Genomic DNA, 143328 nt, shown 5'->3' with positions numbered 1-143328 from the left:
AGGTTTAGGGACACTACATTAATTTCGTGGATGATAATGACATCTTCAAACTGTAAGAAACGCAAGTATGAAGAAGAAAACTGAGTTTTCAGCCAGAATGGGAGGAAGATTTTGCATTCACTAGTAAAGGTGGCAAACCCCTGTGCCTAATCTGCAATGCATCACTCTCTCACGACAAAGCGAGCAACTTGAAATGTCACTACGAAACAACTCACAATAACTTTTCGTCTAAGTACCGTCCTGGATCAGAATTAAGGAAAAATAAGCTAACCACATTAAAATATGCCTCAACAATCAACAGACACTACTTTCTGCATTCAGTAAGGAAGCTGACACAATGACTGAAGCTAGTTTTGTTATGGCACTGAATATCATTCGTGCTAAATGTCCATATTGTGATGGAGAATTTGTTAAGAAGAATATTGCAGAAGTGGTTGCAATTTTAGATCCAAGTTACACAAAACTTCAACTAATATGGCAAATTCCAATTTCGTGTCACATTACAAAGAGGCGGATCTCCCAGATTAGTAGTGGTGTTGCAAGGAACATGCAAAACGATCTAAAGAATTCTCTAGCATTCAGCCTAGCTGTTGATGAATCCACAGATATTCAAGATAAACCACAACCAGTGACATTTGTTCACTATGTTTCCACAGATGTAATTATGAAAGAAGAAATGTTGGACTTAGTGGTGCTAAAAGAAACAACTTGTGATGTTGAATAAAGAATGCACTTGGCAAAACATTGACAAATGCTCATGTACCACTGGATAAACTTGTCAGTGTTGCAACAGATGGAGCACCTGCAGTGGTGGGGGAAAAAAGTAGGCCTTATCAGACTCTTGAAAAGCGATCCCAAATTTCTGGAATTTCTCTGGTCATTGCATCACCCATTATGAACATCTCACAGGCAGATACTTCAAGTATGAAAATAGTCCTAGAAATTTCATCCACTCGAATGGGAAGAATCATTGACAGTTCAAAAGTTTTATTTAAGAGTTGGATCTTGAAGACAAACCTAATGACCTCTCTTTGTATTGTATTTTGAGGTGGTTATTAACCAGCAATATCTTAAATAGGTTTGTGGAATTGTTGGAGCATATAGGTGCTTTCCTTGAAGAAAATGAAAAAATCCGATCCACAACTAAAAGATGAGCAATGGATGCAGGATCTGATATTTTTCACTGATATTATGCAGCATCTGCAAACTCTCAATTTGGAATTCCAAGGGAAGGATAAGATTATTTCTGACCTTACTCAGACAGTCTTCAGCTTTCAGAACAAGTTAAAGCTTCTGCAAGGAGATATAGCATCAAGAGACTGCAACCACTTTCCCCATCTCAAGAGTAGGGTAAACACATTCCCTGAAATCAAAGTAGAAGATCACAAACTTGAGGAATACAGAGCTAAAGTACAAGGACTGCTTGATGACTTTCAGGCCAGGTTTGAAGACTTGTAGAAGCTGAGATCCTGCTTCGCCTTTTCTTGCAAACTCATTCATGGTTGATGTGATCAATGATGGCTGTCCAATTCCCAAAACCATGGTTACAGAACCATCTACTGTAGAAATGGAACTATTGAAACTCCAGGAAGACCAGGCTTTAAAGATGATGCATACTCAGTCTACAATTGAGTCCTGGAAGCAAGTGCCAGGAACGAAGTATTCTCAAATCAAGAAGACTAGTGTGTGACTCATTTCCATTTGACACAACATACTGCTGTGTATTGGTGCACTCTGTGACGAAGTTAGTAAAATTGAAACATCGTGCAGTCCTTACAAATCAACATCTGACTGAGCCTTGATACTGTATCAACCAGATTTCCAAAGACTTATGATCAGGATGGAGACTCTCAAGGCTTCTAGCTCTAGCAATAATTAGCTGTGATGCAGTAAGTAGGATGTTCATTTTAAATGTAAAGGTTGTGCATGTCTTGCAGCTCTCGAACTTCTGAAGATTATCTTATGCGGCTCAGAGGGTCAGTAAGTTTGGCCATGGTGGTATAGTGGGTCCACTGCCAGTTGGCAGTGAGGGGCTCTTAGTGTCACCCCTTACTTCTCTTGTCACCTGTTCCCAGCACCCCTGCTGCCCTATGATGCTCCTTCTCAAAACAGTGTCAGCCCCATACTTTTAGTTCCTTTCCCCTCAGCTGGGTTACTCCTGACTCTTAGCCAGGTTCCCAGACCACCTCCACTATTCCCACAGCCCCTACCCCAAGTTCATCTTCTTTGGGCTCTCTGCTCACACCTCTCTCAATCCCTATTCTCAACCCCTCATGCCCCTTCTACAACCTCTCCTACTATCTCCCAAACTCAGGCTTCCACTTCTGCCTTTTTTGAGCCCCCTCTTTCTTTCCTGACCTTCACAAACTCATACTTCCAACTTGTCCACAGCCTCTGACAACTATTAGTTGTGCTGATGGTCTCTTATGTCCCCTAAACTTTGGAAGGGAGAGTGTTATGGTAGATAGCTTCCCCATATGGTGCTCTGTGGTATAACAGAGCTTATGCATAAGTATGCTTATGTATAGGGCAACCTCTAGAAATTTAGAGAACACCACATGCAGGAAATGCTTGATGAGAGAGGCCAGTATATGTGAAAGAATGGGAAAAGCCTGAATGCTGGACTGCATTGGCTCTCTTTATACTTGAACACCAAACATGGTGTGAGAAGTGAGTTGGCTCCTGCAGGTATGTGAAATCAAAAACTAAGAATATTGCAAAAAACAAAATCAGAGAAAACAATATTCATGGCAGCATACTAGATTCTTGTCGCTGAACAGATGGATGTGAAAGCAGATTTGCTTAGCAACTAACATTATTTAGATAATAGGAAAACCACAACATTGTGATGGGGCTACATAAAAGGGAAAAACAAAAGAACAACCGTTTTACTGGAAGTAATGGCCAACAGTTACCATGTGGTCCAACAGCATGTGGATATGGCAACAGCAGCAGACTGAGAGGACCCATGTAAAATCCTAGAATGCAAAAGCATTTTCAACCCACAAAAAATATCATATTCAAGCTCTGTGTGGCTCAAAAACTTGTATCTCTCACCAACAGAAATTGGTCCAATAAAAGCTATTACCTCACCCACCTTGTCTCCCTAATATATGAAAGGTGTTTTTACAACAAGTGGAATCAGTAATCTGGAGAAATAACAGATCAGTAAACTGCAAAACTGCACAAAATGGATGACTCACAAGGTTATCGAATCTTAAAAGATCAACTAATTCATTCTAGATTAGCAATAGGCACAAAAGATGCAAGAACTTGAAGCAGAATGCTTCGACTAACCACATGAGCTCTGCCAAGAGCTATAGACACATGCAAAGCTGGTGAACAAGCTCACATCCAAATGCACAGAATAAGTAGCGCAGACGCAGAGATAATTCACTGAGTGGCAAAGGACAACCATGAAATTAAAAAAGAATACATCTAAATTTATGCAAAGATAACTGCATAAATACAAAGCACAGGAAATAAACAAAATGGAAAAAAAGACTGGTGAATATTTTGGAGAAAAATATCATATTGGAAAATGCCCTGAATATGGGGGTCACATGCAGTAGCTGTGGCAAGATAAATCAATAAGCCCAAGCTTACAGACAAGAAATGCACAATATCAAGGAAGCAAGCAATGATGCTGAGGATGGGATTTTGCATATATGACATTAATGAAGTGCAAAACAGAAAACTCAAGATTTGTAAAGCTCAGACTAACACCAGATGCAACTACAAGGCACCAGCACACAAACGAACAGGACGTCGACAGGAAAGTCATATTAAAATTATCTGATGGCATGATGTAGCCAGACAGCCAGCCGCCCCCCACCCTCAGACCAGCATTGCTGGAAACACAGGAGGAAGCAGGAACAGGGCACTTAACATATATTCAAGCACAGCCTTTGAAGCTGTGAAAGCACAGGTGTGCTGCTACAATGTGCTTCTGGGAACAGATACGACGATTAAGCTCACAGCAGGCAGAGGCCCTGTGACAGACATGGCTCTTAGCCCCAACTAAATAGTGTGATGCACACACACCAACATCCTAGGTGGGAAAATATTTACCCTGATAAAAGAAATGTCCAGTAGTCGAAACTTATTGTTTCTCTCCTTTGCAAGTGTAAACTACTCTTGCGAAAGCTGGCGTCACCCCGACAGACCAGCCTCAATTTGGCATAAGAAAGGAGAAAGAGAATAAAGGAGTACAGAGGTATAAGTAGGGGACCTACAGCACCATGATTTTTGAGTGCTTTTCACTATCTATCTGCTGGTCAGATAAGTGACAGCCTCCCAAGGCTTCTGCAGCTAAGAGGGTCCCTACGCCTTGTCCCTTATTCGTCTTTCCGCGGAATTGAGTGACCGATCCTGGCTTGGCACCGCTGGAATCGAGAGATGCAAGGAGGGTAAGAAGCACCCACACCTGATCTCCTATCTTTAGTGTACACATATTTTGACATAGAGCTCTATACTTTGTTTTTCTTTTCTTTGGGATTGTGGCTTCAGTTTTGTAACTTGTTTGTGTGTATAACATCTCTACATTTAAATAAGTAGGCACTAGCAATTTTGTAACCACATGATTAGAATCTAGCTTAATAAATTTTGGTAACCATTTATGCATAAGCCTGACTTGTTTTCTCTGGTTTACTGTAAAGCAGCCAACACAATTAAAGAACCTCAGCCGTTTTGGCTCTAAAGCCTGGCCATTAGGTGAGAGTACTAAGAGCCTAGCGTTGAGTTGTGCCGCCTCCACGGGGCAAACTCTTGGGGCACCTGTCAGTCAATCCTGGCTGCCCGCTGCGAAGGAGCTCTGAGCTCTAGCAGTTAAAGTCACGGGTGTGGAGAGGCTCTTAGTGCTGCCATTGGGGCACCTGTCAGTCAGTATTGACTGCCCGCTGCGAAGGAGCTCTGAGCTCTAGCAGTTAAAGTCACGGGTGGTTAGGACCTTGGGGCATCCGTCAGCCTAGCCCGGGCTGCCCGCCGCGAAGGGACAGTGCGTCCTAGCGGTTAAAGTCACGGATGGTATAAACGGGCATAGCTGGCACCTCACCAAACATCCTTGGCCGTCGGCTAACACATGATCATAACACCACTAGGACAAAGAAAATTACTGTTCCTTGGTATTCTGCTTGTACAGGATGAAATTTCTCGTAGTACAAACAACACAGCTCTCAGCTAAAACATGTGAATGCTTGAACCCTGTGACACTAAACCTGAGACAAACAATTAATATAATAGACACACAAGCAAAATAAAAAAATACCCCATATCTGGCAGACAATGCACTGTGGCATCAGCAAAGCTACTGAAAGATTACCAAAATAATTTGAAGGACTGGGATGTCCTCCAGGCATGTAACACCTGGAAACCGATCAAATGATTCAACCAGAACAGCGCCTACCTTGCAGAGTACACGTTGTAATCTAAGAAAAACATAAGAAGACCAATAAAGCAAATGGAAGAAGAAGGCATCATTGCTGGTGTCAGGGCCCACAAGTTGGATAAGCAGCATGGTAGCAATGAAGCCAGGCACAGGAGTGGCAGAAGCTCCCTAAAAGTAGGAGGGCCACTGGCACCTGAACCATGGCCCCTTCCCCCCGCACCGCCCCTTCTCCCTGAGTCCCCAGTCTTATGCCATCCATTCCCCTGAGGCCCTGTTCTCATGCCACCCCATCTTCCTGAGGTCCCACCCTTGCACTTCCCTTTCCCCTGAGGTCCTGCTCCCGTAACGCCTCTTCCCCCAAGACCAGCCTTCCACTCATTCCTCTACACCCCTTCCCCTTTGTCCTTGCCCTTAGGGCCAGTAAAATATGAGAGGGTACAGCCTTTCCACTTTTAAAATGGTGGGGCCCTGCCCCCCGCCCCCCCGTTCCGGTGCCCCGGCCAGGCAAGCTGTACATTTACACAAACCTGAGCAATTTAAACATACTAGCAAATGTTTACTATTGAAGAAATATCTGACTTGGCAAAAACAAAAATATTCTCAGTATAGTACTTGATGCTAGACATTGGAAAGTGCTACTGGATAAGGTAAGCAGCTAACTCACCACATTTTGGATACCAATAGGTAGATACAGATTGAGAGTGATGTTTGGAATGAAACCTGAAATGGAAGAATATCAGTACCCCCAGCAAGACATACTAAGAGGGCTCACAAGGATCAGCATCATGGCTGATGACATTCTGGTGTCTGGATGTGGAGATAGTGTGGTGGAAGCTGTGGCAGATCTTGGCCGCAACCTTATCTGCTTGCTAGAAAGAGAACCAAAGTGAAACAACATGAAATTGATTGCAGTAGCATACATTAGACACTCACTGACTACCCATGGGCTACAACTTAACCCCCAAAAGATAAATGTAGTAAAACAGATGCCCACACCTAAGAATATCAAATCAGCTCAGAGACTATTAGGATTTGTAAACTAGCTGACAAAGTTTCATCAAGTCTTTCAGATGTGTGTGAACCCCTGAGGTATGATTCAGTGTGGACATGGTTACCTCAACATGATGCAGTCCTCTCACGTATCAAGGAGCTGGTGACCAAATACCCCATCCTGAAATACTATTATGTGAATGAAGAGGCAACCAGGGCTTGGGACATTACTCCCACAAAAGGGAAAGATGGTAGCGTTTGTATCAAGGTCACTATCACTAAGGTATCAGCCAATTTATGTGCCATTTTCAAGGCTGAAAAGAATCAATGAACAAACTATATAAGACAGTGATTTACTAGTGTTTATGTCAGTCATTCTGTCAGGCTGGCCAGACACCAAAGGGGAAACCTTGTCACCTGCCTTTCAAGAATACTGGAGCTGTCAAGATGAGCTGAATATATAGTATAGCATCCTATATAAAGGCAGACAAATCATAATATCCAGACCACTGAGAACAGAAATTCTCTCCAGAATACATCTGAACCATTCCGGAATAGCAGCCTGTATCTGGAAAGCTAGGGATGCCATATACTGGGCAAACATGACTAAAGATGAGAAGATGTGATACATGTGGGAAACGCAGGCCAAGCAGCAAAACAAAACAAAAATGTGTGTGTGTGTGTGGAAAAAATATGAAGCATCCCCTGCAGACTTGGAGCAAAGTAGGAATGGACCTTTTCACCAACACCGCACAAACTATTTCATTATTGTAGATTACTATTCAGACTTCTGGGACAAAGTAGACAAACTGTCAAACACTACCACAGCAACTGTCATAGACAAAGCAATGAAACATTTCAGCAGAGATGGTGTGAAGGAGTGTACCAGCCTTTTAAGGAACAGGCTGGAGCCTACAACCAGAACAACTTAGATGTAATCAAGGAGGCCCCCTGTTCTGCCCTGGGGCTGCTGTGACCCTAAGAACCCCATGATGCCAACTGGCAAAGGGTTCACTGTTCTGTAACAGCAACTCCTATCAGGCTTGACAAACTCACTGCATCTAACACTTTGCTGTAATAGTATTTATTTATAAAGTCGTGTGTGTGTGTGAAGTTATTGACATGAACTGTAAATGTATAGATAATTGTTTCAACCACTGTTATATATTTGCAGCAAATATTGTACAAAGGTTGTCGTGTGAGGTGTCTATGAAAAGGTTATGATTTGCTGGTTATAATTATGCTGGCTTTACATGTGTATCATTTTTGTATTTGAAGTTATGAATATGGGCTATGTACTTGTATCTCAAATGTATTTGATTCCAAGTAGCCTCAATGAAGCATTTGGTCATCTTCTTGAGAGAGGATTATTCTCAGTAAGTGCCCAATCAAGAAACAGTTAACTGACAATGAACTTTGGGAGACACCAATCCACATCTGAGATTTCCTGGGAACGCTCAAACTAACATGTAAACAAGGGCATTGGCCTATAAAGAACTGAGTCCTGCATGGACATATGACTTGCCCATGTGACTCCAAACTCCATCTTGCTGTGATTTTTTTTTCCATAGTCAGAACAAAGGAGTGTCCTTCCACGGGCAAAGAGTATAAAAGGCCATGAAAACCCCTCCATCTTATCTTCAATCCTGCTTCTTACTTCTGAAGGAACCTTGCTGAAAACTATCAGGGGGTAGCCGTGTTAGTCTGTATCCACAAACAACAAGGAGTCTGGTGGCACCTTAAAGACTAACAGATTTATTTGAGCATAAGCTTTCGTGGGTAAAAACCTCACTGCATCTGAAGCAGTGAGGTTTTTACCCACAAAAGCTTATGCTCAAATAAATCTTAGTCTTTAAGGTGCCACCAGACTCCTTGTTGTTTTTGCTGAAAACTAAAGCTCTGAACAAAGGACTGGATGACCCATCCCAGCTGTGGATGTACTCCAGAGACTTGATTTGAACTTGCAGTTTATTCCATCATCGCTACAAGCCTGAACCAAGAACTTTGCCATTACTGTATATAATTGATTCCATTTAACCAAATCTAACTCTTATCTATATCTTCTTCCTTTTATGAATAAGATATATTCTAAAGGATTGGCAACAGTGTGATTGTAGGTAAGATCTACTTCGTATATTGACCTGGGTCTGGGGCTTGGCCCTTTGGGATCAGGAGAACCTTTTTTCTTTTCCTGGGGCATTGGTTTTCATACTCATTCGTCCTCATAATGAGTGGCACTGGTGGTGATACTAGGAAACTGGAGTGTTTAAGGGATTGCTTGTGTGACTTATGGTTAGCCAGCGGGGTAAAACCAAAGTCCTCTCTGGCTGGCTGGTTTGGTGTGCTTTAGAAGTGGAGAAACTCCAGCCTTGGCCTGTAACTGCCCTGCCTCTAAGCAATTTGTCCTGAACTGATACTCTCAGAAGTATCCCACCAAAGGCAGCATCATTACAGAGTGATCTTAATTGAAAGCTAGGATCACGCTGGTCATTAATATCATTGTGAAATGTATATACTGATTATATTGAAGTTATGCAGACACACTGCAAATATATAGTTGACAAATGCTTTTTCTGCCAGACAAAGCATGTCTATCTCTGATGTAAATTGGCATTGTAAAGCCAATATAATGGAAGTCCCATTTACATGTGAAAGTCAACAGGAAAAACAGGTCTACCGGGAGATGTGAAAAAACAGGGCTATGGAAAGACATCTTGAAGCCAGCACCCCTAGAAGGAAACAAAAGGCATCAGCCTGTCTTTGGGGGAAAAACAATGAATTTTAAGAAATATAAGGTGAAGGAAAAACACTTTATCATCCTTCACTCAGGAAGCAAAAAGGCAAAAAATGCTTTCGGCATTTATGAAAGTCGGATCTTGGCCAGGGCGCTGGGAGGTGTTAGGTGAGAAATTGCTTTCAACAAGGATTTTAGCGTGTTAAAAATTAAGTTTAGACTTGAAGCATGTTACACCTTTTTGTTTTACATGTAACCTGTTCTTCTCGCTCGCGATCTCTTAAATCTTAATCTCTGTTGTTAAACTTACATTTGTTTTCACTGTAATTAGTTTACAGAGTTGTGCTATTGTGAAGGACCTGATCCTGATTTGTACTAATCAAGCTGTATATACACTGTCTCTTTGGGGACAGCTTACCTGGTAATCACTGTTAGTGTCCAGTGACAGGGGCTGGATACTGCAGGGAGTGCTCTGGTGCTCATGTGTACTTACAGAGAGGGTGAGGAAGTGAGTAGTTGTGGCACCAAAGATTGTTAGTTTCAGGGAGCTAAACCACAGTAGGCACAGACAGTATTGTTTCACACTAAAGACAGGTAATGGTCAGGTACTTCATAACTCTGAGTTCCCTTTTGAAGCATCACAGTTATTTAAACAAGAAAGGGAATCTGGGCAAGAGAGAGGTGACTAGAAGCTTTGCAGGTCATGGTCTTAAGTTCCAGGGGACTCATCTGACTGGGCCCTGGGGGCTTTGTTTGATGACTCTAAAGTTGGGAGCTGTGAACCAGAGTCTTGAGGGAAGGACCTTATGAACTTTAAGACTGTTCCTTCCCTGAGATCTTCTTAAAGGAAACACATTTGTTTTGAGCTTCCCCTTGCTTGAATTATAACACTTGGCATCCTAAACTATGTTTGTGCAGTTTACCCAGAATGGAAATTTGTTCATATCACACCATCACCATAATACAGCCTGTAAAGTGGCAAAGCTGAATTGGCAGTTAAAATTACTAAGACTCTACTAAAGAAAGCTGAAAAAAGCAAAGAAATGTTATGGCAGCCCATTCTTGAATGCAGTAACATGCCCACAGAAGGATTTAATAACAATCTGGTACACAGCTTGATTTCAAGCCGCATGTGTATCCTGGTTCCTATAATCTTTCCATTACTACAACCGGTAGTGGTGGAAGGAGCAACAGACAAAAAGGAAGAGAGACATGCAAAGGCCAAAGCCTACAAAGCTAAGACAAGACCTCCCAGAATTACAGCTGGGAGACCTTCTTAGGATCATGTTATTGGTCAGAACAAATCATGCCCTTTGGAAGCAAGCTATGCTTGTTGAACAGATAAATCCCATTCATATAACGTAGCTATGCATTGGCATGTATTGCACTGAAGTCACAAACTAATACGTTTACCCACTATAAACACAAGACAAAAACATGTCCTTGGAGGATGGTGAAATATGCACTCTACTGACGCTTGATCAGCAGGACACGGAAGGAATACAGGCTAACAAGAGACTGACAGACTCTCAAAACACCACACCACCCAAAGAACCAACTGCAAGGCAATCTCTTGTCATCACAAGAAAGACTCACACTGTTTCTAATATTCAACCACCTGTAAGATGTAGACAAGACCTTGTACAATTCTAAGGTGTGAAAGAACAAACCTCCCAAACCCTCCACTAATGTTAAATTGTGGAAAATCTCTTCGTTGCCAAGCAAGTTAAGAGTTAATCAAAAGAAACCACCACCCCCCACTAACGTTAAATTGTATGTTGAGATAGTTTGTTGCTTTCCCTTAAAATCTAACTATTTAAACAGATTATGGTATTTGTTTAATTTTGCTATCTTAGATATGGTAAAGGGGATGTTACAATAGATAGTACCCCTTATTGAGAAGCTGTAGGCTCTAGTATGCTTATGTGTAGGAACCTAGAGAACACTACTTTGAAGAAGTGCTTGACGAGAAAGGACTGTTGATGTGGAGGAAGGAATAAAGCCTGAAAGTTGCATTGTCTTGGCTCTCTCTCTTCTAATGCTTGAACACTGAACAGAGGGGGCTTTGCCTTCTTCCTTTAGCAAGTTTGAAGAACTTGAGCCCAGGAAATGCAGCTCTCCCTCCAGATCCTCTTCTTAGCTTCCTAAGTCCAAAGCCAAGCTACTCTGCAGTGTTAGATGTGGCCATTCAGGAAAAAGGAAAGGAGGGAGTGTCTCTTTTGCCAGATGGTGGTTAAGGCTGAGAAGCAGTATTAGCTGCAGTTCTGCTCCCTAGTAGTTTCTGCAGGATGTCCTCTCTCTGGTTCCCAGGTCCCTAAGTACCACAGGGATGGTTGTTACATTCCTTATCCTCCCCTTATTGCTATAGGGCCTGATTCTGCTTCCATTTACAAATCCTGCATCATCCTGTTGCCGTTGTTCCATGGGGGTGAGGGGGTAGAGAGAGAGAGAATGAACACTCTCAAGGATACCTGCCCCAGGACTGAGAGTATGGGCTCAAGGGGAGAGGGATGCACCACATGTCTCTAAAGCCTTCACCAAATATGGAATCTTGTGGTCTGCTTTTTAATTTCTGGATGAATCCATATGCAGGTGGAAATACTTGGAGTGAAGGGGTTATCACAGTGTATGGTGTGGCTCACAACTGAGAGTGCCTACCTCAAGGCAGACTGTCAGAAAACTAGGCAGACACCCTAAACTGGTGGTGTGTTGTATAATTAGATTTCCCAAGCCACTAACAAATGTGAACTCTTGGATCACTATACCAGTCTTACCACTGAGTCACAGATGGTCCTCTTAGACACCACCCAGACAAACTGGCCTTTGTGATAAAAGGTCACTTATACCAAAAATCATATCCCATCAGGTTGCTCCCAGTTCCAGGAGGTCAGTCATTTACCTCAAATCAATTGGTACTCTGGATCTTACAACAAAGACAATGCTGATAGCTAATTCTATAGTGAACTAACTGAACGTTTATTAGCTAAGAAAATAAAGTAAAAGTTACTGAGGTTAAAGCAGGTAAAATATATGCACAGGTGACTCACAATCTATAATTTCCAATGGTTGCAGAGATGTAGTAATCTGCCAGTTTTCCAAAAGTATCTCAGGGCCACCCAGAATAACTCCAGAGATCTCAGTTTTCTCGTTCATTTGTTCTGCCTTGTTAGAATCCAAACAGTCCAGAGATGCAGGATCTTTCCTTGAATCCATACTTATAGCTTCTTCTCACAGAAACCAGCTGTTTCACTACCGCCGTGGGCTTTTCCTTTGATGATGGACTGTGAGGAATGCATTTTGAGTCTTTGGCCTCTGTTCATCACACACGATGACCACTTGTGTTGAAATTAGCACTTTTCTGTTACAGTTCTTCAGCTGCATTTCACAAGGCTTCTTTCTCAGTTGATGGGTTATTTAGTTAAAGGGGTATTCACAATGTAAATGTTACTACATTATAACAGCATAAAGATAAGTGAAAACAATGCTAGCAACTTCGCATTAGTTTTCATGAAGTTTCAACACAAATACACTCTTATGCATTTAACAATTACTTTGATCTATACTAATGCACAAGTGAATTAACCTGGGGCTTTGGCCTGAGCTGGCAACTAATCTGCCAGCGTAACAGGGGTAATTATAGTACGGTAGTGCCTGGGGTAATTGGAGTAGGGGTAACTTGTGGTTCAAACAGCAGGGGCATTAGGATAATTGAGATATAATTGAAGATGGGATAGCTGGTGCTTGAATAACAGAAAATTGGGAAAATCACAGTTGGGATAATTCAGGCTGCACTGTAGTTATGGTCAAGAGAGTTATTACTTCCTTACTGCAATACATATTTTGTGCTATGCATTCAGAAGAGGAGGTAGGAGAGCTGGGCAATTCTGTTTCTTCACTTCCGCAGGTGGGTACAGCAGGATTGTCTGGCTATGTAGACTCTCTCCTCAGGCCCTACGCTACCAGTGCTCCCAGCTACCTTCGAGACACCACTGACTTCCTGAGGAAACTACAATCCATCGGTGATCTTTCTGATAACACCATCCTGGCCACTATGGATGTAGAAGCCCTCTACACCAACATTCCACACAAAGATGGACTACAAGCCATCAAGAACACTATCCCCGATAATGTCACGGCTAACCTGGTGGCTGAACTTTGTGACTTTGTCCTTACCCGTAACTATTTTACATTTGGGGACAATGTATACCTTCAGATCAGCGGCACTGCTATGGGTACCCGCATGGCCCCACAGTATGCCAACATTTTTATGGCTGATTTAGAACAATGCTTCCTCAGCTCTCGTCCCCTAAAGCCCCTACTCTACTTGCGCTATATTGATGACATCTTCATCATCTGGACCCATGGAAAAGAAGCCCTTGAGGAATTCCACCATGATTTCAACTATTTCCATCCCACCATCAACCTCAGCCTGGTCCAGTCCACACAAGAGATCCACTTCCTGGACACTACAGTGCTAAAACAATGGTCACATAAACACCACCCTATACCGGAAACTTACTGACCGCTATTCCTACCTACATGCCTCCAGCTTTCACCCTGACCACACCACACGATCCATCGTCTACAGCCAAGCGCTGCGATGCAACCGCACTTGCTCCAACCCCTCAGACAGAGACAAACACCTACAAGATCTCTATCAAGCATTCTTACAACTACAATACCCACCTGCAGAAGTGAAGAAACAGATTGACAGAGCCAGAAGAGTTCCCTGAAGTCACCTACTACAGGACAGGCCTAACAAAGAAAATAACAGAACGCCACTAGCCGTCACCTTCAGCCCCCAACTAAAACCCCTCTAACGCATTATTAAGGATCTACAACCTATCCTGAAGGATGACCCAACACTCTCACAAATCTTGGGAGACAGGCCAGTCCTTGCCTACAGACAGCCCCCCAGCCTGAAGCAAATACTCACCAGCAACCACATACCACACAACAGAACCACTAACCCAGGAACCTATCCTTGCAACAAAGCCCATTGCCAACTGTGCCCACATATCTATTCAGGGGACACCATCAGAGGGCCTAATAACATCAGCCACACTATCAGAGGCTCGTTCACCTGCACATCCACCAATGTGATATATGCCATCATGTGCCAGCAATGCCCCTCTGCCATGTACATTGGTCAAACTGGACAGTCTCTACGTAAAAGAATAAATGGACACAAATCAGATGTCAAGAATTATAACATTCATAAACCAGTCGGAGAACACTTCAATCTCTCTGGTCACGCAATTACAGACATGAAGGTCGCTATCTTACAACAAAAAAACTTCAAATCCAGACTCCAGCGAGAAACTGCTGAATTGAAATTCATTTGCAAATTGGATACTATTAATTTAGGCTTAAATAGAGACTGGGAGTGGCTAAGTCATTATGCATGGTAGCCTATTTCCCCTTGTTTTTTCCTACCCCCCCCCCCAGACGTTCTGGTTAAACTTGGATTTGTGCTGGAAATGGCCCACCTTGATTTTCATACACATTGTAAGGAGAGTGGTTACTTTAGATAAGCTATTACCAGCAGGAGAGTGGGGTGGGAGGAGGTATTGTTTCATGGTCTCTGTGTATATAACGTCTTCTGCAGTTTCCACAGTATGCATCCGATGAAGTGAGCTGTAGCTCACAAAAGCTTATGCTCAAATAAATTGGTTAGTCTCTAAGGTGCCACAAGTACTCCTTTTCTTTTTAATTAAAATGGAGTTAACAGGGTTGGAATTATAGATCTGTATTTTAGATAAAATATATTACTAGGATTATTCCTAAATATTATGAACTCAAGAAAATCAGAGTTGAGATTAAATTTAAAACTAATCAAAATCCATTCAGGTATGGAAATGTGCAATTAGGGCACCTCGACAAAATTAACTTTATGACATAATAACATCATCCACTATTTTAAGGCATTATAGTGTCTGTATTCCCACATAAATTTAAATGTATATTTAAGGACACACTAGATCTTATTTCCCTTCATGTGTCATTAGAAGGCACAGTTAAGGTTGTCTGGGGGTCCTAACTATGCATTTCTACTTCTTAGCATGTTTTCAAAAAGGCAGCTTAAGGGACAGTTGCCTGTGTCCACAGTTCCATTGAGATCAATAGGAGACCATAGTCATTTTGAAAGATGGTATTTCTTCATGGACTCCTCTGAAGTAGATCCTTCAGCAGAAGCTGCACTACAATGATCAACTTTGTTACAAAACATAATAACCATAATGACCATTAATCCTTAAATATTTATTCAAATAGAGCCTATGTACAAGATTTCAATGAGTTTTAACAATAGGGCAGACTTGAAGAGTTTTTATTATTCCATTATTAACCATAATTTGGGGGGAAAGTCTGATCCAGGGTGCTATATTTCTCAAAGGCCACATTTTAAAATTAAACTAACTAATTAATGAATTTGTAAATTCTCAGAAAATTCACTGTGTGCTCAGAGTAAGTCCTGTAAGTCTGGGGATGACAAACTGAAAGAGATGGCATTCCTGCTTTTAATGCCAAACTCCTTAACTATCGAGCTATGAGTAGCACCTCCGTAATAATCTGCCTCCTTTCTTAGATGCTTTAATCAGCAATTAAATAGTTAACATTGACCTTTATTAATGGGCTTCTGATGCAACCCATGGCAGTAGAGGTAGTGAATATCCTCAGTCTGGGGCAGATGTAGGTTGTGTGTGATTAAAGCCTTGACTCTGCAGCACATCCTGCCAGCCCCTACACACCACGTCCCAGCTTGCTGAGCTGCTCCAAGCTACCCTTCCTGCTCAACGCCCTATGTTGTTAATGTTTGGGGATAATGACAATAAGTCTATACTGCATTAGTCTGATCCCTACTCTCAGTTTAGGCAGGGTCTACCCAGGCTGCTGGTATCACCTGGGTTGGGTTGGGGGCTACACTGTGATAAACAGTTATTAATTGATAACAACTCTCTGAGGTGCCCATTGTACGTCTAGCCTCTGGCTTGGCGTGTGCACACGTTGCCCAGCTGGGATGGAGCCACTGGCTCCTATCAGCCAGCGGGCTGCCCTGTCTTCTCGACGCGTCTGTGGCTACCTGGGGCCTGACCACTGTAGAGGTCAGCTTCCTGGTCACGTGATCTTTACTGTTTCAGAGCAGCAGCCATGTTAGTCTGTATCCGCAAAAAGAACAGGCGTACTTGTGGCACCTTAGAGACTTAGCCCTGGTCTACACTAGGAGTTTAGGTCGAATTTAGCAGCGTTAAATCGATGTAAACCTGCACCCGTCCACACGATGAAGCCCTTTTTTTCGACTTAAAGGGCTCTTAAAATCGATTTCCTTAATCCACCTCTGACAAGTGGATTAGCGCTTAAATCGGCCTTGCTGGGTCGAATTTGGGGTACTGTGGATGCAATTAGACGGTATTGGCCTCCGGGAGCTATCCCAGAGTGCTCTATTGTGACCACTCTGGACAGCACTCTCAACTCAGATGCACTGGCCAGGTAGACAGGAAAAGGCCCGCGAACTTTTGAATGTCAATTTCCTGTTTGCATGGTCACCTGCAGCTTGCTACACTGGCCAGAGCTCATTAGCAGAGGTGACCATGATGGAGTCCCAGAATCGCAAAAGAGCTCCAGCATGGACCGAATGGAGGTAAGGGATCTGATCGCTGTATAGGGAGAGGAATCCGTGCTATCAGAACTATGTTCCAGTTTTCGAAATGCCAAAACATTTGTCAAAATCTCCCAGGGCATGAAGGACAGAGGCCATAACAGGGACCTGAAGCAATGCCGCGTGAAACTTAAGGAGCTGAGGCAAGCCTACCAGAAAACCAGACAGGCGAACGGCCGCTCCGGGTCAGAGCCCCAAACATGCCGCTTCTATGATGAGCTGCATGTCATTTTAGGGGGTTCAGCCACCACTACCCCAGCCGTGTTGTTTGACTCCTTCAATGGAGATGGAGGCAACACAGAAGCAGGTTTTGGGGATGAGGAAGATAGCTCACAGCAAGCAAGCGGAGAAACCAGTTTTTCCGACAGCCAGGAACTGTTTCTCACCCTGGACCTGGAGGCAGTCCCCCCCAAACCCACCCAAGGCTGCCTCCCGGACCCGCCAGGCAGAGAAGGGACCACTGGTGAGTGTACCTTTTAAATTACTAAAACATGCTTGCTTTTAAATCATGTAAATGATTAATTTGCCCTGGCATTTGCGGCTCTCCTGAATGTACTCCCAAAGCCTTTGCAAAAGGTTTCTGGGGAGGGCAGCCTTATTCCACCCACCATGGTAGGACACTTTACCACACCAGGCCAGTAGCACGTACTTGGGAATCATTGTAGAACAAAGCATTGCAGTGTATGTTTGCTGGCATTCAAACAACATCCATTCTTTATCTCTCTGTGTTATCCTCAGGAGAGTGAGATATAATTCATGGTCACCTGGTTGAAATAGGGTGCTTTTCTTCAGGGGACATTCAGAGGTGCCCATTCCTGCTGGGCTGTTTGCCTGTGGCTGAACAGAAATGTTCCCCACTGTTAGTCATGGGGCGGGGGATGAGGGACTAGCCACATGGTGGGGGGAGGCAAAATGCGACCTTGGAACGAAAGCACATGTGCTGTGTATGTAATGTTAACAGCAAGGTTTACCGTGAAAGAGTGTAGCCATTGTTCTAGAAAATGTGTCTTTTTAAATACCACTGCCTCTCTCTTTTTTTTTTTCTCCACCAGCTGCATGTGTTTCAATGATCACAGGATCTTTTCCTTCCCAGAGGCTAGTGAAGATTAGAAGGCGAAAAAAACGCATTCGTGATGAAATGTTCTCTGAGCTCATGCTGTCCTCCCACACTGACATAGCACAGATGAATGCGTGGAGGCAATGTCAGAGTACAGGAAAACACAATATGACCAGGAGGAGAGGTGGCGGGCTGAAGAGAGGGCTGAAGCTGAAAGGTGGCAGCAGTGTGATGAGAGGAGGCAGGATTCAATGCTGAGGCTGCTGGAGGATCAAACCAATATGCTCCAGCGTATGGTTGAGCTGCAGGAAAGGCAGCAGGAGCACAGACCACTGCTACAGCTCCTGTGTAACCAGTCACCCTCCTCCCCAAGTTCCATAGCCTCCTCACCCAGAGGCCCAAGAACGCGGTGGAGGGCTTTCGGCCACTCCACCCCAGAGGATTGCTCAAGCAACAGAAGGCTGGCATTCAATAAGTTTTAAAGCTTTAAACTTTTAAAGTGCTGTGTGGCCTTGTCCTTCCCTCCTCCACCACCCCTCCTGGGCTACCTTGGTAGTTATCCCCCAATTGTGTGATGAATGAATAAAGAATGCATGAATGTGAAGCAACAATGACTTTATTGCCTCTGCAAGCGGTGAGGAGGGGAGGGTGGTTAGCTTACAGGGAAGTAGAGTGAACCAAGGGGCGGGGGTTTTCATCACGGAGAAACAAACAGAACTTTCACACCGTAGCCTGTCCAGTCAGGAAACTGGTTTTCAAAGCTTCTCTGATGCGCACCGCGCCCTCCTGTGCTCTTCTAACCGCCCTGGTGTCCGGCTGTGTGAAACCAGCAGCCAGGCGATTTGCCTCAACCTCCCACCCCGCCACAAATGTCTCCCCCTTACTCTCACAGATATTGTGGAGCGCACAGCAAGCAGTAATAACAGTGGGAATATTGGTTTCGCTGAGGTCTAACCAAGTTAGTAAACTGCGCCAGCATGCTTTTAAACATCCAAATGCACATTCTACCATCATTCTGCACTTCCTCAGCCTGTAGTTGAACAGCTCCTGACTACTGTCCAGGCTGCTTGTGTATGGCTGCATGAGCCATGGCATTAAGGGGTAGGCTGGGTCCCCAAGGATAACTATAGACATTTCAACATCCCCAACAGTTATTTTCTGGTCTGGGAATAAAGTCCATTCTTGCAGCTTTTGAAACAGACCAGAGTTCCTGAAGATGCGAGCGTCATGTAATCCTCCCGGCCATCCCACGTTGATGTTGGTGAAATGTCCCTTGTGATCCACCAGTGCTTGCAGCACTATTGAAAAGTATCCCTTGCGGTTTATGTACTTGCCGGCTTGGTGCTCCGGTGCCAAGATAGGGATATGGGTTCCGTCTATGGCCCCACTACAGTTAGGGAATCCCATTGCAGCAAAGCCATCCACTATGACCTGCACATTTCCCAGGGTCACTACCCTTGATATCAGCAGATCATTGATTGCATTGGCTACTTGCATCACAGCAGCCCCCACAGTAGATTTGCCCACTCCAAATTGATTCCCAACTGACCGGTAGCTGTCTGGCGTTGCAAGCTTCCACAGGGCTATTGCCACTCGCTTCTCAACTGTGAGGGCTGCTCTCATCTTGGTATTCTTGCGCCTCAGGAGTTCCATGAAAGTGCCCTTACGCATGCAAAAGTTTCGCAACCACTAGGAATCGTCCGAGACCTGCAACACTATGCAGTCCCACCAGTCTGTGCTTGTTTCCCGAGCCCAGAATCGGCGTTCCACAGCATGAACCTGCCCCATTAGCACCATGATGCATGCATTGGCAGGGCCCATGCTTTCAGAGAAATCTGTGTCCATGTCCTGATCACTCACGTGACCGCGCTGACGTCGCCTCCTCGCCCGGTATCGCTTTGCCAGGTTCTGGTGCTGCATATACTGCTGGATAATGCGTGTGGTGTTTAATGTGCTCCTAATTGTCAAAGTGATCTGAGCGGGCTCCATGCTTGCCGTGGTATGGCACCTGCACAGAAAAAAGGTCTGCTGTTGCCCTGACGGAGGGAGGGGCGACTGACAACATGGCTTACAGGGTTAGCTTACAGGGTATCATAGAATATCAGGGTTGGAAGGGACCTCAGGAGGTCATCTAGTCCAACCCCCTGCTCAAAGCAGGACCAATCCCCAATTTTTGCCCCAGTTCCCTAAATGGCCCCCTCAAGGATTGAACTCACAACCCTGGGTTTAGCAGGCCAATGCTCAAACCACTGAGCTATCCCTCCCCCCAAATTAAAGTCAACAAAGGGGGTGGCTTTGCGAGAAACTGAATGGCCCCCTCAAGGATAGAACTCAAAACCTCAAGGATAGAACTCAAAACTGGGTTTAGCAGGCCGTTGATTTCACAGAGGGAAGGAGGAGAAAATGAATACAAAACAAATCTGGTCTATTTCTTGTTTTGAGCCACTTCATCTATCTTTATACATCTTGCTGGCAGCAGACTGTGCAGTACAACCGCTAGCCATCATCATCTCCTGGGTGCTCGGCAGAAGACGGTGTTAGGGGGCTTATTCCTTCACCCACTTACTTCCCTGGTCCTTCTCATATGAACAGAGAGCAACAATACCCGAAGTCCAAAGGTGCAAACAATTCGATGTTTATTGGGGTGAACTTCCAGCAAGCATGATTCGAGTTTCTTTCCTTAGTATCCTCCTTCCCAGCTCTGACACCACAGAGCCTTACACCTGTGTCCCTGTTCCCATTCCTACCCTTAGCCAAACATGATTCCAATTTTCTTACCCCCCTTCCCTGTTCCCATCTCCCTCCCCCACCCACACCCACTCACTTCCTCATTGACTACAGATTATATAGTAAAACTTGAGTTCTGCTTAGCTATACCTTAACGAATCATTTTCCTGCAATTTAACTAACCAATCCTAACATATTGTAACATGATTATGTAACCAATTATATCCCACCACCTTAATTAGTTTACACCCAGCAAAATTAATTATACAGCAGACAGGAACAATCACAGAACCAGACAGAGATTATACAGACAAACAATAGCAAAGTGGGAACTATAATGACAAGACAATACAGAAGTGAGTATTTCACATCCCAGCTATTGATAAGTGAGTTCTTGCCAGACAGGATGCTATCAAACTAAGTTTCCTTTTACATTTTCTAGGCACTTCCCTTTCTCTGGAGGTGATAGGAACTATCAGGACAGGATTGTATTCCTAACAGCCGAATAGCACCTTATTTCAGTGTGACTAGTTTGGAATGTGAGGATGTGACTGTTCGCTTCCTAGCTTATGGCTGCCTCTGTTGCTTAGCCAAAGGCCTTAGCCTAAGAATAGGGCCTCAGACTGTCACAGTAAGAGAAGGCCCTTACACAAGCAGACAGTGATTTTGATTCTTTCTTTTGTACCTCTATCACTAGCCAAGTGATAAGAATACACCTACATTCTTAGAGTATAGGCCTTTACAGACAGGCCTGAATATCTATATCCTAACAGACGGTGCAGTATGATGACTAGCCATCACCTTCTGCTGGCTGGAGGTTAAAAGACAACGCACTGCCGGTCGGACTAATAGCCACGAGACAGAACAAGGGAAATGACTTGGCTGAGTCACTCCCATGTTTGCCCAGGCGCCCGATTAAAAGAGCACCCAGGACTACATCGATGACGGCTACCAGTCATACTGCACTGTCTGCTGCCAAAAGGCAATTTGCTGCTGTGTAGCAATGCAGTACCACGTCTGCCAGCACCCAGGATATATACGGTGACGGTTAGCTGAGTGGGCTCCATGCTTACCATGGTATGGCATCTGCACAGGTAACTCAAGAAAAAACGCACAAAACGATCGTCTGCCCTTGCTTTCACGGAGGGAGGCAGGGAACGGGGGCCTGACTATATGTACCCAGAACCACCCGTGACAATGTTTTAGCCCCATCAGGCACTGGGATTTCTACCCAGAATTCAAATGGGTGGCGGAGACTGCGGGAACTGTGGGCTAGCCACCCACAGTGCAACACTCCGGAAGTCGTTTGCCTCGGTACTGTGCACACACTCTGCCGACTACATACACTTAGAGCACTTGTGTGGGGACACACACAATCAACTTTACAAACCGCTTTCTACAAAACCGAGTTCTATAAATTTGACCTAATTTCGTAGTATAGACATACCCTAACAAATGTATTACATCATAAGCTTTTGTGGGCTACAGCCCTCTTTATTGGTTGCATAGAATTGAACATATAAGAAGATATATGTATATATATACATACATAGAGACAAGGTGGAAGTTGCCATACAAACTGTGAGAGGCTAATTAATTAAGATGAGCTATTATTAGCAGGAGAAAAAAAAATTTTGTAGTGATAATCAAGACCAGGGATTTAGACACTTGACAAGAAGGTGTGAGGATACTTCACATGGGGAAATAGATTCAATATGTGTAATGACCCAGCCACTCCCAGTCTCCATTCAAACCCAAGTTAATGGTATCTAGTTTGCATATTAATTCAAGCTCAGCAGTTTCTCATTGGAGTCTGTTTTTGAAGCTTTTCTGTTGCAAAATTGCCCCCCTTAAATCTGTTACTGAGCGGCCAGGCAGGTTGAAGTGCTCTCCCACCGCTTTTTGAAAGGCCTGATTCCTGATGCCAGGTTCCTGCCCAGTGACCTATGCTGGGCGGCCCTCGGCCCGCCCCGCCCAAGGGCCCATGGCCTTTGCTCCGCCCCCGGGCTGCCCGCAAACTACGCTCTGCGCAGCCCCCCCCTCTTCTCTATGGTGCAGGCGGCGCTTCCGCTGGGAGCCGGATGTTGGCGGGTTTCTCCTGCGAGCGGGTTCTTGGTGCTGCTTAGTGCAGAGACGCTTCGGACCAGCTGTCGCCTGTTTCTGCGTGTCCCGTCCCCCCTCCGCGCTAGGCCCCGGCCCCGCCCGCTTGTCCCGGGTCCTCCGCGGCGCTCACTTGGGACTCGGCCCTGGCCGTTGGTGACAGGTGAGTGCCGGGGCCTCGTCTCCCGGCCCGGTCCCAGACCCTCCGCCATTTTCGCGCCCGAGGAGGCTGCCCCCGGAGTCGGGACGGGCGAGGCGGCCGGTGGGGGAGGATCTTAGAGCAGTTCCTCCCTTCCCCTCCCCGCCGGGCCGGCTTCCTTTCCCCGGGACACCGTTCCTTCTCTCCCGGTGGGGTGGGGCCCTCGCCATTCCTCTGCGGCGATGGAGGGGGGGGGCTGCTTCCTTTCCCCCCCTCGGGGGTCGGGGTGACGGTGGGGAGGGGTCTGAGCGGGCCCCGGCTGTGGGTGAGGGGCGGCGCGAGAGCGCGCCGTAGCCGGGGGGGGGACGTTGTTGGGGGGCACAGCTAGGGCGGCACAGGTGCTCTGAGCCGCGGGTGAGGGACGTTGCCAGGGTCCCCAAATGCTGCGACGAGAGGGGTTTCCCGCGTGCTGCCGATGGACCCTGGCCGTGCCCTGTCAGCTCCTCACTGTCCGCGACTATTTGATTTTACAATTGTTGCCCTGAGCCGCGGCAGAAATAGCCTCCCCCTTTCCCCTTGCTCAGGGCTGAGCGCTGGTCACACGCCCAGTCCGCGAGGGGCGAGTTGCGTTGAAGAAGTTCCGTTATTATATTTTCCTCTGTGAGTTAAATGACCGTTAACAGACTCCACATGCACAGATCGTGTCAAGTGCTGCCCCTGCTCAGTTAGCATACAGTACAGCAGTGGCATGAGGAGAAACTTTATGGACCCAGGCAAATCATTGCTCTTCCACAAGTGACAAAGATCTTTTAACTGTGTTTATAAATTGAGCTTTGAAAGCTTCACAATGAATTTCCAGGAGTTATCAGCACGTTTACACTCTTCAGTGAAAGGAAAGGTGGGGTTTCATTTCCTTCCTAAAATTAGGAGATAGAAAGTCTTTATATAAAGACTAGAGTAAGTGTTGTATCTCAGGAATTAATGCAGTTATTGTATCCCTAATGTTGTGTTTGGAGCAAAAACTTTTACCTCTCTTCGCTTTGATAAATTGGAAATGCTAGGAAATTCGAAAGTTGACACTTAATTGTAGTCATCATTTTAATACGTTCTTGTCAGTAACCCTGTTTCATGGAAGGTTTAGCTAATGAACTGGCATAGCTCCTTTGAATTTATTTCAACTCCACTGAGTAAACCTTTCAGGGAAACATAAATGTGTGGTGTTAAAAATATTCCTTCATCGCAGCAAAATCTCACTTCATTTATATATATCAAGTGGGTTTAGAAAAAATTAGTACCTTTTATGATGTTTGCATGATAGAAACTTGGTTTCATCAGTAACATACTTAGTTTTAGGCAGCTTCCAAACTGCACTCACTCTTCTGTTGTTTTGTGTGCTTTTCTACAGCTTGTTTAGGTAAATGCATCACATTAGGAACTCTTTTAATGAGAGGCTTGTGTACAAACTAGAACCAAATTAAATCACTTTTAATTCACAAATTTAAAGTTTTTTCAGTAAAAGTCTGTGTGAAGTCTTATTTCAAATAATGTCCTATTCCGATCTAATTTAAATTTTTTTTAACCAATTTAAATTAAACTGAAATAGGAAACTCTTAATCTGAAATAATTATCCATATGTAGATTTGCACTAAAACTGTGAGTTAAAACTGATTAAGTTACTCTGGTTCCAGTTTGAGTATAGACCAGCCCTTTGTGTCTTAAACATTAAATGTAACTTTGTCCTTTATGTGGACGAGGACAGTTGTTTAAAAACATGTTAGCTGGTTGTAGTTAACCCTAGAGATTAGTGTTAAGCATGCCAGCTAATATGTTCTTAAAGATCACTTGTCCATGTCTATACGAGTTACAGGGGGAAAGTAAAATGCAGCTCTTACCGGTATGGGGTTGTGCTGCCCTCTCCCCCCGGAAGGGGCGAGGGTGGGGGGGTGGTCAGCATTCCCCAGCCAGTCCATCTGTGCTCACTGGCCCACAGGAGCCCCAGGTCCTTTTAAATCACAGCCCTGGGGCAGCTACTTCTTCCCCCACTCCCACACTGTCGGCAGCAGGGGGGCAAAAGGGGCAGTGCTTTAACTTCGCTGCCCCTTTTGCGCCTCCCGATTGGCAGCCCTTCTGGTAGGGATCTGGCAGGGCAGCCAGTGGCGGGGAGGGGGGGCGCAAAAAGGGCAGCTATGTTAAAGTGCTGCTGCGGCAGCGTTTTAAGCAGAGTTCTTAAAGAGCTGCTGTGGCAGCGCTTTAAAGTCAGAGATACGGGTGGTACTGGCGGCTACCTTTTACCCGTACGCCATACCGGCCTGTACCCCTTTACTTTCTCCCCGACTAGTTACTAAATTATTTATCATGTTAAGTAAAACATATTAGTGCTGTCTACTATAATATACTTTCCCAGTGGAGAAGTGGCCTACTGCACTTCATTTTAAAACTTAGTTTGCTTAAATAGATTGTGTATACTGAAACTGTTTTCTTGAACATGAGATGAAGTGGTTGGTTTGGAACAGAATACTTTATTCACATGAAAAACAAGGAGTACTTGTGGCACCTTAGAGACTAACATTTATTTGGGCATAAGCTTTTGTGGGCTAAAACCCACTTCATCGGATGCATGCAGTGAAAAATACAGTAGGAAGATTATATATCTCACTCTCACACACACACACAGAACATGAAAAAATGGGTGTTGCTATACCAACTGCAACGAGACTAATCAATTAAGGTAGGCTATTATCAGCAGGAGGAAAAAAAGTTTGTAGTGATAATCAGGATGGGCCTTTTCAAACAGTTGACAAGAAGGTGTGAGTAACAGTAGTAACCTATCCTGAAGGATGATCCCTCACTCTCTCAGAGCTTGAGAGACAGGCCAGTCCTTGCTTACAGACAGCCCCCCAACCTGAAGCAAATACTCACCAGCAACCACCCAACAAAAACGCTAACCCAGGAACCTATCCTTGCAACAAAGCCCGTTGCCAACTCTGTCCACATATCTATTCAAGGGACACCATCATAGGACCTCATCACATCAGCCACACCATAAGAGGCTCGTTCACCTGCACATCTACCAATGTGATATGCCATCATGTTCTAGCAATGCCCCTCTGCCATGTACATTGGCCAAACCAGACAATCTCTACGCGAAAGAATAAATGGACACAAACCAGATGTCAAGAATTATAACATTCAAAAACCGGTCGGAGAACACTTCAACCTCCCCAGTCGCTCAATTACAGACCTAAAAGTGGTAGTTCTTCAACAAAAAAAACTTCGAGAACAGACTCCAACGAGAAACTGCAGAACTGGAATTAATTTGCAAACTGGACACCATTAAATTAGTCTCGAATAAAGACTGGGAGTGGATGGGTCATTACAAAAAGTAAAAACTACTTCCCTGTATTAATTTTCCCCCTCCTGTTACTCACACCTTCTCGTCAACTGTTTTAAATGGGCCATCCTGATTATTGCTACAAACGTTTTTTTCCTCCTGCTGATAATAGCCTACCTTAATTGATTAGTCTCGTTGCAGTTGGTATGTTTTCATGTTCTGTGTGTGTATGTGTATATATAATATATATATATATCTTCCTACTGTATTTTCCACTGCATGCATCCTATAAAGTAGGTTTTAGCCCGTGAAAGCTTATGCCCAAATAAATGTTAGTCTCTAGTGTGCCACAAGTACTCCTTGTTTTTTTTGCTGATGCAGACTAAGACGGCTACCACTCTAAAACCTTTATTCACATGGTAATACTTGCATAGCTTGCCAAAGTGTAAAAATGACAGAATCCTTGGATCATTGTAATAATACAGAAATAGTCTTTTCATCCTTTGTAAAGGAGGTAAGTGTCAGATGGGAAAACTGAGGCACAGAGAGGTATATTGACTTGTCCAAGGTCTCCCAGCAAGTCAATGGCAGAGCTGGGAGTAGAACCCTGGTGTTCTAAGTCCCACTCTAGTGCTCTATCCACTAGGCCACCTTATCAAGCATTTGTCAGGAGAGACTCACAGTATGCTAGGGGTTTTTCCAGTAACCACTGGTCATTGTTGTCTATTCCTGATTCATTGACAGATGCTACATAATGTGGTGTTGAGTCGACAATCTTTTTGTAATTTAAAGAGCAGTGCTCAGTTTGGATGTTCTCTGGGTTATGTTTGACCAGTTTTAGAGTTTCACTTAATGTTTGAAGTTGGGAGGATTGGACATTGCAGTGTTTGTGTGTGCCATTTGAATAGCGTTTGAGTTTTTGTTGTGTATAGTGGATAAGTTAGTGCACTTACAAATGCTTTGAGACAAGGTGTTGTACAAATGTTGGATTATTCTTGCTAGTACTTGAGTGATCTTACTGAGAAGTATTACCCTTAGAGAGTCCTTGTTATGTGTTTTTTGTTAACTGTTTTTTTATTGGTTAAACAGTTATCCAATAGCTAAGTAAGGTACACACAAGAGGTTTATTGCTGTTAGGGATTAGTCTATTTTTAAAAATTAAATTTTAAGAGCATAATAGAAATTTAGCTACTGAGTGTTTTCAACACCCAGATACTGTTTATCCAGTACCTAACTGTAGTGGGGCGATGACTCCCCGGTGCGGCGCCTCCTCCTGGCCAGTGTCTCACCTGCCACTGGACCCTGGTGCCCTTTTCCTCAGGGTTCTGCCCCAGCAGTATCCCCACACTCTGGGTCTCCCCTCCCAGGGGATCTCCCAACCCTCTCAACCCACCTTGTCTCAGTGGCTACTGCCAGTCATCACCTAACCCCTGCTCACTGTGGCAGACTGCAGTGTAATGGCTACTCATGGTTGGCAAGGGGTTAGGACCAGCTGCCTCTGCCTATTCCCAGGCTCCCCCTCTGCAGCCCCAGTACCTTTCTGGGCCTTTACCAAGGCCTGCAGGTTTACCAGGCTGGAGCTCCCCAGCTCCCTTTGCCCTTCCCCAGCAGTGCTCTGGCTTTAGGTACCTTGTTCCCAGGCAGCTAGCCCTTTCCACTACAGGGCTAGGGTGAGACTCTTTACAGTTCCCGGACCTCAGCCCTCTTATAGGGCCAGCTGTGGCCTGATAGGGGTGTGGCCCCAGCTATGGCTACTTCCCCCAATCAGCCTAGCTGTTCCCAGCCACAGCCCTCTCCAGGGCTGCTTTAACCCCTTCAGGGCCGGAGAGGGGTGACCACCCCGCTACACTAACACAGTGAGGTCCTGGCCCATGAATGAGATGCCTAAGTTCTACCCGATAAGAATAATAGTTCCTCAAATACTCATAGTCTTTGTGTTCACCTGGGTTCCTCATTGCTTCTTGATGATCAGATAGCTGTAGCCATAAAAAAAAAAAAGCCCTTTTCCATTTGATTTACAAGAAGACTGTACCCTACTGTTAGATTTGCATTGTGATGCATGAATTTGAGACATCCAGAATTGTTTGGAGGGAGGTAGTTTGTATCTTTCTAAGGAATTAAAATCTGTTGAAATAACATGGAGGCCACTTACATACCTTACTGTAATATCAGGCAGCGATTCACTGAAGAAAAGTTGTTCCTTCAAAAGTCTTGCATAAAGTTATCAGGTCACTGTGAAAATATCATTAATATGAACTAGTGTGCTGTTGGATAGCCAGTGTTGTACCTAGAGAGGTGAGCTTTATTTCTGTGTGTTAAATTGAAGCAATAAAGATGTGCTATGAATTTGTCTACTGGGTAGATTTAGAGACTTGTCCACCTTCAATATATCAAAATTTTACATTTTCTAGGTCTAGCTGTTGTCAGAGGCTAGACACTGCACTGTGAGACCATATTTTTTAAAAAAGTCTTCAACACTTCCGTATTACTATTCCAGGTGAAAAATAATCCCTTGAGAGAGAATAAATTCATACATTTAAAAGGATGGTGTCACTTTGCTTTACAGTGGGAGGCACTGAGTCGATATCATGTGAGGTAGAGCATTAGATGGAGTCTCAAGAGACCTGCTTTCAGTTCCTAGCGCAGTCATAGACTTGCTGTGTGTGACCTTGGGCAAATAATTTCATCTACCATTTGTGTCAGTTCTCCATCTGTGAAATAGAGATAATAATTCCCTACCTTCCATATAATTATCTAGCACTTGGATACTATGAAGATGGGATCCACATAATTGTTGTTGGATAACAGATTTCAGATAGGCTAATGAAAGATGGAGCCCTGAGATGGATCTGGGGCAGTATTTACTGCCTCTTCAGAACATGGGAATGAGGGCTGGGCTTTTCACCAGTACATTGCTCTTGAACTTCACTAGTGGGTTCTCTTACTGTCTTTCACATTGGCCCTTGTCTAGTTGGCTGAGTCCTCTGGCTAGTAGCTGCCTAGTTAACTTTTCCAGCCATGGCATTTAACAGAGTAATGTGTCAGCTGGCCAAATGGGAAGTTCAGTTACCATCCCTGGAGAGGTTCCTTTCTCCTTTCTGACCCTTCTAAAAGTAACAGAATACTGAAAAAACGTAGTAGTTTGATATAGCAAGTAAATATGTTGTCACAATAGCTACTGAGGGCTTACACTTTCACTGTCTGGTTTTTAAAGAAAACTGCAATGTTAGTTATGCCATAATTAAATGAATGTATTGTGTATGTAATGTTGAAATTGATAGTGCCTGTGTTGCAGTCTATAATTTTGTTTTCTAAATGATAATATGCTACAATGTATGTTGAAACTAAATTAGCCTTGTAATAAGTGTCAGATTAAATATTTGATCATCCTTACAATGATTATCCTTCACTTTAGCATTGCTACTATATCTAATATGGTATAATGTTTAAATGTGTATTGATTTAGAAGAAACAACTATTCTTTTATCTTAAAAAGCCAGTTGGCCTGACTTTCAAATCTGCTGAACGCTTGGAACTCCCACTGAATTCATGAGGGAGTTGCGAGTTGTCAATGTACCCGAAAATAAAGTGTTCACAGAGTACCTCAAAATGGAACCGTTGTGTTCCTACTAATTTCTGGAGCTATATGGACACTGAGAACATAACTGCATAAGCTAGGAATTCAATTAAAAATTTTTGTTAATTTCAAAATCAGTCACATACAATGAAAGGCTTGCCAAAAAATAATTAATCACTCTTATTTTCAAACATGACCTGTGGGAAAACAATGACTTAAAAGTGTTTGAAATCAACCTGTTTAATCGGACTTCATTTTCGCGATTATCCTCCTGTTCAACAATAAGAAACTTTCAGATCTACTTCATTATGTACTGCACACTAAAATAGGTAGTTGTTATTCTGAAACTTAATGTTTGATAGGGAGATATTCAAAAGTACGTAAGGGATTTAGGAGCAAAAGGTAATGGGACAACTACATTCCTTATTTGCTTTTGAAAATCTCCCTCTAAAGTATTCAATATCAATATAGATAGAATTTAACAAAATTGAGCAGGGAATGAGGAAAATGAACTTCGTTCTGAGGTAAGAGATCTTGCTGCAAACTCTTCATTCTCCCTGAGCACCTCCATGTTTTTTCCCAACTCTTTTTTGTTTTTTTGAAAGAACAAAAAAGGAGCTGCAGTGATTTAGTCATTCCATCGGCACTCTGACACTGCCTAAAACGGATTTCCTCTCTGGCTTGCAGCAACAAGCTTGCCCCTTGCATTCTTTCCTTGCATTACACAACTTGTTCAACTCCTGAACAGCGAACAACAGGGAAGAAACATGCAAGCAGAGTAGGTTGATTGTTGCAGTAAGTGCCTTTCTGAAAAGAATGGAAGTCTAATACTAGTTTGCACCTTAATTTGAATTAGTGACTGCTGCTTCATCATCATAGTCCAATAAAGCACAACAATAATATGTTACACAAATCTATTCCAACTCTAACAAAATACTATAATTGAGTCAATATATGGTAACTTTTATCACAGAACGGTAGGTGATAGGGCTTTACTTTCTCACATTTTAAAATGTTTATTAGTTGTATCAAAAAAGGATAATTGAAATATATGAATAATATGGCATTGTAAGAATAGGTGATTATTCACAACTAGGCTATTCTCCAGAGTACATCGTTTGTCCCTGCTTGTGCTGATTGGTAGCAAATGAGTTGGACACACATCTTTATTAAGTCAAGGCTTTGAGAAATCACTGTGGGAGAAAATACTATCCAGGCATTTATTGTAACACTTGAGCTGTCTGAAGCTTCTTGGCAGAATGAGTATAGATATTCATTGTGCTGATTCTATAGTACATCTGTATCAGCATTCTAAAATGCAGCTAGAATGCTGTTTAACAATATTGCAGTATTAGATCCTGCTGCTGTACAGATTGTTTGTTTATTCCTGATCAGCTGTCCCCCTTTTACACTAAGAATTAGCTTTGAGAAGTTCCGTTTGGTTTGGAACCAGGGTTCAGGAGGCAAGTGGATCATTGACCCATGCTGGCTCTTCAGCCAGGTAGCTCTGTCAGCAGAGGAGAGATGGGTATGGCTCTTTACAGAAACCATTGATACCACTTCCTGAATCAGCAGGAAGAAAAGCCAATATACTTGACTAATCAGACTAACTATATAACATGACAATTTTAAGTCTTTCTCCATGTTTGGGTCAAATATGGTGCTTAGTATTGACGTGCGGTTATTTTTTTAAGTCTGGCATGTTTTAGTTGCTAAAGATGTGAAAGACTTCCGTTTATGTGCTGTTTACTAATCAATATTTAATATGGTTTTCATAGGATATGTAACATGACACTGATACTCTGGACAGGTAACTTTAACTGTTTGAAAGCATTATCTAATAAGGGGCATCCAGGTAACTGCCAGTAATGAGCACCTTTATTGTTTTATGCTGTAGGATCATATTGCCAAAGACATTTTTTGTAAAGCCTACATCATAGAAAATGTAGCTTATATTGTGATCACATGTTTACCTTTTTGACTAAAAAATCATTTTTACAATTTTGAAAATGTTTTCATATGGATATTTAAAGGGATATTGTCAACTTGACAGTTTGAATTAGCTAATTGTTTAAACAAATCTAAAACCAACATATACTATTTAAATTTAAAAAATAATCTTTAATTATCGGGGTTTTTGTTTTTTTTTTGCTCCTTTACTAAAGGTTTTTATGGTGGGCACAAGAGCAACAACTCTGAATGTACTTAAGCTGGTCCCTTCTATTTCCCCTCCCTCCTTCCCTCCCTCTCTATGCACATGCTTGCCTGCTGCCTATTCAATGTCAGCTTTGCTGCTGCTGTACTAGTAAACACTTCCATGCAAGTGCTGGGGAAGAGTGTGCATGTGAACTGTCTCCAGAGTAGTGCATGAGTCTTGTGGTTGTGCTGATGCATGAGAAAGAGAGTGTGCAACTGATCATCAGTGAAAGTGTTAGAATGCTATCATGTGGACAAAATAAGCTGAAATAATAGAGAAATGATGTTTTCCTCTAATCTTTCAGTTATTGTAATATTAGGTGTAACAGTAGGTATACATTTTTCAGAGAGAAATAATTTTTTTCTCCCAGTTGACTGTATCAAGTTATTAGTCTGTTTTTTTTCCAATGTAAAATGTATGGGTATGCAGTTGCCAGAACTAGTGGGGGAAAGAAGTCTAGAAAGGACTGTTGTAAAGTCTGTAAAGACCTACCAAAATGAAATACCTTTAATAAGCCAAGGCAGTGCACATTGAAGGGAGTAGTGTAACCTCAATGCAACTATCTAGACATCCTTGTTGATCAAGGACAATGACTCGAAGTGAAACATTTCAAACTGATGAAAATAAATTGTTGGGTCTATCTTAGAGTTGTTTGCTATATCAATCCTATTTTTATAAGTAACTAAGTTTTCTTTTATGTGATAAATAAAAAAACTTTGGGTGAAATGAGAAACATCCTACACAAAAGTACAGTTCTCTCCCTCGTCCTTGCATCCCAATGATTTTGTGAACCTGGTTGTGACTAGTTCCTTCTAATAAACCACAGATAAAAGAGAGTAAGGGGGCAATGCGAAGTACCCAGTGAGACTTAGTGGAAGCATTTTAGTGAAGCCAAGATACTGTTGTAGCCTGGGTTTTATTTTAGATTCATTGTGGGTTTGGTACTGGAAGTTTAGTGGGACTCCTAGAACAGATGATACATCAAGGGGCCCAAAACCTTTAAAAATAATCTTTGTATTTTAAGTAAAGAGAGAGAGAGAGAGAGAGAGAATGTGTGTGTGAGAGAGAGAGCGAGAGCAAGCATTCAAGCCTTAACTAACGGTTGGAGTCCATCAGATTTTTTTTAACTGCAGACTCTTTTTTTTTACACTGATTTTTATATATATAAATATAAATAAAAATCAAAGCAATTTGAAGGACATTGTCTTCTTAGTCCATAATACTTTTCAGTAAGTTACTTTTGTCATTGGCTGAATATTTGATAATGCAGGATTTAAAAATGCTGAAAACCAAATGAGTTAACATGTAATCTTGTAAAGAGTGTGATGGTGCTCATTCCTAGCTTGCTCAAGCTTCAGTATTTTGGCAGATCTTAAACTGGAGATGGCCATGGATCTGATGTAATTTTTCTTCTGATTAACTTCTTTAGGAAACTTAATTAATAACTCAACCTTAATAGCTGTGCCAACTCTGCTCTCCTTTTGCTCTGCAGACTACTGCAGCTATTCTTTGGGTTGTGATTACTTTTTCAGAAATCATTAAGGCTGGAGAATGAATATTTTTTCCCGTTATCTCAATGTTACATTATCAACAAAGTTTTAAATCAGTGAGAACTTAAGTTATTTGAATTGCTTTATAGTAAAACTGAGATTGTCAAAAATTTAGTTTAATTTTGAAAAAAATCCAGGAATTATAACAGTTGTTTTAAAACTGGTTTCAGTATCAGTTTCAAAACATTTAATTTTGAGCAAAGTATATATTCCAATAGTTTATGCAATAAATAATTTGATTTTCTTAAATTGAGAAACACAGTGGGTCATGCATAGTAAATTTAGTTGAAGAGATACTGTCAGGTATATAACTTGGCTTTTGTTTAAACAGCCTTATGAAACTTAATATTTATAGAAATGTTTTGACTAATTAAAAATTAAATGAAATTGACTATAAACAAACGTGAAACTGACAAGGCTAGTCTCTCTCTACAAGCTGAGTGAATGTTGAAAAACTAGATTTTCAAATTTTTCAACCTTACTTTAAATTACTATCATTAGAGGTAAAAAGCAAGCACACTTATGGAATTGTGTAGACGAACAAATGTGGTTTTATATATTTTGCAACCTGACAGTGTCCCTCAATTATCAAGTCCCTGTACTTCCATTTTCCAGCTGGGTTTTAACTTTGCATGTGTTTCAGTGAAATACAATATGAATATTGGTTGTTTCCTGGAAGCATTTTGGAGCTATCTCTAGATTTTAATTTGGAAAGTGGTTAGTTATCACAAGATAGTGAAATTATTTTTTTCATTTTGTTGAGGGTTAGTAACCAATGAAAAAGTGCAGTGTAATGTGATTCCATTCTCTACTTCTGATTATTCAGATGCATATATTTAAACTCTTAAAAATTAGTTACTTAAATTACAGCTGTAATTTTAATAGAAATCAGTCCCTCCTGGAAGGGCTTAATGAAATCTAAAACAAAACTAGAATTCAATAGACCTAAATGTTTCCATTCCAAGAAATACTTCTTACCGTGGCCTGTTACTTAGAGCAAATTGTAATGCTTATACTTGTCCTTAGTTTATCATAGGCGCCTCAGTGAAGTTATTTCCTTGAAGTAATGCCCACAGAAAGTGGAAGTTGTGCAACTGCTCGGCAAGCAAAGCAGAAGCGCAAATCGCACAGTCTTTCTATACGAAGAACCAACAGTTCTGAGCAAGAAAGGACGGGATTGCAAAGAGAGATGTTGGAAGGGCAGGTAAACGAACAGATTGATATTCAAGAACTAATTTCTTAAAACTCTTTACAAATAAATAATGGAACTGTCTTATTTCTTTGTGTACAGAAAAATAAATACAGACTTAAGTCATGAAGAATATCTAGTTAAACTGGAACTTTAAGTGGACAAATGTTAATGGGAAAACTTTACAAATTATGCTGTAATACCCTTCCATAAAATAAATGCCCCTAAGAACATAGCCTAGCCACATATAGTGGGTAGCTGGTTTTAACAATCAAGCCGTGTTAAAAACAGTCTGTACAAATCAGCTCAAGTATAAATGAGATCATTGTGCACGTCCTTTAGGGCAGAGAAAGACAAATCCAAGAATCTTGTGTAACTTTCGTTTACCTGCCCAGAGCTCTGGTAACAGATACAAACTTGACTCCATTTTAACCTGAAGTGATTTTGAATGCTTTAGTAACTCTTCCAATACAAATGTAGAATTTGTAAGGAAATGGGGTGGGAAGAACATAATGCAATTAAGTTCCAAACAGCCATTAACTTCATATACTGGGCAATATGGACTTGGCAAAGAATATCAGATTTCTAACTGGATTGTCCAGGAGAGATGACTTTGAAGTATTAAGAACAAAATATCAGAAAAAGAAGTCATGAACTTCTTTGTAGTCACAAATCTTCAAAGGAAAAATAGGTCTAACTGTGCAAGGCTCTCTGAAAAGTTACCCTTTCTGTGGAGACAAAGGTATATTGCTTCATTTTGCTAGACAGAAGCAAAAATCCTTGTAATCAATCCCTTAATGTTACTCATTTAGAGTTGGTAACTAGCTTTTTCTAAGTTTTGGATTAGTTGGTAACTTACTTCTAAAGAAACCTTCACTGTGTTTAAAGTTAAACCTTACAGTTAGTCTGTATTTTTTCAGCTCATTATATAAAACATCCATTTTTGTCTCATATTTTCAGAAGTACTGAGTAGGTAATGTCCTTTCTGAGACTATCTTCTTACCTTCCTTCCTGACTTAAACAAGCAGTGGTAAGGGACAGCTGAGATACTGGCCGAGCAGAAAGGTTATTTTGGATTACTACAGACATTGGTCTAAAAGCAACCAGGACAACAAGGGCAAAGCTTGAGAGGTTAAGAGCTGCTGACATTTTGTATTTTTATATGGTAAATATTAAATTAAAGATGGGAAGTTTTGTTTAATATCAAAGAATACAGTTAGCAGGCTGTTAAGCTAAGGGTATACCTGCCCAACAATGTAAGCCTAGGGTTAGTGGGACTTGAGTTAGCTGACCTGTGTCAGGGAACCCTGGGCTTGAGCGTCTACATTACATTTTAACCCTAGGTTAAGTACCTTGACTAGGGCTCTTTCTTTAGTTGTAGGCTCCTGGTAAATTTGCTAAATTCTGCTGACAAGCACATTTGTATGACACTGTCTAATGGCTGGTCTACATACAAACTTTTAATTAAATCTGTTTTATAAAACAGATTATTTCAGATCAAGTCTGTGTGTGGACACTTTTATTTCACAGTAAAAGTGATTCAAGTTATTTTTAGCTAACTTGCACTAAAGGTAACTAAATTGATTTAAATTCACATCTTTTGTTTCAGTATAAGTTTGTTTGTAGATCACACTTGATTAATTTGTCTCCCTTCTTTAACAGTTGTTCTTGTCCATCCGCAGTCCTGTCTTGTCATGGACTGTGCTGGGACATTAAATTCTGACGTTTTTTGTTTGTACAAAAAACGAAGTAGTTTTTGAGACTAGAGGTTGATTAAAGTTGGCATGTATATTGAGTCATCAAGTCAATCCCCTTGGTATCCCGATTAGATGAAATTTTATTATTTTATGAAAATATATGGTAATTTGTTCCATTGCTGAAATTTAGTCATCATCCCCCGTCTACCCCCAGCCCCAAAAAGGTTTTTTTTTTTTTCCCCCCCCCAACCTAGATTTTTCCGTTCTATAGTGATTTCTCCAGTATTACTTGCTCTGTCCTCAGTGACTGCTGACTCTAGGTACTTCACTTCCTGGTTGCGTACACTTCCCCACCAAGTGAAGTAAGCTGTTGTTGCCTCTTGGGGAGCCTTTTATCCTCAGCCTTTCATCTGAGTGCTTAGGCTTTCTCCGAAACAGCCTTTGAAGCAGCTGACAGTGCAGCCTGTTGGTAGTTCCCTTTTCCCTGCTAGTAGGTAGCATTATTTTATTGTCATCTTCACACAGAAGCTGGGACTACACCTACTTGCTTTTGTTGCCTGGCTCTGTTTTCCTTTTACCTGATACAGTCTGCACAATCAAAAACAACGAGGAGTCCTTGTGGCACCTTAGAGGCTAACAAATTTATTTGGGCAAAAGTTTTCATGGGCTAAAACCCACTTCATCAGATGCATGGAGTGAAAATACAGTAGGCAAGTATAAATACGCAGCATGTGAAAAGATGGGAGTTGCCTTACTAACTGGTGGGGAGGGGTCTTTTCATGTGCTGTGTGTTTATACCTGTCTACTGTATTTTGCACTCCATGCATCTGATGAACTGGGTTTTAGCTCACGAAAGCTTATGCTCAAATAATTTTGTTAGTCTCTAAGGTGCCACAAGGACACCTCATTGTTTTTGCTGATACAGAGTAACATGGCTACCACTTTGAAACCAGACTGCACAGTGTGCTCTTTGTAGCTTCTTAAAATAGGAAATAGGGGCAGAGGTTTGAAATTTAAATGATTACAAATTTGGATTTTGCCTCTTCGCTTTTCTTTTTATAATGTTTTGTGATGAATCCCGTTCTGAGGTTTGCAAATTGAAGCATGAGTCTGGAAGTTAGTTAATGTTTTCAATGTAATTGTGGCTACATTGCATGTATTGCATACTTTAACCTAAACTTATTCAGGTGTGCACAGGATAACTCCTGTAGGTGAAAAGGAGTACTTGTGGCACCTTAGAGACTAACCAATTTATTAGAGCATAAGCTTTCGTGAGCTAACACGGCTGTTACTCTGAATCCTGTAGGTGAGTTCATGTTAGATTATTTTCAGTTTTCAGCCTTAATATTGCATTAACATAGGTTTATGTGGATTTAAGAGATGCTGTCACTTGGTGGTCTTTATCCTATTTATAACATGTCTTGCTAGTTCCCATTTTCCAGAGACATCACCATTTGGAGTGTCTGATAAATGTATCTTTGGAGAAACTTAAGTTTACTTACCTTTTACTGGCTATTGGAACACCTGGTCAGGCAGATGATTGTGGTTTAAGGGCTCAGAGTTTTGAGCTATGGAAATTATTTCTCATATGCTTAAAGCACTCAGAAGTATTACTAAATTTGCTGCTTTATATCTTGAGTGTAATAATTCTCACTTTAGTGAAAACTACTCTAAAATAAAACCTACAACTGGCAAACTGAAAATATAACACACACAATTAATAGCTCACCTTCAGTTATTGTGTAATATCAACAACAGAAGAAAGGAAAGAGAAATGTCTCATCCGTAGTGCAAGGATATTTTAACAGAGACATAAATACACAATTTTGCCCCAAATAGGCAATTCATTGAGTCTAGGTAACTCATAGTGATTTGCATAATCACTGTGTATAGCTGTTTTTCACTCTGTTCTGGCTATTTATAATCCTCCTTCTCTAGTACACTTTTGTATTTAGCAATTCTAAGTAGTTTGTCTTCAACAGACAGTTGTTTCAGCTTCAGTCTATCTAAAGAGATTCCAGCATGTATGAGAGAATGTCCTGTAAAGCTGATGAAACAAAAAATGTCCTGTAAAACTGATGAAAGTGAAATGATATCTTTTAAAGAAGCTAAATCGTTTTGATTCATTACCTACTTTCTTCTGGTTTACTCACCTTCTTTCAGCAAAGCAGCTAAAGGCCTTGGTAGCAGAACTATTTGTATTATGAACAGCACAGAGAAATCCCACTGCTCAGAGTGTGAGAAAATTGCTTGTCCCAAAGACATCACTATCTAAATACATAAGACATAGAGTGGGAGAAAAGTACTAGATATCCCCATATTGCAAATGGGCCGATGAAACAACAAGAGATTTGTCTAAGGTCAATACAGGAGTTCTGTGGCAGAGCTTAGAATTGAACCTAGATCATTTAAGTCCTTGTCCAGTGCTTTTACCACAAGAACACCCTTCCTCTCTTGAATAACTGTCACATTTGTGTATACAGAGAAGTATCCCAGCTCATCTGTTTGAATTCAGTTCTGAATACTGCGTAAAGAAATGTGTTGCATTTACTATGGAGAGAAGAGTCTTGATGAGGAGGGAGGAAAGGAGATGTATTAGAAATAATGAGATGAAAGGAGAGAGGAGATGGATGATGGGTGGCCAGGATAGCTAACTGTTCAAAGTGAATGTTTTTTGAAGTTTGGCAACCCGTTTTGTTTTGTATGTATATAATTTGATACTTTGTTTATTACAATTGGAGAGTGCTTCCTGTTTTAGGTAATAACCACATCTCAAGCAAATAAACTCTTCAACTTTTTTTATTCATTTTTTGTACTTCCAAGGCATGACTGCTTCATAAACTGGAAACACCTTAAGCTATAACATAATACACACACTTTTAATTTATAAAACCATTTACATAGGAAAAAACAAGCAGCATCTTGGTATAAATTGCTCTCTAGCAGAAAATAAGAAATTCATTTAACCCAGCAGGTTTGATATTTCTCCTTTACAGGGAAAACAGTGTGAAAATGAAGCCTTTATTATGTGTAAAATACAGCCCAAGAGTTTTCTTGCTTGTGTTTCACATTACAAATACCAGTTTTCCTCTGTACTGGAGAATGGGAGAACTGTTGAGATTGAGTTAAGAGATTGAAATTGGTGCTATAGTTTCCCTTTTACAAGGGGAGGTTTAGTCAAATTGTTTATACCTTTGAGTTGTTTGTTGAAACCTGTTTAACTGAAGATGCCAGATTACTAGGTGAAAAAACTCTTTCTGAAAGAGTAAACATCTCCTCTCCTTTAAGTTAGGTCTGGGAAGCTACACTTAGGTTTCAGTGCCACTCACACTTGTGTTTTTTGCTGAAAGTTGGGAGAATAATTTTCTTATGGTGGTTAACCTGGGTAGGTTTTGGGGAAAGTTGGTGAGTTTTTCCCCTTTTTTAAAATAGGTATTTGAATGAAGAGAATTTAGACGGCATTAAGGTAGCATAAGATACAAAAGGAACAGTGGGACAGGAGACTTGAACAGAGTGAAGGTAATGCGGAGGAGTAGGAAGAAATGAACAGAGAGGTAGGCAGTGGATAGCTGTGCAAAATCTTGAAGCTGAGAATGAGGAAATTTTGATGTAGACACTGAAAGAAGACCAGTGAAAGACTTGAGAGGGAGTGGTGTTAGTTGTGGAAAAGAAGATTTTAGCTATGGCATTTTTCATGAACTTGAGCAGAGCAAGAAGGGGCTGTACTGGTCAGTAGGAAGCAAGAATTTTAGCCATGGAGGTGTGAATGACTGAGATTTTGAGATGTCAGGAAATCAGATGTGACTTGCTTACAGCCTATATATATAGGGAGAGACCGGAATAGAATCACAAGTTGAAAACTTGGGTAATTAGGAGGATGGTGATATCAAAGGCTATAGATGAGAGGAAAATGGAGTCTGGTTTTCAGCTACACTATATTTGGGCTGGTGCAGAAACATTACATGCAGGGACGTTGGCTCCACTTCTGTTCGTTCTTTCAGTTCAACTTGAAAGTTTATCTTGGACAAAGAAAATAAACTCCTTTCTCTTCAATTTAATTTCCAGTTATCATAATGTTGCATTATTTGGAGTGCCAACACTGCTGGAGAATGTTTTGTTAAAAGCAAACTTTCCTTTGGAATTTAAATAAAAAAAAAAATCTCATGCAGCCGGGAGGGTGTGAGTTGACAGCAGTTGAACTTGTGATTCCAAGAAGTCTTGGGGTTTCAGGCTTTTAATTATTACAGCTAAAATTACTTGAAGAATTAATGTTTTTACTTTTGCCCATGTATCTGCTGACTTGCTCTATTAAAAATGTAATAAGAAATTAAAATGTATGATGTTGTTTTATAACTTGCTAGGTATTGAATAGCTTTATTTAAACAAAATACCAGTTAAAAAATTCAGGTCACCACAGTAAAGTACCATATTTTGTCTTGCTCTTCAGCATCAGACTAAGTGAAAATATAAGCATGCTACAGTAGAAAAATAATTTAAATGCTCTGCTAACTAACTAATGTTCAGAAATGATTTTTTTATTAAAACAAATGTCTTTGGTGCTCAGCACCCCAACATTCATATTATATCATAACTGCAATATTTACAGAATTAACTGCCGATAGTTTAAGAAGTAAACTTAAAACTTGGTATCAGTGTTAACATTTTTTCCCCTCTAGGATACTAAACTTCCTTCATCTGTTCGGAATACACTTCTGGAGCTTTTTGGGCAAATAGAGCGAGAGTTTGAAAACCTTTATATTGAAAATTTGGAATGTGAGTATGGTTTTCTTATAATTTGAAAACAACTATAAGGAATTAGATTATAGTAGAATTCATTGTGGTCATAAAATACTCTGTATGCTAGATTATAGTAGGATTCATTGTGGTCATAAAATACTCTGTATGCTAGAAAGTAATGTACCCTTATTTAGGACTTTTCATTGTGAAGGATTTACAAACCGCCTAAAATCATATCCCTAAATTGGAGTCTGCCCCTTTTCTGAAAAAGTGCCTTGGGATCTTTTCCACAAGGAATTAGGACTCCTGTGGTGTCTTACCTGAAAGATAAAACTCTGACAGCATTGTGCTCCTAAGCACCATACTGGGGAATTGTTTCAGTATTGACTCAAAGGGAAGCCTTCTGTCTCCCATTATCAGCGCTACAGCTTCCTGCATGACACAGGTGTTCTTAGAGGTCTCCAATCAGGGTATTAATTGGATGTAACCCTGATTAGGTTGTGAGATCAGATGGGATTATAGTTCTAGTATGTCTACAGACCATTATTTTTTGTTAGTGTGGGCTACTTTAGTAAAGAGGATTCACAATACATATATTAGCATTATTCAATACCTGGGGTTTTCTGATTAGTTAGTATATATTAGTATATATTATACACACACAAAAATTAAAAGACCATTGTTGCAAAGTCAAGCACTCAAAAGTTGGGAAATGCCTAGGGTCTGGTTGAAAAAAAGTATGTGATCATGTAATTTAAGACTGTATCATAATGCATATACACAAGGGCTCAAATTAAGCTTGGACAGCAAACCTTAATTCTGATATTTCCTAACTTTTGAGTGTTCAACTCTGCAGCCTTAAAGTTCTTTGAACACTGTGTGTGTAATTTCTTGGTATTTTTAAAAAGCAAACAGGAAAAAAAAATCTGACATCTAGTAGACACCCACATCATTCATCAGCAGTGTTGGAACCTTCAGAGCCACCACACACACCTTTGTAATTAGGAGTAACTGATAGCAATAGTAGATTGCCATCCTCTGTGCGAATTAGCACTAGAGGGGAATATGGGACATTTTGCCAGTGGATTTTGCAGGTATTTGCTGACGACAGGGGAATGATGGGACCAGGCTGTCTTGGGTTCCATTCCAGTCTCTGGAGGGGACTGTGCTCTTCCATCTTTTCCCCCACAGTATGACCCTATCTGTCCCTGTTCCAGTTCTTTCTTTCCCACCCTGGCTCTGTGTCTCAGTTCCATTCTACTCATCTAGCTAGTCCCACTCTCCACTCAGGCTTCTAATCCCAGTCCGTCTCTTTGCCCAGTCATTCCCAGCTCTTTGTCTCCAGCCCCAGTGCCCAGCCAGTCGCGGTTTCCCCTCCCAGCTCTTCATCTGATCTCTGTCCCCGCCCTGGCCTACCATTACGTCCCATGCATGTTCCCCATCCCCTCTGGCTTCCCATGCCAAAGCTCCGTGTCTAATTTCAGTGTCCATCCCGCCCCCTCCACATACACATGCTCCTGCACCCATTGTCACGGTCTCCTTGCCCAGGCTCTCTCCCCAGTTACTCATTTGATTTGTCTCCTCTTCCACCTACTGGCTCCCAGTCCTCCTCTCCTTGTCCAGCTAGTCCCTCCTCCCTTTCCCCTTGGGCTCCTTGTGCCAGTTCTACTAAACCAACAGGTCTGCTTTGTCTCCCTCTACATTCAAATCAACCAGCTTCCTCCTCCATGCTGCCTGAGCCCAGCAGAGTGGTCATTGAGAGCACAGGGGAGAGAGTGTCCCTGATCTCAATTTAGGTGCGCAGACCTGGCACAGCCTCCAGCAACCCAGAGCTGTGGTTTCAGGGAAAGTCCTGCTCAGTTCTTGGCTGGAGACTGCCCATTGTGGATGGAATCTTCAGGGAATTTAGCTGCTCAAATCTAGGTTTCTATTGAGTATGTGCAAACTTGCTATTTTTTTTCAAATGCCTGTAATTTGGCCAGATGTTGATGGATTTTCACAGAAACAGCAAACTGTACATCCCTGGCACAAAGGCCACTCTGCCAAATTTCAAGTCTCTGCTCTAAAATACAGGGCTAAGAGCTTTTAGAAGAAAAAGTTCTCATAATTGAACTTGTGCAAAACATATTTTTCCCTGGCCTTGTTCTCTGAAGTGGCTGAACCATTTTGGCTGAAATTTTCTAATAAACTTTAGCCTGAGGCAGACACCAGGCATGGAAAACTTCAGCCAAGCAATTAAGTTTGGCAAAGGTATAAAACATTGAAAACTGTGTGTTTTATCATAGGAAGTATTGGGTAACCTTAGTTAGTGGTGCTATCAGCCCTGCTTATAAAAAATTGTATAGTACAAATGGTTAGTATGGGTGGTTTAGAGAAGTAATGGTAAAAGTAAATTGTGCAATACTGTATGTACACAGTATCGGAGGTGCTGTTGAGATTCTCATTCATGTTGTGAACATAGTTTTTTATGCTTACATGCAAAAACTACTTCTGTATTACAGTAAATGTTTATGGAACACTTGAATGAAACACATTAAATGTATAGTACAAACATTGAATTCTTCTTTTAAAAATAAGTTAATCTTAAGATACTTCTAGGAATAAAATGAGTTACTCCTGGGAGAACTCGGTGCCAAAAAATTAAAAATTCTGTGCACAATATTTTAAAATTCTGCATATTTTATTTGTCAAAATAACACAATACAATCACACCAGTTTCAATTATTTTTGGTCATTTATTTCAAAATACCTGTCAGCGAGTATGTCTGTAACTAAAGAGCCAACAAAGGGTCAGGGAATGTTTTTTGACAAATAGATTCCTTACTAGGCATATTAACACAGAACTCTTGAGTAATAATTCATTTTAAACTGTTATACAGAACAGTTTTTCCTGCACTCCACAGAAACAGAGCAAAGGCTGGGGGGAGTCGGGTAACAGAAGTGCTGAGGGAGAGAGAAGTAAATTGCTGGGAAGGAGCCTGGGTGTGAACTTGGAGTGTTTGGTATGTGTGGGAAAAGTATGGAACAGGTTTTTTGTGGGGGCTGGGAGGGATTGTTAGGGAGCTTCTGGCTGACTCCAGACTCTCCCATGTGTCCTTGCACCCCCTGTCCACATGTCTCTCCACCCACAGTCAGACACCCCATCTCCATGTGGCTCTGTGCCCCCACCCAGGCACTCCCCCGTCCCTATGTATCCCTGAACCACCTCCCCCGTCCCTATGTGGACCTGCACCTGCACTCCCATTCAGCCCCTGCCCCAGTCTGTCATCCCGCACTAGCCCTTATGAGCCTCTCTCTGACCCCCCCCCCCCCCCACCAGCACCCCCACGCTGTCTGTCTCTCCGTAGCCCCTGTCTCCTGACCTGTGAAGAAGTCTGTGCAGGCTCTTTCTCTTTCTTGGCAGGCTGGGAGCTGCTGTGTTCTAGTTCCACAGCGCCCTATGGTGGGCAAAAGGTGGAACTGCAGTAACTTTTTGGCAGAAGCTTTTTTTTGCGCAAAAAATTAAAAATATGCGTGGCTCATTAATTATGCGAATGCACAGTAGCGCATAGTTCCCCCAGGAGTAATGAGTGTTCTTGTTTAATCTTATTAGCTTCAATATGCTGTTGTCCTACAGTATCTTTTTGATTTTCAGCAATGCACTAGCTTCCAATCAATAGCATACAGAAGGAAAAACTCTGCTTTATAACTTAATAGAACCTGGAAATGACTTGCTAATTGTGGATGAAATAACTGCTATGAGGCTACAGACTTACGTTCACTTCCCAAATTTCCATTTTTTGAGTGGAGTTTTTGATGCATGAGTTCTACACACATTACAGGTATTGTCCTGTTAATGTTCGGTCACATCAGCTAGCAAACTGTAGTGAGAAGTGATAAGACTATTTGGCAAAGTTTCCTTGGAACCTGGGTCAAGGTTTATCTTTGGTTGGGAAATTCAGCATGACATTTTTTCTTTGTTTAGAACATGCAGACTGCTTTTATAAGAATATAATAAACTATTCTTGTGACTCATAACATAAAATAGGTGACTTAATACCACGAAATTCCTTAGAGTACAGTATTTTAATGATGTGCTTTTAATTGCTTATTTATATTCACTTTTTTTGCTACTGTTAGTACGTCGAGAGATCGATACACTTAATGAGCGCTTAGCAGTTGAAGGACAGACAATTGACGGAGCTGAACTGAGCAAAGGACAACTGAAAACAAAAGGTAAGATAAATATTAACAAATATTAGGTTTTCTGTAGCTTGCTTTTCCTACTTAGCTTAACAAAATTTACAATTTAGTTAAAGGGAATTGATACCATTGCACAAATAAGTTAACAAACTTACTACCCGAAATATTTTCCTTTGAACTTATTTGTCTCAACAGCCAGTCATAGTACCAGTCAGCTTTCACAGAAATTGAAGACCACTTACAAGGCATCTACCAGCAAGGTATGAGACAAACTAAACCTCTCCTTAACGTTCATGAGACTAACGTGGCTGTTTCTACGTGATAATGTATTGTATGTTAAGTGGTATAATTTCATTTGTAAATAAACATGCCTAGTAAATAGTATCTATCTTGGATTCAGCAATTATCCCTCACTTCAGAAGTGATATACTAAGCTTCTGGAAAATATGATTAAGAAAGCTAATAGAAATTGGAGTATGGGATTTTATGGTAGTGTAAACTACAAAAGAGTTATTTTCATGTTGAAAATACAAAATTAACTGTTAAGTTTTGACTAAGGACTTCTTTGAGAATGACCTCTAAAACTATCCTTAGAAGGCCTTGCAGCTGAATTGATTTAAACTGGTTGATTGTCTATGTAGTGTGGTTTTGAGCTTTGTCCTATCACAGGTTGTCTATTCTTGATCTTCAAGTTCCTAACCTCTCTATCATGCTCCTTTCCAATAGGCAGATAGGCACCCCTTCTTGCACTGTGTCTCTTCACAGTTGCCACAGTCTTACCGTTTATGTCCCCACGTTGACATTTCTCTCCATTTTTGGTCTTATTTTTCTGTATTCCTGTACTTTTTTTTATCTACCCATCTTTTTCTCCCTCCCATTCCCAAACCACTAGATGTCTACACACTGCTCTTTTTTGCTTGGCGTGACGGTCATTCATTGGTCGCTTCATGGGAAAGGGCAGTAGAGGTGTTTGCAATGAAAAATGGTGCCCGACCTTGTAGATTAAATACTTGAACTGTTCCCATGGTTAGCTCCATTATGTGCTGCTGTGGGAGTATAGAGGCATTGTGGGAGATTTTTACAGGAGCCATTTACTGCTCTACTTGGAAGTGTGGGAACATGGATACAGTATGGTGAAGCAGACCTAACCTTATGCACCTTTTTCGGGCCCCACTCTCTTCTCTGATCCCTTTTACGCCTTAGAATTAGTCTGACAATCTCAAAGGCCTGCCAACAAGCTGGGAAAACATTAGTATAAGAAAGTAAATGCTAAAAATTCATAGAATCATAGAATATCAGGGTTGGAAGGGACCCCAGAAGGTCATCTAGTCCAACCCCCTGCTCGAAGCAGGACCGATTCCCAGTTAAATCATCCCAGCCAGGGCTTTGTCAAGCCTGACCTTAAAAACCTCTAAGGAAGGAGATTCAACCACCTCCCTAGGTAACGCATTCCAGTGTTTCACCACCCTCTTAGTGAAAAAGTTTTTCCTAATATCCAATCTAAACCTCCCCCACTGCAACTTGAGACCATTACTCCTCGTTCTGTCATCTGCTACCATTGAGAACAGTCTAGAGCCATCCTCTTTGGAACCCCCTTTCAGGTAGTTGAAAGCAGCTATCAAATCCCCCCTCATTCTTCTCTTCTGCAGGCTAAACAATCCCAGCTCCCTCAGCCTCTCCTCATAACTCATGTGTTCCAGTCCCCTAATCATTTTTGTTGCCCTTCGCTGGACTCTCTCCAATTTATCCACATCCTTCTTGTAGTGTGGGGCCCAAAACTGGACACAGTACTCCAGATGAGGCCTCACCAATGTCGAATAGAGGGGAACGATCACGTCCCTCGATCTGCTCGCTATGCCCCTACTTATACATCCCAAAATGCCATTGGCCTTCTTGGCAACAAGGGCACACTCTTGACTCATATCCAGCTTCTCGTCCACTGTCACCCCTAGGTCCTTTTCCGCAGAACTGCTGCCTAGCCATTCGGTCCCTAGTCTGTAGCTGTGCATTGGGTTCTTCCGTCCTAAGTGCAGGACCCTGCACTTATCCTTATTGAACCTCATCAGATTTCTTTTGGCCCAATCCTCCAATTTGTCTAGGTCCTTCTGTATCCTATCCCTCCCCTCCAGCGTATCTACCACTCCTCCCAGTTTAGTATCATCCGCAAATTTGCTGAGAGTGCAATCCACACCATCCTCCAGATCATTTATGAAGATATTGAACAAAACCGGCCCCAGGACTGACCCTTGGGGCACTCCACTTGATACCGGCTGCCAACTAGACATGGAGCCATTGATCACTACCCGTTGAGCCCGACAATCTAGCCAGCTTTCTACCCACCTTATAGTGCATTCATCCAGCCCCTACTTCCTTAACTTGCTGACAAGAATACTGTGGGAGACCGTGTCAAAAGCTTTGCTAAAGTCAAGAAACAATACATCCACTGCTTTCCCTTCATCCACAGAACCAGTAATCTCATCATAAAAGGCGATTAGATTAGTCAGGCATGACCTTCCCTTGGTGAATCCATGCTGGCTGTTCCTGATCACTTTCCTCTCATGCAAGTGCTTCAGGATTGATTCTTTGAGGACCTGCTCCATGATTTTTCCGGGGACTGAGGTGAGGCTGACTGGCCTGTAGTTCCCAGGATCCTCCTTCTTCCCTTTTTTAAAGATTGGCACTACATTAGCCTTTTTCCAGTCATCCGGGACTTCCCCGGTTCGCCACGAGTTTTCAAAGATAACGGCCAATGGCTCTGCAATCACAGCCGCCAATTCCTTCAGCACTCTCGGATGCAACTCGTCCAGCCCCATGGACTTGTGCACGTCCAGCTTTTCTAAATAGTCCCTAACCACCTCTATCTCCACAGAGGGCTGGCCATCTCTTCCCCATTTTGTGATGCCCAGCACAGCAGTCTGGGAGCTGACCTTGTTAGTGAAAACAGAGGCAAAAAAAGCATTGAGTACATTAGCTTTTTCCACATCCTCTGTCACTAGGTTGCCTCCCTCAGTCAGTAAGGGGCCCACACATTCCTTGGCTTTCTTCTTGTTGCCAACATACCTGAAGAAACCCTTCTTGTTACTCTTGACATCTCTGGCTAGCTGCAGCTCCAGGTGCGATTTGGCCCTCCTGATATCATTCCTACATGCCCGAGCAATATTTTTATACTCTTCCCTGGTCATATGTCCAACCTTCCACTTCTTGTAAGCTTCTTTTTTATGTTTAAGATCCGCTAGGATTTCACCATTAAGCCAAGCTGGTCGCCTGCCATATTTACTATTCTTTCGACTCATCGGGATGGTTTGTCCCTGTAACCTCAACAGGGATTCCTTGAAATACAGCTAGCTCTCCTGGACTCCTTTCCCCTTCAAGTTAGTCCCCCAGGGGATCCTGGCCATCCGTTCCCTGAGGGAGTCGAAGTCTGCTTTCCAATTAAATTAACACAGTGCTAATTTTTTGGGTGATTCAAAGTTAATATTTTGTATATAATCTAGATAAATAAAAAGTAAGGAGATGCACTGGGCTGGCTTTAAAGTCTGTATTTAATGTGCATGGATTTCTTTAGACAAAATTCATATACGGGGAAACAAAAGGATAAGAATGAGGTATTTTTTTATTATTTATTCCAGTCTAACAAGTTTATTCCCTTACTCCCTGAAGACTTTTATAAAGTTCCTATTGTTGTGGACCAGTCTGCATGTACTAATGTGATGAGCATATACCCCCATTTTTTGTAATGCATAAGTTGCAAATTCATTAACGAGGCTAGTTAAAATATGGGCAACATAGGATTAATTGTACAGCTATTTTGTAGTCACAGAATAGTACTTTTCATTTCGATGAATATGCAGAAATTACTGTTTGTAAAGCAGGTGTTGAATACTTATCTTCTCTTAATTGCTTGCAATGTAGCACTCAAATTCTTTCCCAGGCAAAGCAGGTGGACCTCGCAACTTCTACGTGGGAAGCTGGGAAATATGGGGTGGAGACTCATGGGTAACTGCTTTGCTTCCCAGTGTGCCAATATGCATGTACAGCTAAGTAGTGGCGAATGGTGGAACATGCAGAATCTCATAATTTTTCATGGGTATCATATCTGTCAACTGTACCATGTCAGAAGACTTCGCACTCTTCATTGTTACTCATTTACTGCTCTTGCTTGTATATACAAAACAATGAATCAGAAGAGTAAAAAAGGCTGCACTGGAAGTAGCATCTCTTCCCACTGTGTTCTGCTGAGTTTAACCTCTGCAGTTTGTGGGAGTGTGCTCATTTTGAACAGTCACTTTTCTGAGTGGGAATGTAGTCACTCTTTGGCTTCTGTAAAACAAAGAAACTACAGTGCACTTAGAGACAGAAGTTCAGGAAAGATATACAGAATAATATCTGTAAAAAATAAAAAAAATTAAAGTTAAATAAAATTCTCTTGCACTCAAACTCCTTAGGGGAATCTGCCAAAGAGCTGTAGGATAGCAACTGCATGGCTAAGTCAGAGGGAATGGAGCCTCAATTTTCCACTTTAAGTGTCAGACTGCTGTATTGGGCTTGACTGATCAGGTTCTTCATTCTTCTTTCTACTGATGCTGTAGTGTAGTTAAGTGCCATTTTGACATCCGCCTTTCGAAATGGAAATAACTTGTAACTGGCTTGATATTAAGACGTCAATACAAGATCAAGAAGGTGAAAGTGAGCAGTTCTATGAAAGAAGACTTTATCTAAAGTATCTTAAATAGCAAGTGACAGGGCATATTTTTAATAGGTAAATCTTAAATTAATATCCACGTAAGGTATATCTGAAAGTTTTCTCTTGTGAAAAGGGTTTTTAATCGATTCAGTGGTATTTGAATAACTTTTTTGCTTCCTCTTTGCACCGTAGTTCATGGAGGTGGAAGTAGTAGTAAAATATTCCAGTAAATAAAATCACCTGTGTTTGAAGTGGGAGAAAGCAAAGGAAAACAGATTTCATTTGTTATCTCTCCTGTAAAGATATTTGTTTCAGAATTCTTATTCCTGAGTTTTAGCTCCCAAATGTGGCACAGTAAAAATTGCCCAGGCTTTAAAAGTTTATCACTAAGTCAGTAATAGTGGTCTTGGGTGCAAGTCAACTATCAGTGTTGGCCACACACCCAACTGAGGAGAGTCAGCTACTGTGTTTGAAAATTACAGTCAATTCTTAATTGGTGGTGGTGCGGTGCTGGGAAGGCTCCTTCCAGAAAACTAAGACAATCCTCAAAGAACTCCTGCATAGAAAAAATCATGGCTCAGAATCACAAACTTAGAATTCAAACATAAACACCACCTGAAACAAGCCCATCAAATCTGTGGGAAGTGGATCAGTGAATTTCTGCCAAATGGTTTTCAGAGAAGCAGTATTACAAGGTAAATAATTAGCTCTTCTCTATGGGCACCATTTTTTACATAATTCTTACTCTTGAAGAGTAAGTAATTTAAGGCTTTTTCTAACAGAAGAATATAGCAATGACTACTAAAAAGGGCTTTAAAAATGAAGGCAAATGCCAGATGCTCAAACTATGATGTGTCTAAGTACATGGCTTGACAAGCCTGCCTTGTTGAAGCTCTTTTCCAGAGAGACTTTAATGACAATGGGAAGAAAATGCATAAGAACTTAAACTGACAGAATCATTTTCAAAAACTGAAGATAAAATAACTTTGCCTAGGTTACTTTGTAATGGCATCTTCAAGGGGGCAGTGTGGGCTCAAGAGCCGAAAGGTGTGTATATATGTAACTTTGAAATAATGAACAGTTGAGAGGTATGTTAGTCCTTTTTCTGTAACTTCCTTCTACTATTCTGCTTTGCATACATGGCTCCATTTTGTTTTAAGGAGTATATTAAATCTGAAAGCTGCATTTTAAGATTGTCTTGAAGGTTTTTTGATTAATTCTGCAGTATGGTTAAACTACTAATCTCTACCTTGTTTTGTGAGGATTAACCTGTTTCCTTTTAAATGCATCCTTAAGTGATTGTTGCTTCTGTTGATTTGAAGCTGTTCTGTTTATTAACTATTAAATTTTGACTTTATAGAGAATTTCATCATTAGAAGACAACATGCAAAAAAAACCTTGGGAATATTTTAATTCTCAATATTCTTCCAGGCTTCTTCTGTTTTTATGAAGTCTCTTTCCTGGAACAATTTCACTTTGTTTTATCACATGATATTTGAATTCCATGTCTTTGTCTAGTTCAGTCATTACAGATTAATAGGACTTCATTCTTAGTAATAATATTTTTCCAGAGTAAAACCTATGATAGAGGAAATTCTTTGTAGCTGAAATGTAGAATTATTTAAGATCCTATTTGCTTTTAATTCCAGACATTTTAGGGTTTCAATTAACCAGTGTCTGACTACATAACTTAAAATATCTGTTCATAATTATAATTTTAAGAATTTTTTCAGGATATATTATTTACAGAATTTGTACCCAACTTTGGGGTGCCATCTTCCTCATAGTATACTTGTTAAATAAGCTCCAAAGTTTGTGAAAATGAAGGAGTAGTGCCTACATCATAAATGAGCGAAGCTTGTTTTTTATCCCCTTTATGTTGGGGGATTTTCTGTTTGTACATGCTTAGTTTCAGCATGTCTCTGTCATGCTCCGGCAAGGCAAATTTTATTTTTATCTTGCTTCCACTTCCCTTTGATCTGGAATTTATCCGATTCAGATACCCTAATATGGATGGGTCACCACTGTGTTCAGCGTTCCTGCACTAATATAATCATTTATTTTCCTGTAAGATGGGTATTTTTTCTCTTGGTTCTGTTATCTGCTTTCTTGTTCTGTTAATACTTATCTAAATACTAATTTTGATTTAATAAAATGTTCTTCTTAACAGCACTGAATCTAAGGGAATGTGACCAGCAAGTGGCTCAGATATAACTTGGTTAGCCTCTGATTTTTTGGCACTTTTGTGAAAGAATGCTTCATTATCATGCAAATTGAACTGCCTGCATATGCTTCCTGGTTAATTCTTATATACTGCAAAATGTTAAAGACTTAAAACTAATTGAATTGTTTTGCAATTTTGAAGAAAAGTGGCTTAACATTTTTGGAATTTTTTTTTTACGCATTTTTGGCAGCTCTACATGTTGTATGGAAAACAAATTTTCCCAGACTTATATTATACAATACAGTTCACATCAGACAGCAAAATATAAGCTACCCTCAGGCACATACCCATTTGTGGGGAGGGGAAGGGAAATTCTTATAACCAAGGACCTCCTACCAAACTGAATGGAAAGCGTAGACATTGGGCCAAATTCTGTTCTGTGGTATCTGTGCCATCTCATTTGTATTGCATTATTCTAACCCAGGACAAAATGTGTCCCATTGTCTTCATAAGAAAACATTGAGAGCATATGCATCAAAAGACTTATTTTCCTGCAGTTAAAGGTCAAGAAACTCTTGATAAATAATGAACTATGAGAAAAATGTTATCTATTTATGTTAACAAAGGCTGTGCATAGTGCCTTTTGGGGGGTGATTAACAATTATCTGCCGATTGATAGGAAAAATAAATTGTTCTTTCTGCTATTATAGATTGTATCCAGTTTCAAAACTACAACATCGAGGGCAATCTGTCAACTGGTGAAGGAGTATGTTGGCCACAGGGATGGTATTTGGGATGTCAGTGTCACGAAAACTCAGCCAGTGGTGTTGGGGACGGCATCTGCTGGTAATGTTTTGTTTTAACTCCAGTATCTCTCACAATGTTTGTGTTTCGATTTAAAGCATAAGTGAAAGCTTAGTTGTGTTCTATATATGAGAATGTCTTCATGGGTCTTTTATTTTAGATCTTGATTTAATTGCATTTGTTTGGCTAACTATCCTTTCAAGTAGTTTAGATAGTTATCCTGATGATAGATTTATATTAAGGAGCTTAAACTCTCTAAACAAAATGAAATGAATTTATCTGAAATTCTGTTTAGCCTGGATATATGTGGGAAAGTTCAAGTATCCTAGTTGCGTGTTAGCCTTCAGTCCTGAGTTAGCGGTGATCCACTTACAATTTAATGGCAATTCAGTGTGCTAAAAGGAATGGATGTAGTATCATTTAGGGAGCTCCTTTTTTCCCTTCTTTTCTCAAAAGTCCCATAAGGTAATTTTGGGTGGTTGTTAACTTGGAGGGTACTCACATGGGATACTACAATTGGGGGAGATAGGCTATATGTACACAGTTAACAATAGGTCGTGTCTGGTTTTGTGTGTGTTTAATGAGCCCTTTGGGAAGCAGTATCATTAATATCATTAATGACACTTCTCTTCTTTGTTTCTGTGGGATCCAGAGGTGCAGTAGTGATTGCTTCCATACATTTAATTGTATGGTGTCTGAGGCATACAGTTGAAAGTAATCCAGGTTTTTGATGCTACCTAAGCATCTAGAAGCAGCTGAAGATCTGTAAGGATCACAGATTGAGGACCTTATTAATGTATATTGTCCCTCAGTTGCGAGGCAGATACTACAGCCGTCAGTTCACACTTAAATATTTTTTTGGCAACAGCAGCATCACCTCTATATCAGCCCCTATCTTGGACGGACACTGAGAAAGTAAAGCTTTGTTACCTCTAGGTTGGATATGTTCTAATTGGTGTTACCTTGGAGAGTAGATCAGCATGTGGAGATGCTTAGTGGTGTTCAGTGTATGGAGCACTTACCATATGTGCACCACAGACTGAACTGGGTATTGCTTCTCGGTACAAATGAGTTGTTTTAATTTACAAAGCCCTGTATGTTTTAGGTCCTGATTGAACTTAGAAACATCTTTTCTCCTTTTGTTGCATCTCTGCAACAGATCATGTTGGATGCTCTTTACTTGCAATCTGAGGACTCCTATCTGTTGAAAGGCCTTCTTGAGTGAATGAAGCAAATACTCCCTTGTGGGTTCCGTTTAAGTTGACTTTTTTTCCCCCCATCACTTCAGTTGTTTTTAATGTTTTAGGCATAAAAACAGCCTAAAATTGATGGGTACATAGTTCCATTCATCTTTTTCTAAGTAATAGAATACAACTTCTAGAAGTAGAACATGCCTGTCAAAACTCATCTCAAACTAACTTAATTTAAAGTAGCAGTTTCCTGTTAAATTTTATAATTGACACTAACCATTTTTTTCAAGTTGCAGTGAATGGAAACTTTGAAAATACAATGCAGCTTTCCTTTAAGTACTTAGTCAATTGAAGCTTATTTCATTTGTCCTGCTAGCAATTATGCTTTTCACTGTAAGGCTTGTATAATAGTAGTTGAAAAATAAAATTTTGCATATACTTGAAATGCTTACAAATGCTTCTGCTTTAACCTTTGTAGACCATACTGCCTTGCTGTGGAGTATAGAAACAGGAAAGTGCCTTGTCAAATATGTAGGGCATGTTGGATCAGGTAAGAGCATACAAGGTGCTTGGAGTGGGGTTTGGGTGCACATATATATGTATGTATACATATACACATACATACATGTTAATCTTTCTATAATGCCTTTCATTATAAATGTTCCCAACTCTATTAGAAAATTCCATTGTAAAGCTTCCCTAATCTTTGTCTTACAAAAATGTTTTCTGACAATGCTCCTCTTTAAAGCTAACCTGTAAAATACTTCTATCAATGTTGAGAATAAAATACATTATATAGACAAAAACTGTTAAAAGAACACTATTAAGATTGCCAAGTCATGCACTCCAAATGTAGAATATGCTAGAATCAAGATGGCCTGTGCAACCTTTAATTTATAATATGAGTGTTCCACAAGCATGAACTTAGTTTTACAATCCCCCATTGAGATGAGGAGATATTATCTCCATTTTACAGGTCCAACAGAAAATAGCGTACAGTGCTGCACAATGCTGATTCATTACCAAAAAAGGTCTGTCCTGTGCACTGAATGAAAGAGATCGGATGGGGAAAAAAGAAGTCTTTAATTACATAATCACATCTTATCATAATGCACATGCACAAGGCAGACAAATAAAGGTTGCACAGGTGGATTTTCACTGGAATAGCAAACGGCACATCCTTGGCATAACGGCATCCCTGTTCTCAAATTTCAAGTCCTTGCACCAAAGCGGAGAGTGCTAGCTTTTCTCAAAGGAAGTTGACAGTTTTTTTTAATGTGGGCAAAATGTATCTTTTTTTCCTAGCCTTGTTCTTGGAAATTGCAGAATTGTTTTGGCTGAAATTATCTAATAATACTCACTTGGAGGCAGACACCTGGCATGAAAATTTTAGTCTGAACAGTTAGTTTTTCAAAGTTATAAGCAGTCAAAAACAGAGTCATATGATGGGAAGCATCTGGCAAACCTGATAATGGGAGGTGATGCCTGCCCTGCGTAAACTCTTAAATGTATTTGATTCTTTTGAAAACATATAAAAATGAATAATATTGTAATTAAAACATGCTTTGTTACTACGTGGGCTTTTGAATATATCAAGCTGCCAGGGATATGGTAGCTTTTATAAAAATCATGTTGAAAGTTTCAACCACTTCATTTGTTTACAGATGTTCATTTTTGAGTTACTAAGTAATTAAATGTGAAAGTTATAAAGGTTCTAGTCAATTTTATTAAAACAAAAAATTAAAATTTATTTAGTTTATATGCAGAACACTTAAACACGATGAAGGTCCTAAATTATCATGTTAATACAATTCTCATTGACATGTATGACTCTCTTAATTCATACTCTGTGAGCAATTAAAATGGAATACATCAGATGTGAAGTAGAACAGCAATAATCATTGCAATGTGGAATTGATTCTGTGAATTAATAATTATAAACAATTTCAGGGCTAGCTTTGTAAATGTATTACAAAAACCCCAAGAACTCATTTAAAAAATTTCCGTAATATTTTTAAATTACAGGCATTCTAAAAAATTAAACAACTTTTTACTAAATAGAGTAGTTACTCTAAGTGACAGTTTTTTCGTGAAGCATTTCAGAAGGGCAATATACAGATACAAAAAAAATTATTAGAAATGTGTAGTGAACAAATATGTTTGACCCTCAGCTGTTGGAACATAGTCTAAAGGATTTATTGGCATTCTACTTTGGTAGGCCTAATATTGGCCTCTGCTATTGCAAGATTATGTTCTATTTAACATAATGTTTCACCAGCACTTATTAGTAACTTTGTAGGAAGTTGTTTGTTTGAAGTCCTTCAGCAAACAACTAATTCTTTACTGAGGCCAAAGAGGAAGATGAAAAAGCTAGCATGAAATCTAGTGTACATTCCTTGTTCAAACGTAAAAATGAATTTAATACAATAACTCTAGTATAAAGAGTTCTTCATTACCTTACATTATTCAACACTGAGTGTGAAGACTTCTATGGTCCTGCAAATGTATGTGGATCTTAAGATATTTTCACTAAAGTAGAAAAAGGTCCATCTGCCAGTCATAAGGAATCCCGAGGTTACTTGTATTACTTGCTCATGTCATTAAACATTACATATTTCTGCTGTATCCACTAGGTGGCTTATTTAATTGTAGTCACAGTGAGAAACTTTTATCTTTATGTATAAACTAGTCTACTTAGGTTTATGTGGCTAATAATTTTAGAATCATAGAATTGTAGGACTGGAAGAGACCTCGAGAGGTCTAGTCCAATTCCCTGCACTCAAGGCAGGACTAAGTATTCTCTAGATCAGGGGTCGGCAACCTTTTAGAAGTGGTGTGTCGAGTCTTCATTTATTCTCTTTTTAATTTAAGGTTTCGCGTGCCAATAATACATTTTAATGTTTTTTAGAAGGTCTCGCTCTATAAGTCTTTATATTGTATAACTAAACTATTGTCGTGTGTAAACAAGGTTTTCAAAATGTTTAAGAAGCTTCATTTAAAATTAAATTAAAATGCTGATCTTACACCGCCGACCGCTCAGCCCGTTGCCGGCCTGGGGTTCTGTTCACCTAGGCCGGCAGCAGGCTGAGCGGGGCCTGCGGCAGGGACCCCGGCTAGCAGGAGGCTGGCAGCCAGAACCCCAGACCGGCAGGAGGCTGAGCGGGGCCAGCGGCCGGGACCCTAGACCAGCAGTGGGCTGAGTGGCTCAGCCCGCTGCCGCTCAATCCCCTGCCGGTCTGGGGTTCCGTCTGCCGGCTCCTGTCAGCCAGAGTCCCGGCTGCTGGCCCCGCTGGGTCCGCTGCCGGTCAGGGGTCCTGGCCCTGTCCACATAGGGTAGGTACCTACCTTCTCCCTGGTTCTAGCCATTTTGTTCCTCTCTTTGCACTGAGATGAGGGTGGGAGTGTGCTGAGACCAGTGCTGGGGGTGAAGGAGTAGGCTGGGGTGCAGGGTCTGGCCAGGAGCTAGAATGAGGGAGGGGGCTCAGGGTTGGGGCAGGAGGTTTGGGTGTGGAGCGCTTACCTGGTCAGCTCCCATTTGGTGTGAGGGGTGCAGGTAGGAATGTGGGGTGTGTGTGTGCAGGAGCTCCCGTTTGGTGCTTAGGACAGGGGGCTGGGTATGTGTGGGGGGTGCCGAAGTCAGGGCTGGGGCTGTGGGGGGGTGCAGGGGTCAGGGCATGGAGCTGGGGTGTGTGGGGGTGCAGGGGTGAGGGCAGAGGGCTGGGTGTGTGAGAGGAGGGTTCAGAAGTCAGGGCAGAGGGCTGGGGGTGTGTGAGGTGGGTGCAGGGGTCAGGGTTGGGTGGTGTGGAGGTTCAGGGCAGGGGGCTGGGGTGTCTGTGAGGGGATGCAGGAATCAGGGCAGAGGGCTGGGGTGTGGGCTGGGGTCGTGGGGGTGCTCCCAGCCCCCTGCCCCAAGCGGCTCGTGGCAGGGGGCTGGAGGGAATATCCCTGATTCCACCCCCCTCCACAAGGTCCCCAGAGCAGAGTGTGTGCTTCGGTTCCGCTTTTCCCTCTCCCCCTAGGTAGCAAGGGCCATCAGCTGATGGGCCGCGGGGAGGGAGAGAAGGTGGTGCAGGAATCCAGCATGCTGGGAAAAGAGGTGTGGGGGGAGCTTGCTTGCCCTGCAAGGAGAGAGTGGTGGGTGGGGGGCGGAAAAGAGCAGGCCGGGCAGGAATTTTAATGGCGTGCTGCTGTCTGCTGGGGTCTGGCAGACAGCAGCATGCCATTTAAAAACTGGCGTGTGTGCCATAAGTTGCCAACCCCTGATCTAGATAATCCCTGACAGGTGTCTAACTTGTCCTTAAAAATCTCCAGTGACAAAGATTCCACAACCTCCCTAGGCAATTTATTCCACCCTGACAATTAAGAAGTGTTTCCGAATGTCCAATCTAAACTGCTGTTACTGCAATTTAAGCCTGTTGTTCCTTGTCCTATCCTCAGAGGTTAAAGAGAACAATTTTTCTCCCTCCTCCTTGTAACAACCTTTTATGTACTAAAAAACTTTTATGTGCTCCCCTCAGTCTTCTCCAGACTAAACAAACCCTTTCCCTTATAGTTCTCAACATTCAATCATTTTTGTTCCTCTTCTCTGGACTTTCTTGAATTTTTCCACATCTTTCCTGAAATGTCACCCAGAATGGACACAATACTCTTATATGAGGCCTAATCAGCGCAGAGTAGAGCAGAAGAACTACTTCTCATGTCTTGCGTATAACACTTCTGCTAATACATCCCAGAATGTTTTGCCCTTTTTTTTTTGCAAGTGTTACACTGTTGACTCATATTTAGCTTGTGATTCTCTATGCCCCCAAGATCCCTTTCCATAGTATTCCTTCCTAGTCAGTCATTTCCTATTTTGTATGTGTGCAACTGATTGTTACCTCCTAAGTGGAATACTTTGCATTTGTCCTTATTGAATTTCATCCTATTTACTTCAGACCATTTCTCCAGTTTGTCGAGATCATTTTGAATTTTAATCCTATCTTTCAAAGCTCTTGCAACCCATCCAACTTGGTAACATTCACAAACTTTGTAAGCGTACCCTCTATGCCATAATCTAAATCACTGATGATATTGAACAGAACCGGACCCCACTCGATATGCCCTTCCAGCTTTACGCTGAGCCAGTGATAAATACTCTGAGGGAACAGTTTTCCAAACAGTTATGCACCCACCTTATAGTAGTTCCATCTAGGTTGTATTTCCCTAATTTTTATATAAGAAGGTCATGCAAGACCTTATTAAAAATTTTTTGAAAGTCAAGATATACACATCCATCATTTCTCCCCTGTTCACAAGGCTTGTCACCGTTCAAAGAAAGCTGCTCGGTTGGTTTGATATGATTTGTTCTTCACAAATCCATGCTGACTAGTACTTATACCATACTGTCTTATCACAAGCCTTCAGGATAAAATTTGACTGTTCAAATGTTTTTACCATTTAAGCTGACTTCTTTTCTAAAAGATTTTTTCCTGTAACTTTCACCTAAAATTTGGTTTGTTTTACACAGTAAATTCTATAAAGTTCCATCCAACGGAGCAAGTAGCCCTTACAGGTATGTAGAATTTTTGTTTCATGAATTGTGCTAGTCATAAGAAAGTAAAAACAAACCACTCTTTACTGTAACACTGTGTGTTAGCTCTTGCTGAGTAGCAGATATTTTTGATGTTATCCCCATCTTTCCCTCTCCAATTCCCTACTATTTATTAACTCATTCTAATTTAATAAGCTTTTGGTGCAGAGATCATGTCTTTTCTGATTTGGGAAATATCTAGTAGTCCTTAGTATGCAGATGAGAATAATAAATATCTCATTGCCATTTTACATTTTTATTTTCTATTCTAATTTTCTTCAAATAAAGAAAAACCTAATGATAGTTTCTTCATTAATATTAAAAAGTATCGACTTCAAAAGGCAATAATGGAATGATATTCTCTGTATAGTGGCTGATATATGTTATGAGTGTGACAACTTTTTCATTGGCCATAACATCATCAATACAGCATCGTGTTCAAATCTGTAGGATGTGGTTAATCCTATAGTTCATATGATTCAGAGTTAAGGTGCTAGCTTTAGGATTCAAGAGACGGGGATTCAGTTGCCTGTTTTGCTACAGGCTGCCTGTGTGACCTCTGGGACAAGTTACTTAATATCTCTGTGCCTTACTTCCCTATAGGTAAATGGACATAATGGAACTTCCCTGTTAAACAGGGGTGATGAGGAAAAATATGTTCAAGATTGGGAGGCATACAAGGGTTATGGGGACCATATACATACCTATGAAAGTAAATATTTCTTCCCAGACAATCTTTTGTGGTGGATTTTCTCTAGCATTTATAGTTGAATCTGCTCAAGCTTAGAGTTATATAATAGCTAGAGCCCTACCAAAATCACAGGTCCATTTTGGTCAATTTCACGGGCATAGAATTTTAAAAATTGTAAATTTTCAGATTTAAACATCTGAAATCATGAATTTCAGTGGTGTAGCTGTAGCAGTCCAGACCCAAAACGGGGTTCTGTGGGGGGGATTTGCAAGGTTATTGTAGGGGGGTCGCAGTATTGCCATTCTTACTTCTGTGCTGCTGCTGGCGGCGGTGCTGCCTTCAGAGTTGGGCGGCTGGAGAGCTGCGGCTGCTGGCAGGGAGCCCAACTCTGAAGGCAGCGCCGCTGCCAGCAGCAGCGCAGAAATAAAGGTGACATGGTATGGTATTGACACCTTTACTTCTGCGCTGCTGCTAGGGGTGGCACCCCTACAATAGCATTGTGATTCCTCTCCCTAAAACCCCCCCTCATCACCACCCAGTAGCCCCTTTTTGGGGTGGGACCCCCTTCAGGTCTCCCCCATGAAAACCTGTATAGTACAGGGTAAAAGTAGACAAAAGACCAGATTGCATAGGGGAGACAAGATTTCATGGTCTGTGACGTGTTCTTCATGGCCATGAGTTTGGTAGAGGCTTAATAGCAGTAAGGTTGAAATACTGTAGCAATTATAAACCTCATTTTCCTTCCTCCAAAAGCCAAAGCTGAGTTTTCTCTGTTTAATTTGAAGTTGCTCAAACAAGCCACTTTTGAGATATGGGATGCTGAAAAATGGCAAAGTTCTTAACCTCTAGCTGTTTCTACACTGTCCTCTAGTATGAAGTGAATTTATAATGGAAAGAAATAAACCCAGAATGCTGAAGGTAGGAAATTATCAGATAAAGTTTTAACACCAACCTTGAGTGTACCCTTGTTTCTACCAATCCTCCTCCTTCTAGCATCACTGTAGGGCCTCAAATCCTCATGAAAAAACATGCCAAAGAATACTCCTCATTTAGATCTACCAACCACATGTGCTGGAGAGTCCACTATGAGCCAGAAGCCATCTTGCTTCATACTTTCTCATAGGGGCAGTAACAGAGATCAGCTTGTACCCTTTTCTTATTACACAGTTGGGCAGCAGATCCCACAATATCCTGTGTACTTTCATAAGAACTTGAAATCCTCATGGAATGTACCTTGTATAGGCCACGGGTGCGTGAGAGTTACCTTGTTTCTAATTCACATATGCTATCAAGATTTAGTTTTCCTTGTTGCAGCAACTGGTAGGTCTGTAACCTTACAAAATTTGATGCTACATTGAGCTACTTAAGGTAGAAACCTATTTGTTGGTTTGGATTCTTCTTATAATCATACTTAATTTTTGTGTCTGATGATAAAAATCCTTGGATGACAATGGGAAAGAAGATGGGGAGAAAATTCCTTTTTATTTCCTAAAACATTGAGGACACATCAGTTGTTTTACTGATAAATAAAATCCATATTAAAATTTGCTCGTAACATCTTAGTGTTTTGGAACAGAAGACTAATAAAATGTTCATGTATACACTGTTTTCAACAGTATGTTTTCCCGAAAAGAAAGTGAATGTTTTCATTTTAAGAGTAATTAAGTTGGATGACTTCTCCCCTTTTGCGTAATGAATCATGTTCTCAGCAAACTGTCAAGCCTTGGAAACAACCATTTATGCTGAGTCTTACCAAAATTTGTGAGGAAAAAAGTGTTGTTCATGCAGCGTTGTCAAAATGTGAAAACAAAACATTTTCTGTATTGTGTTTATGGAAATATACTTACTCAGTTTATTTCTGTGCAGCATCTGGAGACCAGACGGCTCACATTTGGAGATATATGGTACAGTTGCCCATGCCTCAGCCAACAGCAGACTGCAATGTAAGCAATAAACTTACACAGACTAAAAAATGATCCTAGGTCAACTTCATCCAATTTAGGTGACATAATTACATGTAGAAGTGTAATAGACACTCTTATTTCAAGGGATATTTTCAACTCAAATTTGGGCCAAATGTTACATTTTTGTGAAAAGACAATTACAAAACTCTGTAGTCAATAGATTAATTTCTGTGGTCTTCCTTTCGTGTTTCCAAGACACATATTGCAGCACTGAATCTGAAAGTGCAACTGACTTCATTGATTTTTAATTTCCAAATAAAGAGAATTGCATAATTAAACAGAACAGTGACAAGTAAAATTTTGCATTGTAATCCAAAATATAGTTGTTAATAAAGTTTGTATAAAATGAGATTAAAGTTGAGTGGACCTCTAACCATGTTCAAAAAAAATTGTTGAGGCACATTAGTAGGTTGTTTATGGGTCCATATGTATCAGTCTTAACTAGCATGAATAATGAACTGGTATTCAGGATTTAGCTTTATCTTGTATCCATTCATCAATACTTAGATTGAATTCAGTAGCAGTTCACTAATTTGTACTAATAACAGCGAGACCTATTATGGATTACCAAATTTTCTGAATTAGTCCCTGATCCTGAAAATGCTTAAATATGGGACTATTCACAAATGTAAAATTACTCACATTTAGTGAGTCTTACAGTATCTGGGCTTACATAAGTCGCAAATTCAGCAAAGCACTTATGTATGGGCCTCAAAGAGATTTAAATATATGTTTTAAAGTTAAGCATGTGCTTAAGTTCTTTTCTGAATTGGGGCCTAAGTGAACAAATATAATAAGGATAACGCCTCTATGTATTTCATTATTTTAGTAAGTATAGATCAGTTTCAGTCTACATTTTTTGATTTTAAAACATTATACAGATGTACTGTAGTACATTTTCTAAAAGTAGTGTAATATTAGTTATTATGGTCTCACTTCAGTCTTTTGCTATTAAATCTTTGCCAAGAACTAGGGAGAAACTATCAGTTATCACAGACACCTGCTAACTTAATTTTGCTAATCCACAAAGCTGCTGTGTTCTACGGTACAGATTCTGGTGCAGTGTTTTCTTTGATCTGCCAAACAGACAAAATCTAATGAGGCTGAGCTCCATCAGGGTATTTGTATGTGCTGTACATTTTGGGTATGTCAACACAGCAGAGGAAAACCTGGGGCTGGGCCATGCCAGTTGACTCGGGCTTTTTCTTTGCTGTGTGGGCATTTCCTTTGAGGCTGAAATGTGTCAGTTACCACACAAGAAACCCTAGTTTTTTGTTGCATGTATAACTTAAAGGTATGGTCTTCCATTGTATGAGGTATCTTCACCCACCTTTCTGGTCTATGGTACTAGTGTATCTGGATTTCAGGCCCATTCTGACATCTGTGACCTATGCATAGGGTAAGTTAGATGGTGTACAGGTTAATGTCCAGTCTGTCCTTGGAGGCTAGGGTATGTAGGAATTGTTAGTGTGATAATGGCACAGTAGGATTTCAGATGTGAGAGACTAGTCTGTTTTAACTTTGATTCTCATGCACTTATGCTGTAGTGTTTCGATTACAAACACTGTAAAGGAATGTTTCATTCCAGTGGTGTCTTTGACATGTTTAAAATTTCAGTGGAAACACTTCTAGAGGTGTTTAAAACCTTTTTTTAATAACTGAAATTTGGGACCTAAATTGCTAGTGTTCTGTTGATTTTTGTTAACCACATAACCTTTTATCAATCCCTCTAACTTGTTATCAAACCAAATACTCCTACTTAAAAAAATAAAGCTGTTTAAACTGGATATTTTGCTAGTGGATTTCTGTGCAAAGAATCCTATACCCTAGTTCCATAAATTACGGACAAAACAGAATAGTGAGCTAATATGTGACTTAGTCAAGCAATGAGTGGATATGTAGTTAATACTGTCAGTATTTCTATTGTAACCTTCCATTTTTAGCTGTCTGAATGCCAGCCATTTCAGATAATTTCTCACTGATCTGTCATGGCAAATATAAATTCCCTTTCAAGTTAGCAAGGATATATTTTAGATTTTCAGAGAGAGAGAGCCCGTTTCCCCAGTCAGTTTAGCTAGTGGCAAAGGTTGAGTGGAAATTTTTACCAAACTCAAGGTGAAAATTTTAATGATATATGGTGGTTTACTTGTTTTGACACTTTCCATTATCAAAGATCTATACAAATGCTCCTCCTAGCATCCAAATCTGGTAGGAAAGTAGCGTTTTCATTTTGCAAATGAAAAAATGAAGGGGATGTCTACACTGTGAAGGCTATACTGGAATAGCTACAGTGCCATAGCTATGCTGGTATATAACCCTGTTGAAGAGTTAAAGGGGTAATAGATTCATAGATTCCAAGGCCGGAAGGGACCACTGTGATCATCTACTCTGATGTCCTGTATAACAAAGGCCATAAAACTTCCCCAAAACAGTTCCTAGAGTAGATCTCCAAAACATCCAATCTTGATTTAAAAATGGTCAGTGAAGGAGAATCCACCTGCACCTTTGTAAATTGTTTCAATAGTTCATTACTCTCACTTAAAAGGTATACACATTATTTACATCTAACTGGTATGTGTGCACCATCCATGCATTGATCCCATGTCTTGTGGCTCTCTGTAAAGCATCAGTCTCATGCCTTGTTGCATACTGTGTGCGCGCGCACATTAAATGAATCTCTTGGTGTGTATGTCATGGGTTGACAGTAAACTTGGATGATTTCGCTTATTCCCACCTGTCTTCCCTGCATCGCCAGCCTTTTCTGCATGGGGGACCAAATCCCGATATGATTGGGGTTGAGAACAGGGGAAGTTCCAAAATTCATATTTGACTCACCCAGCATGTGGAGGAGGAGTGGGGTGTAAGGGGAAGAGTGTGTCTGGATCTGGTGTTTGATCTCAGCTCATTATAAGGCTCAGGATTCTGAATCTCTGATTTCCCAGATCTTGGGGGTGTTGGAAACTTGGCAGGAAGATGCTGGGGTGTCTCTATTGGGGGGCTGCCTGGGAATATGCTTTGGCCCTGGATGCTATTGAGTCCTGTTCCGTTATGCAGTGGGATATGTCAGCAAAAGTGAAAGTAAAATGAGAGAGGCTTGGACTTGGTCCCCAGGAAGCTGCTTGGGGTGCTTTGGAGTCAAGGGGATGCAGAGACTCATAGGGAAGGTGGGGAGCGAGGTAACCCCCAAAGCTCAGCCCTCTGGGGAGAAATTTCAGTTGAGGAGGAGGCACCACTATCATGTGCAAGTCAAAGTGGCACTGGGGATGTAGCCACTGGACCTATCAGGAGCGCAGCCAGCCCTGGAGGAAGTGCTTGGCCCTTGCTTTCCTCCTTCAACCACAGACCCCCAGGAAAGGAGTCTCAGCAGTGCCTGGTGCTGGTGGATACTGTGAGGCTCTGATTTGTAGCTGGGACAAGGCACAGGAGCTGCTGTGGGATGGGAAGTGGAGCAGTTGCTCGTGTCGGGGAGGCACCGGGATCCTAAACACCAGTTGCAGATAGGCCATGTGGAGTAAGAAATGGGGAGGGGCAAGGTCTATGGTGACTGTGATCTGATGCCTCCTCCTAGACCCCTCTCCGCCTCCACATCCTCCCCTCTCTTGATTTTGCCCCTTACACGTCTCTGTGACTCTACATATATTTGCCTTCAACTCCTCTGCTTCCCCCTACATCCCTCAGTAATACTGTAAATGCTATTTACCCTAATTATTTAGTGCTTAATCATAATATATAGCTCAGTGTCATCTGAGAGATACATAAGTTCTAGTGAAATATAGTGCATTACCAAGGAGTAGCTTACACTACAAAGGCTTTTTTGGAACAGCTGTACTGGTATAGTTATACCAGCAGAGCCCCTTAGTGGAGATGCAGCTTATGCCAGCAAAAGGAATACTCTACGGTTAAACCATCTCCCCCATGTATAGCTGTCTGTGTATAGTTTTTGTTGTTTTTGTTTTTGTTTTGTTTTTGCTGGTATTGCTGTGTCAAGGGAGTGTTTTTTTGGAGTACAAGTTTCCATTGATAAATGGAAAAAATGTTCGTATTTATACTTTTGTGATTAACAGCAAATGTCTGGGGAAGATGAAATTGAGTTTTCAGATAAAGATGAACCTGATGGAGATGCAGATGGTTCCAGTGACTGTCCCACTATCCGAGCTCCCTTAACCTCCCTGAAAAGCCATCAAGGAGTAGTCATAGCAGCTGACTGGTTGGTTGGAGGGAAGCAAGCTGTAACAGCTTCCTGGGATAGGACAGCAAATCTGTATGATGTGGAGACATCTGAACTTGTCCATTCACTGACAGGTATCTCTTTGCTTATATGAAAGCTTTTTAAGGTTGCTGGTTTGTTTCTTGGTAATGATCACTCCTTCCAGACATCACAGTCTTCTGAGTGAGTAATGTGTCTTTTTGGGGCAGGCAGGGACTTAAAAAACATAAGCATAAATATTACATATATGTATGATATTAATTCCTTGAATGCCATGAACATGTAATTCTTCTTCTTTGAGCATCTGGTATAACCTATAAAACTGAGCAATTGTTTTTGAAACTTAGTGCTGCAGTTTTTCTTAGTACTTAAGTTTTGTTTTTCATTGTTGTGCTACTTCAGGTAGCAGTAATATATGGCTACTTAATGGTCAGATTAAATGACTAGTCATTAAATTGTAACTTTCAAATACAGCTCTAAATGTCTGCAACAGCAGTAACATTACTAATTACTGTTACCAGACCAATTACTATTTTTTTATAAAAATTGTGTCTGATCAGCATTTCATTCCAAATGTTTGTGGAAATGAAAAGTCTTGCGTTTTCGTTACCTTAAATGTTCTCATCTGTGGTTGTAGGGCATGACCAAGAGCTAACCCATTGTTGTACACATCCCACTCAACGTCTTGTGGTGACATCATCACGTGATACAACCTTCCGTCTGTGGGATTTCAGAGATCCTTCTATCCATTCTGTGAATGTCTTTCAGGGCCACACAGAGTAAGTGACAGTTGCTTCACAGGTTTTTTACGTATTTAGAATGGATGAATGTATTGAGTTGATAAACTGTACCAAAAGATTCCTGTACTTTTTATGATATTAAGACCATCTCTGTGTTAGTTTAGTAAACTTTGCCTTTCACAGAAACCCTTTAATACTCTCCTGCAAATGTAATACTGGCATTAAATGCGAAAAAAGCAATAATTGCACTTGCTTGTTGTTGCTTACACAATAGGTCTCTTTTTAAGTAGGCATCTTTAATAAGTAGTTCATACTCTTTACATTTAAATTTACTGTAGATGCTTGTTTAAGCAGTGTTGTGTGTAGTTTAGGAACACTGCTGTAAAATATTGATTAAGAGAAATTTCCCCTCCCTTATTTGTTGTAGTCTTAATTGTGAAATAAAGGTGACCTATACCGAGCCAAGAAAACAAATTCAAGGCAACATTTTAAGTTTCTATACTCTTTTTCATTTTGCAGTAATTTTTAACTTCACAACTTATACTTACAAACTAGACGCATGCAGATATTTCAGACACTGTTTCATTATCCAAAATGACTGATGTGTTTAAAACTTTTGTGATGAGTTTTGGGATTTGATGCTGATCTGCTGGCTTCTACTGAAGATGAGCGGAGGTCGCTGTATGAGTCTCTGAATATGGTAGCAAAGCATACCCTTTTTTGAAGTAAAACAGAAATGAGGGAGGTGAGGAAAGCAGAAGGCAAACATCCTAAATATCTTACCCAAATTAGAAAGTGGTATAGATTTAAAAGCCCTTGTTGCTTGTGAAGTTTGAAAGCAAAGCTTGACTACCAGAGGATGTGGGGGGGGGGGGCAGGGGTTCCCAAAAGGTGAGCACTGACTTAAATAGGAGTTTCCTTTTATTCTCAATTAGATATTTCATTGTTGCTTAATGATCATTTGAAATTTGCTGTATCAATAGTTTTTGTAAGTGTCCACCTCCTTGTTCCAAACTCAGATACTTCCAAACTATGATGGGTGCCAGTGTATCACAATTAGCCATTTACTGATCTGTTTTTTCCTTACAGTAGAGTAGACTGAATCATGGCCTAAGGGCTTGAATTAGTTTGTGGACCTGTTAATTGTGGCCTGTACATAGGAGGAATTAGGTTTTGTGCTGCTCATACTCCTTTCCCCTGTGCTTTAATACTCACAGATTATATACACTGAGCACAGAGGGAAGAAATGTGATTTGAAAATTAATGTTTTACTGGTGTACGAGATTCCTCACTATATGCTCAGTGATGTCAAATGGCATGAATCTTGAGAGGCTGGAAAAGCTGAAAAGGATCGAAGACTGAAGATGAAAAATTACCGTCTGAACTATTGCAGATTGTGGTGGGGGCTATGTTTTTAACAGTAGAAATAAATTTTGACCATTTTTTGGTCACACTTTCTTCAGCTTTCAACCACCACTCCTGTCTCCATTTGTCTTCCCTTTTTGTGTCATTCTTTTGTATGTTTGTCACCTTTAGAGTCCTGAATCGGAGTTTGGTCAGCATTATCTGACTGATTTGATATAGCACTTTCTCTCCTGCCAATAGTTAATTTAGAAAACTTACTTTACTGTATATCAGTTTTGTTTATCTACTTTATTTTTGGTACCTTTTATGTCAGAAGAATGCTTTTACAGCCTTAGATCCTAGAGATGCTTAGAATTCTTACTTTGTGGAAGAGATGATGCTTTGCTCTAAGCAGGATATTATACCTGAGAGAGATCCTAAGCTCGCTTGTAAGAGGAAAGCGCGTAGTTCATAGATGACATACTTCTGGTCCGTTTGTCTGTTTTTATGTGCTGCGCATAAGTCCCACAATGTGCTAGCATAGCTGGGTATGCTCTGCTCCCATTATGTAGAGTGAGAGCAGCTCTTTTGCCTACTGGAATGAGGTATAACAGAAGGACTTGATGGAGGTGTAAATTACCCCATTGTAGCACTGAGAATTTTATTAGGCTCACACATTAAAAGGTGTAGTGCATTTGTCATAGTGACAAGGCTAGCTGCCTCTCCCCCTTGGGATCTCTGAGTGCAGCCCATCAGGTGTTGGGCCTCTTGTGTCTTTACCTATCCAGGATTGGAATTTTGCAGTTCTCCCACTCGTAGCCTATGTCATGGCTTAAAGTACTTGTGTATTCATTGTTATCAGCCAGAGGTCTGAGTTCGGCACCTGTAATTCTTCCCTTTGGGAGTCTGGACCAGTGGTATATAGTGACCATAAGCTTTCTTACATCAGAAGTACTGTTTGTTTAGCAGTAGGAACAAATCTTTTAGAGAAAAAGGGTTTTCAAACAGTCTGCTTGCATGTCTATCTTACCTAAAGTCTTAGTACTCCTTGATGGTAACCTAGAGTAGACCAAACTATTTCTTCATCCCCAACAGTTTACTGTGTGTAACTTGTTCCACTGAACAACTACAGGCTCTCTTGAGAGAGTGTCACTTTAAATTCTGGGAGTGGGTAGTTTTTTGTTTTTTGACCTGATCCTTGGTGGTTCCGAGTCAGCATCGGTTTTGTAAGCTGGTTGAAGACAGAAGTAGAATCATAAAAGCTTACAGTTCTGGCATTGTTGCTTAACAATTTAAGTGTCAGTTTATGGGTGGGTGACTGGAGCAATCTCCTTTTTCCTGCGTGTATTCCAGAAATTTTTTTTCTAAGATACTATTCACACGACATCTTCAAGAACTGTCATGCTATTTATAGGTTGATCAACTTTGGAATATGTAACCTATTTCTCTCTAAAAGATCCAAGGGAACCTACAAGTACTTTTAAAAAATTGACTGTGTATGTGTATAAATATATAAAAGTAGTGTGGGTGATGTAGATTGCGAGGGATGGATAGTATTCACGTACATGATTTAACTTGCCACTTTTGTGTTTTTCCCCCTGAAGTCACAGATTGTTATTCCCACTTGTTCTGGTTGAGATTCAAAACCACGGTTGGATCCTGTTGGTACGTGGATCAGAAGTACATTTTTCTTCCCCCATCAGAAGAAATGATTTTTCAGTCACTTTTATCTCTAAAGTGGGAGTAAAACCTTGCACTTCCTGTTCAAGTGGGGCCTAGCATCTGCTTTGTCATCTTAATCAGTAGGAGATAGTAAGTAATGTGAGACTAAATGTGAATTTCAGTAGAATTATAATTCAGAGGAATTCTGAATACTCTTCTTACCTGTGCCATGTAGAGTATTCATCACAGAGCCCTACAGTTAAGTATTTGCAATATTTTGTTCAAACTGCTTTCAGATCATCTTCCAACAGATGGCACCATAACCCTTTATTAAATGCTGAAAATGTTCCATGACAACACTTGGGCACTTAGCCTCCAGAAGAGTCCCAAATTTAGGAAAAGAGAAAACAAACCAGAATGAAATTCTCCTCAAGCATCCATTGCTTTAGCCACTTAGGGCTGACACTACAGTTTCTCTGTTTTAGATAGGTTTATGCATCAAGCAGCTTCTTGTTTAAAAAAATTGGAAAGATGCATGAAGGAGGGAATCTGAACTAGATGTTATGATAAACTAAGCTTTTTCTCAGCACTATATTAAAACTCAAAATGTAAAATGACTTAAAAGTACAGTGTCTCTGTCCACATTGAAGGAAAACAGTCTTTAAAATCTGTGTTCAAAGTGTAATGTCACATGATTTTTGTTCGAGCATCTTTAAAACCATAAATTGCAGAAAGCATGTTTCCTGAGAGCTATCCTCTAAGTCTTTCAAGTTGAATGTTGAATTATTATAATGCTGCACATGTTCTAAGCTAATTCTAGAACATGTTACTTTTTTATAAAAGCACTCTACATTAAAAATACTTCTTGAATTTTTGCTGTGTGTCTTAAAAAGGTAACATAATGAAAAATTAGACTACCGTTCATGTTTGATCCATGTATACCAGATGTAATTAAGAGAAATCAGTAGGGGCGATTCTCAAAGGTAACTAAATCAGACTTCCAGACTTGGTGTCCTAGGCACATGATAAAATTCTTGTCTTACTTTCAAAGAATGCATGTTTTTGGTGAGTTGTTCCAATGGTTAATTACCTTCACAGTTAAAAAATTTGCACTTTATTTCTGAGTCTGAATTTGTCTAGCTTCAGCTTCCAGCCATTGTATTTTGTCTGCTAGATTGAATAGCCCTCTACTATCAAATTTCTGTTCTCTATGTAGTTACAGACTGATCAAGTCATCTCTTAACTTTCTCTTTATTAAACTAAACAGATTGAGCTTCTTGAGTCTTTCACTGTAAGGCATTTTTTCCAGTCCTTAAATCTGTCTCATGGCTCTTTTCTAAACCCTCTCCTCCAATTCTTCAATTTCCTTCTCGAATTGTGGACAACAGTACTGAACACAGTATTTCAACAGTGGTCGCATCAGTGCCAAACACAGAGGTAAAATAACCTCTCTGCTACTCCTCCTCTTTCTTCCCCAGTTTATACTCCTAGGATCTTATGTTCAGCTGATTATTCACTATCATCCCACAAGTCCTTTTCAGAGTCCCTGCTTCCCAGGATAGGAGTCCCATCCTGTAAGTATGGCCTACGTACTTTACATTTGAATGCTTCGGAATGCGTATTGTTTGCTTGCAGCCAGCTTACTAGGCGATCCAGGTTGCTCTGTATGAGTGACCTATCCTGTTCTTTAGTTCGCACGTCCCCAGTATTTTTATCATCTGTGTAATTTATTAGTGATACTGTTTTCTTCCAGGTCATTGATAAAAATATTAAATAGCATAGGGCCAAGAACCAATCATTGAGGACCTTGTTAGAAAGAAACCACTTGATTATTCCCTATTTGCAGTTAAACAGTTTTTAATCCATTTAATATGTGCCATGTTGATTTTGTATGTTCTAGTTCTTCTTTAAGTGCTTGCTCATGTCCATTCCATATTAGGTGTGTGTGCTCACCACATACACTGTGCTGTAAGTTTTTCCCTCCGCAGTATCCATAGGGGACCGGCTCTGGCGCCCTCTGGAGTGGCGCCCGCATGGCGCAGTATAAGGGGTGCCGCCAGCTCCCCCCCACCCTCAGTTCCTTCTTGCCGTGAGTGACGGTGCTAGTACGTCCACTGCTTCGGCTAGCGTTGTTTCGTTCTCTGTTCTTGTGAACTTTGAAATCCTGTAAAATAGTTATAGATAGTTCGTAGTTTTAGTTACCATTAGGAGTTAGTTCTTGAACTCTTCATTAGTCTGGGACGGGACCCAGCCAGGGGTTGCGGCATGCCCCGGTCCCCAGGCTTTAAGCCCTGTGCTCGCTGCAAACTGCCTCTTCCAGTCAGCGATCCACATACCAGCCGCCTAAGGTGCTTAGACGAAGTGTACATAAGTGACAAGTGCCGTATCTGCAAGACCTTCAAACCTAGGATGAAGAAGTGCGATATCCATCTAACAGTACTCCTAATGGCACCGGAGCAGTGGTCCAACTCTGCACCGAGCACAGTGGTGCAGAAGCTGTGCACAGTGCTCCCCTGGTGCCGTCCATGAGCCAGCACCAGTCTTCCTCCATGGCTCTGCCCAAGAAGATACTGAGGAGAAGATCCCCTACCTCCTGCAAGGGAACGGAAAGGGCATGGGGAGAGCCAAGGCCTGTGTCGGGCAGCTCAACATCCCCCTCGGGCAGTTGGGCCCCAGCTCAAGTCAAGCGGTGCAGCCCATCCCATGCTTTGCTTGTGACTCCAGATAGCGACGCCCGAAGCCCTTCAAGCAGCTCAGGAGATCCTGATGCTCTCTACTTAGAACGTACCAACGCTCTCTACTTAGAACGTACGCCTTTCTGTAAATTGACTCAACTCTTCATTGCTACATCAGATAGAATGAAGGGTCACCCGGTGTCCTCACAGAGGATTTCCAATTGGATTACCTCGTGCATAAGGACCTGTTATGACCTGGTGCGGGTTCTGCCACTGCCAATTGTCAGAGCCTACTCTGCGAGAGCGCAGGTGTCTTCGGTGGCCTTCCTGGTACACATTCCTATCCAGGACATCTGTAGAGTCGCAACGTAGTCCTCTGTCCACACGTTTACTGCTCATTATGCCATCACTTAGCAGGCCAGGGATGACTCTGGGTTCGGCAGAGCTGTGTTGCAATCTTCTCATCTGTGACCTCCTACCCACCTCCAGGGGTACTGCTTGGGAGTCACCTAATATGGAATGGACATGATTAAGCACTCGAAGAAGGAAAGACAGTTACCTTTTCCCGTAACTGGTGTTCTTCAAGATGTGTTGCTCATGTCCATTCCATGACTGCTCTCCTTCCCCACTGTTGGAGTTTCCGGCAAGAAGGAACTGAGGGTGCGGGGAGCCAGCAGTGCCCCTTATACCTCACTGTGCGGGCGCCACTCCAGAGGGCACCAGAGCCGGTCCCCTACAGACACTGCCGAGGGGAAAACTTCTGGCACCAGTGCATGTGGCGAGCACACACGCCTAATATGGAATGGACCTGAGCATCACATCTTGAAGAACACCAGTTACGGAAAAGGTAACTGTCTTTTTCTTAGTTAAAATACAGTTTGGTATCAGCTCAGAAGCTTTGAATGAGAGCTGTGGAGTGCTCTGAAATCCACATGGTTACTCAAATTGTGGAGGTATGATGGAGGTAGTATTGGAATTGGAGCGCTGCCTGAGCATTTGGAAGGGGAAATGGAGAGAAGGAGAATGTTGGAGGTGCTGGAACTGTGCAGGGAAGAGTGGAGTGGAAAGGAGGGAATAGACCTGTTCAGTGGGGGATGTTGGCAGATTCAGCACTACCCTTCATAACTCCCCACTGCACTCATGCCATGAAAGGTCTGTCCTCTTTCAAAACATATCCCCACTGACTCTGTGCTTGTCCCTGCACTGTACCTGCCTCCTCACTCTAGCACTTCAGCCTGCAAGTTTCATGCCAGCACCAGTCTCTGCATGACGAGGAGGGTTGAGAAGGGAGGACTAGGCTGTTTGGGACAAGTGGAGAGACAGGAAACAATGCAGGAACAGGGAAGGGAATAACATACAGCCAGTGGCATTGAGTTACCTGGATAATCATTGCTACGGAGCCAGAAGTGGTGGAGAAGGAGAGCTGGGCTGTGATCCATGGGTCTGTTGAGGGGAAAAAAAAATAATTATTTTTTTAAACAAAGGGAATTAAATGCCAAAGAACTTTAACACAGAGTTAAAGTTGCTCAGTAGTATGTCAGGCCCTCACAGGTCTCATTCAGATATGCTCGCACCTCTGAAAACCAGGAAATAGAGTTAAGGCACATGCTACTCTACAACACAACCTTACTCTGCCCTCTTCGAGTGATGCCCCAACATTCCAATAACACACATGCTATGGACTGCTCAGGGAATGGAATACATGAGCACTTGGACAAAGTCTAACACCGTAGTTCTAAGGCAAAATTGGGGTTAGGTTACGCATAGTCAACATGAGCTGTCAGACTCACACCAAGCCTGCCTACTCCACACAAACCATGCCTTTACCCTTGACCTGAGGATTCCTGCAGAAACATTGCCTCCGCTTACCCCTCGCCAGGTACCAGAGACAAAAGTCGTGTGTGCCACCAGACTGCTGAAAGTCCCCATAACAAGACTACCTCCATGTGCAGCTGCTGATGCAAACTGCAGAACTCACAGAAATGAAGCATACTTGATCCTTCAAAGTACATGTGAACTCCTCATATCTGTGACAGTTCTTTCAACCTGCTCCTACCAATTATTTCATCATTCAGTATAGCTACCTCAAAAACCGTGCATGCAGACAAATGCTATCTGTCCTCTTCGGTTGTTTTACAGTCAGAGGTCAGACCTTTGAAATCATGTAATTCCCATTACCAGCTTACCTATTTTCACACTCCAGCTGCAATATTATGTAGCTGTCTATACTCAGTTCCTATCTCCAATTCCCAAAGTATCATTACAGGATCTTTAGCTCTTTAGGAGAGATTAGCTAATAAAATCACATTGGAACTGAGGAACATTCGTGAGGAAGAGAATTGTGAAAGTTTGGAACTGTCAGAAAATTGTGACCGTCCCTCCTGATTGACAGTATACTAATTCTCTGTGGTGATTCTAGGCAAAAAATACCAAGCTTCATTGGGAAAGAGAAATTGTGAAACTCTGGGAGTCTCTCTTTCTGTGAAAGAGAGCCTTGAAATTTTATTTCCTCATTTCCTGAAAAACCCTTATTAATGAGGGGACTGGAGACAAATATCAAATGAGGGCAGCTTCTGATGCTTATATTACAAAAGTGAGAGTGGCTGTCTTGGAGTTATGCTTTTAGGCGTGTGTTGGCTACAGGTTTTGGGGATGTCTCAAATTTCAGCAGAAACTAGAGCATCTCCTCTTTCTTGTAGAGGATGTGCTTCTGGGGTTTGAAAGAGTGGAACACGTGTTAATAAAGCCACCCTTTGTCAACTTGGTGCAATCATCCAGCCCTTGCCTTTAAAAGTGCAGTAGTAGGAATTCAGGGGTGTCCAGAACACCTTGCAAATAACCCTTGTTGGTTCCAGCCCCATGCTCCCAAGCAGTACCAACCTTTTGTTTATGAAAGGCTGTAGAACAGGTAAGCAATCAGTTTCTGACCTGGAGGATAAGCAGCCTTCTACCATCATTGGCCCTAATCTTTGGACACCTGTGGGTTCTAAGTATTTTTGAGGGCTACTGAATCAGCATCTGGGAAAGCCCACCAATTTTCTCCCGCCAAGCTCACGTGAGTACAGTTCTATCTGGAATATCAAAGATTGAAAAATCCATTCCCTTCTTGCAAAAAATGTCTAATCCATGCTACCTACCAAGTGTTTTGTATTTTTCCAGCTACTTTCTGATACCAAAAGTCTAATATCACCCATCCCGGATATTGGGGACTTCAGCCAGTATTTGATCAATGAAAATTTCCAAATGAAAGTGTCTAAGATATAATTCTAACCTTGCTGGAAATATCTGCTGGTTATGTGCTTTGGAATGAAGTTCACCTCTGTGCAGAGGACCTGGACAAGGCCTACACACAAACGAAATATTGTAAAGTCGGATTTAAGTTGACACCAATACAACTGGTTAGAGCGTGTCTACTTCTCAAGGGTATTCCCCCTCCTTCACTCTGCTAGTGATGCTAGCATTGAGGCTTTGTTCTCAGTTTCTCCTTAGTCTATGACTGCGTAGTTACTTACTGTCCCTGTGCATGGAATGCCCTCTAGGACTGGTTTTTCCAGACTACTTTCTCATATAACCTCATTAAGACCCTCTCTGTTAATGCAATATCGATAAGAAATTGGTCAAGTGTTTACATATGTAACTTTTTTTTTCTTAAAATGTTTAGCTTCATGATCTGTTCAAACGCTAATTAATACCTGTATGATCCTATAATTGTAACCCTTCGTCTTTCCTCCTTCATTTTGTTTGTTTTTGTTACCCTGCTTTGCAATTCATCTGTAAATGGATTAATTGTTCTGGACAGGGACCATGTATTTTTGTCTGTACTGTAAAGTGTCTGGCACACTTTTGAGCACTGAAAATAAGTTCTTAGCCCTATACCTTGAATCTTCTAAAGTCAGATTTTCCATGTATACTTGTGGTGTCCTAAACTTGTACATCTAAATACTAGATGTTCATTCACAGATCAGACATATGCATGTAATCAACGTGCAGTGATGCTAACTTAAGACAACTGTTCCACGAGAATTGCAAAACAGCAGTATCAAGTTGTCTATACACCTGTATATTAAGCAGTATGGTTTTTACTCTTGCCAAATTTAGAGTGTCTCCCCAATAGCTTCCTGACATTTCTGCATAGTATGGCCAACGTGTCTTGAATGTCTCTAGTGCAGTGTTGTGAGTTGTGGTATCTTACTTGTTCTTGCACACTCTTTCCACACTCTTGTGTATAAATAATTTCCAAGCTTGTTTACCTATTTTTATGGCCTTTTTAGAGTCATCTGTGGAGATGTTGTCTTTATATTGGGATCTAATACAGTATATGCTCTGAAAAATCGTTTTCCTACTGCTTTCTGACAAGAATTACTACAAGTATTTGACATATTCCCTATGTGCTCACGCTTCCCCACCTTTTCTCTGTAGAGTTGGGCATAACAGTTTCTTTAGTTTTTCATCGCAACTGCAATAAAAAGAAACTGACAGTTGAGGCAGTTACTGGCCATTACGCCTCACCAGCAGGTGGGCTAAAGACTCTATTTGTACCAGTTTTGACAATATTTTTAAGTGGACCAACATTTTGGCAGTTGATAAGATTTTAAATTGATATAGGATATTTGAGATACAGATGAATGGAAAAGATCATACATTTCCTCCCCCTGTCAGTAAATGGACACACGTCTCTTTTCATTTCATTTCAACTGACTTGGAATAACTCCAATGAAGGAAAATAAAAAATTATCACTTTTGCTGTAATAATACAACACATTTTGGTTTATAAACTAAACTAATTTGAAATTAATAATGCTTACAGTGGGAAAATACTATTAAACTAATGGGAAAAATATTAAAATGTAAACGGAGCAAATTATTTCAAATTTATAATTTGAGATATACAGATACATAATTAGAATTTACATTTGTCTAACTGTACTTTCTCTACTTTTAAATAATGAAATATGTAATGTTGGTTTTTATTGGGAGCATTACACTGAATTTTTAACTAGACATTTTCTTACATTGTTATCTCTGTCCAGAGAGCATAATTAAATTAATAATCTCAAAGTGCTTTAATAGTCATTTTCTATAATAGTGGTGTACAGCATTTGTTATAATTGCATTAAAATCAGGTATATGGAGGAATTGTTATAGGAAATCTCCCTTATGTTCTAAATAACTATTCTGTGTCTTATTGCTCTACTAAGAGAAAATGTAGGGGTTTTTTCTTTCAACTGTCACGTTTCTAAGTTTTATAATTTGTACTTTATATAAACATGGTAATATATTTTATTGGACAAACTTCTGTTTAGTGAGAGAGACAAGCTTTCAAGCCACTCGGAGCTCTTATTCAGGTCTGGGAAAGGTAATCAGGCCTGAAGAAAGAGCTGTGTGTCAGCTCAAAAGCTTGTCTCTCACCAGCACAAAGTTGTCTAATAAAAGATATTACCTCATCCACCTTGTCTCCCTAATATCCTGGGACCGACCCAACTATAACTACACTGCATTTGTATAAAAATAACACTTTTGAGTAGTAATTTATTGAATAGCAAAAAATCAGTTAATCACGATGTCCGGGTTGTCTGTCTTTGCAAGTCCAGTTTCAGAAGGAAGCTCAACTGGCTGGCCTGAACGAAACCCTAGTACCTGGTTATAACTTCTCACAAAATATTTAGTGTTAAAGACCATCCAGGCATCTTCCTTGATACAAAAAGCACTGCATTATTGTTACATGTTTAACAGTTCCTAAAATAGTGTGTACTGCAAATAAAGGAAACTATAGCGTTAATTTTTTTGATATGGTGCCAAAAAGCATACTGCATCAGCATTTCATGGTCCAACATTTTCAACATCATTTTTTTTCCTGTGTGTGAAATTTCAGCAGATTGTTATGCAAAATAGTTTTGTGTCTCTGTGTGACTGGGGAGACAGCTGTTAGTCCTAATGAGGAGTGCTAGCATTACAGTATTTCCGTTGATTGAGACCCACGGAGGGAGCAGAATGTTCCAGATCAGGCAGTGGTGTGTGGTGAGAAAGTGCCACGCTGTCAGCTGGAAGTATATGCTCGGCTGCTCGCTACGACAAGATAAATGAGTTTTGCTGGGGTTTGGCAGAGTCTGAAGCTTTCCTGGAGAACAGTAGTAGCACACCAAACTCCCTTTGGGACCCACGGTTTAAGGTGTTATAAGACGGCTGCCTCTTTGCCAGTTTTTTGTCCTACAATGCCTGTCATTCTTTTGAGTTATTAAAAACCTAATGTCTTTTAGCATTCCATTAACACAGGGTCTAATGATCTTTTGTTGATGCATTTTATTAATTTAACCAAGGGGATGTTAACTACAGTTTTAACTTGGTTAGAACCACTTAAAGGCCAGTAAATACAGAAGAAGTGAGAAGTTATTTAATCTCTTCCTTTTTTCTTACATTAATGGTTTGTATTCAGTACAGCTAAATCTTGATTTTTTTTAAAAAAAATATTTATATATTTATTTTTAATGTCTAGGTCTCCAAATGTTTGGTGCGTGGAACTGAGTTCAAGTTCTGTTTTAGTTTGTAACTGAAAAATGTTGGTTTTTGTTGTTCCTATTTTGTCTAAATTAAAGAACCTTAGTTTTTTTGTGATTTTTACCAGTCTCATATCAAGAAAAGCCCCAAATTGGAATAGTAGGGAGTTTCAAGTGAGCTATGATTTGAATTGCATGAGAATAGTGCAGCACTGGCCCACACTCTTAGGCCAATGGTATTATTTGCACCCATTTCTGAATTTAATTTACAAGCAGTTTGAATGTGTCATTGAATGCGTTCCACCTTCAAGAAACTTAGACTTGGTGCTTAGTAAACTTGTTTATCTAACAGTAGTTTAAGCACCGATAATTTACTGCTTGTCTGTCTGCAGGGAGGTGGTGGCAACTGCACCTTCTCTGCGTATGTCTACATTGCAATTAAAAACCTGTGGCTGGCCTATGCTGTTTAATTGCAGTATAGATGTTCAGGTTTGGGCTGGAGCCTGGACTCTGGGACCCTCAGTTAAACAGCCCCTTACCCTGAGCCTCACAAGCCCAAGTCAGCTGGTATGGGCCCACTACATGTGCCTAATTGCAATGTAGACATACCCTCTTTGCCTCTCTATTGAAGAGATCCAGGAGGGGAACAGTCAATGTGGTGGAGGGGGAAAAATCTCATTTGATGGCTTCTGGGGAAACCCTATGACAAACTTACTACTGAGAAGTCTCTTAGTTGCATAAAGAGCTAGTGTAGCATCATACAGAAACCATGTATTTGTAGGTTATACTTTGGAGGAAAGATTTACTACTTGTTTAACTCTGTTGCATGGTATGGAAAATACATGTACCATATAAAATTCTCCAGCCCAAGAATGAAGTAATTTTACCATGAAAGGGTATTCATTCCAGTCGTCTAGGGCATCTATTACTTTGCTGTCCAAGGGCTCCATCCTGCAATTGTTGGTGAGAGCCAGATTGTGCCTTCGGTATTTGTGGCCCCAAAGTACTATTTAGGTGCACAGATGTCTCTATTTTTGTGCTGGGGAGCATGGAGTTCTGAAGATTGGGTTGTGAACACCTTTGATTCATGCTGTGTGAATTTCCCTGGATAGCTTAGTTGCACTCTAATAGTGCATTAAGAAACTTTGTATCATTAATACAGTGGAGTTGAGTCCTAATTAGAGTTTAATTTGATGTCAATTTAAATTAAGAGGGCTTGCGTAAACTGGTCCGTTGTGACCTGGATAGTGCTAATCTCAATCAGTAGTCTGAATAGACATGAAATCAAATTCTCACAGTACAACAGAAATGACAGGAACAACTGACATCTTAAATTAAAATTACTAAATTCCAAGAAATTGATGTGCCTGACCTCAACTACAGGATAGGTCATTAAATCACATCCATAGAAACTGAGCTGAGAAGCATACTTTAATGGTTTAGGAGAGGGAAGAAAATGCCTTGAGCACATTGGATAGGTGGAAACTAGCCAACAAATTTTTAGTTGAAAATTTGTGTATGTATTAATGAAATAAAATTGAAGAAATAGGCCAAAACCCCTGAGATCTATCATTTCAAGTTTAAAAACTAAATGAGTATTCCTTTATGGTCACTTTTCATAACATCTTCATCCTTCATTAGAGTTCAGCAATATATCTGACATTCTGTATTTACATTTCTTGGCACCATTTTTCTTCCTTACGGGTGCTGATACATTTTTTTTTATGTTGTCATATCACAGATTTAGGTATAATGGGTCAGATCCTAAGTATCAGCTGATGATACTTCTAGCAGTATCTGAAATGTACCCATGAAATGTGTCTATATACCATTACGTGTGTGTACCATAAAATCTAAATAGTTTAAACCAAAACATTTTCTAACTTCATCTGAAGTCTCTAAAGGAGCTTAATTGTCTTCCTGATGTGGACAATACAAATGACTAAAGCAGTACAGAAATTCAGTTTGGCAGGAAAAATATAGAAGCTTGGGTGTTGGGAGATTAAAATAGTTTAATTTTACCTTTAAATGTAGCATTCATTCCATTTTAATGAATAGTTTAGTACTTTATTTTCTGCCAGGGTGACCAGAGTGAATGAAGAGGTCTTCATTAGGGATGTTATGATTTGATAACTAAAATTAGAGGTGGAAGATTGGGCAAGTTAGTGGAAACTATAGTAAAGAACAGAATTATCAGACATAGATAAACATGATTTATTGGGGAAAAGTCAACACTGTTTTTGTAAAAGGGAAGTCATTCCTTACCAGTCTGTTAAAATTCTTTGAGGTGTCAACAAGCAAGTGAATAAGGGTGATCCAGTCAATGTACTATACTTGGATTTTCAACCACCCTTCGACAGGATCCCCACCAAAGGCTCTTAAGGAAAGCAGGCACTCATGGTATAAGACAGAAGGTACGCTTATGGATCAGGAACTAGTTAAAAAAAGATAGGAAACAAAAGGTAGCTTTCAAGATGGAAAGAGGTGAACAGTGGGGTCCTCTGTACTAGGGCCTGTCCTGTTCAGTGTATTCATAAATGATTTGGAAAGGGGAGTAAATAGTGAACTAGCAAAGTTTGCAAATGATAAAAATGATTCACGATAGTGAAGTCCAAAGCTGATTGAAGAATTACAGGGGTATCTTACAAAACTGGGTGACTGGGCAACAAAATGTCAGATGAAATTAAACAATGATAAGTGCAAAGTAATGCACATTGGAGAAAATAATCTCAACTACACACATGTACATATAGGCTCTAAATTAGCCGTTACCACTGAAGAAAGAGATCTTGGAGTCACTATGGACAGTTCTCTGAAAACTTCAGCTCAGTTCGCAGCACCAGTCAAAAAAGCTAACAGTGTTAGGAACCATTAGGAAAGGATTTAGAAAAGAGACAAGGGTGGACAGGACATATGTTAAAGGTCTATAGAATCATGAATGGTGTGGAAAAAATGAATAGAGAAGTGTTTTTACCCTGTTTCACAATACAAAAACTAGGAGTCACCCGATGAAACTAGTCGGCAGCAGGTTTAATACAAACGAGGAAATTTTTTTTCTACACAACATATAATTAATCTGTGGAACTCATTGCCATGGGATGTTGTGATGGCCAAAAGCATAACTGGTTTCAAAAAAGAACTAGATAAGTTCATGGAGGGTAGGTCCATCAATGGATATTAGCCAAGAGGGTCAGGGATGCAACCCTGTGGCTGGGCAATCCCAAATCTCTAATTGCCAGAAACTGTAAGGGGAGGATGGCGTAGATCACTCCAAAATTGCCTTGTTCTGTATGTTCCTCCTGAAGCTCTGGTACTGGCCACTGTTCGAGACAGAATAGTGGACTAGATGGACCATTGATGTGACTGGTATGGCAGTTCTTATGACTATTTAGTTTCTCTAGTCTGTCTGTACCAGTGGAGCACTTTTCTCTACAGTGTTGTTTTTTCCCCTAGGGCTTTGTCCAGTCTAGCTTTATGTGCCATATGACCTGGCTTCCCTCATTTCCACTGAGAGTTTATTCAAAGTCTAATATCTGTCACTTGAAGATTGCCTTAATTTTTAGTCACTTTGGTTTAAAATTATCTATTGTAAATGACACATTTAAAAGAACCTAAGAATACTTAACAGAAGAATTTGAAATCAAGGTTCCTTAACTCTTCCTGAAGCTTTGATTATTATTCTTTTTTACTTCCAATTGTTTAGCACTGTGACATCAGCTGTTTTCACAGTGGGTGACAATGTTGTTTCGGGTAGCGATGACCGTACTGTAAAAGTCTGGGACTTGAAAAATATGCGATCTCCTATTGCTACTATCCGTACAGACTCTGCAGTGAACAGGTAAGCAAATAGTCAATTGAGTTAACCCTAAAAATTTTCAATTAAAATGTATTGAACCTGAACTAAAATTCAGTGATCAAGAGTGAAAACAAAGCTTGGTTGGATTTGTAAAAAGCCTTCTTATAAAGCAGATAATTTTGCTTTCCTGGAGTTTCTGGTGGTAGTTGTGCATCCGTGTGTGTGTGCCACAGATGATCAAGCTTATTCCAATAAAAAAAAATCTTTGCTGTAATATACTCATTAATACTGATAAATTTAATAGTAAATATTCAACCACATCACTGTCAATGAACTCAGACTTGTACTGTCAAGTCCTATTTGTCAGGTTCAGTTTTGTACATAACCTACTTTTATCTTTTCTGTGCAGGATTAATGTATGTGTTGGCCAAAGAATCATTGCCCTTCCACATGACAACCGTCAGGTTAGATTATTCGACATGTCAGGAGTGCGATTAGCACGGCTCCCTCGCAGTAACAGACAGGTAGCTGAATTTCTGGAGTGCAAATATTGTCAGTTACTGAAAATTAGTGTTCAATACAAAACCATTTTGAGTTTTCTAAATTTGGGTAAATCTTGCAAACTTTGGAACAGATAAATTAATATAATATTTTTAATTTTTTTTACTGAGTCTTCAAAATATGTATGATGTATATTTTCAATTTAGCTGGTTTCACCTTGACTTCTCTGTGCTGAAGTGTTTCTGACTTTTAAAAATTTTATAAATGAAGTGAAGAATGCTTAAAAACCACTTGAAGTCTAAATGTAGAGTGTATCTTAGAACATGGATCTGCTCTGAAAAATGACTGACTACATAACATCTTGAAGTTCCAGGTCTCTCAGTGATTGCCTGTTAAATTTGTTTAGTTTACAAGTAAAAAAAAATGTTGCAGTCCATCCTGCAAACTGAAGATTTTTAATAGTGATGCTTTTTTCCCATGCTTGTGCTAGTATCCATTTTGGACTTGGGACTTAGTAAGAGAGCTGATGTGTAGGTTTAAAAAAAAACAACAACAAAAAACCCCGCAACATTTTTCTCTCCTTTTGTGTAGGGGCTGTAGAGTTAACTGGAATAATGTAGTCAAAACAGTCCTGAAAAATTTAGCTAGTGTGACTCACAATAGACACAAAATAGATCTGAGTAATAAGATGCCACTTTATATAGTGTCTTGTTCTAACAATAACTACCATTTAAAATTAGAATAAACTTACTTAATATTGCAGTTCTATAGCATGTTTCAAGCATTCCATAGGACCTGAAAGCATGTTACAAACTCTGCATCGCACAACATTCCTGGAAGGTAGATGTATAGAAATCACATTGCATGCCACTGAAACGCAGCCCACTCTGGGGGTGGAATGCAACAGCTGTAAAACACTGCTACACAGTTTAAAAGAAGGGTTTTAAGAATAGCTTAACCATAAGGAACAGGGAGGGGAGTATTGAAGTGTCAGTATTTCAGTTTGGTGTTTTGATGCTTCAGCCTGCAGTAATGATCCTTTTGATTTGAGGGATGGCAAGGATTCTGTTTGGGACTGCTTGTTAATTGACTTGAGGGGTAGCTGTTGTGAGACATTATTTTTCTCCCACAGTGCGACTAATGTCATGACTCCACAGTAGTATTAGCCATTCTTTGTTAAGAGAATGAATGATCAGAAACCAAAACCAAATCTCTTGTGAGTGCAGAGCCATTGGAATGTCACTGAACAGGCTGCTATTATTTTTCTTACAGAAAGTAACTTTTGTTAATACTTTTTTAAAAAAACAAAACAAAAGTAGATTAAGACTTCTGGGCAAGATCAGTAATTAGGCAGGACCCAGGGTGCTGGTGATTCAGTTGGTGATACTCTTTTATATTGGCCAGTATTACCAGTGCCCCAGCCTGGTTATAAGTGATACTGTGTGATGAAGAACTTACCTTTCAGGTGAGACCAACAAATGATCTTTAGGGTCCCTATTAGGGTACATCTACACAGCAAAAAAACAAAAACTGTGGCAGTATGTCTCAGTCTGGGTCAGTTGACTTGGGCACATTCTACAGGACTAAATTTAGAAGCGTAGGCATTCAGGCTTGGGCTGGAGCGCAGGCTGTGATACCCAGTGAGAGTGGGACGGTCTCCAGCCTGAGTTCAAACATCTCCACTGCTATTTTTAGCACTGTAGAGCAAGCCCGAATCAGTTGACCTGGGCTGCGAGACTCTCTGCCACAGGGTTTTGTTGTTGTTGTTGGGTAGACACACCCTTAGGGGGCAGTGTTGAGAGAGAAGTGGTTTCTGTCTTTTATTTGGTATAACTAAAAAACATTTTGCGATATGGCATTAATCCTGTTTTTAATTCTAAAAAGCATCAGGAAAGCAATTCAAGTAGATCGCAGCAAAGCAGTTCAACAGAGGATGTAATACTTAAATTGAGGATTTTCGTGCTACTTGATAGATCTTTAAGATATTGAAGATTATAGAAATGGGGAGAGGGATCATAGTTTCATGCTCTTTTCTGTTAAATTTGTAGATACATTTTTACAGGAAATAAGTAAAAGGAACAAAGTCCTTCAGAACTCTTGCTGTTCTGGAGAAACCATGTTTACAAATCTCTGACATTTTTCTGTAGGATGTAGATTTTTCTAGACTGTGAATGCTCCTTTAGGTTTGTAGTACTTTAATAGCAGCAGCACAGATCTGTACAGTCATACTAAAATGATTGTGAAACTTTCTATAGAAAGTCCAATGCCTGCTTTTCTAAACAAAGCTATTTTCTTTCACAATATTCCAAGAGATCCACAGCAGACTTCATAGCTAAGGTTACGTGTTTGTCACAGAAGTCACGGATTCCGTCACTTCTTCAGCAGCCTGTGTGGCTGGCTTGGAAGCCGCCTGAGAAGCTAGGTAGCCCCTGGGCCAGGTGCACTGACCACTGATGGGGAAGTCTCGGGCCCCCAGACCCCCAGCAACAGAAGTTTGGGTATGGGGGGGGCTCAGCGCTGGAGATTGGGGTGTGGGGCAGTGCTTATGTGTTGTGGGGGCTCCCTGGTAGGGCGACAAGAACTCCTCTCCCTTAGCTCCTAGCTCCATATGCTGCCTCTGCCTCCAGGTGCTGCCCCTGCAGCTCCCATTGGCCGGGGTTCCCAGCCAATGGGAGCTGCAGAACTGGGGCTTGGGGTGGAGCAGAGGCAGCACACTGAGCTAGGAGTTGGAGGTCACTGCTTCCCAGGAGCCGGGTAGGGAACCTGCCCCAGCACCCACACCCCTCTGCCCCCCCCCGGCTATGGCCCCCAGGACCCATGGCGTACCACCTGGAACACCACCTCCAGCACCCGTGGTGCCCCCAGGGCTGCCCCCTCCCCCCTGTTTTAGTCAAAGGTATATAGTAAAAGTCATGGACAGGTCATGGACTGTGAATATTTGTTTACTGTCCGTGACCCGTCCATGACATTTACTAAAAATACCCATGCTAAAACATAGCCTTATTCATGGCATATAAACTTTTATTTTACAAACTAACTTGTTCTTACATTTTTTTTGTGCTCTAAAACTTGCCAAATGTACTTCATTATATTTGAGCTATTTTTTTCTGATAGAAGTATGCATGGCAAGAGAGAGACTGGGAATTTTTAATAAAAATTAATAACATCCAGTGTTCTGTTAAACACTGGCGCTTAAGATACTGGAAGGTTCATCCTGGTGTGACCTTTTAGATAATATAAAAAAAATCTATTTGAATAGGCTTATTTGGTAAATGCAAACATATACTTGTATCAGTTCATCATGAATTAGTTCATCATGAATTAGTATAGTGAATAGGTTGCTAATTTTAAAACACCTTTGTTTAATGTAATACTAATTTATTTATTTAAATTGTAATAGGGCCATAGAAGAATGGTTTGCTGTTCAGCTTGGAGTGAAGACCATCCAATATGTAACCTATTTACCTGTGGGTTTGATCGTCAAGCTATTGGCTGGAACATCAACATCCCTGCCTTGTTACAGGAAAAATGAGATGCTGGAACAATTTTTGCTTTTGTTGCCATGGACTTGTAAACTTTTTTGTTGTTGCAGACTCTCCTGAATATTAGTCTGCCTTCATTGTAAAAGTTCTCCCTTAAAAGGAGTGCTTTGTTGTTACCACATTGTGCACCATTTGCATGTAATGTACAGAAAATGTGACTTTTTTTAAAAAATAGTTTGTCTTGTGTATGAACTTTTATATCTTGGCATCCACTAGTCAGTAGAAAGGAGTTCACTGTTATATAGAGCACATAAGTGTTTGTAAGTTATTCAGCATTTGCTAGATGAACAGTAGGGCATTACATTTGTGACTTAAATGTGAAATTTATATACTTATTGTGAAGAATATATAGTAGTCTATTGCATTTTCCATAATTTTACATATCTGCCTTGAGTTAAAAGGAATCTGCAGGGCTGAACTTCAAGAAGTGTGAATTTCAGTAATAGTATCATGTTAAACATTTTCTTGTTTGCATCTGTCTGAAGTATGATTTTTAGTGCTGCAATGTAGTGTAACTTCAACTCCAATTTTATTTCTAGTTACTGGAGAAATAACATGGAGTTGAGAAAGGAAAAAACAAGCAGCCTCTTGTAGTGTGCATAGAATGCTGCGTTAAAACATTCAGGATGTTTTTGCACATTTTCTCTTGAAAAAGAACAAGAAAATGTTCATTCTGCCCTTCATGCATAAAGCTCATTCCAATCTTATATCATCTCACACTAGCAAAAATCCAGAATATTATGGTTCTAATCACTGAAATCTATTCAAGCAAATTTTTAAAGCACTTTAGTTTATAGCTATTGTTATAAACCATTTATGAAAGTTTCAGATGTTCCACTGAATGTGAGTTGACTTATATAGGAAGGATTTGACACTTTTTGGTTACTTACCCCGAAAGGAAATTTTGTTTGTTTTTACACCTTCAGTGAACATGTTTTTAAATGGGTTAATTTCCCTAGTTTTATTTTGAGCCAGCAATATGAAGTAAATGAGTACTACCTCAAAAAATGAATTTCGGTCAGGATAAATTGAGTCTTTCCATAACCTCGAGAAAGTGCTTTTGGTCTGTGTCTGAAATACTGTCTTTAAGATGAAGAAAGACAATCATGCCAAATGTGATTTTTTAAGATTAACATTTAAGGCTAGTGGGGCAATACCACAGATAAACATCATGTGTCATCTTTGTTCTTTCAGCTCTAACTAGGGCTGCTGCAGTCCCTTCTCCATTCCAGAGGGAATAATTCTGTAGCTTTTCCCTCCTTACTCCCAAGTGATCTTACACTGGTTTTTCTCCTCATTGTGTTTAGCCTTGTACTGGCATTTTGTTGAGTTATTCCCAGCTGTTGTTCAAATAAGCAAATGCATATGGCAGCTGACATTTTCAGAAGGAAGAGGAAGGCTGCTTTAGACCGACCTTTTAGCTCTATCCCTAAGTGTGTGACATATCACAGCATAAGATGAAAGATCAAAGTAATTAGATGGTGGCTTCTTATATAGTAGGATATTTTAAGTGGATTGCCATAAGATATTAAGTATTATGATCTTCTAATCACATTCTTATGATTATATGAAACAAAAGCTGAGCTTGAGTCCTCTACAGCACTGCTTAGAATGAAGTTGAGAGGCTGATTTGTTAACCGGATCTTTCATTCATTAGTATATGAAGGCAAAGAGGTGGAGTAGGAGGGGAGAATAAGTGCACCATTAAGTAATTATGAAAAAATTGGGGTCCTAGCAGTAAACTGAAGCATAAAACTATGAAAGGATAATAAGGGGTGAGGTGGTTAATGGAGAGACTAAAAGAGCATATATGTGGCGACTTCATAGAGCAGAACATCTTACAGTAGCTTGATCTTTCAAAACACATGTTTTTCTGAGTAACAGTATATATGTAGACTGTGAGTCTTTCAGAATTGCCACACTTTCATACCTGATAGTGAAGAGTTCAGATGATCAGCTGTAGGCTTTAATTGCTGGTATCTGAAGACTTCTATTTAGAGGACCCTGTCACAGTATCTACGGTAATTGTCAAGTGGTTTTTTGTTTCTAACAATTTGGAAGATAGAATTTAAACTCTCATCAGATTTTTTTTTTTTTTTTACTCTCAGGGGCATACACACTGGGTTGGTGTTGGGCTACAGACATGTTTTTTACAAGACTAAAACATATTTTTGTTAGAGAGGAAGGAAAAGAAACATAAGCACAGATGCAGTTTGGATACTTAAAAAAAAAAAATAAAAAATTCACATTTTGCCATGTGCACCTCCTGCTAATAGAATCAAAGCAGCTTCAGGTTGGTCCATATCCAGTATCCCAAGCAATGATTAACCATTTAATTTGCTTGGACTTGACAAACTTAGGTTGGAGGAAAGGTTAATAGTGTGATTCTACTATCCTAAACTGTATTTAACATATACATATGTAACACAACCATTAGAATCTATGCAGTTTAATTGTCATTGTTTCCAGTGGCTGCTGACCTTTATATCACCAGAGTGATCAAGCTCTGACATCAGAAAGAAGTATACACTTATTTCCTCTGGGGATGGAGTGGAGGAACCAACCAAGGTGCTAGAGACAGGTTCTCAGGAGCAGACTAATACTTAATCAGTTGAATGACTGTACCATCTTTTAACTTTTATATATTCTACTACTTGGATGAAATATTGAGGCCATACATTTCCCTTTCCAGTAAGGCAAAGATTGGTGGTGGACAATGTTACGCTGACTGAACATGTGTAAGCATTTCAGTTTTGGTCATGCATGGAATCGAGAGTGTTCAAAAGAGAGCTAATCAGTGCTGAACTAATTATATCCAACATTTCATAAAATGGAGGAAAGTTGCTGTTACATATTTTCATTATTGATGCAGAACTTCACTTGGATGCATCACTGGACAAACTCTAAGATCTTTTGTGGTGGGGAGGGTGTTTCAACATAAGCAGTGAATATTGGTTTTCACAGACTCAAATTCTGTACATACTTTAGAGTCAGAATAATTTGGTGTGAAACATCTTATTTGTTGTCTAAGTCTGTGAAAGCCAATTTTTTGGGGGGGAAAAATCCTGAATTTATAAATATGTGAAACGACTTGTTTTTATTTACTTGTATTCTGCTGATTGTTTTTAGATGTTTAGTGTTTTCTTCATTACAGGTTGAAAATGCATTAAATCATTCAACAGAGTTTTGTAACTTGCTGTTCATAAACTCTGTCCTTATTACCTTAGTGTTGCTGTTACCTCAGTATTGCAGCCAATGGGAAAGCAATCAAATGATTCCCCGCCACCATCATAATTTTCAACCCTGATCTCTTTCTTCTACTCTAGTTCGGTTTCCAAGGCAATGGCAGGCAGATTGCTGCTGGAAAAGGGCTAAAGCTGTCCCTGAAAACATGACTTCTGTGTTGTAATTTGCTATGCTGACAGTTCAATATAGATTTTAAAAGGGCTCAAATGTCTTTTATTTCCATTTTTTTTCAAATTCCGTATAAGCAAATCTTTAATTGCATCTTGTTTCACAGGTTATAAACGCCCTTTTTTAAAAAACGTTGTATGAAATTGATTTTTGTGCTTAAAGAAACTAGTTAAAATGAATACAGTACAATTTTAATTTACCACTGATATCACAATAAACTGAGATGAAGATTAAGTGATCTTGTAGATTCAAACATCCATGTAAAAATGAATGACAATTGCTATGGAAACACCTTGCAGAATTCAAATCCATCCTAAAATGTTCATGTAGAGTTGTCAGTATCATGTAACCATTCCACATTGTTCTTGTCTGGTCCCACAAGGCAAGCAATAGGATGCAAAACCTTCAGGGAGAAAAACCTAAAATACGTATGGGTTTGGAGCTCAGGATACAATAGATGGCACTATTCCAACTCTCTGAACTAGTGTTGTTAATTGGAGTTGCTGGATATACCCCTTGCTGGGCCCTGGGAGGGGAGGATATTGCCTGATTTGAACGCGGGCAAGAGCCAGACCCAAGCAGGGGGAGGTAGTAGATTGGGAGACAGACCTTATGGGAAGGGGAGTTACTGTGACAAGGCGCCTGGGGCAGAGTGGGGAAGGAAACTGATGGAGTTGGGGTGGGTGAAGTGAGACTGGATCTGGCTGGTCCATAAAAGTGGACTGAACCAGGGAGGAGGAGATGGGGGTAGGGGAGAGCCAGGATGTGGTGAGATGACTGGGACAAAGAGTATTGGCGGGGGGGGGGGGTGGCACTGAATTCAGATGAGGAGCACTGGGAGAAAAATTTGGACTGGGAACCAATTGGGTGTGGAGAAATGTGGTCATTGTGGAAGGAGACTGGAGAGACCAGATTGCTAGAGGAACTGGGGAAGGGAGGGATCTCTGCCTGGGTGAGGAGACTAGGGATGTGGAGCTTAGGACTGGTGGGAAAATGGAATGACTGGGCAAGGGAGTGGCAGGGAGACTGGTAAGAGGTGTATGGAGGGATGAGACAAGGACTTGCTGGGCAAGAAGATGAGGACTGGGGTGAGAAACCTGAGAAGTGGAAGGAAACATGGGTGGCTAGGTGAGGAGAATGGGACTTAGGTGAAGAGTCCAGGGTGGGAAAGGTGGAGACAAGACAGCAGAATGGGTCTTGCTTGAAGAAAAGGAGTGGAAGTCGGTACCTGCTACAGCACGCTCCTCAAGCCTGGAATAGAACCCAATTTCCTTGAAATCTAAACTTTTTAATCATGCTGATGAATCATGTGGGTGTCTGTGATGTCACATGATGGGATTTCTATGTTTTCAGTTTGCTTTTTTAAAAACCTAGGCAGTTATGCACACAAAGCTAAGCTGAAAGAACATAAAGGTTGCAGAGTCAAGAACCTAACAGTTGGGAAGTGCCAGAATTAAGACTGCATGTGAACCCTTAATTTGGCCCTCTTGTTTGTGTGCATTTAGAGTAGAGGTTGTCAAAAAATTTCTGATGGAATATTTGTCTACTGGAAAATGCCAGTCCCTCCAAACATTCCATGAGAACTTGCTGGTTTCACATAATTTTGTTTAGAAAAAAAAATCAAAATGAAGCATTTTGATAAGGTCAGAACAGAATGTTCCTGATCAGGTTGGAACATTTTGATTATTCAAACTTATTTGATTATTGAAACCTATTTATATTTTCTATATTTTCTAAAAAAAATATGAATATATAAAAACATTGTCAAGAGTCTAAATCCAAACAACACATTTCAGTTGCACCAAAATGTTTTTTTAATTCCACGGGCATCCAGATCTGCCATTTCCTAGTGTCTGCAACTTTGAGGTTTTTTTAATATAGTTTTTTGTTGTATGTGTAGTATTACTTAAGTCTTCAGATTGCTGTGCAAACATCTATGGTCAGTAATGGTCTCATTTACACTTAGAGCCAGAGTAAACTGTTTAAATTGGAGCATAAAGCTTATGCTCCAATACGTCTGTTAGTCTACAAGGTCACAGGACTCTTTGCCGCGTTTACAGATCCAGACTAACATGGCTACCCCTCTGACACTTGTTTAAATTCAGTGTCCTTAATTCCAGGTTTGACTGGTTTTTGTTTTAAAAAAAATCCCCTACAATTTCATTTGGGTATATTGAATTTCGATCTTCAGGTGTTGTGTAGTGCTGCTAAGCATCGTCAAACAATTTCGTGTATTCACCACCAGAAGTGACAGCATGGCAGTAGTAGGTAAGGATTCTGGATATAAAAGATCCTGTGAAAATCAGCAATTCTTTTGGAACAGTATCCTTCCTAAGGACACAAGCAATGGTTACAGTGAAATGTCTTCAGTTAGGGTGCACACACTAGCAGTTTTTAGACTAGGTATCTTTGCTTCTTACTTACCTGACAGGAGCAAATTAAATTAGTTAAAGGAGATGCCATTTCACCTACTCCTTTCCACAACACAAAAGCATAGGGCTTGTCAGCACAAGAAAGTTATGCAGTTTAAATAAGTGAGATTTTAAGCCAGTTTAATTAAATCTGCAACCACTCTCTTACTTTGGTTTAAATTATGCTTACTGCAGTTTATTTTACTAATCAGGAAGTCTTTAAGCTAAACCGAAGTAAGGATATGTCTACACTAGAAACACTACAATGGCCCAGCTGCAGATGCACCGCTCTAGTGTTGACACTGACTAGAGTGACGGAAGTGATCCTTCCACCGGTGTAGTAAATCCACCTCTCTGAGAGATGGTAGCTAGGTGGATGGAAGAGCTCTTCCATCCACCTAGCAGCGTTTGCACCAGGGCTTAGGTTGGTTATACATTGCACAGGGTGTGATGTAGCTAAATTACCTAACTCTAGTGTAGAGCAGCTCTGAGAGTGTCCACACGTTTAAGCTAAATTGGTGCAGATCTCGGAAGGACAAAATGTCCTCGCTACAACTCTTCACTTGGCAGATTTTAGCACCCTCTTCAAAAGCCCTCTGAAGTCAATGAAAAGACTCCCATTGACTTCTGTGGGCTTTTGATAACACCCTAACAAGTCTGTTTACAGATTAGAATACATATGTACAGATAGTAGGACTGTCAAGTGATTAAAAAATTAATTGCGATTAATTGCACAATTAAAAAAATGAATCATGCTGTTAAACAATAATAGAATATCATTTATTTAAATATATTTGGATGTTTTCTACATTTTCAAATATATTGATTTCAATTACAACACAGAATACAAAGTGTACAGTGCTCACTTTATTTTTTTATTAGAAATATTTGCACTGTAAAAAACTAAAGAAATAGTATATTTCAATTCACCGCATACAAGTACCGTAGTGCAATCTCTTTATCATGAAAGATGAACTTACAAATGTGGAATTATGTACAAAAATAAGTGTTTTATTTTTGAATGCAATGTAAAACTTTAGAGCCTACAAATCCACTCAGTCCTGCTTCAGCCAATTGCTCAGACAAACAAGTTTGGTTACAATTTTCAGGAGATAATGCTGCCTGCTTCTTGTTTACAATGTCACCTGAAAGTGAGAACAGACGTTCGCATGGTACTGTTGTAGCCGGCTTCACAAGATATTTATGTGCCAAATGCTCTAAAGATTCATATGTCCCTTCATGCTTCAACCACCATTCCAGAGGACATGCGTCTATGCTGATAACGGGTTCTGCTCGATAACAATCCAAAGCAGAGCAGACCGACCCATGTTCATTTTCATCATCTGAGTCAGATGCCACCAGCAGAAGGTTGATTTTCTTTTTTGGTGGTTCGGGTTCTGTAGTTTCTGCAGCGGCGTGTTGCTCTTTTAAGACTTCGGAAAGCGTGCTCTACACCTTGTCCTCAGATTTTACAAGGCACTTCAGATTCTTAAACCTTGGGTCAAGTGCTGTATCTATCCTTAGAAATCTCACATTGGTACCTTCTTTGTGTTTTGTCAAATCTGCTGTGAAAGTGTTCTTAAAATGAACTGCCATAACATGCCATCCGAGACTGCCATAACATGAAATATATGGCAGAATGTGGGTAAAACAGTACAGGAGACATACAATTCTCCCCCAAGGAGTTGAGTCACAAATTTAATTAACGCATTATTTTTGTAATGATCACCATCAGCATGGAAGCATGTCCTTTGGAATGGTGGTTGAAGCATAAAGGGACATATGAATCTTTAGCGCATTTGGCATGTAAATATCTTGCGATGCCAGCTACAACAGTGCCATTCAAACACCTGTTCTCACTTTCAGTTGTCATTGTAAACAAGAAGCGGGCAGCATTATCGCCTGCAAATGTAAACAAATGTTTTTGTCTGAACGATTGGCTGACCAAGAAGTAGGACTGAGTGGACTTGTAGGCTCTACAATTTTACATTTTGATTTTTGAATGCAGTCATTTTTTGTATGTAATTCTACATTTGTAAGTTCAACTTCCATGATAAAGAGATTGTGCTACAGTACTTGTATTAAGTGAATTGAAAAATACTGTTTTGTTTTTATGGTGGAAATATTTATAATAATAAATATAAAGTGAGCACTGTACACTTTGTATTCTGTGTTGTAATTGAAATCAATATATTTGAAAATGAAAGTATACAAAAATATTAAATATAAGTATTTAAATGGTATTCTATTATTTAACAGTATGATTAATTGTGTGATTAATCACGATTAATTTTTTTAATCGTTTAACAGCCCTACAAAGCACTTTAATGGAGCAAATATCTCCTCTGGGGCCTTAGTTGCTGAGTATATAGATAGCGACAGTAATCCTGCAAGGCAAAGATCAGATGAGGCAGATTAGTTTTGTGGGGCCAAGGGCCAGAGCAAGTGGGGGCCCCTCCCCACCGCTTCTGCCTGCCCTTCTCGTTGGAGCTCCTTCACCCCCAGTGGGGCACGCCCAATTCTCTGGCCTTCAAGAAGTGCCTCTCCTGCAGCGAGGCTGTCCCCATTGCAGACACACACTCACGTTCAGTGCCTCAAGGAAGAACACATTCCTCAAAAGTGCACACTTGGCCAGCAGCTTAGACCTTGGTCTCTCAAGGACAGAAAGCTAAGGCAGAAGATTATATTCATGGAGGCAGCTCTCAGACCTTCTCTGGACTCATGCCAAGAGCCTTCCACAGCCATGAGTCTTCCCCACAGCCCTCAACATCCAAGGGTCGAGGGGTGAAGAAATCAGCCACTGCGCCCTCTCACAAGTTGAAAAGGAGCGGGAAGACCCCATAGCCAGCCACAGGCTAGCTGCAAATGATCCCCAGTATGCTCAGTATCTTTGCTGCTGAGAGAGGCCAAGCCTGGGACACATGGCTCAAGGAAGACTACGGCAGCAGGTATGTGCAGGTTGACATGCCCACAGACCCAGTGGGCAAGAGCATTGACCCATGGTACCTAAGGAGAAGAACAGGAGCAAAACACTCTAAGGCATCACCGGTACATGATGTCCCATCAGTATCGACACCACACCTGGTACATGAACGGCTGATGCAGACAAGATCTCCGTGTTCCCCAACTCCGAGACTGCATGTGGCACCAAGTTGGTCGGCACTCAAGGGACCTCTGTATAACTGACATACCAGACTCTCCTCAGCGCTGGGACCTCCACATTGAGTCTCCGCCCCACACGGGAGTCCACTCCACTGCCTTGCTACGCTCTCCATTCTCCTCGCACAGTGAACCGTAGGAGGGTATATCTCAATACTCCTCCCAAGCCCCTTACGGTGCCCAATACCAGCAGGGCCCCTGGGCATAACCTCAGATAGTCCCACCACTGCTGTCCTGATATGGCCATCCGTGGGCACCACCACTGGGCTCCAGGCCACCGCCATCCCAGTGTACATACTGGGACCACTGGGCTGCATACCGCCCCCTTGCATCTTGGGCTTCTAGTCCCACCCGTGAGCCCCTGAGACACACATCCTTGGCCACAGCATCCAGGGGTTCAGGGCTCCCAGAAGGAATTTTGGAGGAGTATGAGGGTGATGTCAAGGAGGAGGCGATCCCCAAAACGATCTCCTCCTCCTCCCCAGACAAGGCTGTCATGCTGCCCCCCACTGTAGGAGCAGATTTTTGATAGTCCAGAGACTTGTAACGTATTTAAACCCCTGTCAGCATTTGGGATACCCATTGTTATGGTTGTAGCTAAAAGCAGCTTAAAGGATGCCTTTCTGAAACCATGGCACAGCTAGCAGACCAGGAGGGGAGGGTGAAATGAGTGACCTCAAGGAGTAAACATGGCCCCCTGCCTTCCTGACTTGAGTTGTTTCTTTGAAGCATGAGGTTCTGCAAGATGGAAAGTCTGGCAATAGTTAACTATTGCTACACAGCTGGTTAACTGGTGGAAAGTTCCCCTCACTAACTGATAGAAAATTGCCCACCTGGCAGGCTGGAAATCTCCATCTTTAACTTAGCTTCTGCTCAGTAGTTTTTTTTTTTTATGAACAAGCTATGTCTACTAACAAAGATAAGTAAGGGGGGAGAGGTTTGGACTTTTTGGGATCTCTTCAATGCACACAGTTTGGGGTCCCCCAATGGCAACTGAAAGATGGGTCAATTGGGTGGGCAGCTGCTGTTGTAATACTTAAGAGCCACACCAAACTTCATTAATTATTTAGGATTGGGGATGTTTCGCTAAGTTGTTGCGGACGCATGCAAATGCTTGAGACTAAAGTATAGCTTTAAGGGAGAGCACTCTTGTGTTATCCTGTTTGTGCCAGCCATCTATTGGTCAGACAGCCGTGTCTCCATTGATTTATTTCCTGATACCATCTCACACAGAGTAAAGTTACCAAGAGCTTTGGGTTGAAAGAACACCAGGTAACACCACCATCCCTGGTGGATGACCATCAGGAATGGCAGTCAAGAATGGGCACGAAGGGCTGTCAGGAATGCCTACCTCCATTTTTCTACCTCTCCTTAGGGGAAAGACTATCAAGATCATGATAGACTATCCTGATTGTATTATATTAACCAGCAAGTTGAAGTGAGATCCCCTCTGTGTGTGCTGAAGCCATAAAGTTATGGAATTGGTCCATAGTCTATCACGTCAATTTCCAGCAACGTACCTTCCCAATGTGCAAAACACCATGGTCAATGTCCTCTGCAGGCACTTCTTCCAGGACTACAAATGGGAATTGGATCTATGAATACTAGATGACATATTTTGAACATGAGGACATCTGGAAGTGGACCTCTTCACCACTGCCACAAACAAGAAATGTCATCTGTTTCATTCAAGAAGGGGTCTGGGCCTCCATTCCCTAGGGGACGCCTTCCTTCTATCTTGGATGAAGGGCCTATATTATGCATTTCTCCCAAAGTCTCTAATTCTAAGAGTGATGAACAAGATGAGGAAGGACAAAGTTGGGGTTATCCTAATAGTCCCAGTGTGACCGAGACAAGCATGGTACCCTTACCTCTTTTGATTGTTTCCTTGTCCAGTGATCAATCTTCCATGTACCCCTCACCCCAAGATGTTGGCCGAGTGCTTCATCCCAACCTAGAAGTTCTCTGCCTCAAGGTGTGGCTCCTTGATAGTTCTCTGGGATAGAGCCTACCTGTTCTGTAGAGGTATAGCAGCTGTAGTTAAACACCAGGAAAGACTCCACCTTCAGATATGGAAAATATTTAGCTATTTGATCTGAATGCCAACAGTTTAGACCAGAATCTTCCTCACTTTCGCTTATTCTGGATTACTTGCTATAACTGAAGAAAATGGCTCAATCAAAGTTCATTTGGCTGTGATAACTGTCTTTCATTCTCCAGTGCAAGAAATCTTAATATTTTCTCACCCTACAACAGTTAGGTTCATTAAACAACTGGGGACTCTTTCTTCAAGTAAAAGTCCCCACTCTGGTTTGGGATCTTAATCTAGTTCTCAGAGATGTCACAAGACCCCCATTTCAACCAGTGGGTTCCTGTTCCTTACCAAACTTGTCTGTGAAGATGGCCTTTTTAGTAGCCATTACATCAGCTCGAAGAATTGGTGAAATTGGGTCCTTGATGGTGGATACTCCCTTTACAGTATTCTTCGAGGGCGAGGTTTCCCTACATCCACACCCTAAATTCCTACCTAAGGAGTCATCTGAGTTTCATATGAATCAGGCTATCCGCTTACCATTTTTTCCCCTGAAACCATCAGGAAGCTTCTTTCCAAGCCTTACACATCAGAAGAGCATTGGCCTTTTGAAATGGTTTGGTCCTATCTAGATAAAGTCTCCTAGACTATTTACTTCTATTGTAGACAAATCTAAGGGATCCACTATTTCTATCCACAGACTATCAAGGTGGATTTTGAGGTGGATTATCGCTTGCTATGATACTGTCAATGCCCAGCCTTCTGTTGGAGTATTGGCCTACTCTACAAGATCATATTCAATGTCTATGGCCCTACTTAGGGACATTACAGTAACTGAGATTTGCAGAGCTGCTATGTGGTCTTCAGTACGTACTTTCTCCAAACGCTATGCCTCGGTCCATGCCTCTAGAGCTGGTGTGGCAGTTCACAGTGCAGTCCTGTCTTCAGTACTGGACTCTGCTCCAGAGCTGCCTATTCTTTCCAGGGATGCTGTTCGGAAGTCATCTGAAGCGGAGTAGCAATCGGGATATCACTCGAAGGAGGAGAAAAGGTTACTTGTCGTGTGTAGTAACTGTAGTTCTTTGATATGTATGTCCCTATGGGTGCTCCTCTACTTGCCCCACATCTCCTCCACTTCAGAGATTCCTCTATGGGATTTTGAAGTAAAGAAGGAGATGAGGGTGGTTTACCCACCCAGCTCTAGATAGCCTTGGTTCAGGACATGAGGATACGTAGGGCTCTTGTGCTGACCAAATGGGCACTGCTAGTGAACTTCACTGCAGGTGCATGTGCATGTGAAGTGGAGCATAGGGATACACATCTCCAAGTACTACAGTTACAGCACAGGTATCCTCTCCTTCCTGCAGCTGAAATGGTATAACCCAAATCCTAATGATATTTTTGACTCCTGTAATACAAGGCCCCAACCCCTTTAATAACAGATTTCTGGGCTAGTACAAGTATGGTCAGAAATACTCATAGTTATGTGTTGTGTGAGTCTCCAGGCTTGATTTAAGGAGCTCCCTGTTACCTAAAACCTAGCAGGGAAATGTATTGTTTTGGACAGACCGTATTCTGTGGCTGGAAGGACAGTATTATTGAGTGAGCATGTCTACAGAATTGCAGCTTGAAAACTTAAAATCATTTATCTTATGTGACATAAAATGTGAATGCCTAAGGAGAATTCTGAAAAGCCAGTCACTGAAGAAGACAAGCTGTAGAATGAGCACTGAAGACTACCGCTGAGCAGGAAAGCACCTGCTGAAGATGGCATTCCCAATGATACCCTGAAAGATAGAAAGTTAACAACAGAACTGTTCTCAGATTTTACTACAGACACACAAGATTGTCCAGGATGCCTGAAATAACCTTGTTATGCTTCATGGAAAACGGTGAGTTCAGAAATGGTTTCAGCCACCTTTACAATTTTCCATGTTTTCCAGAATGTAATGTGCTTGTTGCAATAACGAATTTTAACCAAGCAGGTGAGCAAGTGGATGTGCATTCGAGTAGGACATAACAATAGGCTGTTTCTATATATCAGCTGCTGGATAGCTGAAAGGTAAGTTGTGTGGTGTGACGTTCTAAGGCAGCGTTTCTCCAAACTGAGGTTCCCAACCCAAAAGGGGGGTTGCAAGGTTATTGTGTGTATGTGGGGCGAGGGTCGCAAAATCACAAAAAATATTGCCCAAGGGAGGTGTCAAGGTTCCTCCCCCACTCTGAACTCTAGGGTACAGATGTGGGGACCTGCATGAAAAACCTCCTAAGCTTATCTTTACCAGCTTAGGTCAAAACTTCCCCAAGGTACAAAATATTCCACCCGTTGTCCTTGGACTGGCCGCTACCACCACCAAACTAATACTGGTTACTGGGGAAGAGCTGTTTGGACACGTCTTTCCCCCCAAAATACTTCCCAAAACCTTGCACCCCACTTCCTGGACAAGGTTTGGTAAAAAGCCTCACCAATTTGCCTAGATGACTACAGACCCAGACCCTTGGATCTTAAGAACAATGAACAATCCTCCCAACACTTGCACCCCCCCTTTCCTGGGAAATGTTGGATAAAAAAGCCTCACCAATTTGCATAGGTGACCACAGACCCAAACCCTTGGATCTGAGAACAATGAAAAAGCATTCAGTTTTCTTACAAGAAGACTTTTAATAAAAATAGAAGTAAATAGAAATAAAGAAATCCCCCCTGTAAAATCAGGATGGTAGATACCTTACAGGGTAATTAGATTCAAAACATAGAGAACCCCTCTAGGCAAAACCTTAAGTTACAAAAAAGATACACAGACAGAAATAGTTATTCTATTCAGCACAGTTCTTTTCTCAGCCATTTAAAGAAATCATAATCTAACACATACCTAGCTAGATTACTTACTAAAAGTTCTAAGATTCCATTCCTGGTCTATCCCCGGCAAAGACCCAGCATACAAACAGACACAGACCCTTTGTTTCTCTCCCTCCTCCCAGCTTTTGAAAGTATCTTGTCTCCTCATTGGTCATTTTGGTCAGGTGCCAGCGAGGTTACCTTTAGCTTCTTAACCCTTTACAGGTGAGAGGAGCTTTCCCCTGGCCAGGAGGGATTTCAAAGGGGTTTACCCTTCCCTTTATATTTATGACAGGAGGGGAAGCTGGAGCAGCACAGAAGTAAGGGTGGTGATACCTTGAGTGTGCTCCTATGAGTATGTACAGTAATTTGTTATCACTTTTTTGGGGGGAGTGAGGGGGTATCATCACAGCCTGAAATATTTTCAAAGGAGGGTCCAGAAAAAGTTCAAGAACCCCTGTTCTAAGGAATTAACTGCCTTTGAGGTAACTTTGATGGGGTGGGAAAGAGTTTGGTACTATATGCTCCGCAGGAACAAGGAATAGATGAAATTTGCATGCAGTTGCCAAGGAACATCTTCCTTGCTGAAAGTATGTATAAAAATAGACACCTATAGTGAAGAACTACAGGCATCTCTCCAAGCTGTTCATGTCTTGTCCAGAAAATACCTTCCTGGAAACACAGAGAGCAGCTGAGCTGTCTTAGTTTTCGATGGAGCAGACAGAGGGTCTCGACCATGAATGCCAATGGCTATAATTGAAACTCAATCATAATATGTACACAAGAGAGAGATGGAGCCACATAGATAGGGATAATGTGGAAGAATATACCTTGGACAGCTGCTCAGGTAAAATAGAAGCCAGATGGAAGAAATCAAGAGGAAAGAGATTGAACTCCCTAGGAGGTTCTGTTTATGGCAGACCGCGGGAAGAAACAGTCTCTGAGAAGTCATCTTTGGAGTTGATGATGCATGCTCATCCTAGGACTTCTATTGACTGAGCATTTTCCTCTTTTCGGAGAGAGGGAACACTTGAGGATAGTTCGATATGAGAGTTAATGTGCAGATATTCTTATCAGACCTAGTCTCCTTTACAACCATAATACCTGCATGGTGTTTATCCCCATTTAAAACTACTTATCTCTGTGCACAGCATTTCAGTTCCATCTTGTTCTAACCATGTGAATTATTTCACATATTACCACTTTTAGATCTAGGATCACCTTTGTTCTCTTCTAAGCACTATAGATTTTCAGAGTTCCTTATCCCCTAAATATAGGGTCTGTGTGTGTGTGTACCTGTGTGTGCATATCTCTGTTTGAATATAAGTGTGTAGTGTGTGTAAGGGTTTATTTTTAACATTGATTTATTCTGTCGAACCAAATTTGGTATTGAAAAATATCTGGGCAAACTATTAAAAAACAAAAACAAAACCTTTGTTATGCTGAAAGATGTAGACTACAGAGTTTTACAGATTAGGTTATAAATAGATGTCAGAGTATTTTGCTATAAATAGAGTTTGCGGCGGGATGTTTTTTCCCATCCAATGAACATTTTTGAGAGATCAAAAACTTTTCCTATACCAAATCAGGACAAAAAATTTAAATCTCACCCCCCCCCCCAAAGTCATTGGAAAATGTGAGGAAAAATTGGTCTTAATTGATTTTTTTAAAAATATTTTGTTTTGAGGCACATCTGTTATGTAACCTTTTTTAGATCTAAATTGATTCAAAATATTAATAAATGTTGTTTCAACATGGAAAAACTGAATTTTTCTGGCTCCAAATGTTGAAACACTTTTGACATTTTCAAAACCATTTTTAAAAAAATTTCAAGTTGGGAGATTCATCAAACCTGACTGTGTGTAGTGAACAGTTTTGGTTTCAACAAACTGGCATTTTTTGGTGAAAAACCAGTTTGTTGAAAAATTCCCCAACCAGCCCTATCTGTAGTGTACCCAGCACAAACTTCATGCAAGGGAGTCTTTGGCTAGCTACAGGAAAAGGGGTATTGCCCTTTTAAGGGCTCCCTTGTAACAGAGAGCAGAAGGGGGGAATTTACAGGGATGGACAGGAAGAGCAGGAAGCAGTTGGGGTCAGATCAGGAGAAAGTCACTGCACTGTCCTTCATTCTGTTGAGACCTAATGAAACCACATCCACTGCCCCATCTTCCCTCCAGCGTGGCCAGACGTACGTTAGACGAATACAACGCTAAAAGCACCAAAGCCTTCATCCAACACTGAGAATCATGCAGAGCTTGGCCTGCTGTACTTACATGCAGATCTGTGACTAGTGCGCAAGAGAAAAAGAAAACGAAATAAATATCACTACGTGAGACTAATCAAACCCCCATGCATTGCTCTGCTTGAAAGAAAAAATATGTGCCTCATTCTACAGCAGAAACGTAAAAATAACTGTAATATTTAAAAGCCTAGTAGATTCTGAATCTACGCTTTATAGGGTGAGATACCAGGAAGATAAATTAGAGCAATTTCAAAAATTACTGATTTTTTTAAGAGTTTGTTGTACAATTACAATTTGAGAAGGATGTTTAGAGAATATATTTTATTGTGTCTTCATAAGAAGTTTTGCGGGATAGGATGTAACTTATTGAGTACCTCTTCCAATAATCTCTTTAAGAGAGTTAGACCCTGATGCATCAAGTTACTTAAGTGTGCTTTTGTTATAATTATCTCTTTGTACCACAGTAGCATGTAGAAGCCCCAGCCACGGACCAGGACCCCATTGTGCTGTGTGCTGTACAAACACATACAAAAAAGATTGTTTCTGCCCCAGAGAAATTACAAGTTAAGTGTAAGACAAGAGTCGACAGGTGGATACAGACAGGCAGGGAAGCACAACTAAACAATGAGTACATGTATAACTGAGCACATGAATGGTACCCCCCGTGCTTAAAGTAATGCATGTGCTTAAGTATTTTACTTAATTGGGGTCTTAAATCTGAATATGTGGCCTCAAACCTACAAACTCTTCCAGTGTATGTAGTCCTTCTGCCTGCTACAGGACGGCTCGTGCGTGTAAAGTTCATCATGTAAGTGTTTGCAGGATTCTGAAATATGGTTTTTGATTTTGGGTCTTAAGTCATAGCTACAAATACAGAGATGCAATGTCCTTGCTATGTAACTTTTTTTTCTGCTTAGTCATTTAAAAAGAAAAATCATAACTACTATGAGAACCCCACAGAAGAGATTGTCCTCCCAGCGACATCCGCCTGCCTCAAAATAGCATGAGAGGGAGACAAATGAAAAGCTATTTGCATAAACAAGCTAGGATCAAACTTCCCCCCAGCTATTCCTTAGAGAATTGTGGTGATATAATATAAGGATTATCTCTGTCAGCACCCTCCCTCAATCTTATTATTGAAATATTGGAGACCAGGGACTTATTTTCCAGAGCCTCCAGACTGCCTCACATTGAAGCACAGTGTTGTACTGATATACTCAATAACATTTAGAGCTATTTAAATCCAGCTTAATTTGATCTTGATCCTCAATTAATATTTTTTTTGCCCACCTGTTCTCCTGAAGTTTACAACTTCGAATCTTAGGAGAAATGGTGTCTAGCTTTTGATCCATTTTTTTTATTAAGCTGATACCAAGTATTTAAAGTTCTCTCTTCCCCAGCAGGCTCTGGAGAACAAATGACCTTCTAAAATAACCAGTCCTGCTGACAAATGTCTTTTAGGGCAAAGGGCAAAGTGCAAACACAGGCTCCCATCCTGCAAGATGCAAATCCAAGTGACTTTAAAGGGAGCTCTCTGTAGGAAGAAGTGTCCAGTCCTGTGTTTCAGCTTGCAGGATCAATCAAATGGTCAGTTTTCAGTTGACAAAACATATTGGGTAATGTTCACATTCAAACTATTTAGTAAAAGCCATTGAATACTTTTTCCATGAGCACATTTAGCAGGTTATCCTCTACATTCTATAGCTGGTGTAGAAGCAGCATGGTCTAGTGGTTAGGGCAGTGACTGTCCCTAAGGATATTTTAATTCTAGTCCTGACTCTGCCATTGATTTGCTGTGTGTCCTTGGTTATTTCACTTCCCCTCTTGATGCATGGTTCCCCTTATCTTTTGTTCTGTCTCTTTATAGTGTAAGCTGTTTGGGGGCAGGGAGAGTCTCTTACTGTGTCTCTAGACAGTACCTAGTACAATGAGTCTATAATATATTTATCTTTTAAATTGCCAAAGGTTTGTGAAACAAAATCTGAATATTGTTCGATCAGCGCTTATTGCAAATATCCACAGGTCAAAAATGGTATGGTTTGGATAGCTACAAAAGTTATGTATTGCTTTCCTTCATGATTGGATGTGTTGTTTAACTAAGCCACACATCATAAACAACCCATCTGATGAGTGCTGGAATGTTCTTGGGGAGTGAATGTGACAGAGGTTGTGCACATAGTTATAATGGAAAACTTGTTTCATTATGGCTCTGCTTCGGTACTTCTGGAAAAATATGGCCGATTTGGAAGCACAGTTTCCAAAGCTGCTTTGGGAAATTGGATCTGATTGTCCACATTCTGATTCGTGGGTTGAGCCTTTTTGTGCGGTTATCCCTGTGACAGGCAGACAGACGGCATAACAAGATCTAATGGCTGAGAGCTGAAATTAGCAAAAACCTGCTAACAGGTACACATTGTTAACTGTGTGGTTATCAACCATGGTAGCAGCTGAGCAAGGGAGCTGGTAAATACTTGGAGCCTTTAAATCAAGATGGGATGCCTTTCTAATAGGTATGCTCTAATTCAATTATTGGACTTGATGCAGGAATTACTTGGGGAAATTCTGTGGCCTATGCTATGTAGGAGGTCAAAGTAGATGATCTTAATGATCTCTTCAGGCCTCAGTCTGACAGAGGTTCTCAAACTGTGGTCCACGAGTTCCATTCAGGTGGTCTGCGGATAGTTCCCTCTAAGGTGCTTGCCTGGGTGGCCGCACACGAGAATGAAAGGCCACCCACCTAGTTAGTGAAGCTGCGGGGGCTGGGAGAAGGGAGATTCATCTAAAATGTCCATAGAATATGATTATTCTTCTTACGGCAGGGAAAAGAGATTGCCGCGTAATCAGATTATTGTGACTCAAAGGTGCAGTATTTTAATCGGACTGTTTCTTAATTGGTGCCTGTGAACAGAACGACTTGATGCTTCTTACTAGACAAATGATGCATCAATCATTGCAATTAATAATTAGTGGGCCTGATTCTGAGAGCGCTTGAGCTCTGTTGTGACAATTGGGCCTACAAATTTACCTGAACTGTGAGCTCAGCTGTAAAAGTTATATAAAAGTTCATAAGACGTTACAATAACCTATAACAACAGAGGCTGATGGGAAAAGGTATGTAATGGAGACAGAATAACTGAATTAGTCTAAAGAAAAAGGCCAAGTTGATATGAGTCAAGGATTGTGTTGAAGTTTTGAAATTATGCTTGTTAATAACAGGAAATGTGGAGCTGGAAGTTAATGAGCCAAAATTGGTATGGTGGATATTAGGCCTAATTGGAGGAAAAACTAATGAGAGGCTGGGCTGTTCCACCCATCGCTCCCTTTGTGGGTCCTTAAAAGAAAGAACAAAAAGGACAACAGATGGAAAGAACAGCCATAGGCTCCCAGAGCGAGCTTCACCATCATGACTGCCACTCCCCCTGCTTCCTGGGACCCTGGGCCTTCACCATCCAGATTCTGATCCCGACTAGAATGGGCCAGGAAGAAAGGGGCTCCGATGACATTGTCAACCCTACAGGCTCCCGCTGAGTCCCAAATACCACCTGGGATGATAGATACCACCCAGAGACTGTCAAACAACGGGGGATTTTCTTTCCACAAACTTGCTCCAGCTAAAGGGGAAGCAGGAACAAGAGATGTTAAAATACAAACCCAATGTAATACATTGCATTTCAAATGCTTTAACTCTTTCCCCTTCTTTTCTGTGTCTTTAACAGAAGGTTAAAAGGATCTTTAATGGTGTGTTTGCCGTGGTGTTATGCAGGCAAAGGTCTCTGTATTCCAAGCCCTCGTCCTTGTTTAACGCCATTTAATGCTTGACAGTGTCGGGGTTATGTTAACACCTTCTACCCATTTATTCCATCTCAATTAAGACAACAGCTCCCTAATTCAATGAAAGCTGCAGCCCCAAAATCATGCAAGATCAGACCTTAATTTCTCAGTCACACAGGATTTTCTCTTTTCAGATCTAGCTATTTATATCCTTCTAATTGAGAGGCCCTGTTTTATATGAACTCTAAACCCAAACGACATGACATTTTGCTGCCAGAGGCAGGGCAGCGCGACCAGCGCAGTGGAGGATAGCTGGTTCTCTCAGTGAATTATTAACGCCCAGAGCACTTGCTACTATCACTTACTTAATCTCGGCTTGACCAGCAGTGCCTGGAACTGAATCTCAGCCTTTAGAGCACCTTGATTCACTTGCTTGCTGTTCAGTAATTTGGAGCTAGGAAATGGTATTAACTCACTCAATAGCAGTTATTTATATACATATATAAAAGCTTCCTAGAAATCTTTCACATCTTACAACATTCTCACTATGATCACTGAGGCTAGCAATACATGCAAACACACCTGCTATTGCTCAGTCCCCATCCCCTTCCATTTGTCCCTAGATTTAATGGTTGTATCTTGTCGTCATTCTAGATTATGCTCACTCTGGAGCACAGACTGCCTTTGCACTGTTTAAATGAATAGAACATAGCACAAAAAAGCCCTGATACCCGATTGAGACTTCAGTGTAAACAATTAGAATGTGTGATCTTTTAATGCATAATGTTCACTAATATGTTCTCTCTGTCTTGGGTAAATTACAGATTTGGGGCTTGATTATATCATGTATTTTAAACAAATGCAATATAGCAAACCTTAGTAAAAAGGTGATGGTGGAAGGAAACCATGCTAATAATTTGTGATGCCATAAGAAGAGAGTTTAAAGGGATGTCATCTTAAAAATCTCCTTTCTCTTTGATTTTTTTTTTTAACCTGTGATTGTTACAAATAACACCCAAGATTCCTTTGAAAGAGATTAGAATGGGGAAAATGTTCTGTTAGGGGTTTTTTTGGTTTACATTGGGAATGTATGTAGTTCCACTGTAGTTTGTGTTTGTGTGGGTTATTGTTTCACAATACTTTGTGCATGTGAGGCCTGCCACTCAGCAACAGAAAAGAGAGAATTTTTTTTATAAAACAGGGAAATGTGATGGTAAAACCACAAAAATTTGGCAGGTGTGTGTTTGTGTTCTTACTGGCTCATGTAATAGATGAAACTACGGTAAAGTCATTTTTTAAATTGACTAGATTTCAAGTTAATAGTGGCTTTTATGTTCTCATGCTGTTACCTTGAAAAAAGGTATCCACTTTATCCACTTTATCTCCTCTTTTAACAAAATAGGATCCTGATCCTACAATAAATTCTGCACAGGGAGACCCCATTGATGTCAGGGGTAGAATTGCCAACTTTCTGATTGGAGAAAACTGAACACCCTTTTCCCGACGCCCCACCCCTTCTCCAAGGCCATACCCCTGCTCACTCCATCCCCTGCTTCATCTGTCATTCACTCTCCCCCATGCTTGCTCAATTTCACTGGGCTGGGGCAGGGGGTTGGGGTGAGGGATCCAGCTGGGGGTGCAGGGCTCTGGGGTGGGGCCAGGGATGTGGGGTTTGGGGTACAGGAGGAGGCTCCGGGGTGGGGCAGGAAGTTGGGGTGTGCGAAGTGGTGAGGGCTCTGACTGGGAGTGTGCCAGGAAGCAGGACCACATTTGGAATTGCATGTAAATCTCTACATCAGGGAGCCTTAAGGAAGAGTGAATTAAGCATTTTGACTTTGTGGGACCCAGGTTTAAGTGTGACTTGTATCAGAATGTGATGGTCTCAGTCTGCTGTTACTGGGTGCTAATCTCATGACACCAATGGAGGATTTGGCACAGCTAATAGTCTTCTCTCTGGAATAGCAAGATGGTTGGCAGGCCCGTACTGTGAAGTTTACACAACATCTGCTGCCCGTGCTGTGCTTGTCTGTATAGCCAGTGAACCATCAGGCCCTCACATCTGGGTGTGCTTCTCTTAATCCAATTCGCCCCAGCTCCCTAAAGAGTTAGATTACAGAATCATTAGAAAATACCAGAGTTGGCCCAAATTGTAACTCCAGTTCAGAACACCCTTACTCCATAGATGGACCCTTACTTCATGTCTAGAAAATTGTAACAGGAGCACTTTTATCAGCTGTGGGGGATACATGTCTCTATCCCACAGATGTCATAATAACTGCATTTCACCGCTTGGCTTTTCTGTTTATATTTATGCCTCCTTCTGTCTCTGGAAGGTGTTTGAAAATAGCTGTCACATTGATCAACATGACAATCTCCTTAGTTTTGATATAGACAGACTTGTTGGTCTCTGCTGTTTTGTGGTATGCTTCCTCGGACGTCGGAGTTCATTTGGTTTTTTTCTGGTCTCCAACAAACCTCTTGTGTCGAGGGATAGTGCATTTTGTGGGGAATTTTAGTACACAGCAATGTGGTGTTAGTTATAAATACCACTAGAGGGCAGGCCAAGATGCATGGAAAAGTGTTTTTATAAAACTATGTACATCTGGTTTATTTGAAGCGCAATCTAAAATATGTTGTTCTATAATTTATGTGCCTGGAAGGCATTGTAAGGTAATATAATTGGTCTGCCAAGGCAATGGTGGTGTTTGCTTTGAAATATGCCTACCCACAAACTATCTTAAAATAAGAATGAATGTGCCATATTTTTTGATGCACTGTTTTTTCCCTTTTTTAAAATAATCCTGTGGGCTCACCTGATCCTCTTCCATTAACCTTTTCCATGCAATAGTTAGAAAATAACAAAATCTAAAAATAGCAGTCACTTCTTGTTTTAAAGACCTGGTAAGAACTTTTCACTTTGCAAAACGGTCTCACAGAATTACTGCCCTTTAAGAAAGTGCCTCAACATTAGAAGACAAAACATTAGATATCATTTCTGTTAGTCAAAATCTGTAGGTTTCTGCTGTGAGCTGTTTTCTTTTTTAGCATGCTTGTTTAGTCAGGATTGTACACAGCAAATGTGTTCCTGAATGAATGTCCATATGTGAATCCTTCTGGAGAATTAAAATGTCTCCTAGATATCCTTTCAGCAGTCAATATATGCAGTTAAGTGAACAGCAACAATAAATTAGTGCATTTATAATAAGCAGTGGTTTTAAGTTGCTACAATGAATATTGGATACCCAGACATAAATAGAACCTGATCCAAAGTCCATTTAAGTCAATAGACTCCTAGTGACCTCAATGAGCTTTGGATCAGGCCCCATAGAGGAGTGTTTATAGGGTCATTGTTTCTCATCGCTTCCTCTGAGTATTAATGTGGGTCCTTGTGACTAGACACAAGATCTAAAATTCCTTTTAAAATTATATAAATTATTAGAGAGACAAGGTGGGTGAGGTAATATCTTTTATTGGACCAACTTCTGTGGGTGGAAGGGACAAGCTTTCAAGCTTCACAGGGCTCTCCTTCAGGTCTAGAGAAGGAAACTAGAGTGTCCAAGCTAAACAAGGTGGGACAGATTGTCAAGCATAAGGGGCTGTAGGAGACAACTTAACACGAAGCGGGCAGTTAATACCTCCGCAGTTGTACGACAATGGTAGGCAGCAGGGCATAAGCACTGACTTTTATTTTTCCCTGGGGGGTGCTCCACCCATGCTCCACCCTCAGGCCCCTCCCTCACTCCACCTCTTCCTGTCCCCGCTTTGCCCCCTCCCAAGGCCCTGGCCTCGCTCTGCCTCTTCCTGCCCTGACTCCAACCCCTCTGCGGAGGCCCCTGCCCTCCTCCAAGCACCTCCCCAGCTGCCGAACAACTGTGGGTGGTGGGTGCTGAGCAGCCACTATTTTTTTCCCATGGGTGCTTGAGCCCCAGAGCACCCATGGAGTTGATGTCTAAGCAGCAGGGTGTTACAAGTTGTTGCTGTGGGCTAGTGTCTCTGTTAAATCCATGTATTTTAGTGTCCAGCAGAGTTATGAATTTAAGTTCTCAGGCTTGTCTTTTGAAGGTGTTGTGAAAGTTTCCTTTGACAACAAGGATTAAGAGGTCAGATATGGAGTGATTGCTTTATGAAAAGTGTTTGCCCACAGGTGATAAGGTGTTTGTCTTTTATCATTTTTTTGTATGAGTTCATTCAAGAGTGTAGTGATTGTCTGCTGTGGGGACATTTGATGCACTAGATGAGATATTGTGATCAGCATGGGTAGGACCCATGGAGCTTGAAAAGTGTGTTGTGGGGCTGGAACAACATGGCAAACAATTTTAAAATTATTTTAAATGATTGAGAGAAGGTAGGTCAGGTAATATCTTTCATTGTATCAGCTTCTGTGAGGGAGAAAGACAAGCTTTCAAGTTCCTCCACATAGGTCATCTTCAGGTCTGGGAAAGGTAATCAGAGTGTCATGGCTAAATTCAAGATGGAACAGGTTGTTAAGCAGAAGGAGTTAACACATGTTGCAAGAGACCAGTCAAGATAACATGGGCAATTAACACCTCTGCAGTCAGGGGGTGGCTCTACCAATTTTACCACCCCAAGCAGTCGCCACCTAATTGTTGCCACGCCCAGAAGAGAGGGAGAGCTGCCGCCCAAAAGCTGCCGCAGCGGGAAGAGCAGCAGAGCTGCGGCCGAATTGCCACTGCGGGACACGGATTGCCGCCCCATTCTGAATGCCGCCCCAGGCACCTGCTGGGAAAGCTGGTGCCTGGAGCCGGCCCTGTCTGCAGTCATAGGACAAAGGAGGGTGAGTGGGTCATATGCTGGGACCAGCATGGATACAATCCTGCAACCAATATTTTGCAATACCAACCCTGCAAACAATATTTTAAATTACTGTAAGTCAATACCATATTTTCACCCAGCCAGATTTGTTGTTTAATCAAAATTCCACACCTTATTTGGCCACAGATGAGTTAGTGATCATTCTTTCCTCAGGACGGTTTGAATTTTGTTTTCTGGGAGCTAGTTCCACAGTACTTTGTCCCCATTGTACAAAGACGACGACTTGGGCACAGACAGAGGTCAGTGACTTGCTCAAGGTTGCACAACAAGACAAAGGAAAAGCCTGACTCAGAACTCCTGACTCAATCTCATGCTTAGTCACAGAAGGCTTTGTCAATTTATTAGTTTTTCACCCAGTTAAATATAAAGTACTGTACTTTAAGGAGCTGTTACTTTATTTTCCAGTATAGTTTCATTCCAGTGAAAATGTAACAATGAAATGTGTGTAAATGCAGTCTGAGCGGCTGAAAAGTAGGCAGTGTCATTTCATGAATACAGCTAATTTAGGCTAAATTCTGCCTCCTGTTCTGTGAGGTGAATCTTTAATAACCAGCTACAGTGAAGTACATTTAGGGCTGAAATATGCAGCTGGTGGTCAATGGGACTCTCCCATTCCAAACCGTATTTGATAAGCTGGATCTGTCACCTTTCTGCTGTAGGAGTAATTAATCTCCAAAAACCTGTGCGGGATTTGCCAACTGGGTCACGTTTAGCACTCCTAACCTTGATTTTTCTGTCTAGACTGAAGACGGGGCTCTCCTAATTCAAATCCGTTTTAAATAACTATTCTGGAGCCTCCTGGAAGAAGTGATGATTTTTTATTAAATAAAAACACCACAGTGTGTCCACTACCCCTGTATTTTCCAGTGCATCCTGTCTTCGGGGTACCTGATCAAAACCAGCTGGACAAAAAAGTCCTGACCTGCATAGAAGGGCCTTGCACAAAACGACTGTCTGGACAGGTTCAGCATAAAGTTCCATAGATGAGTTCCCTGGACCAAGAAGGCCCTAGTCCTGGTCCCACACAGATGCACAGCAAGGACTCACTAGTCAGCTGCCTTGAGGAAAACACTGGCCCAGCTATCTCAGATCTAGATAGTATACTGTTAGCAAGCCCATGACTGTAGTCTGTTTAATCAGAGACATGGGCTTGAACCAAAATGTCAGAATAAACACCCTTGAGCTCTGGGGAAGTGTGGGCCCTCTGTGTAGATGATGTACACAATCCACCGGGCTATGGCTAGAACTGCCAGGATACCCTAGGTCAGAGCAGTTCCAAGGCTATGCCCCTTCCCTTTCTGCCTCGCCCTTGTATGAGTTCAATTTTGCCCTGTGCAGCAAAACTCAGAGTTTCAGTTTTATTTCTTACACCTATTTTGGCAGCTCTCTTGTTCTTTGGAGATGCTTGTTCTATTCATCTATGGTGAGATTCACTTCAGTGCAGCAGAAGGCCCTTTGAACCAACATGGACCTTTCACAGGGTTCTTTCCTTTTGGAACATGGAGATACTCACAAAAGTGATTGTTAGATTCTGATTTCTAAAACTGCACTTGTAAAAGCCAGGGTTAGGTGGGGAAACATTACACACTTTATGATGAGAGCATATCTTTTAACAGACAATATTACATTTCTTAGCTGATCAGTGTCTCAATAAGGCACTTCCTTCTGAATTAGGAGAAAAGAATGGCACCTCAAAAACTTGTTTAGGTTAGCTAAAGACTACACACCCTAACTAAAAGGAAGCTGCTGGAACAATACACAAACATGTTTGATACCTTAGGCACAGATATCCTCAGCTGACTCTAAGAGTTCATTAAACCTTGCCCTGTAAACCTATGGCCCAATTTTGTCTCATGCTGTCTACTCTGCCAAGTTTTTACTCTATAATTCCCCAAACAGGATAAGTTCATAAACATTCAGCCAGCAATAGTAGCAGCAGCTGAGCATAATCAACAGTTTCCACTACTTAACTCATGGCTGTGCCCCTAGCATACTCCAAACCCTGATTTTTAAAACTGATCCGTTATAATCAATGCAGCAGCATGATGGATGGCGAGTGTCCCTACAAGTGCCTTTTCACTGGACATTGCCTCTATGCCTTAAGGCATTCCAGAGGTTAAGCATTAACATACCCTCAGGTTAGTGGGTTGGTTTTAACAGGCTCATTGCTTGACTAGAGTTTCATCTTTATAGTTCAGCACTGTCTGTGCATGAAACCCTGCATTCTGATCTATACTTATCAGTGATAATTCTATATGCATAAACACCCACGTACGCACAGGCAAAGATGTGGTTTTACATAAACATACTGTAACTTTAGTGCCCTCGTGGCCAAGGTGGAATCTGCTCTGCAGGCAGCTCAGGCCAAGAGAAGGCGCGTGCAGGAATGCAGCGGAGAAAGTCCCTTCCACCCCAGGGACACCTGTTCCAACCCCCCCGGAGTGAACACACACACACTGGCAGAGTACAATGAATATAGGAAAGGGAAATATTTATTCACAGAAGGATGAGAGGGGAAAAACAACAGAGGGAAATATAGGGGGAGCGGTAAAACAGGGTTACATTCAACAAAAGACCCCACAGGCCCAGTAGTACCACTGTCTGAAAGGGCAGGCACCTAGGAATGTGTCTGCGCTCAGAGTTCAGGAGTCCTGGGCAGAGTTCCAGTCCAGGGGTGAGTCTTGGGTGCTCCTGGTCGTCTTTGGTGCCAGTAAACTTTCCGCAACACACCTCTCCAGTGCCCTCTTCTGCCGCTCTCTGCAAACCCCCACAGAGCGATAACCTCCCCACTTAACTAGCTAGAACCTCCCTCCTTATTCCCAATGCAGAGTCACGAGCCCCAGAACTCATGACCCCACACAGCACTGGGTAGTAGTGATACTGGGTCCAGGTCCGGTTTGTCCTTCTCGGGCGATTCCTTCCTGGCACAAGTGCTCTTCCTGGCTGTTGTCTTGGGGTGTCCTGGATTAGCCGCTCTATCCTTCCCAGGCTTCAGGTAGGTAGGCCATGGATCCCCAGCAGGAGACCAGGGCCCCCACTGGGTCAGGAGCATCCCCATCATCCATCCCACAGGACCCCGTGGGGTGGAACAGGTTTCCAATGAGGCATCTCACCCCCCGTTGGCACTCCAGAGATCTGTAGGTCTCTGGGTTCTCCCAAATGATCATACATCAGCATGCACCTGGGCTTCTCTTCCCTGGAGGAACATCTAGGCTGACTGTCAGGCTTCGACTGAGGTGACACCATGGAACATTGTGGCAAGATGATGGGTCCTTGAGGCACGAAATCAAGGGCATCTGGCTTTAAAGTGGATATTTGCAGTACAGGGTTCTCTGCTTGCTCTGTACCTTCCTCATCAGGCTCTTGGGGGGTCCCCACAGCTTTGGATAATGGGGCCTCTAGAATGCTCAGTGTGGGTCCTTCCCCTTCACCATCTCTTTGTGCAATGACAAGAGGATCCATTATGGTCGGGGCCTCCCAAACAGGATGTTTGCCAAACCCCACTTCATCCTCACTGTTCGAGGAGCTGGGCATTTGCAGACACCGGGTATATCTCCATCATTGGGACCGTGTCCGACTCACGGGGCCGGGAGTCTCAGAATCTGTGGAAACATCCTCATGGGGAAACAATATTTGTCCCACAGGTAACACATGATTCCGGTGGAGAGCTTTGGTGGGGCTGTGACTGCCTTCTGGACGTATGTTATATATTGATTCCCCCACTTTCTCTTCTGTAATATATGGGTATGACTCCCACCGATCTGCAATTTTGTGTTTTCCCTGTAATGCGAGATTTCAAGCCAAAACTCGATCAAAAATCTGAAGCTCCTGTTGCCTCGCTCACTGATTATATAGGGATTTATTCTTTTTATTCTGGTGACCAGCTGCTTGCATCAGTATCCAATGCCCCCTTCAGTTGATCCCTTAGGTGAGTCACATACCCCAAATATGTTTCTGAGAGTGCCCCATCTGAAGAAACTCCAAAACCGAGATCGACCGGCAACTGGGCTTCTTGACTGAACATTAACATGTATGGTGTGAACCCAGTTGCATTGTGTCGAGTGCAGTGAGAGGCATGTACCAAATGCTCCACGTGCTGGCTCCAGTATTTCTTCTGCTGAGGCTCCAGAGTTCCTAGCATGTTGAGGAGCTTATGGCAGTGGATCGCCTTGTGTGGTGGTGTGTGATTTTTTGATCCCCATGATCTTTCAAAGTTCTTTTATTAACTGACTTTCAAAATCCCATCCCTGCTCTGAGTGTAGTCTCACGGGCAACCCATAGTGAAAGAAGAACTTTTCCAACAGGATCTTGGCAACAGCGGAAGCTTTCTGATCTTTGGTGGGATAAGCTGTAACGAGTATGATTAGTGGCCACCAAGATATTTGCAGTGCCCCAGAGGTCAGGCTTTAATGACAGAAAGTCCATAAAAACAAGCTCCATGGGTGCTGAACTTGTGATGTTGACAAGAGGAGCTGCCTGCTTAGGCAGAGTCTTTTGTCTGATACATCTGGTGCAGGTGTGAACATGGTGAGCGATGTCACCCCCCCCCCATTTGGGGCCAATAGAATCTTGCCTTAACTAGGGCTTCCAATCGCTCTACTCCCAGATGCCCCATTTGATCGTGGCAGGTCTCTAACACCGGTACTTCTGTGGTAATACCAATTGCTTTGGGTGAGGCCTCTGGGAATGCTTCTGACTTCAATAAAGTCATCCATCCTGAACCGATAGGCAGTCCCATTCCTTTAGCAAAAGGGCCTTCTCTGGGTGACTTGGTCAGATAGTCTTGAGGTCCTTTCCCCTTTCCGATATATAAAGGATGTGCTTCATCCATGGATCAGCTCACTGGGCATGCTCCACCTTTCAGTCCTTTAGTCTGGGCAGCCGAGAGTCCTGTACTCTAGTAACATTTGAGTAGACTATGGTGTCGGGGCAAGGTTGCGGAAGATTGGCAAGGAGCTAAGTGGTGGACTGAGTACGTGACTGGATGTAAGCGGAGGATGCAGGCAGTTTCAATGAACTTTGTCTGACAGACCCTGCCAAAAGATATCTTAGCATAGCTCAGCCTATGTTTGCTTGTAAACAAGTTAGTTTGTATAACAAGCATAAATCATACATGTAAGAATATAACCAGCTGTTGACCCCAGGTAACCCCGAGATGAGCGCAGAGAATAGTGCCGCAGAGGACTCCTCCCGCCCCATCCCCTCCCCTCCCGTGGAGTCCTGCCTGGTCAGCTGTCCCGAACTGACAGAGTTCCCTGCAGCCCCTCCATGCGTCCTAAGGGCTCCCCGTGCAGATTGGAGCATAAGTTCTTCCTTCCTTCCTTCCTTCCTTCCTTCAATAAAGTGTAGTTTACTATTCTTAGGCCTGAGTGTCCTCCTGTCGCTGGTATCTCCCCCCCGCCCTCACGGGCACATATGGGTATGGCTTCTGGTGGTGCCCCCAGACCGTCAATTGCTCGTTCTCCATTGGCTATGGATTTTTCCTCTACAATGGATACCTGTTAGCATAAAGTTCTCAATTGAGGAGTCCCCACATTCTGCATGCATGTCTGACAGAAGATGCACTTGTCTAAGGATAACTTGAGGCCAGTCTCTTCTAAATGATCCAGGACTTTGTACTTTTGCACTTCTAAAGTGCGCCCGAACACCATGATGTCATCCAGGTATACCAGACACTCTAGCAGGTGCATGTCCCCTATCACCCGCGCCGTGAGTCGCTGAAACATGGCCAGAGCCCCAGACACTCCCTGGGGCACGCGATTAAATTGGTAAAACCCCAAGGGGAAGATGAATGCTGTTTTCTCCCGGTCCTCTGGTGCCATGAATACTTGATAGTACTCACTGCAGAGATCAAGGACAGAGAACCAGCAGCTGCCGTTCAGGCTATCCAAGGCATCATGCATCAGGGGTATTGTGTATTGGTCAGGGATCGTCCGCCGGTTCTGAGTGCAACAGTTGATGCACATGCACACCTTTCCACTTATTTTTCATTCTACAATGCTTGGCGACGTGTAGGGGCTCCTGGATTCCTCAACGATACCTGCTTGAGCCAGTTCCTGTAGGTGCTGCCTGACATCTTTGATATCAGTGAGGGCTAATTGTCTTGACCTCTCTCGAAGAGGTCGACCATCCTGCATTCGGATATGGTTCTTCACATCGTGAGCACCCAACATCCCACTCATGCATAGAGAAAACAGCCTTTCTCTTGACTAACTTCTCGCACAGGCGGTCCTTCCACTCTGCAGGAATGGGGGGAAACTATCCCTCCCAAAAGGTGTAGCCTTGGTCTCCACTTGGGATGGTATGCGGCTTTACATAAAGTGGGCATTGGCAGCTTCTGCAGATAGTTGTTCCCTGCCGTCTCTCAGCACTTCTGGGTCAATCTCTGGAACAGGTTTGCATTTGTCCCTGGGATTAAAGGTGTATACTCTCTACCCTTTGGATCTGGGCAGACCAGCACCAATGTTTCTATTTCCTGGGTTACCCCTGAAATGTCCTTTGGAAATTGGACATTCAACAGGATATATCCCCAATAAGGGCAGCAGTCACAGCCAGTTCCCCAGCCTGTCAGGCCGGACAGGGGACACAAGGGTAAATGCTGCAAGTGTTCTTGGTAGTAAGATTCATAAAGTATGGTGACCTGTGATCTGCTGTCCAGCAATGCCTCACACAATCAACCTTTTACACCAGGGGTAGGCAACCTATGGCACACGTGCCGATTTTCAGTGTCACGCACACTCCCCGGGTTCTGGCCACCAGTCCAATGGGCTCTGCATTTTAATTTAATTTTAAATGAAACTTCTTAAACATTTTAAAAACCTTATTTACTTTACATACAACAATAGTTTAGTTATATATTATAGACTTATAGAAAGACCTTCTAAAATGTTAAAATGTATTACTGGCATGCAAAACCTCAAATGAGAGTGAATAAATGAAGACTTGGCATAGCACTTCTGAAAGGTTGCCGACCCCTGTTCTATACAAACGGGTACTACATCCTGGGTCCTACCAGCCCAACTGGGTAACCCCTGTTTGTGGTTTTTGCTGGGGAGCCTTGGAACTTCAGGGTCTTGGGTTGCTCCTTCCCCAAGCCCCACTGGCATTTTCCTTAAGCTCCCTAATGGTTTGCTGCAATCTCCGAGATACCCTTGCATGGTCTGTCTTGTTTTGGCAGTCCAAGGCATAGTACCCATCTCTCCCACAGTTGTAAAAGAAACCTTCTCACAGGCTATCATCCTTCCTGTTACTCTCCCCTCTTAGGGATGGCACAGTATGTCCCTGAGCCCACATCAGGGCTACTTTTCAGATCCAGTCTCTCAGCACTGCTGCTACTGATGAGGCCTCTTCCATCTCTCCAAGCACTATGGTGGTGTGACTCCCTGCCTTCTTCGGCTGCACCACTGTGTCAACTTGCAACAGTCGCTCCTCCTCTTCATCTATCTCTCGAATGGGTCAGTTCTGAGCCCACTCCCTGAGCTGCAGTTGCCACAACATCAACCCATCTTGTTGGGTGCCCCAAAGGATCTGGTCCAACCTAGCAGAATCAATAGGCTTGGTGGGGATTCCTTCCTTCTGCACTACCTGCTGTTGCAAATCCTCTAGTCTCCTGATGAAATCTGACAACCACTGATGGGGCTCCTGATAGGTATGGTGGAAACGATATTACAGGTCTTTACCACTATCAATAGCACCGTAAACACTCTCAAAAGTGGCTAAATAGTCTTGCACCATTGCAGTTTGTTGGGAGTTTTTTGGGGCTCAGACAATTCATCCCCTCAGACTCTCGAGCACACATTTCTGCTTCTCAGCATTGGAGCATTCCTACTCTTGGACAAGGGGCACTGCAAAGTCTCTCCAGGTCTCATAATCATCCTCCCCTGAGGGTATGGGTGACACCGCCAAGAAAGAACACAACTGCTTGTAGGGTGGACTTTCATATGCTGGCTTCAATGCATCTTTGAAGGCATGATGGCCCTCTCCACCAGGCTGGGTGCTGCAAGTGTTGGAGCCCCCCTAATGCCAAAATTAATTCCTCTCGTGTCCTCTTCTCATCCACCATCAGAGCTTGCAGTTTCTGTGCTAATGAATCCACCTCAAATGACATGGGCACACTAGTAGGGGACTGCTCTGGCTCCAGAATTGTCCAGGGGGTACCTCCTACTTGCACCTCTTTGGACACTTTTGATCAAGATCTGCTTTCTTGGAGTGAGTACATAGTGCTACCGTGCCCTTCACTTCGTGGCTGTAAATACGGGTGTGGACCTTCGCTCTCCCCACTATTTCCACTCCATCTAGGCTCTCCTCAATTTCATTTTGTTCCCTCTCTTCCAGTATCCTGCCACCAGCACAGCTTTGATTATTGAGTTTCTTGCCCCTTGGCACCGGCCTTCTACTAATCCCCTCTCGATTTTATTATTTTTTTACTGAGAAGAAAGTCACGCAGGTGTTTCTTTGCTCTGTGAAGGAGCTCGCAGGGTGTGTGTGTGTGTGTACGTGTGTGTGTGTGTACTGCAAATCCCCGTAGGGAACACCAAGTGTAACTTTAGCGCCCTCATGGCCAAGATGGAGTCTGCTCTGCAGGCAGCTCTGGCCAAGAGAAGGCGCGCGCAGGACTGCAGCAGGGAAAGTCCCTTCCACCCCAGGGGCACCTGTTCCAAACACCCTGGGGTGAACACACACACACCGGAAGAGTACAATGAACATAGAAAAGGGAAATATTTATTCACAGAAGGATGAGAGGGGAAAAACAACAGGGGGAAATATAGGAGGAACGGTAAAGCAGGGTTGCATTCAACACAAGGCCTCACAGGCCCAGTGGTACCACAGCCTGAAAGGGCAGGCACTCAGCAATGTGTCTGCACACAGAGTTCAAGAGTCCTGGGCAAAGTTCCAGCCCAGTGGCGAGTCTTGGGCATAGACGCTGACTCCGTGGGTGCTCCAGGGCTGGAGCACTCATGGAGAAAAATTAATGGGTGCTTAGCACCCTCTGCCAGCCAAGCTCTCCCCTCTGCCCCCCAGCGCCTCTCCCCTGCCAGCGGCCCCATTGAGCACTCCTTCCCCTCCTGCCCATCACGAACAGCTGTTTTGTGGCATGCAGGTCGGCTCCAGGAGGGAGGGGGAGGAACGGGGATGCAGCGTTCTCAGTGGCAGAGCAGGGCCGGGGGCTTGGGGGAAGGGGTGGAGTGGGGGCACGACCTGGGCGGAGGGGTAGGTTGAGCACTCCCGGGCAGAGGGGAAGTCAGCACCTATGGTCTTGGGTACTCCTGGTCATCTTTGGCACCAGTAAACTTTCCCCAACAAACCCCTCCTGTGCCCTCTTCTGCTGCTCTCTGCAAACCACACAGAGCAACCACCTCCCCACTTAACTAGCTACAGTCTCCCTCCTTATTCCCAGTGCAAAGTCACAAGCCCCAGTACTCATGGCCCCATGCAGCAGTGATACTGGGTTCAGCTCCAGTTTGTCCTTCTTGGGCTATTCCTCCCTGGCAGAGTTCTCCTCCTGGCTCCTGTCCTGAGGTGTCCCTGATTGGCCTCTCTGTCCTTCTCAGGCTCCAGGCAGGTTCTTGGCTGCTTCACTCTGGGAGGGCCTGCTTGTTGCAGTCCTGTCTGGAGCTCCAGAAACACACCCTGTCCTTCTCCCCTCTCTCTTTGCTCCCTATCCCCCCCACCAGCACTCCTTCCTTTTGGAACAATCTGCCCTTCCCCCCAAGGAAAAAGATTTAATTGGCCATGCTCTCTGAACCCCAAGGGGGCTACAATACACACTGTACGTATGTACAAAGTTCTGAGTGGCTTATGCAAGTTGACTCAAGTGGGTGAGGGGTAACTGGGAAAGCTGATATTTATGAAATTACAATGCTAAATATAGAGATACCCCCGCTATGTGTATGAATGAATGTGTGTGTGTGTGTGAGTGGGGCATATGCACCCCATATATATATTAAAATATACACAGGTATAAAAATGGTGGCATGGAAACCAATAAAGTAACATTGATGTTCCTGGTACATAAGGGAGTACGGAATCAAGCTCTGTATATATGTTATTTCCCTGTCCCCACCCTTTCGAACCTGCTGTTTGTTTTAGACTGTGAGCTCTTTGGAGACAGGGATTACATCTCTCTCTGTGTTTATGCAGCATTTACCACAGCTGAGCCCCAGTCTAGATGGCAGCCTCTGTACACTACCAGCAAAAAATATTCATTAACAGTGTCCTACCCCTTGCTAGCATGTAGTCTAGGTGTGCCTTTTACATGACAGAACACTATTTTAGGACTGTTTGAGAAAGTTTTAAGTACGTTAATTGGGACTATGTTTTGTATCCCATCCCTGGCAAGCCAGGGTCCAACTGTGCGAAGCTCCAAGGGCGAGAAAAATTAAAACTAGTAAGTGAGAAACAAATTATTGTAAATTGCCTTTCTGTACCTAAAAATGTCACAACTTTAATGTCTGATTGCTTGGGCCCTTGCTGGTCCCCACTGGGAGGCTGTGAATCTTCCTTGCCCACTGGGTTGAAGCTTCTGTTTCTGGCTCTGCTGGGTGCCAAGATGATGGATTTTAAGCTGTGACATGACATGTTTATGTACAGAAAAGCTGTTACTGCAACAGGACTGAATCTTGCGCTTTCTGGGTCTCAAGCAAGGATAATATGTGGGGGGGGGGGGGAGGGGGAGAGCTGTCACAAGGTGGGTGGCCCTTTAAAAGGAGATGAGGGCCGGCCCCATCTGTGACAGAGCCACCCCTTTGAGGCTGCAGAGCCATCCCAGGCCATGAGGGGGTGCTCTGATGGGGTGGCCCTGTTACTTTTCTGCCTCAGGGCTCATGAAAAACCTCACGCAGTCCAAAGTATTCAAAAACAAGATTCCCCTTCTGGGACCCAATTTATATCATCCTTATACTAGTCCCAATAGCTCCCCAATTGCCCTCATCTAGTTCCACCTGGGTTGGCAACACAGTCTTTCAAAACAAATTTATAACAACTTTTTCTTACTAATCTTTCCTCCAGAGCTTGGAGGCCACGTCACATCATGAGGCAGCAGGCAAACATCCTTCCTCTGCAAGAGTCTCCCTGGACATCTGCCATCACCACCTGTTTCTCCCCAGGTCTCTTCCTTATCTACTCCAGAGGCCTGACTAGGTCACATGACCCATCAGGCATATAACTTTCCTCATTTTCCCCAATCTCAGGTGGGGAGCTGTCGATGCCACAGGTGTGGCTGAGCCCCATCTCCCTATAAAGGGCCAGCCATGGTATGATAAATTCCTCATTGAGGGGGAGGAGGAAACATTTCTCTGTCAGGCTGATTTTAAAGAACGGTTTCCAGCTGCCCAGGTTTTGCAATATGTTAGAATGAGTCCAGGGGCTGTGGTCATGTGGGTGTGATAAATTTCATTATTGCATACATGCCTCATATCTCTACAGATTGTGGCAGATTCTCCATCACTGGCAATTTTAAAATCAAGATTGGATGTGTTTCTAACAGAGATGCTGTAATTCAAACAGGAATTAATTCGCAGAAGTCCTATGTCCTGTGTTATAATGGAAGTCAGACTAGATTATGACAATGGCCCCTTCTGGCTTTATAATCTATAAAAGCATGTACATTCTTAAATCCATTCCTGTTGAAGAAAGTGCTTAAGCACACGATTAAGTCTCGTTGGCATCAATGGGACTTAAGCACATGCTTACAGTTAAACATGTGCTCAGGGTTCTTGAATATGGATGCCTCCCTGAACTGGGAACAAAATGATCCTTTGATTCAACTATTAAGATGAGTAGGACAAACACAGATAATTATGGGTTTGATGCTGCTCCCATTCAAGTCAACGCCAAACTCCCACTGATTCAATGGTGCAAGATCAGTTCCTTTCTAAATATACATACAACTTCATATGAATTACTAGATGTGTATGAAATGTCTGCCTGTTTCAGTATTATATATTTATCAGTATTTCACAATAGTTACACTTGTACTGGTGCATATTTTTGATATATTTTAAATAATTGGAATAATTACACATATAATTCTAGTAACTGGTTAATACAGATTAGATGTTTCTAAAAAGTAACAATGATAAGACTCAGTAATTATGGGGAGTGGCAGTAAAACTTGAAGAAATGTATACGCATAGTACGTTTATATTGATGATTTTTACTTTTGATTGATAGCAAGAACACGCGGTTATTGCAGATGAGTAATAATATTGAAATACGCAGTGTTCCAGGTACTACTTTAAGCTTTCTATTTTTTTGGTGACAGATCAGATTAAGTTCAATGCAAAGTCCTGATATACATGATAAAAATATTAAAGATGACCTGTAAAGGTCTCGTGTGAATTTCCAGTATTTTTTTCAATATATTTTATTTATTTCAAACTGAATTGTTGCAAAACAGCTAAACTAATGGGACTTGCCAGTACAACTATCTGAAAACATTCTTTTTTCACCATTTAGGTCTCAACCATATAGCTCTGTCTCTGGTATGATGTCCTAGGGAGAGACATGATAGGTATAATGGTAATCTGTAGAGCGGGGGTCCTGAAACTGTTGGGCGTGCCCCCCTACAGGGATGCGAAGGAATATTGCAGGGAGGAGGAGGGCTGTAGTGGGGCCTGGGCCAGTCCTCATGGGAGGGCGGTGAGGGAGAGCCACACAGCTGCATTCTGCCCCCAGCTCTGCTCCAGCTGCGGCTCCGGCTCCCAGTCCAGCTGCGGCTCTGCACCTGGCTGCAGCCCTGACTGCAGCCCGGATGAGGCTCCGCTCCTGGCCCCACGCCCCCCACCCTCCAGCCCCCTTGCAAATATTTTCTTTTACAATAGAATCTCAGAGTTGCGAACACCAGAGTTATGAACTGACTGGTCAACAGCACATGTCATATGGAACTGGAAGTATGCAATCAGGCAACGGCAGAGACCAAAAAAAAAAAAGGCAAATACACTATAATACCGTGTTAAACATAAACTACTAAAAATAAAGGGACAGTTTAAAAAAAAGATTTGACAAGGTAAGGAAACTGTTTCTGTGCTTGTTTAATTTAAATTAACCTGGTTAATAGCAGGTTTTTTCTTCTGCATAGTAAAGTTTCAAAGCTGTATTAAGTCAATGTTCAGTTGTAAACTTTTGAAAGAACAACCATAATGTTTTGTTCAGAGTTACGAACATTTCAGAGTTGCGAACAACCTCCATTCCCAAGGTGTTCGTAACTCTGAGGTTCTACGGTAACTGCTTGGTCAATTCTACTTGGCAGCCAGCATGACCAGACAGTTGAAAATATACACATTGCAATAAGCAATTCACATTATTATTATTATTTATTTAACATTTTATTGTGCTAGTACCTAGATGACTTCCTGGTGGCTACAAACAGTATTGTAGCCTGCTGTTAAAGAGCGTTGGTCCAGAGGCTGAACACTACCCAACAGCTCCAGGTGACAAGCTGCCCTGGTTTCCAGTCAAGGAGGGCTGGGCATAGATCCATATGCACCCTATCACATTCTGCTCCTAAGTAGTCCAGAGACTGGCTGCTGTTCCTTTTCTCTCCAGGAACTGAACATCCATTCCTGCATCTTCAGCCCTTCTAGGCCCCATGGGCTTGAGGAGGGCAAGCAAATAGTGCAAGCTCTTATTGACACTTCATTAAAATAATCTAAGGGCTCAAGAATGCAGTGATAGAACTTTGGTAAGATCTCCCTGCTGCAGGCATGACTGCTGTCGCCTCCTGTACTCTATGCCAAAATATTGGACAAACAATATTCCAGTTTGCGGCTGTTCTCCTGGTTTTTCAGGGGTTTTGTGCTTTTTGGCTTTCTAGGCCTTTTGTTTGTTTCAGTCATCAGTATTTGAATGTTTTAAAATCCTTTTGTGAGCTCATTAGCTTTGCTTTCAGGCGCTGAATTGCTTAAGCAAGCAAAAAACAAAATAAGACTTAAACAGTTTCAGGGAATAGCATTTTACTGTGGCTCATTGGGGCTAGTTATATTCTGTGCTTCTACTTTCTCCTAAACTCATTTCCCCTTGTTGCAATAGTCTTTTCCACTATGAATCCTTCAGGTCACTTGTATAATGATGGCGGATTCCAAAAGACTATTGCCATTTTCTTGCATCTGCTGGCTTTTCTGTATTTGAGAGTTTTTGAGGATGGGGAAGAGGGAAATTAGAACCAAGCCCAGCTTTTGAGACTGCTCTGATGAAATCCATGCTTCTCTCTCATCCCAAGGAATCTCTTTAGTCATCTTCTTATGGACTGTAACACTGCCATAGCTTTTAGCATCATTACTCGGCTTCAGAGTCTCAAAACCAGCTGGCTGGGGTTCAGCTGTAATTTCACCACTTATCCCCTTGCTTGTCTGTCTGGAGTGATCTTGCGCTCATTACTGCTGGTTTTAATCAGGCTGGAAATCCAAGACATTTAATAGTGAGCTGTGTAAGCGTCTCTAGAGACTCTTTTCTTTTATTAAATACAGCTTTTCTGCACATATAGGGCTGCTGAAAGGAGCTGGCTGAAAGCCCTGGCGAGTCAAGTCCTCTCTTTGCATACAGTACAGGCAGTGACAGTGTGGGCTTCACCCTTGATCCAGAGGCGTTGCCTTTCCCACACTTGCCTCTTCATCTTCTTCTACTCAGTGTCCTAGACCCAGGAAGTCCCTTCCTAGCCCCACCTGTCATAATTAAGTCCCTCTGGAAACTCAGTACTTCAAGGAGGCTTATAATCTATGGCCATGTGTGATGGTTCTCAGGTCTGTGAGTCACCTTGTTACCCACTGCCTCCAGCATGAGGGAGTCTTGCTTGTCCTTTCAGCCACCCAAGCACTCTCCTCCAGGCTATGCCAGCCCTGTCTTTGCCTTACAGATTAACAAGAGGTGCTCCCCAGTCCCCGAGTCCTCTTGAAGCATTCCCCTGTAACACCCAGCACCTGACACTCTCTACTCTCAGAAATCCCACATCCTCTGCCCCCAATGAAGCAGTGTGCCCCCATTTTACCTTAAACCACCACTTTTATATAACATGCAGAACTTCTAATGAAGCAAAAGAAGATTTATTTAAGAAAGAATGGGGATTCCACTAGAGACAAGAGAGCACGATGGACGCAACCTACAATACAAAATCATAAAAGGCCCAATCGGGCCTATACTTATTAATGTTATCTTTTCTAGCTAGTAAAGTAGGTTTCCCTCCCTAAGTTCAGTGCTGCAGAGTTGGCTGGCTTCACAGGAACTACTGTTACATGACATCTTGTTGCGTGGGGGTGTTTTTCTTCTCAGTGACTCTGTGTTACATCGAATCGGTCTTTTGTCTTTATTCATAGAGTGGGCGCGATCCCCTGTCTGTTACAATGGTCTTTTATACCTCCAAGTGGGGTTTTGATTGTGTGTGTCTGTGATGATTTTCCTTTGACTGCTTTGTGAGGGGCAATGGTAGCCAGTTGAGCCTTGGACTACATCACCGGCTGACCAGGGAGAAGTGGCAACTCCCTCCTGCGTGAACAGGTTGTCACCAAGTAATATAAAGGCTTGTCTACACCTACAGCACTGCAGCGGCACAGCTGAACCGATGCAGCTGCACCACTCCAGCACGTCTGGTGAAGACGCTCTATCCTGAGGGAAGAGAACTCTCCCATCAGCACAATAAAACCACCTCCATGAGCGGCATAAGCTATGTTGGTAGGTGAAGCTCTCTCCCCAACATAACACTGTCTACACCGCCGCTTATGTCAGTGTAACTTATGTCGCTCAGGGCCGTGGTTTATTCACACCGGTGAACGACATAAGTTACGTCGACATAAGCTGTGGTGTAGACAGAGCCTTACTCTCTTGTGACTCCTTTAAATCTTAAGACCCTAAGGGCATAAACTTCAATATAATTACATTATTCCTTAAATATCACCCATACACGAATCACGTCATAATTATGAACATTGATAAGTTGCAAGTTTTCAATAGTGACCTTCCATGTTACCCTTTATGGACAAATACCGCTAAGCAACGGATTTGAGGTAGTGAGTTTGTCAGATGAAAGTTGTTTGTAAAGAACAGGGGACTGTTAGCTAAGGGGCCTAAGTGTCACTCCATGTATTAAACAAAGCCCTGCCCAAAAGAGAGAAACACTCTCACTCTCTATCCACCTGACCCAGCTTAACACTCAAAACACATGTATCACGCACCCAAACAATTGTAGCTCCTTGCTTCCACTTCTCCCCCTTCCTGAGCTATCGTTTCCTCCTTCGTCTTCTTGTCTTAACTGAAACAGCATTGCCAACCACAAAAGTCCCAAAATCACAAATCAGCCCGCCAAAAAATCAGGAGATTGCCCCCAAAATCATGGGATATATGTGTATATACACACTTATTTTTTTCTTATTTACGCTCCCTCTGCCTCTCTCCACAAGGTATGTTTGTGAGGCAATTACAGTACTGCCAACTCTCCCAAATTTGTAGCATTAAGGTGATTTAGCTCTCAATGGAGGTCCCAGTTTAGGTCAAATTACAAAGATCTGAATAAAGAAAAGGAGGACTTGTGACACCTTAGAGACTAACCAATTTATCTGAGCATAAGCTTTCGTGAGCTACAGCTCACTTCATCGGATGCATACTGTGGAAACTGCAAAAGACATTATATACACAGAGACCATGAAACAATACCTCCTCCCATCCCACTCTCCTGCTGGTAATAGCTTATCTAAAGTGATCACTCTCCTTACAATGTGCATGATAATCAAGGTGGGCCATTTCCAGCACAAATCCAGGTTTTCTCATTCCCCCCCCCCCCCCACAAACTCACTCTCCTGCTGGTAATAGCTCATCCAAACTGATCACTCTCCTTACAATGTGTATGATTATCAAGGTGGGCCATTTCCAGCATAAATCCAAGTGTAACCAGAACGTCTGGGGGTGGGGGTAGGAAAAAACAAGGGGAAATAGGCTACCTTGCATAATGACTTAGCCACTCCCAGTCTCTATTTAAGCCTAAATTAATAGTATCCAATTTGCAAATGAATTCCAATTCAGCAGTTTCTCTCCGACTGGTTTATGAATGTTATAATTCTTGACATCTGATTTGTGTCCATTTATTCAGAATCTACAACCTATCCTGAAGGATGACCCAACACTCTCACAAATCTTGGGAGACAGGCCAGTCCTTGCCTACAGACAACCCCCAACCTGAAGCAAATACTCACCAACAACCACATACCACACAACAGAACCACTAATCCAGGAACCTATCCTTGCAACAAAGCCCGTTGCCAACTGTGCCCACATATCTATTCAGGGGACACCATCACAGGGCCTAATAACATCAGCCACACTATCAGAGGCTCGTTCACCTGCACATCCACCAATGTGATATATGCCATCATGTGCCAGCAATGCCCCTCTGCCATGTACATTGGTCAAACTGGACAGTCTCTACGTAAAAGAATAAATGGACACAAATCAGATGTCAAGAATTATAACATTCATAAACCAGTCGGAGAACACTTCAATCTCTCTGGTCACGCAATCACAGACATGAAGGTCGCTATCTTACAACAAAAAAACTTCAAATCCAGACTCCAGCGAGAAACTGCTGAATTGGAATTCATTTGCAAATTGGATACTATTAATTTAGGCTTAAATAGAGACTGGGAGTGGCTAAGTCATTATGCAAGGTAGCCTATTTCCCCTTGTTTTTTCCTACCCCCCCGCCCCCCAGACGTTCTGGTTACACTTGGATTTATGCTGGAAATGGCCCACCTTGATAATCATACACATTGTAAGGAGAGTGGTCAGTTTGGATGAGCTATTACCAGCAGGAGAGTGAGTTTGTGTGTGTGTGGGGGGTGAGAAAACCTGGATTTGTGCTGGAAATGGCCCACCTTGATTATCATGCACATTGTAAGGAGAGTGGTCACTTTGGATGGGCTATTACCAGCAGGAGAGTGAGTTTGTGTGTGTGGGGGGGGGGAGGGGGGCGGAGGGTGAGAAAATCTGGATTTGTGCTGGAAATGGCCCAACTTGATTATCATACACATTGTAAGGAGAGTGATCACTTTAGATAAGCTATTACCAGCAGGAGAGTGGGGTGGGAGGAGGTATTGTTTCATGGTCTGTCTGTATATAATGTCTTCTGCAGTTTCCACAGTATGCATCCGATGAAGTGAGCTGTAGCTCACGAAAGCTCATGCTCAAATAAATTGGTTAGTCTCTAAGGTGCCACAAGTACTCCTTTTCTTTTTGCAGATACAGACTAACACGGCTGTTACTCTGAAAGATCTGAATAAAATGCTGCCCTCATGGTGTGGAGCTTCCAGCTTCTTTCCAAACCCCAACATGCCAATTAATTAATTTTATGTCTCGCATCTCCTAGCTCCACAACTGCCCATCCCCCAGCCCAGGAATTAATTATTGCCCTCCATCAATTCTGCTCTCCCAGCTCCACATCTGCCCCTTCCCCTCAATGCTCTTCTGCTCCTCCTGCAGGCTCTTCATCTCTCCCTCATTCCAGGACTCCTGCTGTAGGAATGGAGGAGTTAGGAGCAGACTGGACTCACTTTTCACATGCAGGGAGGTGGGGGAAGGGTAGCAGAGCCACCCTGATTTCTGGGCTCTTTCTGCTTCCTTAGGTGAAAATGTTTTTAGCTAATCTCTTTCTCTCCCCTGTACCCAAAAATTCCTCTGGCTCCTGAGGGGAGGGGAAGAGTTTTGCCTGCCTCCTGCAGAAGCCCTGGTTGGCTGCTTTTCCTCCTGAGGTGGGAAAGTGGAGAAGGGAGCCAATAAGAGGGGGATTTCCCATCCAGCCATCCAGATACACCATAGCTGCAGGAGTAAGCACTGGGAAGGGGAGGGGCATATTCTATTCTTTTCTATTCTATATAGGTTCTTATATTTGGCTCATTGCTGAAGTATCTGAGCACCTTCCAATAGTGCCTTAAGCAACTTCACTAATATCTGTCACATTTGTTCTCTCACCCTCTCCCAGGAAAGGGGGTGTTTAGTGCTTGTGGGGGGGTATTTGGAAGGAAGAAGCCTCCAAGTGATCTCTTTCCCTGTTCTTTGTTTAAAACACTTGGTGGTGGCAGCATACAGTTCAAGGACAAGGCAAAGTTTGTACCTTGGGGAATTTTTTAACCTAAGCTGGTAAGAATAAGCTTAGGAGGTCTTTAATGCAGGTCCCCACATCTGTATCCTAGAGTTCAGAGTGGGGAAGGAACCTTGACATGGTGGGAGAGGTGGGATCATTTTGAACCAGTGATTATTTTGAACCAGAAGCACAGCAGGATTTTAAAAGGTTTTGTAAAAGGTGATTGCAGCTGCAGATTTTGTGTCTCTGTTATCCTTTGTTATGGAGCTGTCACACCTAGCTCTGTTCTGGAAACTTCTACCAGGATCCGGTCAGAGGTGATGGAACCGGACCCCATGCCAACGTCTGCAACAACAGTAATGGATCCAGTCACAGAGACCTAGACAGAGCCAGTCCCAGAACCAGAACTGGCAGAACAACCAGCACCAGAACCATGGCCAGCACTGAATCCAGTACTTGCAACCCCAACACCAGAGGGCCCCACCGAACCTGCACTGGCAGCAGCAGATAACCCTACACAAAAGTCTCAGCCGGAGCCTGAAACCCAACATAGTGCACCAGCAGAGAGCGGTTCACAGTCAACAGAACCAGCCCCATCACCTGCATTGCTTCCAGAGGGACCAAACCCAGGTCCACAATCCAATGAGGAACTGATGTCTCCAGCATCAAGGGAACAGTTCCAGACCAAACAGGAAGCAGATGAAAGCCTCCAGAGAGCTTGGATGGTGGCACGGGGCAACCCACCGCCTCTCAGCTCTTCTAATCAATCCAAGTTTGTTGTAGAAAGAGGACTTTTATACAAGGAAACTCTTTCTGGTGGACACCAGGAAGACTGGCATCCTCAGAGACAGTTGGTAGTTCCAACTAAGTACTGGGTAATGCTCTTAAGCTTAGCCCAGGATCATCCTAGTGGTCATGCTGGAGTGAACAGGACCAAAGACCGTTTGGGGAGGTCATTCCACTGGGAGAGAATGGGCAAGGATGTTCCACCTATGTCCGGTCTTGTGAGGTATGCCAAAGAGTGGGAAAACCCCAAGACCAGGTCAAAGCCCCTCTACAGCCACTCCCCATCATTGGGGTTCGATTTCAGCAAGTAGATGTGGATATTCTGGGTCCTTTTCTGAAAAAGACACCCAGAGGAAAGCAGTACATACTGACTTTCATGGATTTTGCCACCCGATGGCTGGAAGCAGTAGCTCTAAGCAACACCAGGCTAAAAGTGTGTGCCAGGCACTAGCAGACATTTTTGCCAGGGTAGGTTGGCTCTCCGACATCCTTACAGATGGAGGAACTAATTTTCTGGCAGGAACTATGGAAAGCCTTTGGGAAGCTCATGGGGTAAATCACTTGGTTGCCACCCCTTACCACCATAAAACAAATGGCCTGGTGGAGAAGTTTAATGGAACTTTGGGGGCCATGATACGTAAATTCATAAATGAGCACTCCAATGATTGGGACCTAGTGTTGCAGCAGTTGCTCTTTGCCTACAGAGCTGTACCACATCCCAGTTTAGGGTTTTCCCTATTTGAACTTGTATATGGCCGCGAGGTTAAGGGGCCATTACAGTTGGTGAAGCAGTAATGCGAGGGGTTTACACCTTCTCCAGGAACTAACATTCTGGACTTTGTAACCAACCTACAAAACACCCTCCGAACCTCTTTAGCGCTTGCTAAAGAAAATCTAAAAGAGCAAAAAGCCTAGTATGATAAACATGCCAGAGAGCGTTCCTTCAAAGTAGGGGACCAGGTCATGTCTTAAAGGCGCTCCAGGCCCATAAAATGGAAGCATCGCGGGAAGGGCCATTCACTGTCCAAGAGCGCCTGGGAGCTGTTAATTATCTCATAGCATTCTCCACCTCCAACTGAAAGCCTAAGGTGTACTATATTAATTTTCTAAAGCCCTTTTATTCCAGAGAATTAAAGGTTTGTCAGTTTACAGCCCAGGGAGGAGATGACACTGAGTGGCCTGAAGGTGTCTACGAAGGGAAAAGTGCTGGTGGTGTGGAAGAGGTGAACCTCTCCATGACCCTTGGGCGTATGCAACGACAGCAGATCAAGGAGCTGTGCACTAGCTACGCGCCAACGTTCTCAGCCACTCCAGGACTGACTGAATGGGCATACCATGCCATTGATACAGGTAATGCTCACCCAATTAGAGCCCAACCTTACCGGGTGTCTCCTCAAGCTAAAACTGCTATAGAACGTGAAATCCAGGATATGCTACAGATGGGTGTAATCTGCCCCTCTGGCAGTGCATGGGCATCTCCAGTGGTTCTAGTTCCCAAACCAGATGGGGAAATATGTTTTTGCATGGACTACCATAAGCTAAATGCTGAAACTCGCCCAGACAACTATCCAATGCCACGCACAGGTGAACTATTCGAGAAACTGGGATGGGTCCAGTTCATCTCTACCTTGGACTTAACCAAGGGGTACTGGCAGGTACCTCTAGATGAATCCACCAAGGAAAGGTCAGCCTTCATCACACATCGGGCTGTATGAATTTAATGTGCTCCCTTTCGGGCTGCGGAATGTATCCTCCACCTTCCAAAAACTTGTAGATGGTCTACTAGCGGGACTGGGAGAATATGCAGTCGCCTACCTTGACGATGTGGCCATATTTTCGGATTCTTGGGCAGAACTCCTGGAACATCTACAAAAAGTCTTTGAGCGCGTAGGGGAGGCAGGACTAACAGTTAAGGCTAAGAAGTGTCAAATAGGCCTAAACAGAGTGACTTACCTTGGACACCAGGTGCGTCAAGAAACTATCAACCCCCTACAGGCCAAAGTGGATGCTATCCAAAAGTGGCCTGTCCCAAAGTCAAAGAAACAGGTCCAATCCTTCTTAGGCTTGGCCTGATATTACAGGCGATTTGTACTGCAATACAGCCAAATTGCTGCCCCACTGACAGACCTAACCAAAAAGAAACAGCCAAATGCAGTTCAGTGGACTGAGGAGTGTCAGAAGGCCTTTAATCAGCTTAAAGTGACACTCATGTCTGACCCTGTACTAAGGGCCCCGGACTTTGACAAACCGTTCCTAGTAACCACAGATGCATCTGAGTGTAGTGTGGGAACAGTCTTAATGTAGGAAGGACCGAATCAAGAGTTCCATCCTGTCGTGTTTCTCAGCAAGAAGCTCTCTGAGAGGGAAAGCCACTAGTCAGTCAGTGAAAGTGAATGTTACGCCATTGTCTACACTCTGGAAAAGCTACGCCCATACGTTTGGGGACAGCATTTCCACCTGCAAACTGACCATGCTGCGCTACAGTGGCTTCATACTGCCAAGGGAAATAACAAAAACCGTATTCAGTGGAGTTTAGCGCTCCAAGATTTTGATTTCGACATATAACACATTTCAGGAGCATCTAACAAAGTGGCTGATGCACTCTCCCGTGAAAGTTTCCCAGAATCAACTGGGTAAAATTGTCCCTAAGGTGTGGAAAATATTGTTAGTCTTTATACAGTTAGTAGTATATTTAGAGGTGCATGTGTCTTATTAACTCTGTTTTCTCCTAGAGCTCCAGGAAGAAATCGCAGCCAGCGTTTCACCCTATCTGTGATTTGGGGTGTGTGTCATAAATATAAAGGAAAGGGTAACCACTTTCTGTATACAGTGCTATAAAATCCCTCCTGGCCAGAGGCAAAATTCTTTCACCTGTAGAGGGTTAAGAAGCTAAGATAACCTTGCTGGCACCTGACCCAAAATGGCCAATGAGGGGACAAGATTCTTTCAGATCTGGAGCGGGGTGTGTGTGGGGGAAACCAAGGGTTTGGTCTGTCTGTGTGATACTTTTGCTGGGAACAGATCAGGAATGCAAGCCTTCCAACTCCTGTAAAGTTAGTAAGTAATCTAGCTAGAAAATGTGTTAGATTTTCTTTTGTTTAATGGCTTGTAAAATAAGCTCTGCTGGAGGGAATGTATATTCCTGTTTTTGTGTCTTTTTATAACTTAAGGTTTTGCCTACAGGGTTTCTCTATGTTTTGAATCTGATTGCCCTGTAAAGTATTTACCATCCTGATTTTACAGAGGTGATTCTTTTACCTTTTCTTTAAATAAAATTCTTCTTTTAAGAACCTGATTGATTTTTCATTATTCTTAAGATCCAAGGGTTTGGGTCTGTGTTCACCTGTACCAATTGGTGAGGATATTATTTTCAAGCCTTCCCCAGGAAAGGGGGTGTAGTGCTTGGGGGGGGATATTTTGGGGGAAGATGTCTCCAAGTTGTCTCTTTCCCTGTTCTTTGTTTTAAATGCTTGGTGGTGGCAGCATACGGTTCAAGGACAAGGCAAAGTTTGTACCTTGGGGAAGTTTTTAACCTAAGCTGGTAAGAATAAGCTTAGGGGGTCTTTCATGCAGGTCCTCATATTGGTACTGTAGAGTTCAGAGTGGGGAAGGAACCTTGACAAGGGGTAACATGGGCCTGAATTGCTAATGATTTGGGGCAGTCATTCATCCCTTTTGTGCATCACCACTGCTTCATAGATTGTGTATGTTTAGCAGTAGCCTACTCTCTGCAGGCTCAGCCTGAAGAAGCAACAAGAGTTACAATCTCTGTGGAAAATGTAGAAGATCTTCCAGCCATAACCACATGTAGCAATCGTGCTGGTGTTTTAAATTGAGGTGATGATATCTTGACAAGTGGTTTGGAGAAACACAACACAAGCACTAAAGGAGGCTTTAATAACATAATGAGATTTCTAGGGAATATCTTTATTTCTTCTGGTTTTATTCTTTCTGAGAATAATCAGACCATGACATAAGACTAAGTTTAAGAACTGAAAAGCTGAATTGAAGAGAAAATAGTTTATAAAAAGTATTTTGAAAGATTGGAGAGCTTCCAGTTCATCTTGATTGGAAATGAATTATGTACTGTGATGCTGATGTGCCTTAGGTCTTCATAAACTATGCTACTTTGCACTTAAAGTGCTATTTCAATCTGGGATCTGAAAGCACTTTGAGGATAACAGGAAAGGTAAATATTGTTGCTCTTCTGCTGAATGGTAGTAGATGTCGGAGGCTTGCAGGTCAGCTTCCCAGTGGAGAAGATATCAGTGATGTGGAGTCTGCATATAGTCTAGACGTAACTTGTTTTATTCACCTGTATACAACAGTTCTGCAACAGCCGTGGTCAAACTGAATGAAGGCAATCTGTGCTTTTCTGTATCAGAGGGGTAGCCGTGTTAGTCTGTATCCACAAAAACAATGAGGAGTCCGGTGGCACCTTAAAGACTAACAGATTTATTTGGGCATAAGCTTCCATGGGTAAAAAAACACTTCTTCAGATAAAGCTTGTGCCCAAATAAAAGCTGCTAATGACACCCCACAGCAAATGTCCCCAAAGCTGAACATTTTGTTGTATGCTAAGAAAAGGAACCTAAATGACTATGTGTAGCTGCGCTGCCTGGTGACAGCTGTAATAACAAAATTATTCTCTCCATTTATAGATGGGGAAATTAAGGGACAAAGAAAGTTAAAGACTTGCCCAAGGTCATACAGCAAGTTGGTGGTAGAGGCAGGTAGTGAATCCAGGACTCTTGGTTCTCAGCCTGGTGATTATTCCATCAGACCACACTGCCTGTCTCCTATATATTGCTGAGACCCTGTCTGATGTTGTTAATCAGGCAAAACTCCCACTCCTACTAACCTAGGGCAAGTCTACACCACTGCTTAAATTGATCTAATTTATGTGGCTTGGGGTGTGAAAAAGAGCTATGCATGTTAGTGACCTAAATGCTATCCACACTGCGCTATGTTGGTGAGAGATGCTCTCCTGCTGACACAGCTTCCGCCTCTCACAGAGGTGGAGTAATTATGCTGATGGGAGTGTGCTCTCCTGTCAGCATAGAGCGTCTTCACCAGATGATATAGTGCTTCTCGTGTAGACATGCCCTTAGTAAAAACTGCAGTACCAGGTCCTTAGTGTCCATGTTTTTCTATGTGTTTGGAGTAAAGGCAACAAAAAGCCACAGGTAAGCTAGGAAAATATCTGCTTTATTAAGATGCTTAATTTTAACTGAGTTTCAACTCAAACTACATGAGTAGCCTGAGGCTGTATTTCACACTGGCCCTGAGAAACGCCAATTCTTCCCCCACAGCACATTCAATAACAAAACAGTTAACAAATGTAACATCACCAGAACAACTCTTACGGCCTAATCACTGATCCTGAGAATGAAACACTGTAATTTAGCTCAGATTAACCCTTATGTGGGTGCCATAATACTATGTATATGTGTACCACAGCCCCTCTACTTGGTATGACCAGAACCGCCCATGTGTGTCTCATAAGCCCTATACTACTAACAACTAGCAGAGATTCTCCTTTAGCTAAAGTAATAGTGGCCTGTGCTATTGAAACAGGAGGACCTGGGTTATCTCAGCTGTTGCTGTGAAGTGCTGAGTGGCTGTGGTGTGTAGTATAGTAACAATTAAGTTCCAACAAAAAACAACGAGGAGTCCTTGTGGCACTTTAGAGACTAACAAATTTATTTGGGCATAAGCTTTTGTGGGCTAAAACCCACTTCATCAGATGCATGAAGTGAAAAATACAGTAGGCAGGTATATATATTACATGAAAAGATGGGAGTTACCTTACCAAGTGGGGGATCAGTGCTAATGAGGCCAATTCAAACAGGGTAGATGTAGCCTATTCCCAATGGTTGACAAGGTGTGAGTATCAACAGAAGGAAAAATACTTTTTGTAGTGACCCAGCCACTCCCAGTCTTTATTCAGGCCTAATTTGATGGTGTCAAATTTGCAAATTAATTCCAGTTCTGCAGTTTCTTGTTGAAGTCTGTTTCTGAACCTGTCTACTGTATTTTTCACTCCATGCATCTGATGAAGTGGATTTTAGCCCACGAAAGCTTATGCCCAAATAAATTTTTTTAGTATCTAAGGACTCCTCATTGTTTTTGCTGATACAGACTAACACGGCTACCCCTCTGAATTAAGTTCTAGGTGATCATGGACTGGTGACAGTATACAGTGCACTTTTACACAGTAAAGAATTAAGGTCCAGGACTATATGATACCTCAGTTCCCACCATTAGCTTTAACAACATGCCAGTAGTTCTGTTGATATGTTCAGACTAAGCCAGGCCACACTGAGGGATTCTTCATTTTGAGACAAGATGAGGCCCTTTGTTGGAGTTCACCGTATCATGTAGTTGCCTTGGATGCATAGCATTTAGAGACAGAGGCTTAACAAAAGTCTGCCTGAGGACAATGAGATTGTGTGCTTCATTACTGTCTTTTGTATTTAAATGGCCAGTGGGGCAATTAACATAGGGCTCATTACACAAGAAGTTCAATAGTTTTCTCTGCTTATTCATCATAATATTTCCTCTGAGAATACCAGAAGCTATGATTAAATACGGGAGTAATTCATGTAGTTTTTCTATTGATGTTTTCATCACCTTTTTTTTTAGGGGGGGGTCTAATTGTTTTTGACACTCCCTTTCTGTTGTACTTGTGGCAAATATGCACAGCCCTTTGCATGTGAATGCCTGCTCATTGACGTCTCATGGCGGTTATTCCCTGCTGGCTGCACAAACAAGCCCAAATCAGAATGATCAGTGCAATAGCATTAATGATCTAGGTGGGTAACACTGTGTTATAAAAGCCACAGGACAATCCATAGTAGGCTCAACAGACTATATGCTACAGTCACCCTGATCCTGCATTGTGTAGTGCGTGGGTAGAGTAGTTACAGGGCTGCAGATAGGTGCAGCAGTCTGCCTTTGCACAGTGGGCCGCAGGATTGAGGTCTAAGAAGCCTGTTAGTCAGTGAGACCAAGTGGCAGAAGGACTGGTGAACAATGCAGGAGATCTGGGGTATATCCTCACCTCTGGCACTGATCTGGAAGATTTTGGGTAACTCACTTCATGTCTTTGTGCCTCATTTGTCCCCACTTTTAAAATGGGGGTAATGATACTGACTTCCTTTGCCCTTGAAATCTGTGGATGAAAACTATGCAAACTAGGCATCATTAGTATCCTGCCATTTTGCAGGAATGTGTGTATATCTTCTGAGTACCACTGTTTGAGTAGAACAGGTAGAGGGGAGATATGGGAGGAGGGTGGCAAAAAAAAGAACAAGGAAAAAAAAAGGAAATTTGCACAAATTTAAAAAGGCTTTTTGAAAATGCGAGGAGGTTGATGCTTAAAAACAGGGAGGAAAGGTGAACAAATGTGCCAAAAGTTTTCTTAATATTTTATTTTGAATGTTGAAATTTCAAAATTTGACCAGTGCTATGTTTGAGGGACAGGATGAACACGCTGTCCTTTGACCACTCACCCTTGATTTTTAAGAGTCATAATGAGCTTTAGGGAAAAATTTTCGAAAGCTTTGGCTTTTAATGGGACTTAGGAGCCTAACTCACTTAGAGACTTGAAAATGTTAGCCTTTGCTTCCAAGTGCTGAATTCCTGCTTTGAAAATGTACAGGTCACTTGGGCTAAAATTCAGGAAACTACTGGGGTTTACAAACATAAAAAAATCCCTTCCCTCCCCCACAAAACCACCCCATCATCTGAGCATTCCCAAATGTAATGTAGGAGGACTATAAGAATACCATAAATACCACAGGAGCAAAATTTGCCCATTTACTGATGAATACGGTAGCAAATCTGTTTTCTCATGATTTGATTAGCTCTATTGCTGATATTTGCTGCTTATTCATAGAGTAGATGAAGAGAAGGTCTGGACATCCACAGTTCAGACCTGGAGGAGAAACCATTTGAGAAGATAATTTTGCCTGTGTTCATTCTATCATATTGCTAGCGGAGGAAGCTAATTCCACCTAATTGTGCTAAATGCCTGGTGATTTGGAGATGGGAACCTAATTATCTTCATCAAATTGATTTCATTTTGGTTACTGCACAGCTATTAGTGGAATGACAATAAATTTTGGTCTCTTTGATCAGGACTGGAGTTTAACCAACATTCCTAAAGTCATTAATGTTTTATGCCTCCCCCAGGCTAATGATTTGATTACAGTGCAAATGTACTGTAGCCAAACACTTCATCTATACATTATAGGTGATGGATAGTGGATGACAAAAAAACAGGTTGCAACTAGAGACAACGGCCTGCAATCCTGTGAAATCACGATAGTCCTTGGAATTCAGGGAGAGGACATATATTTAGAGGCTTTATTTTGACTGCACACTGGCCATGTAAGATTTGCAGCATCCAGGTGAGTCAAGTCCAGAAGCTCTATCAGCTTGGTCATTTCCTTTTGGCTCACCTAGGAGAGCTGTAGCTTATGGGCGGGGGGTCCTGGTTCATGCCATGCATATGATGCACAGCGAGTCTGACTGCATGATTCCTTTGGTTTAACCCTGTCCTGTCAGATGGCCATGATTTCGCAAGGGCACCAACAGTCTGTTCAGTGAGTTGTGTCAAAATGTGATGGGAAGTAACAAAGCTTATACTGAGAAGGATTTCAGATGACTGTGCGCAAAAAATGGGCCCGGAGGAGTTTGTCCATGCAAAGCTGCCTGGGTACAGGTGGAAACACATAAAAATCAGGCCTATAATGACCAGCATTACAAATGGCTACTGTTGAAATATTCCTCCGTACAATGTCCCATCATTGCCATCTATCTCTATTTATTACCTGCAATGCTGGTGATGTCCAAGTAATCATGCCTCTTTAAAAACCATAATATGATTGATACATTTCAGCCTGTACCTCCAGGGAGGAAGAATTCTACATAATGATTACACTCTGTAGGGAAGAAAGACGGCCTAGGTGAATATGAAATGAATGTTCTTCAATTTTTTTTGCCCATCACAGTTGTTGGTTGCTGTTACTTGTAATGTTCTTGCTTGCTTGCGTGTCATCTCTTCACCTAAGACATAAACGAGTCAGAGAGAGGAAGGTTGGTCCAGTTGTTGGCACACACAGAGAAGGAAGACTTGGGATCAATGAACTGCTCTGACACATACCTCCTGTGTGACCTTTGATAAGTCACTAAGTGCGAGGGAGCACACGTCTCAAACCTCGGTCAGCATGGGAGGTGGGTATAATGGGCTAGGGGAGGCTATTTCTCCCCTACTCATAGAAGTTCAGGGTTGGAAGAGACCTCAGGAGCTCATCTAGTCCAATCCCCCTGCTCAAAGCAGGACCAACCCCAATTAAGCCAAGCCCTGACTCCTCCCATGCTCTGCCCTCTCCCCCAAGCCAATGGGAGCTCAGTTCCAGTCAGAGGCCAGCGGCCCAGCACTGGGGCTGATGTGGGGTCTGGTGGCCCAGTGCTGAGGCCAGCGCTTCGGGTGGCTGGCAGCCTGGTGCTGGTGCTGGTGCTGAGGGCAGCTGGTGGCCCAGGGTGGTTTGGCCGGGGCTCCTCTGGCCATGGGGATTGAGGGGGAAGGAGGCGCTCAGGGCATCTGTCTTTAACACTCAGATGCTCAACTCCCAATTGGGTCCATACCCCAAATAAATCCACCAACTGATGTGCCAAGACTACTTCTGCCCCTGCTTTCCCTGCCAGTTTGGGACTCCAGCACCTTGTCTTGCTGGGCCAGATATGCCAGTCTGCTCCAACACAGACCCAGGATCTGAACCACATGCCCCAAAGCTGCAGACTTAACTGAAAGCAGCTTAAGAAAAGTTCCTGTCTTTAACACTCAGATGCCCAACTCCCAATGGGGTCTAAACCCAGATAAATCAGTTTTACCCTGTATAAAGCTTATACAGGATAAACTCATAAATTGTTCGCCCTCTATAACACTGATAGAGAGATATGTCCAGCTGTTTGCCCCCCCCCCAGGTATTAATACATACTCTGGGTTAATTAATAAGTAAAAAGTGATTTTATTAAATACAGAAAGTAGGATTTAAGTGGTTCCAAGTAGTAACAGACAGAACAAAGTAAATTACCAAGCAAAATAAAATAAAACATGCAAGTCTAAGTCTAGTACTGTAATAAAACTGAATACAGATAAAAACCTCACCAGTTCCAGTAAGCTTCCTTTTACAGATTAGTCTCCTTCTAGTCTGGGTCCAGCAATCACTCACACCCCCTGTAGTTACTGTTCTTTGTTCCAGTTTCTTTCAGGTATCCTTGGGGATGGAGAGGCTCTCTCTTTAGCCAGCTGAAGACAAAATGGAGGGGTCTCCCACGGGTTTAACTAGACTTTCTCTTGTGGGTGAAGACCCCCTCCTTTCCCCTATGCAAAGTCCAGCTCCAAGATGGAGTTTTGGAGTCACATGGGCAAGTCACATGTCCATGCATGGCTCAGTTTTTTACAGGTAGCAGCCATGGGTCACATGCTACCTTGAACGTCCTCAAGTAGACTTCCTTTGTGAATTGGAGCATTCCAAGATCTATTGTCCTCTAAGTGCTTCTTGATTTGCGCATTCCTTTCTCAAGAAGCTGACCAAATGCTTTACAAAGGTTACTTAAAAATCAAGCCAGTACACAGCCAATATTCATAACTTTGACTAGAAAAATGATACATGCATACAATTAGGATGAATAGATTCAGTAGATCATAACCTTTACAGAGAAATGTTACATGGCATATGTAGCATAAAACATTTTAGTTATGTCATATATACATTCAGAAGCATATTTCCATAAAGCCTTATGGGGGGCACCATCACAGAGACATCTTGCCTCTTCAGTTGGCTCAGACTCACTATTTAAGCCAGAAGAAGGAATAGGACATTGTCTGAGCAACTGGGTGAATTCATGGCTGGTTGCTATATCAGACCCTGCCTTCTCACCTGACTCCTGAGCCCTGCCTTGTTCCTGATTCCTACCATGGGCAGTGGGTATAATAGGCCTGGGGAGGCTGGACCCCCAGTTGTGGGGTTTTGGGGGGAAGTTTTTGATTTATTATGCCCATGAAGGTTCCGGCATGGCTGGGGAGGCAGTATATGCTATTCAGCTTCCTGGATTCATCAATAATCTCCCTGGACACCAGGGAGATTACTGATGAACCCAGGAAGCTGTGTAGCAAACACTGTCTCCTCAGCCACCCCGGAACCTGCATGGGGCACAGCAAAAGTTTCTTTTGGATCAGAGAGATGCTTTTCCCCAGGCAGCTTGGGGTCTGGGAAGGGTAGGTATGGAGTGGCTGCAGCTGGCCCTGGACTCCTCTGGGCAGGTGTGTGTGGGTGCTTCAGGCTCCTCTAGGCAGGGGTGTGTGTCTCAGGGCTCTGGCCATGGGGAGGACAGGGGGTCATGGGGCTCTGGCTGTGGGGGGGCAGGGGGTCTTGGGAATCTGACCATGGTGGTGGAGGGACACAGGCAGAAGGGCAGAGCCGGGGCTAGCCTCCCTG

The 143328-nt window shown here is 42.0% G+C and overlaps 1 protein-coding gene across 4 annotated transcripts; it reads left to right on the top strand.

The window, feature by feature from the left end:
- The first annotated feature begins 22606 nt into the window (after positions 1-22606).
- Positions 22607-88926, top strand: WDR37 (WD repeat domain 37). 4 transcript variants are annotated; one of them, XM_073334474.1, is made up of 15 exons: positions 22607-22814; positions 31477-31508; positions 34472-34649; positions 41008-41104; positions 45188-45283; positions 45446-45510; positions 52809-52944; positions 54571-54642; positions 59599-59643; positions 62219-62295; positions 66381-66618; positions 67161-67302; positions 83142-83276; positions 83644-83758; positions 87136-88926. In XM_073334474.1, exons 3-15 carry the CDS (start codon positions 34512-34514, stop codon positions 87265-87267), a joined length of 1488 nt encoding a protein of 495 aa, XP_073190575.1. In that variant the 5' UTR covers positions 22607-22814; positions 31477-31508; positions 34472-34511; the 3' UTR covers positions 87268-88926. The 4 variants fall into 4 exon arrangements, with proteins under 4 accessions (XP_073190575.1, XP_073190574.1, XP_073190577.1 ...); XM_073334473.1 differs by lacking the exon at positions 31477-31508; XM_073334475.2 differs by lacking the exons at positions 22607-22814; positions 31477-31508 and adding an exon at positions 23162-23688.
- Positions 88927-143328: the final 54402 nt, after the last annotated feature.

The sequence above is a fragment of the Lepidochelys kempii genome, chromosome 2 (assembly GCF_965140285.1).
Source record: "Lepidochelys kempii isolate rLepKem1 chromosome 2, rLepKem1.hap1, whole genome shotgun sequence".
NCBI classification, from domain to species: domain Eukaryota; kingdom Metazoa; phylum Chordata; order Testudines; family Cheloniidae; genus Lepidochelys; species Lepidochelys kempii.
This window is presented reverse-complemented; position numbering and strand designations above follow the sequence as displayed.

Excerpts from the sequence above, each read along its gene's own strand:
- WDR37 (XM_073334473.1), top strand. The coding sequence starts at position 34,512 with ATGCCCACAGAAAGTGGAAGTTGTGCAACTGCTCGGCAAGCAAAGCAG. Across the intron at positions 45,284-45,445 it reads AGGACAACTGAAAACAAAAG|CCAGTCATAGTACCAGTCAG; the intron begins GTAAGATAAATA and ends TTGTCTCAACAG. Across the intron at positions 62,296-66,380 it reads AGCCAACAGCAGACTGCAAT|CAAATGTCTGGGGAAGATGA; the intron begins GTAAGCAATAAA and ends TGTGATTAACAG.